At 42.7% G+C, this 144,179-nt stretch overlaps 2 protein-coding genes across 3 annotated transcripts; one reads left to right on the plus strand and one right to left on the minus strand.

Moving 5' to 3' along the window:
- Positions 1-5,067: 5,067 nt before the first annotated feature.
- On the plus strand, positions 5,068-112,268 carry SCML2 (Scm polycomb group protein like 2). The gene is made up of 14 exons (XM_065417485.1): positions 5,068-5,089; positions 10,600-10,668; positions 25,943-26,013; positions 46,617-46,851; positions 53,854-53,942; positions 55,411-55,654; positions 77,218-77,465; positions 82,187-82,322; positions 85,014-85,217; positions 90,880-91,062; positions 98,428-98,541; positions 105,594-105,875; positions 107,772-107,935; positions 112,143-112,268. The coding sequence occupies exons 1-14, from the start codon at positions 5,068-5,070 to the stop codon at positions 112,266-112,268; spliced, it is 2,187 nt and encodes a 728-aa protein (XP_065273557.1).
- Positions 112,269-137,741: 25,473 nt separating this feature from the next.
- Positions 137,742-139,412, minus strand: RAI2 (retinoic acid induced 2). 2 transcript variants are annotated; one of them, XM_065423761.1, is made up of 2 exons: positions 139,273-139,412; positions 137,742-139,113 (listed from the first exon to the last, which is right to left on the minus strand). In XM_065423761.1, the coding sequence occupies exons 1-2, from the start codon at positions 139,410-139,412 to the stop codon at positions 137,742-137,744; spliced, it is 1,512 nt and encodes a 503-aa protein (XP_065279833.1). The 2 variants fall into 2 exon arrangements, with proteins under 2 accessions (XP_065279833.1, XP_065279832.1); XM_065423760.1 differs by having other exon boundaries at positions 137,742-139,412.
- Positions 139,413-144,179: the final 4,767 nt, after the last annotated feature.

The following is a 144,179-nucleotide window of genomic DNA, read 5'->3' on the forward strand; positions in this document are numbered from 1 at the left end:
GCTTGGAATTATTAGGTTTGTGTGTGTGTGTGTGTGTTAAATGTCAGTTTCTCACATGCACAGCCCTCTATGAAAAAATATTTCCATTGATAATTGAAATTTACAGATAGACCAATTAAGAAAAATGATGCTTGAGAACTTATTAGAGCTGAAGGATATTTACTTTGTATACTTGACTAGATGTTGACCTCCCTCCCATAATTTCACACAACTGTGAAAATTTAAATTGATAAAAATCAGGGGTGGGGAATGCTTAAAAATAAGTATTGATGCTATCTGTCAAAATTATATATAAAATATAAATAACTTGCTGCAAGTCTCCCTATACCTTCTCTTATCTCTCTCCTTTTCGCACCTCCAAGACTCTTGTCAAAACAGCCTCAAACCTTCTTCTTAATTTTTTTTTTTAAAGAGAGAGATGGGTAGGTGCTTATTAAATTTAAGAAAATATTTTTTCATTTTTCAAAATACTTTGAAGGGACCCCATTAACTTAGAAGTCACACTTCTGTCTGGAAATACTGTACCTGTGTCTGCATTAAGGTAGCACTAAGTCTGAATCAGGATTGTGACCTCATTGTACTGTGCACAGCTCAGCACAGAGTAGGACAGTCCCTGCCGTTAAGAGTTCTGTCTAATTTAAATCAGGATGCAATAGTGGGTATGACAAACAGGAGGCGGGAGGAGGGAAACAAGAAGAATGTTAATATAGATCAGCTATGTACAGCGCTGGATAGTTTGAATTTATATATAATGTTATGAGACTAGTAATAAATGGATGATAGTATTGCAAAGATATATTCTCTAGTTCAAACAGGAATTAATCCAGGGGAGTCCTATGGCCTGTGGTATATGGGAGGTCGGACTAGATGATAACAATGGTTTCTTCTGATTATATAATCTATGAAGTAAAATTTATGATTAGTATAAATGAAAGAGATTAGAGGGGCACAAATATCAGTTTGTTTACTTTGTACATTTGACAGCTCTCTGTGTATAGCCAATTCCCCTGGTCATCTTGCACAGTAAGTATCCCATATTGTTTATGTGGGACTTTCACATAGAAGCCAAGGTTAGAGGAAACATTAAGAAAATATAAGGAAAAAGAAAAACTACAGAGGTAGCAATAGTACCTGAAATTAACTGTCTCTTTTCAATTTGACTGTGTCTTTTAAACAGTTGAATCTGAAATTTGAGAGAGGTTTTTAAATTAGTCTCATATATTTGACTCTCCTGTACATTTTATAGTTCTCCTTACACATTGTGTGAAAGAAATCAAGTGGACTGAAATGGGTTCCTAGTCTTTACCCTGCCAAAATTTCCCATTAATTTTGTTTAACTGAGGATTGCAGAGTTAGGACTCTGAGCTATACCATCAATGTTGATAGGACCAAAAACCTAATCTGCTTTAAGAATGTTTCCTCTCCACCCACTTCTTTCATTTAACTGTCCACCTGAGCCTGAAGCATCTGATTCTACAAAACAAAAGTCTCCAATCTCTATGCTGGGTGACCACTCAACCTAGGTTTAGGTTTCTTTGAAATATCATGTGTTACACTCGCATGTTAAGTGTTTCTCCATGTTCGGTGTTTTTATTGTATTTTTGTGAACAGGCCGGGTATTGGGACAAATTTCTGTTGGATAACTGTCTTGCTTGCTTGTAAGAATGGTGTAGATCGCGGAAAGGATAGTTGTGATATGCCAACTAAAAGAAAGTGTGTGGTTTTTGACACTCTCTTTTTAAAAGGCTGACCTCTCTAAAAAGCAGTAATTCTTGCCATTCAAGTTGACTTTCTAAATTAGCAGAACAATATTAGGGTAGAATGGAAAATATGTTCCCATCATATGTAGTAGTAACTTTGGAAATGCAAATTCTTTAGGCTTGACTATTCATATATATTTTTAACCAAGAGCTCACACAGTGGGAGGTGACTAGTAAGGGTGAATGGGGTTTGACAACAAAAAGCCTTATCAGGAAGTTAAAGGCAAACACAAGCTCACCATTTAATTCAGAATTAAATGAAGTAGGGGGAGTTAAACAGAAGGGATGAAGCTGAATTTACTGGATGCTTTAAGTAGTATTAGTAGCAAGCATGTGGACTTCCTCCATATTGACTTTTTTTATTGGGTTCCATTTACAAACATTTTAATGTTGAAACTAACATGACACTTTTTTCTCTCTTGCCCTTTGCCTTTGATTTTCAGTTTCCCTAGCTTAGGTGAAGTGACTTATTGTTGATCTCCCGTGCTGATCCTATACTTCCAAGGTCTGAATTGACTCTTCTTGGGGTGTTTCCTGTATTGTGACTGACATAAGTGCTGTTCCTAGCTTGATTGATTTTTCTCCATATTTTTCTTTTTTGCTTTTGGTTTTCTTTCCATTCCCCTCACCTCTCCCATTACTTTCTTATGCCTATTTATTCCTAGTTCTCTGTCCTTGCATCTGCCTTTCCCACTGTCTCATTCTCCTACCTGGTTCATTCCTTCCTTTGTTTCTGACTTCCATTCTCTAGATTTATGTCTTACCCTAATTTCCTATCTTTTTTTCAACATACTCTGCTTGCTTGTTCACTCACATATTCAAGGATATCTTAGGCTTCCCTTCTTCCCTGCCTGTCCTGCCCAAGGATCTCTGCAAGCTTCACACTCTATATTTGTCTAGCTTTTTCTGCAGTTTATATATGGCCAGTGATGTTGGAAATTGTATGCAAAAAGCTCCCACCCTGGCTGGGGTAGGGAGTTGGCAGCGGATAAGAGGACAAACTGTTAGGAAAGGTAATTAATTAGGTGGGGTGAACTAGAGCAGTGTTTCTCAACCTTTTTGATACCAGGGACCAGTTTGCTTCCTTCCTTAAACTGTGTCAGGGAGATCACAGGGACCAGCACCGCTCCATGGACCAGTCCTTGAGAAACGCAGAACTAGAGTGCTCCTCAACTCTACCCCAGAAAGGAGTTATGTTCTGCCTCAGTCTGACTCTACTGTCTCTGCAGAGATTTAGCTTTCCTGCTGTTCTTCAGAATGGAGGCTCAGAAATTCAGTTTTTAAGTACAACTTAATTTATATGACGAGAAATAATTTCTAAAAGCTCACTTAAGCACCCTGAATAGAATAAACTTGGTGCAACTGGCTTTTAAGTAACACCTCTAAATAGTAATACATTTTATCCTGTTGTTGGATTTGCGCTATTTCAAACAACGGTTTAGAATTTCCAATTGTCTTACATTTTTAACAGGCTGGTGAGCATGTTGTAAAATAGCCTATCTGGTGCTACACAAACTAATGAAATGCTGGAATCCTTTTTATGTTTCTGACAGACACTCCACTTGTGCTAAACTTGATGACTATCACTGCAGGGTTGGAATCTTTATTACAGCACCAAGTGCAATCTAGTGTTTGGAACAAAAAAGATAAAAACCATGCACTGTTTTAAGTAATCTACCCATAAAGGCAGCTACTTTGACTCTGCAACACCTTTCATAGTTTATTGCTTAAAGAGGAAAAGCTTTGAAATGCTTTGGGGGAATTCTACAATCATTTCAAACATACAAATTATTCATTTGATGATCATTTATAGCATTATTGTGTAGCAAAAATGCTTTGCTTGTTTTAGTATTCAGTTTTATTTATAGCTATTTTTTAATCTTTAATTTTTTGCATTGATAATTTTAGTGGTAATACCTGTTTGGTACATTACGAATATTTTTAAAACTAACAAATTTAATTAAATGACATTAAATGAAGTTTTCAATTGGTTTTATCCACATGAAGTATACTGTAGACGTAAAAGGTCGTGTGATGAAGTCCATCATGATAGTATATAATTTATAGACTTTAAAAATTTGGAGTTTCATTAAATAGCTGAATAGCTGTTACCAAAGCTTCACAATTTCAAGGTAATTTAATGTGTGTGTTTTAAATATTCTAGTATACCCCTGTGAAGCTCAAGAAATTCTGAGTTAATACTTCTGTAGCATCCTTAGCTTTGAGCTATTGTTCCTGTTATAATAGATATGTTGTTTAGATTGAAAGTCTGGCTTCTGTAAATCCATGGTAGTATCTTCTTTAGCCAGATTTTGTTGTAGAGAAAATGTGTATGTCTAAGTCACAAAACTCTTAAAACAGAAAGTTATACACTAAACATAATAGAAACTGACAGTCTTAAAGGGAAACTGTCGAAGTTGGTAGCTTGAAAATTGTGTTAGATTCTTACCTTTAAAATATATATATTTACACACACACACACACGTAGAGTGAATGGAAAAATATGTGACTTGCTAGCATTGTTGTTGCCGGACTAACCCATGACTGTTCTGATTTCAGTGAAATGCTGATGAATTTCATCAGTAAAGTTCAGCAGTGTGGGTGCTAGAGTGGAGAAATAGTAACAAAACAGATATTGCTCTTTTCTCTTTATTGAGGTGGCATGGCTTAACTAACTTGGACCTGCTGGTTTTTAAAGCCCGCAACAGCTTAGGCCTGTGCTATATTTGAGACTAGTGTTATCCTTATAAATATCTGTGATCTGACACTACCTGACACCAAACATGAGTTCATTACTCCTTACTTTTTAAATAGCATAACATTTCCCCCAATTGTATTTTCTAGTATGACCATTGTTGGATTGTGTGTATGTAAGATGGAAGGAAAAAAGATTTGAGCTGTTGAAATTGAAAATAATCTTTATAATCTTAAAAAGAAAACTTAAGTAAGTAAGAGCAAAAGCATATTTTAATGTCAAAGCATAACATGCTATGTGAAGCAATCTGATTTTTCTTTTCAAGGGTTTACATCATTTTAAAATAAAGAAGTAATAAGAAAATTTAATTTATTCTCCTCCTCCAGTATTGCTTTGATTTAGCTCTTGTTTAACAAGCTACTTGTAGAGGAACTTTGTGTAAACTTTTGTAGCTTTAAAACAGCAAGATAATGGGGGTTTTTTTGTATTGGATCTATAACTAACTAGTGGTATTACTACTCCACAGGAAACTGTTGTGCTGAAAGGAAGAATTAACTGGTCTTTCAACTTCAGCCTTTTTATTGTGAGAAGGAAGATCACAGAAGTGTTACCATGGGGAGAACACCAGCTAAAGGTAAGGTTGGTGGCTTTTATCCAAAAGGAAAGAAAGTAGAAAACATAAAAGCTATTTTTGATTAGATGGGGTATTATTATACCTAATAATAATAACTGCTGTATTGTTAAGTTGAAATAGGATGGTAATACGTACTGAACTTGTTATGAATCAAATTAAAGTAAAAAATCCCAAACTTACAGTAGGCATGCTAAATTTAGCCTTAATTGAAACCATTCTATGTAATTTCACCCAAAATAACTGTTGTCCTCTGACAATCTAGAAAACAGAGTCCCAGTAGAAAATTTAAGCACATATCTAGATGTGTTGTTAAAATATAATCCTTTATAGGTGATAACTGGATTCTGTGACATCTGCATAGTTTATCAGAATAATGTGTAATAGCAGGTATTAAGTTTTACAATAGCAAACTGCATCAGCAACTATCTTTCAAAAGCCCACGTAGACAGGTTAAACTGTTTGTTTTATGCAGTTTAATTTCTCATCTATGCAATGGCATTCTCTCTAGTCATGTCTTCTACTGTGCTGTATCGGGGGGGAAAATCATAAGTTATGGTGTTTTACACCAACTTGAGGGTGAGATTTGAGTAGAAGTGAATGTGTGAAATAGAATAGGCATGAAATGGAATACAGAATCTTGTGAAGAGAGCCCAACTACTCTGTAACTGGTCCTTTTCAGTTTTGGGACAGGTAGTTCTGCTCTATAGAAGATTGCTAAGATTTTTGCACCTAATTCATGCCTTCCACCTCTTCAGCCCAATTGCTTTCTCTGCAGTTGTCTACTACTTTGTAAACTGAGTGGTGGTCTGTGCTGCAGTGGATCATCTATGATGACTGCAGTTGTGCATGTAATAGTTGCACAAGTTGATGCAGAGCCTGTGGAGGAACCTTACTCCTTGTATGGCAGGCTTCTGCCCTGCCTGTTTGAAGGTGTTGCAAGACAGGCCCTATTCCTGGCAGACAAACAGGCTGGAAGCCCATCTGGGATGGGTCACCTAGAGAATAACAAACACAGGTTGAAGGAGATGGAGCTGTTCCAGATCCACCCTGCTTCAGGGTGTACACAGATTTGAGAGAAGTTCTGATGGAAGATGTTAGCCAGCATCTCCTCTTCCCATCCCCCTCTTGGAGGTGGATAAAAGGGCCTAGACAGAGTCTCAGGTGCATTAGGGATCAAACATTTCCCCCTTTTCTGGTTGCCATCACAGGTCTTCAGAAGGGCGGTGGTCAACTTGTTGGGGAATGCTCCCCCGCTCCGTCTCAGTCCTCCACTCCTGAGGTGCAGCTGAGGCCCTCTGTGGGGGGGGAGGGAATAGTATTTCGCCATCTGTCACTCTAAAGTGCTTGACAACTCTGAGGAACAGAGGTAGAGACAACTCTGAGGAGCAGAGGTAGAGACTCCTCAGAGGGAGGCTCCTCACACATTATCAGAGCTAGCCAGGGTGGAAGACTTTGACTCCCTTGTTGGAGTGGTGTCTGGAATCTCAAGAATAAGTCCCTAGGAAGTGGCTGTGCAAATCTTGATAGACTGACCCTCTATTGCTCCCTTCCCACAAGGACATCAAGGAAATAGTGTCTTGGGAAAAGACTGATACATACTTTCTAAGGCAATGCACTGCTTTCATTGTTTTCCAAAAAGATTCTACGAGACTTGGGGCACTCTCCTATTGGAGGTGTAATAGTCATATCATTGGTTAAGAAACTGGCTCTTCTAATAAGGGGGTGTTTTCTCTGAAGGCTCTCTTCTGTCAGGAAACTGGAATTCAACGTTAGGAGGAACTGTAAGTGGTCACTAGGATCATCTCAGTTGCTTCTACCAGACTCTATGCTCGAAGGAGTTAGCCTTCTTAGTCCCTGGTGGATTGCAGGTCAATGAAGAAAGCTTGGGTCAGTCTCCAGTTGTCTCTGATTTCTTGTATGATGGCTGTGATTACTCTGGCTTGTCTTCTGATGAGTGATCTTATCAGCAGAAGAATTTTATGTCTACAGATTGGAAAGAGGTGCTCCAGACCAACCGCCCATACATAGTATCTGTAAAGTGTAACCTGGGTGGATGGAATTGCTCAATCATGGTTCCATTCTTTTCAAAACTTGAGGTCTTACCAGAAGGCAATGGACAGTTTTTCGTCCCCCTCAAGATCTCAGTCATGTGGTATCCAGCATGATTCAATCTCCAAACACTTCCTATTCAGTGGGAAACTGCTTTGGAAGTTTTGTCCATTCCCAAATCTCACAAAAAATGCTAATGACAATTCCACTTATATTTTTCATGAAATCCGTATTTGCAGTCTCATTAGTCTCTAAATATCTAGCAGTGATGGTACCTTGGAAGAGAACCAACTGTTTTCAGATCAATCCCAGTTAGACCAAAATAATGTTGATTTGGAAGGGAATTGCATTTGGAGGAATGGGATGGGGTTATGACTGTTATCCCTATGTAAGGATATGTACACACACCATCTTGGGGTTTTATTGGACCTTTTACTTATCCTTTTCCCTGGTGTTGGCCTTATTGCCTTACTATTTTTGTCTGGATAGTCATTTTAAGGCATTGAGAAGGAAATGGAAAACAGGCCAAAGAAGAGGGAGAAAATTTCCCCTTTAGTCAATAGACCAGAAACCAGAACTCTTAATGTGTTTATTAATGATCTGGAGGATGGTGTGGACTGCACTCTCAGCAAGTTTGCAGTTGACACTAAACTGGGAGGCGTGGTAGGTACACTAGAGGGTAGGGATCGGATACAGAGGGACCTAGACAAATTAGAGGATTGGGCCAAAAAAAACCTGATGAGGTTCAACAAGGACAAGTGCAGAGTCCTGCACTTAGGACGGAAGAATCCCATGCACAGCTACAGACTAGGGACCGAATGGCTAGGTAGCAGTTCTGCAGAAAAGGACCTAGGGGTCACAGTGGACGAGAAGCTGGATATGAGTCAACAGTGTGCTCTTGTTGCATTTTGGGCTGTATAAGTAGGGGCATTGCCAGCAGATCGAGGAACGTGATCGTTCCCCTTTATTCGACATTGGTGAGGCCTCATCTGGAGTACTGTGTCCAGTTTTGGGCCCCACACTACAAGAAGGATGTGGAAAAATTAGAAAGAGTCCAGCGGAGGGCAACAAAACTGATTAGGGGACTGGAGCACATGACTTATGAGGAGAGGCTGAGGGAACTGGGAGTGTTTAGTCTCCAGAAGAGAAGAATGAGGGGGGATTTGATAGCTGCTTTCAACTACCTGAAAGGGGGTTCCAAAGAGGATGGAGCTCGGCTGTTCTCAGTGGTGGCAGATGACAGAACAAGGAGCAATGGTCTCAAGTTGCAGTGGGGGAGGTCTAGGTTGGATATTAGGAAACACTATTTCACTAGGAGGGTGGTGAAGCACTGGAATGCGTTACCTAGGGAGGTGGTGGAATCTCCTTCCTTAGAGGTTTTTAAGGCCCGGCTTGACAAAGCCCTGGCTGGGATGGTTTAGTTGGGAATTGGTCCTGCTTTGAGCAGGGGGTTGGACTAGATGACCTCCTGAGGTCCCTTCCAACCCTGATATTCTATGATTCTATGTGCAGGCCAGTAGATCATATCTTTGTTCTTAGTTTAAAACATGAAGAACACTTGTTGGGCTAACAACATCAGTGAAAACGTTAGCCCAAAAGGTTACATTTAAAATGGTGCCTGAAAACAGGAGCTCACATTCACTATAACTGTGGGTTGCACAATATTATAAGAGAATGATTGCATTTTAAGAAAAAGGAATAGTAGCTTACCGTTTATGCTTAAAACACCTACTGTGATCACAGCAGCGATTCCCCATCATAGCTGTGAAATATCAAGGCTGTCACTGATCTGAATGCAATAATGCTATGTTTAAATACACTTGTTTACCAAGAAAAATAGAGACTGAGATTTGAAATCCACTGCCTTAGTTCTAGCCATGTGAAACTATCTACATCTATTTCATGGCTTGAAAAATTTACCACCTTCTACACAGGGTGAAAAATAACCTATGCTGTCTTTCTCTGCCCAAAAGCAACAAAGAGCACTTGCTCACTTATTTGCTTCCATTCTCCTTCACTCACTGCCCACCTCCCCGCCAGCATATCAAGAAGAACAAGTCCGTTAGATTTGTTTTTTTCAGATATTTTCTACCACTTCTAAATTGTCTATGTTGGAGATAATGGCGTCTCAGTTCCACCACTTCCTTGCTTCTGTGACACACAAGATGTATGATCCGCTTTATGACATTGGATTGTACCTTCATTTCAGTTTCCAGGTAAGCATCAAACATCTGTCAAAAATATAGACATTTGGTATGGAACTGGCAATTGAAATTGAAGTATGATCCTAAACTGAAAAGGGAATTGAATGCTCTGCAGCACAATGGTTGTCTTAATATTTGCTAATGTGGCAAAGCTGTGAATAAAGTCAATTATGGGTAGCTCGTCTGTCTATGGGTATCTTCATGGCTAACTTCTCTTGAGTTAGGCTAGTTTGAGTGAGAGCAGCGACACTAAAATAGTGCTCAAGCTGCATAGAATGGCTGTGGTAGCAGCCGAGTATTGTGCTCACTTGAGCTGTAGCATATACCCCTTGACAGGCCAGCCAACTTGAATTAAAAGCAGCACTACACTCAAGGGATTTTGTGAGAGGCTGGAACTTGAGTTAGGGGCAACACTCACATTATGGCTTGAGTTATCTCTTCAGCCAGTCCTACTAGTTTTATTCCCCCTTATTTGTTCCCCACACAGAGGGCTTTTCCTTGTGGTACTGATACCTGAAGTAAGTAAAGTGAAATTGATTGTGTGCTACTCATGGGTTTCACTCCTTCTTTTTCTGCTGATTAATTGGTGTGGTATAGGTACAGGCCTGTATTCAATGAATTAGGGTTGCAGTGAGACCCTTAACTGAGAAATAAACTGTTAAGATTTTTTTTTCTGTTTCAGTTTGTCAGGACCTGCACCAAGATTGTCAAAAATGATTAGTGATCTTGGGTTCAGGAGTTTTTGTGTGGCCAACTTGAGACACCTTAGAGGGGCTTGAATTTCAGAGGGTCGTGTGCAGCACATTGAGCATCAAGACCTTTTCTTGTGTCTCAAATCACTAATGTATTTTGGAAACCTTGTCTCAAAGGTCCAAGATGTTCTTTGGTTTAATACTCTCCCTCAAACTATAAAACAAAAGCAATTTGAAAATAAAGGTAGATTGCTGTTTTTAAAATTTTGGAAGACATTGTTTGTTGACAGCCAAGAAGCATTCTTTTTAGAATTCTTTCTTTCCGTGCTTGTACCTTTATCTTGATGTTAGTGTCTCTTTTAAACTCTGAGATGAACTAGAATAAGAATAAAATTTACCTTTTTATGACATAGTGAAATATATACACAAAAATCTGTGGTTAATAGAATGTATTTGTCTTGAGAGTTATGTTTAAAAGTGCTCTATATTAGACTAATTGTTACCCTGGACTTTAGTATGATGTGAATGCTAAATCTATTATGTAATGACATTTTATGTGTTGTAGATTCAAAGAATGTTAAAAAGGAGAAACATGGGAAGAGTCAGCAGTCAAACAATGTATCTTTAAAAAATGGTAGGTATTAAAATTGTCAGGTTATTAGTCAAGGTAATTTTTAAATGTAAATATTTGGATTGTGTTGTATGAGTATCTTTTACACCTCTCAGGCTGTTACTGATGACTGGAATACATAAAAGAATAGAATCATCTGAACCACTGCTGTTAACTTCATTAGTGGACAGTGTTTTGATATTATATATAAATGTCTTTGGAAGAGTGAAAGGATTGACTTTAGCATAGTAATTCAGCTGACCAAAAGGCAAATACTAGTTACCTATGTAATCCCCTGAACAAAAATAATATGTGCATCCCAAATTTTTAAAGATGAAGTTTTGGATCATTACTGTTTTCTACCTCCTTCTTTAGTCCTATCTATACCTTTTCTCTGTCTTCTCTCTCAAAAGTCTCCATTGTTTTTTCTCCTTAAATACCATGTTTGCTGATACTGAAGAGAGGAGTTGCAATAATTGGGCTGAATCTTCATTAGTGCTAAATAGGTAGGGAAGGTAAAATAATCTTATGCATTTGTTCTTCTGTGGGAAAAACTAAAAAGCAAAGTCGATTGTTTGAGACTAAATGAAAGTTCAGAGCATTTCCATCTGTAGTTGTTTCCCATAATTTGAAATAAAAATGGATACCGTCACTCTTAGCAGAAAATGATGTTTTTTTACATCAGGGACAATGGGTCTGTCATTTGGAGTGGGTGAGGAAATCACCTGTTGTTTTTTTTCTTTTTTTTAAAGCTGACCCATTAACCTAGCTACATGTCGTCTTATAGACAACAACAAGAGTTTTCAGTAAGTTGTTGCCACCATCTCTTTCCTACTAATTAACAGAAGGGTGGGGCACTCCCACTGTCAGAGCCCACTGAGCCACACGCTTACTCCTGGGGGAATTCTGCGCTAAAAAATTAAAAATTCTGTGCACAATATTTAAAAAAAATGTATTTGTCAAAATAACACAATATAATCACACCAGTTTCCGTTATTTTGGTAATTTATTTAAAAATACATATCAGCAAGTATGTCAACAACACAGAGAATTAAAAAGATTCTCCCAGGAGAGTTTAAAGAAACACCTATGACAACCCATTTCCAGTTAGGGGGTGCTGGAGAGGGCTGCATGATTCCTCTCCCCAGCCCAGACACATGCTCCTCCTCTCTTCCCCAGAGCCCAGTCATGCTGCCCCACCCCCGAGCCCGTCCCCCATAGCTTTGTCCCGCTGAGGGACGCGGTGCAGCCCTGCCCTTCCTCACCCTTTGCCAGAGCCGGGTCTCCTGGGCCTGCTCCTGTTAGGCGGATGAGGATCAAGCCCTGTTGCCAGAATGTGCAGAGCTTCCATTCCCGCCGGTCCAGGCACTTGGCTCACTGCAGAGCCTGGCTCTTCTCCAGCACACAGAGTCCAGCGGCCCCTAGAGGTGGCCAGTAGCTCTGCAGCCCCAAGTCTGGGGGGGGAAAACATGAAATTCTGTGCAGGACATTAATTCTGCACAAATTCTGCATTGTGCAGTGGTGCAGAATTCCTCCAGGAGTAACACATGTGATCACTGCTGGTAAAGGGAAAAGCTTCCAGGTAGAGGAGCTAGTTAGAGACTTCATGAGGCGTGGAGGTGGTGAAACAGGTGGGTCATGAATTTGGGAGAGTTGAGAATAGTATGGAACTGACAAGAGTTTTGTGGGGAGTATTTTACCCAGGGAATGTCACATGTATTATTGACTGAGGTAGAAAACTTTTGAAGGGGTCTTTTGTTAAAACTTTGATAGCACATCAGAATTATAAAATTTCATAAAACTAAAACACTAAGGGCTTCCATGGGCATCTAATTAAACAGAAGTTTTTAGTCTGTTACAGAGACTTTTTAGCTGCTATCCCTGAAGATCTTTCCCATCAGAGGAAGAGTAGTGTCATTGGTCCTCACACTGGCTGGGAGCTACTTTTTCCATAGACTGGCATTGCAGTGAGCCACAAATAATCCATGGAATGACATCCTGATGTCATATTAGATATCTGTATTGTAACTGTGTAGTTGTTATGACATCACACCTGTAGATGTCATCTCCGCAGTGTTGTGTCTGCAAACATGTTAAAGCTCTCTAGAACTTCATTTGTCATTTTGACTCATTTTCTTCTCTTCCCTAAGGCTGTTGGGAGAGAGGTGGGTTTTTCCCTCCTCCATTCCTAGCTACTGGGAGGGATCCTTGCAGTTTTCTGTTGCTGCCAGTAAATACTGGGCAGTAGAGCAAATGGTTCTGTGATTAGTGTACCACTTGCTTTCCTTTGCCAGTGTGAGTGAGAGGAGCTGCAGTCACACTTAGGGACTCAAATGCCATGTCAATACTTGGAAGTATTGCTCTGTTTGACATCTAGCTTAATACGCAGTGTGAATGTCAGCGTGCGGAATGGAGCCGGTCCCATCAACCATTCTCTGGTACCGTTCAGGAAGATCAGAGACCCCGTGCCATCAACTCTGGTTCCGGCTCAGGGCGTCCATTGAGTCCCATATTGAAGAGGGTGATGCTGGCACTGGCTGTTTCTGCACTGGCGGTATATCAGGTGGCAATGGAGCTCCTCTGCCTTTCTGTCCTGACCTCTCCCTTGGCCCAGGACTTTGCCAAGGCTGCTTAGTTTATAGCCCTGTTGGCTGGGTGGGCTGCTGAGCCTGAGGGCCTGTTGGCACCACACCCTGATGTTTCCCTTTGACAGTCAGTGGAAGTGGGGCTGGTGCTGGGCTCAGCACAAGGGACCTCCCCAGCACTGGGAACTTCTTGGCACCCCTGCTGTTGGCACCACTGATGTAACCATGGCAGCACGCACTTCCCTCCACTTCAGCACTGTCAGTCACCTCGGCTTCAGGGTTGACACCACTTCAAGCACTAGAAACAACGGAGGTGTATTTGATGCCAGCAGTACCGTTTCCATCATCTGCACCAGTTCCCTCTTCATTCTGGGCTATGGATGAGTCAGGCCAGTTGCTTGCACTCTCAGGGCTGGCTCCACCTTTATCCCCTGAAGTTCGGGACTCCTCAGCATTCAGGTTGGGATCTTCCTCCACCCACTCTCCATTGCCTGACCTGCATCAGGGCCCAGTCAAGGAGAGCTATGGGTACCATGATAGGTGCTTGTCTCATGGTGGAAATGGGGGCCCTGGCCTGATGTCTACTGGCCACCAATGCCCTATCCATACTAGTGGGCTGCATGAAATCTGTGGGATGCGCCTCAGTTGCGTAGGTCCCACTCCTCATCTCGCTCTAAGGCAAGATCATTGAGCAATCCTGTGGTAGTGACGGTCGATCTGCCACAGGCCCAGGCACCAGTGAACCTTCCCCGTGTGGAGCCTCCAGAATTGTCCTGTCCAGGTCTGTCAGTCCTGGAGTAGGATCCGGCTCTGGCACATTTAACCGCTTTGTCTTCATCCCCCGATGATTCTGTGGTGCCTGGATCTTTCTTTCCTTTGGTACCAGAGGATTTCAAGATATACCAGGACCTTTTGCGGCACGTGGCTGCCTTCCCTGGGTATTCATGCAGAGTTCCTGCAGGAGAATATTCATAAGTTGTTGGACATCCTGCAGCCATCTGCCCCTGGGAGAGTAGCCTTCCCTTTTAATGATGCACTCCTAGAGCCTGCTAAGGTTCTCTGGAGCATGTTGGCTTCAGTACCCCCTATTGCAAAGCACATGGAGAATTGCTACTTCATTGTGGTGCAGGGATTTGGGTTTTTTTTACTCCCATCCAGGCCCAAATTCCCTGGTCATAACTATGGTGAACAATAGAGGCCTGCAGGACAGATTTAAGTCCACTCCCAAAGATAAGGACTCCAAGCATATGGCCCCAATGGGTAGGAAGATTGACACCTCCTCTTATTTGTAGATGCACATTGCTAACCAGCAGGCATTGCTGTCTAAATATGACTTTGTGAATTGGATGGCTATGTCTGAGTTTGCGGACCAGTTGCCTGAAGTCTTGAGGGAGGAATTTGGGGCATTTATCACTAAAGGCTGCTTGGTGACTAAGACTTTGTTATGGTCCATGCTGGACATTGCAGATACTTCAGCCAGAGTAATGGCTTTGGTGGTGACCATGAGAAGGGAGTCCTGGCTGCAGAATATGGGCATTGTCCTGGTGTGCAACAAGCCATAGGGGATTTGCCCTTCAGCTGATGCTTTTTTCGGACAAGACGGACGAGATTCTGCACTCCTTCAAGGACTCTAGGGCTGCCCTATGATCTTTGGGTGTGTGTATGCCAACAGTGCAGAGGGGCCACTACAGTGATCAACAGCAGTAGCAGCAGCAGTATTGTTTGCAGCACACATTTGGGAAGCCTTTCCCTCCCCTGAGACAGCAGAACTACCCCAGAAAGGGGCATAGGTCCTAGAGGAGGAAGCATTCAGTTCCGGGGTTTGGCCACTTGACACACCTTCCCCGGAGCCGAGCCCCTCCCCCCCCCGTTCCTGATTTTGACTTCTTGGTCCAGAGGCAGTGTTACAATTTTTGCTCTCTTCTCCCCATTCCCTCTGTTTGGGGACAGACTGGCTTGCTTTCACAATGCTTGGGGCTTGATCACCGCCGACAGTTGGGTCCTAAGCACCGTCAGATTGGGGTATGCCATCCAGTTCCTTTCCATCTTCCCCGCCCCCAGTCTCCATCCCTCTTCAGGGACCCCCTCTTATGAAATATTGCTCCTCAAACAGGTTTGCTCTTTACTGGCTTTGGGAGCGGTAGAGGAGGTTCCACTGGAACACTGGGGTCATGGCTTCTATTTCCGTACTGTCTGGTGCCTAAATTCAAGGGAAGGGTAAGACCCATTCTCAACTTTCCTGGCCTCAACAAATATATCAGATTCATGAGGTTCCAAATGGTCACTCTAGCAACTGTCCTCCCCCCATTGTCACAGAACAACTGGTTGGCTGTTCTTGACCTTCAGGACACCTGGTTTCATGTAACAATTTTACAGAGAAACAGAAAATTCCTTTGATTTGTCGTAGCGGAGCACCATTTTCAGTATACAGTGCTTCCCTTCTGCCTCTCTTCTGCCCTTTGGGTTTTTACCAAATGCATAGTTGTGGTGAAGGTGTACCTCAGCAAGAAAGGAATCCACATCTTCCCATATATGGACAACTGGTTACTGAGGGGCAGGTCCAGAAAGGAAGTCCTTTCCCATGTCAACACTATAGTGCGCTTGTTTGACCGTCTGGGTCTCATCCTAAACATTGAAATGTCAGCTTTGGTTCCCACTCAGAAAATCAAGTTCATTGGGGCCTTAATAGACTGTACACGTCTTTTCTGCTGACTGACCTTTTTCAGGTGTTTTTTGCAGTCTCAGCCTTCCACAATGGTTTGGATGTGCCTAAGGCTCTTGGGCCACATGTCTGCTTGCACACATGTGGTCCAGTTTGCAAGGTTGCGTCTTTGCCCCCTTTAAATGTAGCTCAGGACAGTTCACTGTCTGACTCTTCACTCCCTGAGCATATTGGTCTGCCTCCTTCCACTGGTCCTGGACTCCTTGCAGTGGTGGACGCTAATGGAAAATGTTTGTCAGGGTGTTCCCTTCATCCAGTGCTTACCAACCAGGTCTGTTGTCACCAATGCCTCCCTGATGGGTAAGGGAGCATATCTGGGGTCACTGAAAGTTCAAGGTCTGTAGTTGGAGCAGGAATCGTCACTGCATATCAATGTGCTGGAGAGGGTGGGCTAAAGAGTGAAAAAAACAGGATATTGAACGCATGAGGCTCCCAGTGGTCTGCACAGGAAGGAGAGAAGACTTGAAGAAAAAGCAAGCAGTGGCCATCCTGGAAGGAAGAGTGAGTGAAGTTTCAGCCTTCATTAAGGCTGCTTGCATATCTGTAGCAGCACTCTACTTAAAAATGAGGTTGAAGCCAAAGAAATTTATAGGTTTGGATACATATTTCAATTTAAGCCACTCTGATGTGTCCTTTACCAGCAGCCATTGGTTTGCAAGATGGTGAGGAGCTCTGTGTATCACCAAAGTAGGGAAATAAGTCTACATAAAATCCGTACTTATAAAATTTGAGGACACCTTACTTCTAACCTCAGTGTGTCTGAAGGGGAATACAACTCTTAGAGCTGGAGGGGTGGGATGTTAAGAGGGGTCTTTGGAATGGGAGCGGAGAGACAGACTCCCCCCTACAGCATCAGAGGGAGGAGTTGTAGATCCTAATGAGCCAAAAAAGATGGAGGTTTATAGCTTCCTGCTCTGAAAAGACCTATGCCAGCCTTGAAGAAAGCACCAGCTACTTGTAGTAGTCAACTGAGCTGCAGAAATCCAGAGAGAACCTTTAAGGAGCCATGCCAGCCCAGAGGAAAGAGCTCAGATGTCAGTTTGGGGACACAGCCATGTGCCAGAAATCCAGAATGAGCCTGTGGAAAACTAGAAACTGGCTGAGAGCCTGAGCCTAGGTGGGGGGGGGTCCAATTTGCTAAACACCAGCCAGGCAGGGGGAAGCTTTCTGAGAGAACAACTAAGTTCTGATGCAAAAACTAATATTGTGGGTGTTTGGTTTTATACAGTGGTGGGCAGGCTTAATAATAAATATAATAAAATCTGTCAATTTAATAAAAAGCAACAGAGGGTCCTGTGGCACCTTTAAGACTAACGGAAGTATTGGGAGCATAAGCTTTCGTGGGTAAGAACCTCACTTCTTCAGATGGTTCTTACCCACGAAAGCTTATGCTCCCAATACTTCTGTTAGTCTTAAAGATGCCACAGGACCCTCTGTTGCTTTTTACAGATTCAGACTAACACGGCTACCCCTCTGATACTTGTCAATTTAATGTATTGTACATTAAGCTAGATCTTTGAATCTGTATTCAGAATTCTTAGACTAATTTCTGGTGTTCTGATAAGGATTAAATGATGTACAGTTGCATCTGAGGGTTCAAGGAAAACATGAAAAACAAGTTGCTGTGTAAATGTCTGTAAAATGTAATAGAAAGTAAATAATTGCGCAAGAGAACATTTTTGGTAACTTTGTGTTTATAATAAACCAGTGGTTTTCAGACTTTTGTACTGGTGACCCCTTTCACACAGCAAGCCTCTGAGTGCGACACTTTTTTTCTATTTAGCACTATTATAAATGCTGGAGGCAAAGTGGGGTTTGTATGTAATAATCTTGTGACCCCCTGAGGGGTCATGACCCCCAGTTTGAGAACACCTGTAATAAACATTGTCATTGGAGATATACAGTTTGTGTAGTTTTTTCAGACGAGCAGGACAATCATGAGGGGATGATATTGCCTAATCCATTGATTGCAGTATTGATAACGGGCTACCAATGATGCTATTGCTGACTAACCGCAGTGCACGAACGTTCACAATTCAGTCTATGGCCAAGAGTTCAATAACTGAAATAAAACAGAAGACAAAACTTCAACATGGCTGCCAGTTCTAAAAACCAGTCTGTATAAACCAGGGGTGGGGAACCTCTGGCCTGCGGGCTGGATCCGGCCCACTGCTTAATTTAATCCGGTCAGCGACAAGTCTCCATGCCGCAGGCCGGAAGCCCCGAGCCTCGGCGCCCCCGCCCGCAGCGTCCAGACAGAGGGGCGATCAGGAAGTTCCATGTGCTGACCCCAGCGCTGGCTCTGCAGCTCCCATTGGCTGGGAACCGCGGCCAATGTAAGCTGTGGGGGCAGCGCCTGGGGGCATGGGCAGCACACACTGCGCAGAGCCCCCTGGCTGTGACTCCGCCTAGGGGCCGGACATGCTGGCTGCTTCCAAGTGCAGCGTGGAGCCGCTGCACCGCCAACTGAAAGCTGGCCAGAGCCTGAATCCCCTGCCGCACCCTAACTCCCTCCCAGACCCCACACCCCAGCCCCACCCCACACCCAAACTCCCTCCCAGACCCCGCACCCCCACCCGCGTCTCAACCCCCTGCCCTAGCCCTGAGCCCCCTCCCGCACTCCAGATCCCTTGGCCACAGCCCAGGGCCCCCTCCTGTACCCGAAACTCCTCATCCCCAGCCAGCCCAGAGCCTGCACCCCCAGCTGGAATCCTCACCCACTTCCGCATCCCATCGCCCTGCTCCAGGCTGGAGCCCCCTCCCACACCCTGAACCCCTCATTTCTGGCCCCATCCCAGAGCCGAGGGGAAGCCCTGAGCCTCCCCCTTCCCCTCTCCCCCCGCAGGGCTAGAGCCAGGAGCACTGGCTCGCTCCGCTTAGGGGAAGCCCCGAGCCTCCACACCTCCCTGCGGGGCTATTTGTGGCCTGCAACTGATTTTTTTGTGTGTGTCAATGGCCCCTGACAGAAAAAAGGTTCCCCACCCCTGGTCTAAACCTTTGAAAGGATAGTATTAGCAGTACTGGCCAAATCGGTAGTACACTACATTTGTTTTCTTACTGTCTCTGGTAATTCAGCATAAAATAACCTGTATCTTGAATTGGGGTAATATAGAAGGAAAAAATTTTATATTAAATTGTTTGTTGTGAGCTAATTTTCCTGTAGGTTGAGGTTTTATTCTACCTCCATTCCTAAAATTCTCTCTAATACTAGAGCCTCAGATTGGTGTATATTTTCAGAAATAGCATTAGTTTTTTATCTACAAATGAGCTTTCACTGGATATAGAGAAGCTTTTTTTTGTTAAGAGCATTATTTTCTCATGTGACTGTTGCCGTAGACACACACGTCCCCTTTCTGCCGCTTCATATTCTCTTCATGAAATAAATTGCACAATATTAAGTATTAGTTGTGAACGAGTTTAGCTTTAATTTACCTCAGTTTTGATCTATGCTCACAAATGAAGGAAACCTGAGCTTGTGTTTGTTTGGTTGGTTGTTTGAGGGACCGTGTGCTCTGGCTGGCAGTTGGAGGCAGGTTTGAAAGCTCGAAGCCTCTGGTAATTGGCTGAGCCTTAATCAGTGGGCGGGGCATTCACTCAGGCCAGGGCTTTATAAAGCCGCGCACAAGCGACCAGGGAGCTTTGCGACCAGGGGCTGCTAATAGGGAGTTTCGTAAGGGAGTTTAGAAGGGGAGTGGGAAGGGAGTGGGAGTCCCTCGCCAGCCATAACCCCATCCCTGTGGCCCCCCCCTAAAACCTATAAACCAAACCACATTCCAAAACTCCCTTCTGTAAACCACCCTTTCACTAACTAGGATACAATGCAGGCAGAAGCCCAGCAGCAGAGTGGGGGCTATCCAGTTTATTGCACCGACTGTTGCATGTATGATTACCTGCCCTGTGGGCGGGTGGCGTATGTGTGCAGTCGGTGCAAGGAGCTCCTGGCCCTCAGAGACCATGTACGGACTTTGGAGGCCAGGGTGGCGGAACTGGAGGAGCTGAGAGAGGCAGAGAGGTATGTTGATGAGGCTTTCCGGGACAATGTAGAATTGTCCCACCTCCGCTTTGGACCAGCTCCTGCGCTCCACTCAGGATTAAATCTAGAGTCGCCTCTCCCCTTGTGGGTTCCCGTACCAGCTGCTCCATGAAGCAGTCATTTAAAGTATCGAGAAATTTTATCTCTGCATTTCGTCCTGAAGTGAAATGTTCCCAGTCAATATGGGGATAATTGAAATCCCCCACTAATATTGGGTTCTTAATTTTGATAGCCTGTGCTGTTAAGGAGGAAGAAGGGCCCAGGGAAGTAGAGCAGTCAATGGGAGCAGAGGGAAACTTTCCCGTAGTTGGGACCCTCCTTCCAGATGGTTCTGGGGTTGCCTCTCGCACTGAGGTTGCCTCTCCGGGGGAGGGAACTCCAGTTTCTAGGAAAAGGCAGGTGTTAGTAATGGGAGATTCGATTATTAGAAATGTAGATAGCTGGGTCTGTGATGACCGGGAGAACCGTATGGTGACTTGCCTGCCTGGTGCGAAGGTTGCGGATCTCTCGAGGCATCTAGATAGACTTATGTGTAGTGCTGGGGAGGAGCCGGTGGTCGTGGTACATGTAGGTACCAATGACATAGGGAAGGGTAGGAGAGATGTCCTGGAAGCCAAATTTAGGCTGCTAGGGAAGAGACTGAAATCCAGGACCTCTATGGTGGCATTTTCAGAAATGCTCCCAGTTCCACGCGCAGGGCCAGGTAGGCAGGCAGAGCTTCAGAGTCTCAATGCGTGGATGAGACGATGGTGTAGAGAGGAGGGGTTCACGTTCATTAGGAACTGGGGAAACTTCTGGGATGGGAGGAGCCTATACAGGAGAGATGGGCTCCACCTAAACCAAAGTGGAACCAGACTGCTGGCACTAAACATTAAAAAGGTTGTAGAGCAGTTTTTAAGCTAGGAGATGGGGGAAAGCCGACTGCTGCAGAGGAGCGTGTGGATCGGACACAGACTTCTCTTAGGGGAGAGTCTGATGATAGAGAATCTCCAGGTTATAGTCAGGAGCAGAGGACTGAAAAGTATAATGTAAGGGCCGGATCAGATGATAAACAGCCACATAAAAAAGAATCTGGCACATCAGAAAAAGGCAGGCTAATAAACAGGGACAAGTTTTTAAAGTGCTTGTACACAAATGCCAGAAGTCTAAATAATAAGATGGGTGAACTAGAGTGCCTTGTGATAAAGGAGGATATAGATATAATAGGCATCACAGAAACCTGGTGGACTGAGAGCAATCAATGGGACACAATCATTCCGGGGTACAAAATATATCGGAAGGACAGAACAGGCCGTGCAGGGGGAGGAGTGGCACTATATGTTAAAGAAAGTGTAGATTCAAATGAAGTAAAAATCTTAAGCGAATCCACAGGTTCCATAGAGTCTCTATGGATAGAAATTTCATGCTCTAGTAAAAATATAACATTAGGGATCTATTATCTACCACCTGACCAGGACAGTAATAGTGATGATGAAATGCTAAGGGAAATTAGAGAGGCTATCAAAATTAAGAACCCAATAATAGTGGGGGATTTCAATTATCCCCATATTGACTGGGAACATTTCACTTCAGGACGAAATGCAGAGATAAAATTTCTCGATACTTTAAATGACTGCTTCATGGAGCAGCTGGTACGGGAACCCACAAGGGGAGAGGCGACTCTAGATTTAATCCTGAGTGGAGCGCAGGAGCTGGTCCAAGAGGTAACTATAGTGGGACCGCTTGGAAATAGTGACCATAATACAATAGCATTCAACATCCCTGTGGTGGGAAGAACACCTCAACTGCCCAACACTGTGGCCTTTAATTTCAAAAGGGGGAACTATACAAAAATGAGGGGGTTAGTTAGACAAAAGTTAAAAGGTTCAGTGACTAAAGTGAAATCCCTGCAAGTTGCGTGGGCCCTTTTTAAAGACACCATAATAGAGGCTCAACTTCAATGTATACCCCAAATTAAGAAAAACAGTAAAAGAACTAAAAAAGAGCCACCGTGGCTTAACAACCATGTAAAAGAAGCAGTGAGAGATAAAAAGACTTCCTTTAAAAAGTGGAAGTCAAATCCTAGTGAGGCAAATAGAAAGGAGCACAAACACTGCCAACTTAAGTGCAAGAGTGTAATAAGAAAAGCCAAAGAGGAGTTTGAAGAACGGCTAGCCAAAAACTCCAAAGGTAATAACAAAATGTTTTTTAAGTACATCAGAAGCAGGAAGCCTGCTAAACAACCAGTGGGGCCCCTTGACGATGAAAATACAAAAGGAGCGCTTAAAGATGATAAAGTCATTGCGGAGAAACTAAATGGATTCTTTGCTTCAGTCTTCACGGCTGAGGATGTTAGGGAGATTCCCAAACCTGAGCTGGCTTTTGTAGGTGACAAATCTGAGGAACTGTCACAGATTGAAGTATCACTAGAGGAGGTTTTGGAATTAATTGATAAACTCAACATTAACAAGTCACCGGGACCAGATGGCATTCACCCAAGAGTTCTGAAAGAACTCAAATGTGAAGTTGCGGAACTATTAACTAAGGTTTGTAACCTGTCCTTTAAATCGGCTTCGGTACCCAATGACTGGAAGTTAGCTAATGTAACGCCAATATTTAAAAAGGGCTCTAGGGGTGATCCCGGCAATTACAGACCGGTAAGTCTAACGTCGGTACCGGGCAAATTAGTTGAAACAATAGTAAAGAACAAAATTGTCAGACACATAGAAAAACATAAACTCTTGAGCAATAGTCAACATGGTTTCTGTAAAGGGAAATCGTGTCTTACTAATCTATTAGAGTTCTTTGAAGGGGTCAACAAACATGTGGACAAGGGGGATCCGGTGGACATAGTGTACTTAGATTTCCAGAAAGCCTTTGACAAGGTCCCTCACCAAAGGCTCTTACGTAAATTAAGCTGTCATGGGATAAAAGGGAAGGTCCTTTCATGGATTGAGAACTGGTTAAAGGACAGGGAACAAAGGGTAGGAATTAATGGTAAATTCTCAGAATGGAGAGGGGTAACTAGTGGTGTTCCCCAAGGGTCAGCCCTAGGACCTATCCTACTCAATTTATTCATAAATGATCTGGAGAAAGGGGTAAACAGTGAGGTGGCAAAGTTTGCAGATGATACTAAACTACTCAAGATAGTTAAGACCAAAGCAGATTGTGAAGAACTTCAAAAAGATCTCACAAAACTAAGTGATTGGGCAACAAAATGGCAAATGAAATTTAATGTGGATAAATGTAAAGTAATGCACATTGGAAAAAATAACCCCAACTATACATACAACATGATGGGGGCTAATTTAGCTACAACGAGTCAGGAAAAAGATCTTGGCGTCATCGTGGATAGTTCTCTAAAGATGTCCACGCAGTGTGCAGAGGCGGTCAAAAAAGCAAACAGGATGTTAGGAATCATTAAAAAGGGGATAGAGAATAAGACGGAGAATATATTATTGCCCTTATATAAATCCATGGTTCGCCCACATCTCGAATACTGTGTACAGATGTGGTCTCCTCACCTCAAAAAAGATATTCTAGCACTAGAAAAGGTTCAGAAAAGAGCAACTAAAATGATTAAGGGTTTAGAGAGGGTCCCATATGAGGAAAGATTAAAGAGGCTAGGACTCTTCAGTTTGGAAAAGAGAAGACTAAGGGGGGACATGATAGAGGTATATAAAATCATGAGTGATGTTGAGAAAGTGGATAAGGAAAAGTTATTTACTTATTCCCATAATACAAGAACTAGGGGTCACCAAAAGAAATTAATAGGCAGCAGGTTTAAAACAAATAAAAGGAAGTTCTTCTTCACGCAGCGCACAGTCAACTTGTGGAACTCCTTACCTGAGGAGGTTGTGAAGGCTAGGACTAGAACAATGTTTAAAAGGGGACTGGATAAATTCATGGTGGCTAAGTCCATAAATGGCTATTAGCCAGGATGGGTAAGAATGGTGTCCCTAGCCTCTGTTCGTCAGAGGATGGAGATGGATGGCAGGAGAGAGATCACTTGATCATTGCCTGTTAGGTTCACTCCCTCTGGGGCACCTGGCATTGGCCACTGTCGGTAGACAGATACTGGGCTAGATGGACCTTTGGTCTGACCCAGTACGGCCTTTCTTATGTTCTTATGTTCTTAATGCCAACTTCAGACTGTGAGGAAAGGAGTTTATAGATAAATCCAGCTATTCAGGTAAATGATCTGCAGGTGAATGAAACTGCAGACTTCCTCAATGGCCAGTGAAAGCGCTCTTCCTTATAGCTACCTGTGTAGTTTTCTGTTTATGTTGCCTTATTTTGTTTACTTACTGTAAACATGATCCCCCTGAGGAAAAGACCTTTCTTGGCTCCCTCATTTTGCTTCTGAGTCATCCCATCAATTTACAGCTACTATAGCTGTGATTATTTGGGAAATGCTGACTATGCAGAGATAATATCTTGAGGATATTAGCCAAGGCCTTTCCTATCAAAGGCTAGTGCTTCTGGAATATTCTCCCATGGGACAGTCATTGATGAACATCACTGGTATCTTTCAGGGCAACACTGAACAATTTTATGTCATTTGTGTGTTTTGTTGCTTAGGAAAAGGATTGGTTTGGGGATATTTTTCTGTTTTCCTTCTTTAAATGGAGCTGTGTGTTTAATGTTTAGTTATAAATGTAGCCAAATAACTTCATTGATGCCAGTTCCCAGAAGACCATTTGATTTGATTTTACTATCTGTCTAAAACTAAGATTTTTTTTTGATGCAAACACTTTGATAGCTATTGTTTATTGAGCCACTAGGTGGCACCATTACACCATTTATGTTCTCATTTAAACTTTGTGACGAGGTGATGGACAAGATGACTGTTGCTTCTCTTTCCTGTTTTTAGATACATCAACTTGAAGATTGTAGACAATTTCACTGTAGAAGCAAAATGTGCGCTGTACTATTTTAGTTCTCGTGTTTTCTTGTGACTTGTATCCACTTAAGCCATGCTTATTTGGATCATTGGCCATATAGTATTTCATATTGATTGATTAACTCATATAAATACATTTTTCTAGCCCTTTGAACAGCAGTCTAAAAATCAGTGAAGAATTTGCAAAGCCTGGTGATGTATGAAGTGTCATTTGATTCTGTTGCTAAGTGTTCAGGCAAAATATTTGCATATTTGGTTGGAAAGGCAGCCTCGTCTAGATCAAATGTAGGACAGGGAACCAGAAATTCATGGATTCTAGTTGTGGAGCTAGGGTCATGTTCACAGATTGCACTAAACACCAAACCCATTCTGGTTTGTACTGGGGTCAAGGTACTAGTTGATTCTTCTGCACAAGTCGTCTTCTTGATGTGCACACTCTTTATTAAAAGTGCTTACATGGTCCTGGATATAGAGTATATGACTATAGAATATGACTGTCTCACAATCTTTAACATATTTATCCTCACTCCTCCAGCATAGGACATGCTACTATTCTCGTTTTACAGATGTGGAACTGAGGCACAAAGGCTTGCACAAGGTCACACAAGAAGTCTCTGGTGGAGCAGCGCATCGAATCCTGCTCTAGTGATTCCCAGCCTAGCATCCTAACCACTGGACCATCCTTCCTCACTACTGATGAAATATGTTGAAGCTGGTTTCAGAGTAGCAGCTGTGTTAGTCTGTATCTGCAAAAAGAACAGGAGTACTTTCGTGGGCTACAACTTATGCTCAGCTAAATTTGTTAGTCTCTAAGGTGCCACAAGTACTCCTGTTCTTTATGTTGAAGCTGTGTACTGAATCCGTTTGTGGTGTGTCTTTCCTATGGATTAACAGAGTTTTTAAAGTCTCTCAAAGGCTGTCAGTCTGGTTTCTTTCACACAAGAGGAATTCACTTTTTAGAACTTATTTTAAAAAGGCTAGAATTAGAGTTCACCTAAACAGCTGTTTCCCCCTAAAAGTTTGCTCAATACATTCCCTTAAGAGTTGTCTAACTTTTTTCTTTTTATCTCTTCTAGAACACTTTAAGTGGGATAATTACTTGAAAGAGACTGGATCGCTAGCTGCTCCTCCACATTGTTTCAGACAGGTACACGGAATTCTTTTATGTAAATGTGTGTGTGTGTGTGTGTGTGTGTGTGTTTTTTTAAGGGGACCAATAGCAAGCCTTATATTATGGGTGCCTATGGCTTCCCTTTGTAACCTCCTGTTCTCATTTGCTTATAACTTTGGCAAACCTTAACCATTTAAGCTGAAGTTTTCTGTGCTTGGTCTCTGCCTCAAGTCAAATTTTCTTTGAAAGGTTGATCAAAAATATTGGAGCTGTCCTTCAAGAACAAGGCTAGTGGAAAAATAGGAAATCTTGTCAATGTTTAAAATTTTTACAGCTCTTTTTGAACAGCTTTAGCCTGTCTCTCCACGGTTCAGAGCAAGAATTTAAAATGTGGCTGAGGGTCAGAGTAGTGCCTTTTGCCACCCTTTGCCCAAATTCCTCATTTGCCCATCTATAGTAGAACTTATTTAGCACTTGTCCCTTAATTTTCTGAACCTCCCAACTGCACTGTGCTGGCTCCCAGCACTCTGAGTCTCCAGCATCATTCTGAAGTAGCCATACAGAATTGAACCTCTGAACAGGACACAAACAGTATGGTGGCTGCTGCAGCTTTCCCCCCAACAGAATTAACAAGAGTTAGTATAAGAACATATCAACCAATATAAATTATTAAAATAACTGTGAAATCATTTGGTATGTTTTTGTACCCTTAAGAACTTTCTCTTGAGAAATTAAATTAAAATTGCATTACAGGAAGTTTGAGAATTTTGTTACGCATATTTCAATTAAACATTGCCACAACACACAGGTATACCTGTTCTGATTACTGGAAAGTGTCATGCCAATCTTGTATTTTGGAAATTAAAGTGTCATATTGAAGTGTCATAAAAGGTAATCAATAAAACATATCACGGAGTTGTCTCTTGCATTTTTTGTTGGGGAGAAGATAATTTTATCCATCCTTCCAATGTTGAAGTTTCAGAAATGTTTCCAGGCAATAAGCAAATATTTCCAGTGAGAGAACTCGGGCTTTGGTGTATTCTGTTTTTTGCTGTGTTTATTTTTTTGGAGTTCAATGGCGTCTTAATGCTCTTGCTCATCTGTCAGCTTAAGCCCAGCCTGTGAGGCCACTGAAGTCCAAGGCATGCCATTCTCATTTCCCTCTTTCTTCTTCCAGACAGCTTGTTCACAGCCCAGAGTATTTAAAGTAAGTAAATCGATATTAAGCCTTGATACAGTATCCTTTGGCCTCTCAGGACCAAACACTTACCTCTGGTTAAGGATTTCACAACCGTCCTTCCTGTGGCTGTGCCATGGCTCAAACCAGCTTCTCCAGCTCACCAGTAGTCAGGTTCTTTTCCTGCTTCATAGTCTCTCTTGGCTCTCTCAAGGCTTCTGTTTTTATCTCCATATCAGAAGGCCTGATTTTAGCTGTATGACCTGCCTGTCATGTGACTTTGTTTATTTTCTTCACTTGGGGAGGTGAGCTTGGTGTCACAGGTGGGGTTGGACCCATCAGCCCTTAAAGGGCCAGTCACTCTGTGACAGCTTCCACTCCGGCAAACCAGAACACATGTTTTAGAAGGAATTTTCCTGCTGCTCACTTCTTCTGATGTTGAGTGATATACGGTCTTTTCACTAAGGCTAGGTCCACACTACCCGCCTGATTTGGCGGGTAGAGATCGATCTTCTGGGATCGATTTATCGCGTCTCATCTGGACGCGATAAATCGATCCCAGAAGCGCTCCCCCGTCGACTGCGGAACTCCTGCTCGCCGAGAGGAGGAAGCGCTGTCAACGGGGGAGCTTGCCTGCGCCGCGTGGAACCGCAGTAAGTAAACTTAGTTTGATCTAGGAAACGTCGACTTCAGCTACGCTATTCTCGTAGCTGAAGTTGCGTTTCCTAGATCGATCCCCCGCCCCATGTGGACCAAGCCTAACTCAGATTGCTTTTGGTGTACCATATTTCTGTGTTCACGGGCGCCATTTCAGATTTTGGTGGGGGATAGGGCAACTTTAACTGTGACTCCAGGGGTTACTTAGGAACCTGAGAACTCTAGCTTTTTTGCAGATAATTTAGAAATTAGCTGACAAGAGCACTGTATCTAATTCCCATATAAAGAAAGAAAATTAAATAAATGTTAGACCCACACAGCTTAAATACTAACATATTCTGACATCCTGTGTCAAGTCACTTAAGGGACATTGGTTAGGTTTAAAATTTTAATGTATATTCTTACTTTACTAATTCTTGAATACAACAATTGAAACAACTGTAGAAAAATCTAGATTACTTTCTATCATTTAGGTTACTTACTTTTTGAAGTTCACCAAGTTTGGACTTTTGAACATTTAACTTTTGGAAACATCCTACTAGGGCAAGACCCCGTGAGTTTATACTGCACCTGCCTAGGGCTCTAGTGGTGTTACCCTACTACAAATAATAATAGGGTAGAAACTGACACTTTCAAGTCACTTTCCAAAAGGGTCTTAAACACAACACTACAGTGATTTGAATTGCAGTTCTCACAGGAGAATATTTAAAATCAAATGCCAAGAAAATTCCACATTTTAAAGTTGAGAAAAAAATTAAGTCTTGTTTATTATTTAGAATTTGTATATATGTTTTTGAAAGTACTATTCTGTGTTTGGACACTGTGCCTCAGTTCCCATTGCTGTAAAATGGGAATAATAATACTTTCCTGCCTTCCATAGGAATTATAAGGATTAGATAGAGATCTGTGGGGCAGAAACTGGGCCTTCTTAATGGTTTGTGCTTAGCACAATGGGGGACTCTACTGATTAAGGTCTTTGGGTGCTACTGTAACATTAGTCAGCTGTTGAGATACCCACTGGTAGTAGCTAAAGGGGACTTACCTAGGGGGTGGGATGTTGATGGAGTACAGGTCGATCTCGGTGTTGGCCAGCAGCACAGCCATCATCCCCCTGTGCTCAACACCTGCTGGCAGGGTTTGCAGCACAACACAGACACACAGCTGTCCTTGAAGTTGAAACCACTAATGGACGTAACAGCTCAGGACCAGAAGGGTCTGTCCCTGGTCTCTTCCCAGAGAGAGCTGAGGGTGCTCCATGCTTCTCTGAGGGCAAACGGGACCCAAGACCCACTTAGCTGCTCCTAGCCCCTCCCCCACCTTTCTTCAGCTCCCCCTCCCTCAGCTGCTCCTGTCACACTCACTGACCCCTCCCTCAGGGCACAGCCCTATGTCCTCACTTCTCCCTTCCCCTGGAGATTGACTCCCCTTTCCCATCCCACTGCCTCCCCTCTGCCAGTGGGGGCCCTGTCCTTCCCACCACCACCACGGGGGACCCTGTGCTTCCCCACCCTCACTACAGGGTATCCTATGCTCCCCCACCACCCCTGTGGACCCCGTGCTCCCCTCCACCTTGACTGACCCCTTCCTTGCCTGCCCTACCCCCAGAAGCCATGCTCACTGCCCCGCTACTGCTGGTTCGGAGGATTGTCACTCCGTATAATCTCAGCTGCTGATTGGTGGAGGCAGATGAGGCGGTGGGGTGGGTGAGCTAGCATAGTGGAAGAAACTGACCAGGAGAATACTGGCTCCTGGAGGAGGGGACCTGGCTTCATGGGGCTACAGCTAAGAGCTCCACCTGGGACTGGGATGTGTGCTTTGAGCAGATCTCTTGTACGAAACTTGGGGGAGGGGTGCCCTCCACTCTCCCTAAATGGTGCCCCTGCCTATGTTGCTTGTGTGTGCATCTGCACAGCCCTGTAATGGTAGAGTGTACTATTTTGGTACACCTAAATAACTCTGTTCCTGATTTGGAAGTTCAACAGAAACTCTTTCAGAGAGAGCTGTTAGATTGTGCAGTAATCACATTTGTTCATTTGGTATCAACCAATATCCAATCCACCAGCCCCACAGAAATCTAATGCCGTCAGCTCCTACAAATGGTTAGCTGAGTTTTGGTTGTGTCTGTAAGTAAGATGGTTGACCCTTGAACAAAGCAAAGGTTTGGAAATTTGGCTGGCTCACTTCACAGAAATGGTGTTTACATTTGGACCAAATAATTTTCTTTAGAAAGTATGTATAACTTGACTATAGGTTATCTAATATACACTGAGTGCCAAAGATTTTTTTTGTATCAATGGTAATATAAAGGCTGAAGGCTCAGGTTTCTACTGGGTTAGCTAGGAATTGGAGGAGTCCCTCTGGAAGGGTATGGCAATGCAAAGAACCTATGCCTTATTATTAAAATGAAATGTATTATATATTTTGGGAGGTCTCTTTTGGCCAAAATCAAAGTAGGGTAACGTTTGTGCAGTGTTTTGAAAATCTAAAGGCTGTTACATTGGTCTGATGTCTAAGTAATGGTTTCAGAATTTGCTAAATGCTACTTCAGTCATTTAGACTTAAGTGCCCAAAAACTTAGCTGGTGCAGAGTTAAGGTTCCCCTGTAGTGCTGTGTGCCTTTACAGAATGTGGAGAAGGGACTATATTTAAACTTCTGAAAACCAGGAAATAAAAAGTTAATTGTTGGATTTGGGGGTTGGGGGGGATTGGAACAGAAGCCTCTCACTATATAGCTCTGACCCCTTTCTCTCCAACCCTCTCTGCTGTGCACTGTTCCAATAGCACCCTCAGTGCACCCATCTCCCATGCCATAGTCCACCAACTACTCAGATTCCACTACCACTGCTCCAACTCCAACTTTCACTCCATCGTGCCAATTGCTCCACACTCCCTAGACACACACTCCAGTGCTTGAAACCTGCCCCCTCACATTCCTGCTGCTTTGAGGTCCCCCCCCCCCCATCCACACACCAGTTCCATCCTCCTCTTTGCCACTCCATGCTCCTGGAAAGCTTGGAGGGACAATAGTAGGGAAAGTGGTGGGACTCTGAGAAATGCATGTACTAGCTGGAGGCAGGAAAGCGCAGAGTTCAGAGACCCTATCCAAAATCTGGGCCTACTGTAGGAAGAATGGGCTCTGCACATCCATCTACCTCACGGAAGTGTGAAATGGCCATTCATCTTAATGAGATGTTCTGAATAAGAACACCCTCTGGAGATGAATAGGACCTGAAACAATAGCTCTGACATATGTGAACAGCTCAATGTCAGTAGGTGTGCTCAAATCCCCCAGTCTCTCCCCCCCGTCCCCCCTAGTGCTTGTGAGTGTATGCCATGTATGAAGCACGCCTGTTCTCAGCTCCTCACCCCTGTCTCAGCACTGTGTGCTTGGTGCATGCTCCGAGCATAGCTGTTCTCAGCTCCCCTCCAGAGAGCAGGGTCCCCAGATCCCAGCTCACATAGAGAAGGGCTCAGATCCCCCCAGAGAGACCCAGCTCCCCCAGTGCTAGGGGCAGAGGGAGAAGAGATAGCATTTAGGTTAAAAGGAACGATATGCCAGCAACCATTCTCACCTCTGCGTAGAGCATGTTTGAATTCTTCTTTGAGTAGTGTCCTTATGTGTGCTCTACTGTAGGTGTGCTTGCATTCCTGTGCTGCTGACAGGAGAACTTTGATAGTAGTGTCTCTTAGGCCTGCGCATGAGCTCTCTCTCCTCATGCTGCGCCATGAGGCTAGTCAGTGCGCATAGGGTAACCCTCGTCAGTTCCTTCTCAACTGCCCTGGCTAAAGACGGAGCTACTCGCAGTCCATTAGGATCATACGCTATTCGCATTTATATAGTTTGTTTGTTAGTATATTATAGTTATAGTTGTTCTTTACCCTCTTTTATTTTATCCACACAAAAATAAAAACTAAAAACAAACAAAACCCACAAACTTTATTTTCCCACTTTTCTCCCCACCGGGGACCCTTCCCCCACAGCAGGCATGCCCAGTTCAGCGGCTTTAAGAAGTGCTTCGCTCGTAAGGAGGCAATTCTGATTTCAGACAAGCACTCCCACGGCATTCGCTGCCTCGAGGAGGGCCATATCCATCAAAAGTGTGGTCTCTGTCAGCAACTCCGGCCACGTTCCTGTAAGGACAGAGAGCTCAGGCAGAAGATCATCTTAATGGAGGCAGCTCTCAGACCCTCGCAGGACCTGCACCGCAAGTCTCCGGGCAGACGTGAGTCTTCCCCACAGCCCTCTACATCTAATGGCTGTGGATCAAAGAAACAGACTGCTGACCCCCTCATAAGTTATCTAAGTGGAGAGTGGGAAGTCCCCAAAGGGAGCCTCCAGATAGCCGTAAGTGATCTCCATCTCGCTGAGTATCTTGGGCACTGTTGGCACCGAGACCCTCACAGTCTGGTACCCTTAGCTCATGGAAACTGTCAGCAGTTAGTACCATTGACATGCTCCTGGAACCAAAGGGCACGGCCACTGAGTCATCAGCACCGACAGACCGGAATAAGCATTCTGCTAAAAAGGCACTCCCAGTCCATGAATCATCATCGGTACCATCATTGACACCTCCTCTGGCAACAGAGCAGCCAGTACAGACAAAATCTCTGCCCTACCTCACCCTGGGGCGATCGGTAATGGTAGAATTCTGCCATTCTAGTGATCTCCATATATCGGAAGTACTGGGGTCTCCATTTCTCGGTATCGGGACCTCTGCACCGAGTCTCCGCTTGGCATGGGAATTGTCACCACTGCTGTGCCATACTCCCCCAGGGCTCGGCACCACCATGTTGTGCAATGGACACTTGACCAAATTACCATACTTAGTGACAGACATGGGGGGGGGGCGGTTTATGTTATTCAGTCATTCAATTTTTTGAAAAATTACCATGGACCTCAAAATTTTTACCATGGACACGTTTCTGATCCCTGCACTCCCCTACTCTCTAGCAAGAGTTCATACAGCGAGCCGGGGAAGAGACATCACAGTACTCCTCTCAGGCTCCATATGGTGCTCAATACTAACAAGGCCTGTAGAAGCAGATGGCCCCACCACCGTGGTACGGCCACCCATGGTTACCGCTGCCGGCCTCTTGCCGCCACCACCACCCTGATGCCTCCCTTCACACTCTGAAGGATTCCAGGGCTACTTTCCGGTCGTTGGGTAGCTACATGCAGGGACAAAAGAGACAATTTAGTCCCCAATCCCAGCATAGACCATACATGTCCCAATATGAACCTCAACGCCACTATGAGCCACAAAGAAAAAAAAGGGAAATTCCCCAAGCACAAATCATTTGGCCCGCAATCTTTGCCATCCCAGCCATCTATGTCCAAACACCAGTTTTGATGGGAAGGTCAAGGCGCCACTAGACTATTCTTTCCGACTGATACAGCTGACCAACGCTTCACACCCATTTGGCCACTGATTGGGAGTGTTCCACAGTGCCTGCGAATGCATAACATTGAACCGTGAACTGGGCACTCCATCCATTTTACCTCCCTACCTCCTCTACAACACTTTTCCTCATTCACGAGAGTATACTACAACAAGAAGTAGATTGTCTCCTCCAGTTAGGAGCCATAGAACCAGAACAAGGAAGAGGGTTCTACTCTTATTTCCTAATACCAAAGAGGAAGGGAGGCTGGAGACCCATATTAGACCTCAGATCTCTCGGCAAATTTGTCAAGGCGCAAAATTCAAGATGGCCACTTTATTGACGATCATTCCAGTGTTGGAACAGGGAGACTGGTTTTTGGCCCTTGACCTTCAGGACACATATTTTCCTACTGATTTCTCAGATTCACCCTGCGACAAGACCACTACCAATACAAAGTGCTCCCCTTCAGGCTATCGTTGGTCTCAAAGAGTATTTTCCAAGGCTCTCTTGGTGGTGGCTACTCACTTATGTTCTCAAGGGATAATGATTTACCCTTATCTCGACGATTGCCTACTCAGAGCTAGATCTCTCCGGGACGCTCACCGAGTAACCAAAGTGACTACGTGCTTGTTTACAGATCTGGTCCTACAGATCAACACCCAGAAGTCAACCCTCACTCTAGTGCAACACCTGGATTTCATAGGGGCTGACCTTGACTTGTTACAGGCCAGAGCCCTCTTGCCTCAACACAGATTCCAGTCCTTAGCCACGCTTAGACACTGTTTAAAGCAGCCCACAAATATCAGCCAGACTCTGCCTCCAACTCCCGGGGCACATGGCAGTGAGCATGGTGTTAATACCACATGCCAGGCTTCATATGCAATGTCTCCAAATGTGGTTCTACAGACCAGGGACAGGCTGGACAAATCCCTGTCGCCTCCCACCAGGGTCAAAAACTCCCTAGACTGGTGGAAGAGCCCAAGCAACGTTTGCAAAGGGATCCCCTTCTCCCAAAGCTCTCCATTGTTGCTCATCATGATTGATGCATCACTTACGGGAGTGGATGCATCTAAATGGCCTCACAACACAAGGCAAGTGGTCACCCATGGAGATGTCCCTTCACATCAATCTCCTTGAGCTAAGAGTGGTTAGGAACACCTGCGCCCATTTCCTCCCGCTGATCACAGGATCACACACAAAGATCCTAACAACAATATAGCCCAGGGATCGGCAACCTTTGGCATGTGGCCCGCCAGGGTAAGCCCCCTGGTGGGCCGGGCCGGTTTGTTTATCTGCCGCGTCCGCAGGTTCGGCCGATCGCAGCTCCCACTAGCCATGGTTCGCCGCTCCAGGCCAATGGGGGCGGCAGGAAGCAACAGCCAGCACATCCCTCGGCCCGTGCCGCTTCCCGCTGCCCCCATTGGCCTGGAGTGGCGAATTGCGGCCAGTGGGAGCCACGATTGGCCAAACCTGTGGACGCGGCAGGTAAACAAACCGGCCCGCCCAGGGGCTTATCCTGGCGGGCTGCATGCCAAAGGTTGCCGATCCCTGATGTAGCCTTTATGTACTACATCAAGCGTCAGGGAGGAGCTGGGTCACCTTCCCTAGGCACCAAGGCAATCAGGCTATGGAATTGGTGCATCTCCCACAACGTTGCACTGTCTGCGGCTTACCTCCCGGGCACACAAAACTCGATAGCGGACAATGTCCGTCTTAAATTCCCACATGACCACAAGTGGGAGATAGACCTGACAGTACTTCACGACATATTCAGGTGATGGGGGGATACTGTCCACAGACCTGTTTTCCACTCACCTGAACAAGAAATGTCCATGCTACTGCTCCAGAGTGGGGATGGGTCAATGTTCCCTGGGCAATGCCCTCCACATTCCATGGAACAGGGACATTCTCTATGCCTTTCCTCTGTTTCCCCTACTGGCGAAGGTCCTGATAAAAATTAAAAAATGGAGCCCATGTCATCCTGATTGCTCCGGCTTGGCCAAGGCAGTCCTGGTTTCCTTACCTGTCACAGCTCGCGACATGCCTGCCAATCCCTCTCCTGGACGTACAGCACCTCCTCTCGCAGGACAGGATTCTCCGCCACAAGGCATGGCTCCTGCTCTGTTCCAAAGCCTAGAAAGCTCCTGTTCGAGAGAGGCACAAGAGGTTCTGTTACACAGTAGAAAGTCCTCTACTCAATGCACTAACCTGCAGAAATGGTCCAGGTTTCAGGATTGGTGTTCTATCCAGCAAATCTCCCCAACATTGACAACTCTTAGCCTAGACTCTCATATCCTAGACTATGCATTGACCCTAAAGAAATCATGCCTATCTCTATGCTCTCTAAGGTCCACCTAGCAGTCATAACAGCTTTCCACCAACTTATTGAGAGATGCTCAGTGTTGTCGCACCCAACCACTAAGAGGTTCCTCAAGGGTATAGTAAACCATTTCCCACAACCTCGACTTCCTGCTCCCACGTGGGACATAAACCTGGTGCTGAAAGGACTGACTAGGCTGCCCTTTGAACCCATGGCCACCTGTTGGTTGATGTATCTATCTATGAAAATGGTTTTCCTGATAACAATTACCTCGTCCGGGAAACTAGGAGAAGATAGCAGCTCTGATGGCGCATCCCCCCTACACAGTATTTTTTCCAGACAAAGTTACGCTCAGGCGCATCCAAATAATTTTAGATTTTGTAAAATACTGTTTAGGGAGGCACCCCCATGAGGCATAGCAAATTTTAAGACAACCAGGGTAAACATGAAAATGTTAGAGCACTTTGAAGAGTTGACCTTTAAATAGAAAGTGATGCTCAACCTTGACTATTGGACCTGGCACTCCACTATAATTAACAGCATTAATTTAGTGTCTGATCTTTGTGTATGTCTGATTTGATTTTATTGGATTATAGTGGCGCGGTAAGGCTGCATCATGATTTCTGTTTAAAGGTCGACTTTTCTAAGTCTTCTAAAATTGAGATGCCTAGTCAGATTTGTCAAATACAGTTATTGTAATGTACGCATATCTGCATATAGATAGATAGATAAAAAGTTTTGAATATGTTTAGTCTTTTGTGGTTTATTTAACATAAGTATCAGAGTTTGAAAGAAAATAATACTTAGTACACATGAACTCTTTATCTTTTATGATTCAAGTCTTTCCAATAACAAATACAAACCCACCTACACATGTATTAAGCAAAAGAATCATGAATAATTACTGTGAAACACCTGTTAAAACAGTGGTATCACTACTGAAAATGTAATTTTATACAGCAATACAAATTTAAAATGAAATAGACGTGAATAATGTATGACTATAGTACTTGCCATCAGTGGGAAAAGTGACAGGTCCTCTGCTGGACAAGGGCCTTGAAGATTGGAGTGAGTTCAGTCAAGGCAAGACGGAGGCAATTCCACAGATGATTATCAGTCAGAATGGAGCAATTATGTGATTTAATGTTCTTCATTGTTGAGAATGCTGACTCATACACATATGTCGAGCCAAACATAGTCAAACTGTGAAATGCCACCTTCCTTACGTGGGTAAGCATAAGGGTTGTCCAGAAAGTTTCAGATGTAGTTTGTGTGCCGCATCTTAAGCACTTCATCCACTTCTAATTCAATAAGCTGTAGCTGTAGTTTTGCTTTTTCAGCATCTGGAAAGGATGCTTTCGTTTGATCACACTAAGTACCATTTGCTTGTACCACGAATGGGTTCCTTACAAACAGGAAGTTATCTTTAACACTTTCAAATTCTTGGAACCTCTGCTGGAAGTTTTGAAGAAGCCTGTCCAGAGATGATGCCATCTGCAGTGTCCCGGCAGCTTAGCAACGTTGGGAAATGCAGCATCTCCCCAGTTTCCAAATCACTTTTGAAGAGACTTTGTTTTCAAATTAAGTGACACTGCTGTGGAGATCCACTACATTGCGATTTCGCCCCTGTAACTTTAAGTTGAAATCATTTAAATGGCCTGTTAAATCAACAAGACGGCCAGGATGCTCACGCTTCTGCCATCCCTCAAAAATGCATGTAGCTCTTCTGCTTCCCCCCCCCCTCCCCCCACCCCCCGGAATGTTATGTAGATATTCTTCCACATGAACTCGAATTTCCCACAGCCTTCTTGGTACTTGCCCTCTGCTCAGACAGTGGATGTCATTATGAATCAACAGGTCATCGTAATCGGCAGATACTTCTGAAAGAAAGCTTCTGAACTGTCTGTGTTGCAGTGATGACTTTGATCGAAGGAAGTTGACAAGTTTAATCACCATTATCATTACATTAGCATACTCATAGCTAAGCCCTGCACAAAGCGCAGTTTGGTGGATTATGCAGTGACAGGAAATCAGATTGGGGTTCAGATCTTGCACACATTTCACAAGCCCTCAGTGAGTACCGATCATAGCAGGAGCACCGTCTGTTGTAATTGACACAATCTGTGTCATGTCAAAACCTGCATTAGACAAAACAGTTCCTCACCTGTTCTGCGATTGTTATGCAGTATAAGGGGCAACAACTCCTCCCCAAATTTCTCTCCATCAGAAAAAGGACATACAGTGCTAGCTTTGCGGTGACTCTGGTATTACAGGATCCGTCCACTGCCATGGAAAATTTTTGAATGTTCAGTTTCTCACACAACTGCTTGAAAATGTCCTGTGCCATCATCTCAGCGCACCTAATAGCTGTTGTGTCTGAGATTGGCAGTTGTCTTAAGGGGTCAGCAATGTCTGTCTTCTCTGCAAAAAGGGTTTCAGCTGTAGTAACCATCCACTGCTTAATAACGTCCGCCTCTGTAAAAGGTTTCCTGTGTTTTTCCATTACCACACACCTCAATGAAGCTTCAGATGCCTTTTCCTGAGCACAAGTAGCCTTTGAAATAATATTTGTGTCTGAAAATATGCGTCCTTTAATGAAGCAGTCTTGTCTGTTCTTAAATGGGAACCAATTGGATATTTGTGGTCAAAATCCATGTGCTTCGTTTCATAGTGCCATTTGATGTTCCCACTTTCAACAATAGCCACAGTCTCTGTTCAAATTAAACATCCTGGTCGACCCTTTCGATGCTGTGGCAAGACAAAATAGTAAGCGTCGGTCCACTTTTCTTTAAATGAACGGTTTTCAGTGTCAACTTTCTTTTCTTTTTCTCCCCCCCCCCCCCGCTATTTTTAAACACAGTGCCGTTAAACGTCGAAAGCACCAGAGGTGGGAGTACCTTGGCTCACCTTTGCTTCTCCTGCAGTTCTTGGGGCTCTTCACTGCTCTGAAGCCTTGAGTCCCAGCACAATTCCAGGCAGGGCTGAAGGGGTTCAAGGGGAAGAGGAGAAGAGGGAGAGGCACAAGAACCCTCTCCTTGTCCCAATAGTAGAGGGAAGGGAAGAGCAGAGCTGCCACAAGCCACTGAACTCCTTCCTCTCTCCTGTAAAAATGGCGCCTGCTGAGGGGCAGGGGCAGAGAGCACCACCTGCTTCCTGCAGCAGCCCTGATTGGCTGTTTTTTCCCTTGCTGCCAATCAGAAGAGGTTTTTCCAAGACAGGAAACATGCAGCCTCAGCAGCTTGGGTGGTATTGTGGACATTGTAATTGCAGGGTCTGTGTCCCAGGGGTGCCATTTTAGATTTTGATTGGGGTGGTAGGTAGCATTCCAGGAGATACTTGGCTGTCAGCCCCAGGCAGCCGGGCTGCCACTGTCATGGCTTAAATTCAGGTGCACCAGATTGGAGCTGGATAAATGTTTGGGAATCCCCCTGTGTCTCCTGCTGGGCTGAAGTGCTAGTCCCCGAGAGCCTTGAGTGGGGCTGAAGCCCTGAGTCACAGTGCACCTCAGGCCCAGAGTCCCAGCAGACTGTAGGCAGGTGTCAAGATTCCTTCCCCACTCTGAACTCTAGGGTACAGAGGTGGGGACCTGCATGAGAACCTCTAAGCTTAACTACCAGCTTCGATCTGGTTTTGCTGCCACCACCCAAATTATTTATGAGTCATTTGGGAAACTCTGTCTACCTCCCCCCCAGAATATTTCCCTCCCAAGTACTATAACGCTTCCCTGGGTAGCCTTGAGAGACTTCTTCACCAATTTCCTGGTGAACACCGATCCAAACCCTTGGATCTTAAAACAAGGAGAAATTAACCATTCCCCCTCCTTTCCCCCCCCACCAATTCCTGGTGAGTCCAGATCCAACCCCCTTGGATCTTAAAACAAGGAAAAATCAATCAGGTTCTTAAAAAGGCTTTTAATTAAAGAAAGAAAGGTAAAAATCATCTCTGTAAAATCAGGATGGAAAATAACTTTACAGGGTAATCAAATTCAAAGAGCCCAGAGGAACCCCCTCTAGCTTTAGGTTCAAAGTTACAGCAAACAGAGGTAAAACCTCTAGCAAAAGGAACATTTACAAATTGAGGAAACAAAGATAAAACTAACACGCCTTGCCTGGCTGTTACTTACAAGTTTGAAATATGAGAGACTTGTTCAGAAAGATTTGGAGAGCATGGATTGATGTTTGGTCCCTCTTAGTCCCAAGAGCGAACAACCCCCAAAACAAAGAGCACAAACAAAAGCCTTCCCCCCCACCAAGATTTGAAAGTATCTTGTCCTCTTATTGGTCCTTTGGGTCAGGTGTCAGCCAGGTTACCTGAGCTTCTTAACCCTTTACAGGTAAAAGGATTTTGGTGTCTCTGGCCAGGAGGAATTTTATAGTATTGTACACAGGAGAGCTGTTACCCTTCCCTTTATAGTTAGGACACGCCCCCCCCAAATCACAGGTAGTGTTGGACAGCTGGTTCCACACTGGCTGTGATTTTTTCCTGGAGCTCTAGGAGAAAACAGAGTTAATAAGACACATGCACCTTTAGACATACTACTGATTATATATTGAGTGTATATATGTGGAGAGTGTACCAGGAAATGTGGTACTGTTATGGTATAGAAGCTCTGACACCTCACTGTTGCTTGGAGATGGGATGCATCTGTTGGACAAGGGTCAGTAGATCTTTCTCTCAAACAGAAAGCTGTCTGTATTTTGGCACAAAAACTCTGTATGTGATTTCTCTCACCAGCTCTGCCACAAACTCCTCCCTCCAACCATTCTGAAACATGACCAGGAACACCTTTCCATTGTAACGTAGTTGTCTTTCTCTCCAGGCACTGCATGTGAGTTAGGTTAGAGGAGGGAGGAAAGAAATGGCAATAGCTTGCTTGTACCAAGGAGTGAAGACTTCAGGGATATGTGTTCCCTGCTCACAGTGGGGGAGCCTGGGTACGGATGTCATGAGGGGACCGTGTTGCCGTGAGAATGCAGTGAATGCGTTGGAGCCATGGCTAGGGAGGTGTGCTGAAGCAGAGCTGGTGGAGCCCAGTGAAAGCAAGAGGAAGACCAAAGACAGGGTAGGCCCACTGCTCAGTGAGGAGGGAGAAACCGTAACAGGAAACTTGGAAATGGCAGAGATGCTTAATGACTTCTTTGTTTCGGTCTTCACCGAGAAGTCTGAAGGAATGCCTAACATAGTGAATGCTAATGGGAAGGGGGTAGGTTTAGAAGAGAAAATAAAAAAAAGAACAAGTTAAAAATCTCTTAGAAAAGTTAGATGCCTGCAAGTCACCAGAGCCTGATGAAATGCATCCTAGAATATTCAAGGAGCTAACAGAGGAGGTATCTGAGCCTCTAGCTATTATCTTTGGAAAATCATGGGAGACAGGAGAGATTCCAGAAGACTGGAAAAGGGCAAACATAGTGCCCATCTACAAAAAGGGAAATAAAAACAACCCAGGAAACTACAGACCAGTTAGTTTAACTTCCATGCCAGGGAAGATAATGGAGCAAATAATTAAGGAAATCATCTGCAAACACTTGGAAGGTGGTAAGGTGATAGGGAATAGCCAGCATGGATTTGTAAAGAACAAATCATGTCAAACTAATCTGATAGCTTTCTTTGATAGGATAACGAGTCTTGTGGATGAGGGAGAAGCGGTGGATGTGGTATACCTAGACTTTAGTAAGGCATTTGATACGGTCTCGAATGATATTCTTATAGATAAACTAGGCAAATACAACTTAGATGGGGCTACTATAAGGTGGGTGCATAACTGGCTGGATAACCGTACTCAGAGAGTAGTTATTAATGGTTCCCAATCCTGCTGGAAAGGTATAACGAGTGGGGTTCCGCAGGGGTCTGTTTTGGGACTAGCTCTGTTCAATATCTTCATCAATGACTTAGATATTGGCATAGAAAGTACGCTTATTAAGTTTGCAGATGATACCAAACTGGGAGGGATTGCAACTGCTTTGGAGGATAGGGTCAAAATTCAAAATGATCTGGACAAATTGGAGAAATGGTCTGAGGTAAACAGGTTGAAGTTTAACAAAGACAAATGCAAAGTGCTCCACTTAGGAAGGAACAATCAGTTTCATACATACAAAATGGGAAGAGACTGTCTAGGAAGGAGTATGGCAGAAAGGGATCTAGGGGTTATAGTGGACCACAAGCTAAATATCAGTCAACAGTGTGATGCTGTTGCAAAAAAAGCAAACGTGATTCTGGGATGCATTAACAGGTGTGTTGTGAGCAAGACACGAGAAGTCATTCTTCCGCTCTACTCTGCGCTGGTTAGGCCTCAGCTGGAGTATTGTGTCCAGTTCTGGGCACCGCATTTCAAGAAAGATGTGGAGAAATTGGAGAGGGTCCAGAGACGAGCAACAAGAATGATTAAAGGTCTAGAGAACATGACCTATGAAGGAAGGCTGAAAGAATTGGGTTTATTTAGTTTGGAAAAGAGAAGACTGAGAGGGGACATGATAGCAGTTTTCAGGTATCTAAAAGGGTGTCATAAGGAGGTGGAAGAAAACTTGTTCATCTTAGCCTCTAAGGATAGAACAAGAAGCAATGGGATTAAACTGCAGCAAGGGAGGTTTAGGTTGGACATTAGGAAAAAGTTCCTAACTGTCAGGGTGGTTAAACATTGGAATAAATTGCCTAGCGAGGTTGTGGAATCTCCATCTCTGGAGATATTTAAGAATAGGTTAGATAAATGTCTATCAGGGATGGTCTAGACAGTATTTGGTCCTGCCATGAGGGCAGGGGACTGGACTCGATGACCTCTCGAGGTCCCTTCCAGTCCTAGAGTCTATGAATCTATGAAAGGGGAGGGTGGGGAGGCGGGTGTTGACTAGCTCAGTATGCAAATTGCAGGAAATGATAAGTACAACTGCCTTAATTACTACTTACTCCTACCAACAACATATCTTTTCCTAGTTTTTATGAACAAGTATTTCAGTGGCAAAAAACACTGTTAACACAGATTTAAAGTTGTCATCCCCTTGAAGAGTATGTTATGCTATTAAAGGACAAAAAGCAGGGGGGAAGGTAGCCCATGACCCCTTTCCTCTACCATCTTTGAGGAATGCCCCAGTACACACATACTCACGCTGGCCCTTGGCACTATAAGATTCAGGAGGTGCCAGATCCTAGCATACACTCACACTTTGAGCCAATTCCCCAGAAAGAGTACCACACATGTACAATGGGAGAACTACTTCACAGCCTTTAACAGCTCCTTTACCCTTTCCCACAGGATACCATCTCAATCTACACTTTCACGTACCCATCATTAAAGCATTAGAATCCTGTTATATTCCACATTACCACTGACAATAGCCTTTGTAATAAAAGCCCTGTGCCCTGCTAACTATATAACATACAATATTCTGCATAGAAATGATGTGTACTGGATTCTGAAGGTACACATGCACCAATTCCCTTTCCTCACACACATGAGAGAGTGAAAAACACAGATCTCCTCATATCGTAATCACAGCTCTGTCACGCACCTCAAAGTAGTCCACACATGTCCTCATATCAGAGAGACACCTTTATGAAGCAGGCCCAACTACTGCCTCCACCGTTCAAGGTAGGTACACCAAACACACTGACTGCCTCTGAAGTGTATCCAAATTATTCCTATTGTTTACTGCCAGCTCCTGGGGAACAGAGGGAAGGTGATGTGGGCAACTGTCTTCACCTGTGCCCGCTTCCCCCCCACACACACCTTTTTGTCCTTTAATAGTGTTAGACGGAATCCTCTGGATGAGAGGGAATGGGTTGCAAAAGGAGGTGACGAATTTGTATATTTCAGCAACTGTGGGGTTCACAGAGTAAAGGTATGTATGTTAATGGGGCATATTGGGGCAGTGCTGAAAGAGGGCAAAGATATGAGTGCATGGGCAATCTTAATTCTGTTTCCTGGGTTTCAGAAGTTTGAGTTTTGCTCAACTCAGTGTTCTGCAAGGGGATGACATACCACCAAACAACCTCAGCTCTGCATTAACTACGTTTTTTTTGCAATTAAATATACAAAAGAATAGAAAGCCTGTGAACGTGTCATCACTTTGCGTAATGCAAGGGAAGGGGCTGATAGTAAACCCTGGTGGCCAGTCAAATAATTTTCTAATGCACAGGCCAACAAGATACTTAATTAACTTCAAAATGCACAAATAAGTGAGAAACCAATAAAGTAGGTTTTAAATCAAGATAAAGGTATTTGTAAGCCAATGCTCCTTAGACTCAATGGTTAAAATTATTTTAGAATCATTATTTTCTATAATTATTTAAATTCTTTTACTATCGGAAATCTGCATTCCTTTCTCTCACTCTTTGTCCTGCCTGTTTAGATTGAAACCTGTTTGGGGCAGGGACTATCTCTTACCATCTGTTTGTGCAGCACATAGAGCAATGGAGGCCTGATCTCAGTTGGCTTCATATGCTACCATAACGCCAAAAATAAATATTATGTATGATATCTTTTAATATCCCCCCCCCCCAGTATTGCAATTTAAACCAATTTCTCTTTAAAAAACAACCACTAACTTTTCAATTTAAATTGACTTTCACAGTTGTGGAGAATAACAGCTTGACCAGCAATATCCTGACATTGAATTGCCCTTTAAATGTAATATGCCTGGGCTCTCCTCTCAGACAGCCTGCTGTCTGACTGCTACATTGACAGATGCTAGGCTCCACACACTGAATATCTCTTGTCTTTTTATTGTGCAGAGTCTGATGGCTCCTTCAGGGCTCCTGCTGTTGATCTGGTGTCTGTCTCAAACAGTGCTTCTGCACTCACAGCAAGAAGAACCCAAGATTTCAATATTTTTAAAATTTCAGAAAGGCAAAGGGGGCAGGAAATGCAACCCCCATTTGTTATCCTAGTAAGTCTTGCATCACACTTTTCCTGTCAGGCTGGACAGACACAGTTCCTACCATTGACTGACACCTGTCCATTTTAAATAGATAGATATTTTAAATGGATACATATTTTGTGTGGGGTGAATACAATTTCTCTGGTCTTCCCTCTCCCTCACAGCTTTGGACCTGATTGATCCTGATCTTCAATGGACCGCTACTAGGTTAATAAATCCTGTTTAGTGCTGTGCCGTTGTCATGCATCAATCATCCCTGCCTTCCTGGTACAGAAATTTCTTAAAGGATCTTCCTCTCCCCTCTTCTTCCTAATTTACGGTATGCTAAACACTGAGCCAGTATCAAAGACCAATTACCAGAACGGGCGAAGTGATGATACAGATGTCTTAAGTCCAAAAACTGATGCGTGCTTACATCTTTGCGTCCAGTGGCTGACACTTCCTCTTGTGTGTGTGTTCAACTGTATGAGAGGAAGTCACTGAACTGGGACCTAGTACATCTAGGTTCAGTTCTCAACATTACCACAGACTTCCTATGTGACCTTGGGTAAATCACTTTTTCTCTCTCTCTCTTTTCATTTCCCATCTGTAAAATGGGGATATTTCCTTTCTTCTGCCCTTTATCTTATTTATCTAGATGTAAGCTCTTTAAGGGCGGGATTGTCTCTTACTTTGTGTTTATACAGTGCCTAGCACAGTGGTGTCCTGATTTTGCTTGAGTTCTCTAGGCCAGTGGTACTCAACCAGAGGTACGTGCACCCCCAGGGGCACGCAGAGGTCTTCTAGGGGGTACATCAACTCATCTAGCTATTTGCCTAGTTGTACAGAAGTCTACATAAAAAGCACTAGTGAAGTCAGTACAAATTAAAATTTCATACCGATGACTTGTTTATACTGCTCTATATACTATATACGGAAATGTAAGTGCAATATTTACATTCCAGTTGATTTATAAATATAGGGTAAAAATGAGACAATACGCAATTTTTCAGTAACCGCGTGCTGTGACACTTCTGTATTTTTATGTCTGATTTTGTAATCAAGTAATTTTTAAGTGAGGTGTAACTTGGGGATACACAAGACAAATCAGACTCCTGAAAGGGGTACAGTAATCTGAAAAGGTTGAGAACCACTGCTCTAGGTACTACTGTAATACAAATAACACATAATTATCTGTTACTTTTTGTTATGAATGTAGTGTACCTCATGCCATAAATCTTAATATGTCTTCAGCTACTATATCACATCAGGTAGGTAGTCTGGATCTAATGGCAATTTTCATTGTTCTTTCCCTCTTGTATTCTCACTTTCACCAAATGACCCTTGGTCTCCTCATCTATGTTTGTTCTTCTGACTACTGAGAATTCATCATGTTGATATAGAAGTAATACCAAGCCTCCACAGCGGTTGCCACCCTAGTTCTTAAAAGTGGCTTTATTGAAATTTTGTTTAATTCACAATGCCTTTTTGAAACATCATGGGTACAATTACTTGTAATTCTTTTGCCAGAAGGTAATCATTGTAATATGTTTCACCATTATCAATATAATCATTGCCCTCTTGTGGAGTCCGGCAGTGCCATGGCACAGTGATCCTCAGCTGTGCCGTTCTTAGGCAAGGTCTGTCGGTGCTCCAACTGCTAGTGCTCTAGCACTACATGGTCTCCAAAGAGTACTCCAGCAACAACCACACTCTGACTAACCCAGGCACCCTGTCTTGGTGAGCCACTCTTTACCAATTGCTCTCTGAACTACCAGGGAGCCTTCCACCTGCTCCTCACTTCTGACTCTGCACTACAGGAAAGAAAAACAGCAGATCAACTGCTGGCAGAGTCATCATGCTCGTCTAGAATTCCAAAGCCATTAAGCCAACAGAAACTAACTGGCTGATTAAACACTTCCTTAAAAACCTGAGGATTTTGCTGTTTGGGGGAGAGAGGCTTTGGACTCCGAGCTCTCCAGCAACGTGGCAGCCAAGCATCTTGCTCAGGTGTTGCTAGAAAGCAATGCAAGCCAGTCAATTATTTGTAGTCATACTTTTTCACTGACTAAAGTTCATAAACTGATAAGTATAACAGCATTTTATATGTCTTGATGAATGGAAGCTGTGTGTTTATAACTGTCCAATATATTTAGCAACCCTTTTCATGGTATCTGTCTGAATCTGTTTCAATCTGGGAGACAAAAGTAAGAAAAATATCTTTTTCCCCCCCCCACCCTCCCCCCTCCTGTAGTCTAGGATCCCACCTAGCAATGATTTCAAAGTTGGTATGAAACTGGAAGCCCACGACCCACGCAATGTTACCTCAGTGTGTATAGCTACAGTAATTGGAATCACTGGTGCCAGATTAAGGTTGCGGCTTGATGGAAGTGACAACAAAAATGACTTTTGGAGGCTTGTGGATTCCTCTGACATACAGCCAATTGGGACCTGTGAAAAGAAAGGGGGGATGCTCCAGCCGCCACTCGGTAAGAAACAATGTTTCTGAACTAATGACATGGTATGTGTAATCCACAAGATGCTGCTCTCCTATGGTTAGTGTTATCTTGTTTTTTTGGCAAGTGCTACTTGAAATAATGGTTCAAGGGAAATGTTAACAGCAGAAGGATAAATGCTAAGTAAAAGAGCTAATAAAGAGAGTAAATGAGCTGGACCCCACTTTGTGTATTACTGTGTCTAGGAATGGATAGAGAAATTTAGAATTTGAGTATGAGTTCTACTATCCAAAACATTTTCCCTCTTCCCAGAATCCCCCCACTAATCACGAGGAGGGACAGATCCCTCATGGCCTTTTCAGTGACTGCTTGATGGGTTACACATAAATATTACGTTAATCTACTTAATTTATCCTCCTTCACCCCATAATTTATAGAGAACTGTGGCATTACCTTGTGGGCTCTACATTACTTTCAGTTGTGGAGAAGAGTCCCAAAGTGCTTTCTAAGGCACATTTCTTACAACTTGCATGGAGCTCCTGAATTTGGGTCTCTGGTGTATCAGGTGCGCTGCAGAAAAGGGAGATGTCTTTTTAAAATTTTAATAATTCTAAAAACTGACAAACTCAAAATGATTTCCACAGGAATTTAATTTATATTTTTTAAGCAAAATGAAATACATTTAAAGTATGTTCTTGCCACTACAAGGTCCTAAATGCCTCTTCCCATAAAACTCCAAGGAGTAACAGCTTGTGTTTTGTTGCTTTCTTTTCTTTTTCTTTTCTCTTTTACTTTTCTATCTAATTTAAGAGTAGGCTGACTGAAGTGAGGGTGCATTTTCTGTCTTTCACGCACTCTGCATGTTCATTCACTCTTTTCTCATTCTTAGTCTAGGCAAGCTCTTGGATGAGAGAGGAGACAGAGGGACCTACATTGCTTCAAACCTTTTTCTTTTACACTTCTGTACCACTGTATGTGGTGATAGTAATTTTCCAAATATATGTATCAGAGAATGGGAGCAAATGTAGTATGTGTTTCCTGGTTTTAGACTGATAACTTCGCACTTCACTCTTTATTGCTGCTCTACAGAAGCCAGCAGTCCCTTGCTACTGTCCTTCCAGAGGTCTTCTTCCCCACATAATCTTCCTGCACACTTAGATATCCATAGTTTCCTTTCCAAAAAATCCCTCCCATATTTGGACAGGTCTAAACTCAAGAGCGTTTTGCTGGTATAGGTATAGGGGTGTGATCTCTGACTGGCATAGCAGTGCTAGCAAAAACCCCTATTGTAGATGCAATACTGGAAAATCTGTGCTTTACTAGTTTAGCTTACAGCACTCCTAGTGTGGACACAGCTTATATTGGCCAGCAAAACTGTACTACAGTAGAACCTCAGCGTTACGAACACCAGAATTACGAACTGACCAGTCAACCACACACCTCATTTGGAACTGGAAGTACACCATCAGGCAGCAGCAGAGACACTCCCCTTTCTCCTCCCCTCCCCCCCAAAGGGCAAGCAAATACAGTAAAGTGTTGTCAAAAAAAAAAATGGGGCGGTGAGCCGCATTTTTCTTCTGCACAGTAAAGTTTCAAAGCTGTATTAAGTCATTGTTCAGTTGTAAACTTTTGAAAGAATAACCATAATGTTTTGTTCAGAGTTACAAACATTTCAGAGTTATGAACAACCTCCATTCCCGAGGTGTTCATAACTCTGAGGTTCTACTGTAGTGCAGTTTTGCTGGCCAATATAAGCTGTGTCCACACTCAGAGCGCTCTACTGGTATAGTATATCAGTATATCTTTTCCAGCAAAATGCTTCTAGTGTAGTCATGGCCTATTGTGTAATATAAGAGAAAGCAAAGCAGTGGTTCCTGTTCACTTCCTGTGGATGGTGATTAGTAGCAGGAGCAGTTTCTCTCAGCAGCAGAGGAGAGCGCTCATTGTCTATTCTGTTTGTGCATAAGCCCATCCTTAGGCTTGTATTTTTGTGGAAGTATTTGTGACACAAAATCACTTCAGGCAAAATAAAAAAACTAAAAAAGAGAGACTTCTTAGGCTTTACTTAAAAATACTAAACTTGAGTTGACAATGTCATTTTCAAATCACACTTGCTAGTTTTATGAGGAAAAATATTTTCCCTTAAGGCTCACTCAGCCTTGCTGCTGACAGCGAAGCTGTGTTCTTTGTGAATCGTACGTTGCTACCAGGATCTGCATTCAGAGCTCACTTAACGATAATGATGGTGGTGATGCGTGAATCTAGGTCACTCTTTTTGTATTAGAGGTCTTCCCAGGCCCAGACCCAAACCAGACCCAAATCCACCCAATCTGAGCCCAAGAGTGTTGTCATTTTCCAACCTGACCCTGACCGTTCCCTCCAAACCTGAGTTAGCGGCGCCACTGCCACCTTCTGCTGCACTGTGTGGTGGTGGCAGCTGCTTGTCCCAATCCCGTTGGCTGCCACCCCCTGCTGCACTCTGTGTGTTCTGTGGAGTGAGAGGTGCAGCACACTCACTTGGCAGTGCATACTATTCAACGAGGCAGAGGTGGCTGGCAGGAGCTGGGCACGCAGCCACCGCTATGCCAACCTTCTGGGCAAGAGAGAGACTTCAGAGGTGACCTGATCTGAGCCTCAGAGGTTCAGATTGTTTTCTGACCCAACCCAAACCTGATACTTGTTGTCGGGTCCCATCAAGTTCTGGTAGAATTGCAGGAATCTACTCTACTTCTATCAAATACTGGTTTAGCACTCAACAGACTCTGGTTCCAGGTGCTTAGCCAGTATTTTCTACCAGTTCAGTGGTGTGACTTTCTTTAAAACTTGGCAGCAGGCATGTACTGCTTAATGTTATTTTTTATATTTAAATTAAATAACTTTAATAGATTATAATTTTAGGCTTTAATATAGGTTATCAATTTCAAATATAATTCTAAATAGCTTTATTTTTTTTAAAAGTGTTTAATATAAATACAAAATGATTTTTTAAAAATGTTACCCACCCTGTTTTAAACCATAACTACACTTTCAAAAGTAAACATTTTCTGTACTGTGGCATTTCCTATACTTATAATGTATCATGTATGCTGTGGTGAAGTATACTTAGTGTGGTGTAGTAAGTATTTTACTCTATAAGGTTGCCTGTTGAATATAGTTGGATGAGATTGTATTCTGACTTTCCAAGACCCTAAGCACATTTAAAGAGCTGCCATTTTATAAACCAGTCAGAGAACATTTTCTTTCCTTTTCCCCAACAACACAAATGCATAATTTTGCCTAAAAATTATACCTCCTAAAACAGCTATTCTAGTTAAATATGGCACATATGAGAATATGGTATAAAGTTTTTATCAGAACTTGTTAGGAGTAACCTTCATAATTCAATACTGACTTCACTCATGGGGGGAGGGATAGCTCAGTGGTTTGAGCATTGGCCTGTTAAACCCAGGGTTGTGAGTTCAATCCTTGAGGGGGCCACTTAGGGATCTGGGGCAAAATCAGAACTTGGTTCTGCTAGTGAAGGCAGGGGGCTGGACTCAATGACCTTTCAAGGTCTGTTCTAGGAGATAGGATATCTCCATTAATTAATTTATTTATTTAATACAACTATCTTAAATTTATGCTGATAAAACTTTTGATACCACATTAACATGTATTCCCTAAGTATAATAAAGGGAATATAAATATTAATACTTCTTTGGTCAAAATAGAAAGAAACAGGAAGATATTCTCACTTGCACTTAGGTTTATTGTCAAGTATGATTACTAAGCAACCACTTTATAGTGGTCTGTGTTTATCAACAGTTAACCACACAGTATTTTCCCGTGTAGCACAGTAGGTCTTTTCTATCTGTGATCAGCGTAACTTAGAGAAAAAAGAAGAAAAATGTCCAGTAAACCCCCCCCCCCCCCAAAAAAAAAAATCCTGGTAAACTTGACCCTGGCCTACAGGACTTCGTGTATTCCAGTATTTTCACATTAATATTTGGGAAATGCTTCATCTATGGGCTTCTGACTACTGGGTGGATATTTTGAGTGAGATTTTTGTTCTGTTACTATATCATTGGCAGATGGATAAACAAGTGCTTGGGATCCTTGAAGTAACTGTTCAGCTAAAGTTAAGAAATAAAGAATGAGACTCCCTACCTTTTTCTACCTGTGATATTCCACTAGACCACCAGGAGGAGCCCACTCTTAATCCAACAGTGAAATACTCAGTACAGTGAGTCCAGAGTTAATCACTAGAGAGCCATCTGGATGTTTGTGCATTGTGCTGAGGAAAATGGTTGTATTCCTGGAGAAGCGAAAGATAGGGTAGGTGGTCATGGCGGTATTGTAGTTCACTTACACTCCCAGATGCAGGAAAAATGCAGGTACCTAATGGCATCAGAGAACTTTTGGACAGACTGAACTCATATCAAGTACAAATTGGGTCTCCACTACTGCTGGTCCTCAGCTACTAAGTAATATTATGTTGCAAGGCTCAGTTAATAATTGTTTTGAGATCCGCTGGTGGAAAGGTGAAGTATTATTAAAATGTCACTCCATTGTACTCCAAAACTGAACCGTCCAAATTTTGTGAGAGGGAGATAACCAAAATGGAGCAGCAATTTGCTCTGTGTGGGTCTGTAATCTATTTAAAGTGTTTCAAAATACAGTGCTTGTGCCACTGTAACTATATTGCTTTAGGACCAGATATAGTGAAAGCAGTATAACCCCCTAATGTGGATGCAATTATTACTAGTATAAAGGTGACTTGGTTGGTATCAAAATAGGCTATACTGATATTAGCACTTTTATATTGGTATAACTACATTTACTCTAGCTAGTTGCACATCTTTAACTTTATCTATTCCTAAACTAACACAGTGGTACAAAAAATGTGTATACACCAGTCTGTGGCCAGTGATGTCCTTGTGTTCTGATTGCCATTTCTGTTGATTGAAATTAGTTGAAATGTTATACCTAATAAGCAAATGTTTTTGTACTATCCAGGAATGCAAGTTTGGCTCCCCTCATAATGATCGTCAGCCATTCTATTGCATAGTTTATTCAGAAAAGAAATAGTCACACATTGTCCCTCTAGTCCTTGATTCTTTAGCGATAGCTAGGTTCCAAAATTCAAACATCCTGGCATATATAGATACATTTTTGAAAAAGCCTTCTTGGCACTTTTGCAGCATCCTGTTCCTGGGTAAAGCTGGGAGCTAATTGGGTGTATAATTGCCTCCTGCTAGACACTTACACAACTGATTTTCCCAAGTGGAATGGAGCCTTCTGGTCCCAACATTTGATTTCTCTCACAGTAACAAATGAGTTAAAATAGTCCCTCCCACCTGAGCTCTAAACATATCATAGTTTCACATATTACATTGGGCTCAGTAGTGTTCAGTGTCTAGTTAAGGTTTCAAATTCCAACTTCCATTTGAAACTACTTTTTTTTTTTTAAGTACTTTATAATGTTTTCAGACAAATTCCTTTGGGGATAACATTTTCCATGCTCTAATTAGAAGTGATTTTTTTAAAGAAAGCTTACGTGAAATCAGTTGAGCTACTTAACTGAGTAGTGTCACCACCCTTCCTGTTATTGGCATGTGCAATCACGCACTCTGTGCTTTCCAGTGAGAAAGCTAATTCTCAGCTAATTCAAAAGGTAATCTAGAAACTTCCAGAATGGCATGTTTTATAAATCATGTTAAGACTTAGAAATCAATCCAAGTTTAAAAATCAGCTCAGTAGTTTCTCAGTTGTGAACATTTAAACATGACAATTTCTCACATATATAAGATCTCTTGTATCCAGTTTTAAAATGCAATTTAAGGAGTTGTGGACTTTAAACAACTTTTAAATCTGTCTGCTCAGTTAAGTACAACTTAAGGCCACTGTGTCAGGGAGCCAATACCCAGGACATGAATTAAGGTTTAAATAGTAAGTAATCAAAAGTCATGTAAACTTTTCCATATCTACTATTAGTTTTTTTTAAATCATATCTAGATTGTAAGGCAATTCTTCAAATCCAGACAAGGATTCTAGTAGTAGTTGCTTTAGAGAGAAGTTTCCTATTAGGTTCCTGTTTTGTTGTGTTAGGTTTTTTTGGAGAGAACTACAACAGACTTTCACCTGCTAAAGATTTGGCCCAAAATATCTGTTGTCTATTTGAATCGGTCTAGTAGCTTCAAATACAGCCCTGAAGGTGCTTTGAAAGCAGAGAGAGATATAAGCATGTCTCTTCCTTTATTGGGAGGTACTTGGTTCTGAGGGAGAATGCCATGGAATGAAGAATATTTCCACCAAACAATTGTTTTGATAAGATAAAGTTGTTTTTAATAAAAGCAGGTTTGGGTTATAGTAACTCTTTGTGCATTGTATTCACTTATTTTTTTAATGAAGAATACTGGCATGGAAACATTCTCCACTTTATGCAATTGCAATGTGATGCACACACTTACCAAGATGTTTCATTTCTACCATTCCCTGTTTTGTGCTCTTGTCTTTGTAATTAAAGGATGTATTGTTTCATTGAAATTTGTTTGCACTTCCTTGTTTCTTTTTGTGAAGGAATCTTGTGAAAGAGCCTCAATGGAGAAGAAAATGTGTCTAATAAAAAATAAGAGTTAGAGGACAGAGAAGCTAGACCAGAGGATGTCATTTGAGAATGAAAGAAAACTGGCCCAGTAAATATAACTTGGTACTATGCAAGGAAGATGGTTTGGGACCAGGGAATATAGAGAATGATTTAATCTGCAGTACTACAGCTTGCATGTCTCTAGTCACACTTAATATAGTAACCATGATAAATGATTTTGCAGGCAAATCACTCCTGAAAGGAAATATACTATCCAACATGTTTACTGCTGTAAACAGCTGCTCTATGCATTCATGTGTCTTGGCCACATTTATTTCTAGCCAAGTCCAAACCAGAGGGTTTTAGACAGTGGTGGGGTAAATTCTGCATCCTTCTTCTTCCTGTATATTAATATTTTATAAATGTGAGTCTAGGATCTTTTACACAACTAATCTATTTATGTTAATTAGGTTTCCAGATGAATGCATCATCTTGGCCAATGTTTCTGTTAAGAACACTAAATGGAGCTGAAATGGCACCTGCAGCATTCTTTAAGAAGGTAAGAAGAAAGGGGCTCCTAGTAAACAAGCTTCCATCAACTGGTCCATGATTACATTTTTATTGAGGATGCCAGGATATTGTACTGTTCTCTTCAGCATGGAAAGGCAACAATGTTATTTAAAATTACTTTGAAGTGGATTGGCAAGCCACAAAACTGGACAGGAAATGATCATCTTCTAGTCCAAATGGATGGGCACCTCTTTTCCTGTGTTTGGACCTTTAAGGTATGCTGTATTATTTAGAAAAAATTGTGTTAGCTTGGTTTTTTCATGGATTTAAGATGTCATGCATCTCTCGTTTGTTGACAGTAACATATTCATGATGTGCCTGTGTATGTGTTGGGCTAAAACTGGTAAAGGAGAATGAGAGCCACAGGAACGCATGGGGAGTCTATGCTGAATATTTTTATTTGGCGCATACTTCACAGTTGAGCTGTTAAGAATGTAGTGGGGACTTAGCTGAAAGTAATAAAAAAATGCTATCAGTTTTAGAAGTACGGCCTTTATGCTGAAGAAAAGAGGAACTTAAAAAAATGTGTGAAATGTTTTTATTCAAAAAATATGTAGGGATGCAAGTATGACTCAGCTGGTCTGTTGATTTGATTTGTCCTCTTACCATTCTTATGAGCTTGCTAAAATCAAAGTGTGAAGTTCAGCGATTTCTTTCTTAGTACTGATAATGGCTTTGCATGAGTTTGTTTTAGTAAAACGTACATTGGGCTTGATCCTGTAAGCTCTTTGCTCGTGAATCCCCATTCATTTTGAGAACATATTGATTTGAATGCATTCATAAAATAGCTATGGTATGAGCAGTGGCACTGCAAGCTTCTCGATACTGTCCCAGCAATATGCCTCAGCCCTCTTCTGGAGGATCTACCTCTTGAGGGTGAGATATAATTTGGTTTCCCTTCAGTCCTTTGGCCTTTCTGCTGAGACTGACAAGAGTTACATTGTGGACCGTTGTGTTGCTGATTTTTGTTTTGTTTGTCCGAGACCAACTTATTTCACACAGGCCACTAAACAGCCTTCAGATGTTAATGATTTATTTGCATGTGCATTTGGATAAGTAATAAAGAGCTGAAAGGTTCCCCAGTCCATTATCAATCCCCAGAAACATCCAGTCCCTCGCAGAAGTACATTTTTCTGATCCTGTCCTCTCCCTACATAAAACTATGCCATTTATTTTTAGTGTACGTTCACTATCCCACCGTTCCTGTAGAACACATCAGATTTTCTCAGTCAACTGCTTAAGTAGACTCGGCATAACCTTGCTCCCAGTCACATAAGTAGGAGCAGAATTGAGCCTAGGTAATCTAGAAAATTTAAAATAAACTTGTAACATGTATTAAATGTGTATTGTATAACCTTTTTGGGGTAGTCAGTATGAGAAGTTAGAATGTTAGAGAAAAGTAGCTGTTTTTCAAGAATTCATGGAAACCTAGATGTTCTACAATTTTATTTTGACAGGAACCAGCAAAACCTGCTCCAGACTATTTTAAAGTTGGAATGAAACTTGAAGCAGTAGACAAAAAGAACCCTTATTTAATTTGCCCAGCGACCATCGGAGATGTTAGAGGAGATGAAGTTTTCATTACATTTGATGGCTGGCGGGGAGCATTTGACTATTGGTGCAAATATGATTCTCGAGATATCTTCCCAGTCGGATGGTGTGGCTTAACAGGAGATGCACTACAGCCACCAGGCAACAATGGTAAAACCACCAGTAATAACGCTTAATCTATCTTCCCAAATTTTGCTGCTGTTAAGCAGCTGGGACTTAAGAACCAACTGATCTTATGCAGATTTTAGGATTTTGATATGTAAACAGCTGATGCAGATGAAATAGTGACACGTTTTCACTGTATCATACCGAAGGATATGATTTAGTCACAGATTCCATGACTTTATTGGACCTCCATGACTTCTTTGGCTTCAGCTGTCAGCGGCCAGGGCCGAGTCAGGGCTGTGTGCCTGCCCCCCCACCCCGTATGGCACTGTGCACCCCCTGGCTACAACCGCGGCTGCGGTTGGAGTGTGCGCCCTCCCTCCCCTTGAGCCTAGAGCAGGGGCTGTGTCCCATCCCTCTCCTGTAGTGGTGGGGCTCGGGCTGTCAATCTCTTCCCCCTGCCCCTCCCCCCTTCCCCCATGGGGCTCCAGTTGTTATTGCTCCTCCGACCCCTGGTTATTTTTAGTAAAAGTCACGGACAGGTCATGGCTCCCGTGAATTTTTGTTTATTGCCCGTGACCTGTCTGTAACTTTTACTAAAAATAACCTTGACAAAATCTTAACCTCAATCATATATTTTTGTGTTGTCTCTTTGAGAAATTATTATTGCTCATTTACAGTAGTTCACAACTATTTGTGCACACAGTAGCTCTGGAAACTCTTCTTGACTGACATTTATATGCCGTAATTTGTTTCTTTATCATTCCTGCTCTAATTCTGATAATGGTTGAAGACCAAATCTAAACAAATTCCATTAAAACCAATTGCATTTAAATTCTCAGGCAGTGAGAGATCTGGATATGTTCAGTTCTCTATGTACTTTTGAAGAATATTGGACTTCATCTAGACCTTTTACTTACATTATTGGTAGTCTCAATAATGTTGGTAGCTGTATTAATTGAATTTCATAGGAATTTATATTCAACTTTGCATCAACACCTTACCTCACAGTTATAGAATGGAGCTCTGAAGAACAAAAAAAACTGTTTTAAAGTAGGAAATGCAATAAAAGTTTCTTTATTGTTTCCAAGGGATTCAAACTCTAGGCTTACCTGTAGCATTTGCTTTTGGCTGTAAACTTTCTGTTTTTGACGTTGTATATTATTAGGCTCTTCCAAATACTTTGTTTGCTGCTTACCTACCTAGTTATGTGAACCTATAGATAGAGAGCCCCCTTAGCTAATAGCCAACTTTTCTCTGTCATTATATACCCATTTCCTTCTTTGCCAAGGTATGTGAAATGAAAGAGGAATATTATTGTTTAATATCTGTGATATGCTATGGGGTCTCTTATAAGATATCTGAAATCTGAAATTTTGCTGTAAAACAATTTGGGTTGTATTATCTTACTCCTTTCAGATTCAAGATGTGTGAAAGGAGTTTTTATAAGAAGGAATCACATTTTAAAATTCATTCTACTGTTACTGAATAATTTGTTCTAATCATGAACGGTTTCACTGTGTGTGTTAAGTGGATGAGAAACAAGAAGAGCACATTTCTGTAGAAAAGTTGGTAGAACAAAGAAGACAAGTAACCATTTATGGTTCTTTTCCCAACATTTTTCATTTTTAGGACAACAATGTAAGAATCAGAGGTAAGGCTAGCCACTAAAGATTGGCATGAGAATTGGGAAGAGTTGTCACAGAAAATCTTAGTGTAATAGAACCTGTTAGACTGAAACAGGGTTAGGGAGGAAAGGTGATCCAGTGGTTATGGGCCTAGCCTGGGACTCCCTGCTCTGTCACAGACTTCCTTGGACAAGTCACTTAGTCTTTCTGTGCCTCAGTTCCCCATCTGTAAAATGGGGATAACACCACTGCTCTAGCTCACAGGGATTTTGTGAGGATAAAGGCTAACGAATACAGGCTATGAATAAGATGTGTTAAAACTTGTATGGAAACTTCATGTATGTTCATTATGATAAAATGAAAAGATGTTCAAAAAGCATTGAAGCACTCAGATACTACAATAATGGGGGTCATTTAAGTACCTTAGGTAGGTAGAAAAAATAATACTGTCTTTTTAAAAAGGCTTTGAAGATTGGAGGGTTTTCTCCATACAGTTGCATTTCTATCCTTTATAGTTAGGAACATAATTTTAAAGCAATACTTCTGTGAGATTGGAGATGATGAGAAGAAAGGTGTATTTCCAGTCAATTCCCAGGGTGATTCTCATATGAAATAAGAGATTTAGATATAAGAAATATGTTTCTTAGTTGATTTTAGTGACAACTTCAGCCTTTTCCTCAACAGCTTTAGCTTGGGATCTTAAAAGGTGACTAAGAGTTAAGCACCTAACTTCCATTGAAAGTTAGGGGAGTTAGGTGCTTAACTCCCCTAGGCTCCTTTGAAAATCCCAGTTGTAATTTGCAGCATACAGAGAAATGTCATCCACTGCCTTTCTGTTGATAAATTGTTCATCCACCAGTTTAGGTCACATGGTCTGTTTTTTTTCTAGGAATGTTTATGAAATTTAAGGAAAATATCAAGGACTTGGATTTAAATCTAATCCCAAGTCTTAAAGTTGCATGGGATTTTGGAGAATGGAAATGGCTTTGATCTCTTGTATCAACATGTTATCTTGATGTATGGCACCTCTGTCATCTGAAGATGCAACTGCAAGCAAACTGATCCCACGTTCATAGGACTTAGGTCTGAATATAGAAAAGAGATCTTTGATTCTAATATATAGCGACCTGATATTCTATATTCAGACCTAAATCCTTCCTGCAGTAGTGGACCAAAGAGGAGATTATGATCAAGGGAAACCTTTGAATGTGTGGCTGGAAAGAAATTCAGAACTAAACTAATTTGAGCTATGATAATCTGTGGGGTGCTGGCTACTACTAAGTATATTTGGTAGGAAAGAGGCTGTATTTCCCTAAGAGAAATCGAAAGGAATGTGATGTGCTATTTCCCAAAGGAAAAATTATGGCGCAGACGACAGCTTGATGATTTGACGTATGCTGTTAACTAGCAAATATCTGCTGGAGAAATACCCGTCTTTCACTTTCTCACCCCCCTTTGGACCCCTGGAATTTGGGCACATTTGAAAGATGACTCCTTTAAAACACTGTGTTTCAATATCCCAATCTTTGAATCAGGAAAGAATTTTCATGGTTTTACAGAAGTGTTGTGAAGCTTCATTTTTTTAATGCTTGTAAAAGGTCCTTTCTTCCCTTTTCTTTATCACCTAATTGTTTTCATCTTGTCACCTTCCGTCTTTTTTTGTTGCATGCTGTAGGGCTGAAGCGTAGAGCTTTTTTTACATTGAGGCCTGATCTACACTAGAAAATTAGATCAATTAAATTCACACTCCTGAGTGGCATAATTAAGCCAACCTAAGGCCCTGTCTACACTACACAGTTTTGTTAACAAAAGTCAGCTTTCATCAACAACACAGTGAAGGTGTACAATGCTCCTTTTGCCCACAACATTCATCTGCTTTGTTGACAAAATAAAGCATAGAACTTTTTTTTGGCAAAGTTATATCAACAAAAGTCAGTGTAGACACTGCGCTTGGTTATGTTGCTATAGTTGGCCTCCAGGAGGTGTCCCACAATGCCCATCCTGATTGCTCCGGTCAGCAGTTCAAACTCTGCTGCCCTGCACCCAGGTACACAGGCATCTGTCCTTCCCCCTTTTAAGACCCGGGAATTTTTGAAATGCCACTTCCTGTTTGCTCGGTGTGGACAGCTCACATCGCATCTTCCCAATTGACCATGGCGGCTCCATGCAGCAAACGCTTTCCCGCTTGGAGCACACCTGGGTTGTTGGATATGCTGGCACGGTGGGGAGAAGAGGCTGTGCAGTCCCAGCTCTGCTCCAGCCATAGAAATTTTGATACTTATGGTCAGATTTCTTGTGGCTTGTGTGATAAGGGCTATGCGGGACATGCATCAGTGCCGTGCAAAGATAAAGGAGCTGAGGCATGCATACCAGAAGGCAAGGGAGGCAAACTGTCGCTCTGTGCTGCGCCAAAGACCTGCCACTTCTAGAAGAAGCTGGATGCCATCCTTGACGGTGATCACACCTACACCGCCAAGAGCCCCATGGATACTTGGGCGGGGCTGGAGGTGGTGGCAGACAGCAGACTCAACCCCAAGGATGAAGTCATGGGCGAGGAGGTCGAGTTGGAGGACAATGTGGAGCCCACAACAGGGTCATCCGATGGTATGGCGAGTCGGGACCTCTTTTCCACTCCAGAGGGGTCTAGTCAGTCCCAGCAGTCCCTCTCTAGCGCGCATGATGCGGGAGAGGAGATCTCTGGTAAGTGATCTTTTTGAGTTGATGATGCTCGGTTATATGAGGTAGAGCTGTCCTTTGCTCTGTATATTCTAGAAGTGAGTGAAAGGATAGAAATGTACAAGATTAGCTGTGTTTGCATGTGCTTCACATTACCCTGTGCAGCTAAGCAGTGCAGTGGAACATTTTGTTAATGCACACCGAGATTTCACAGGAATCCTCTAGGGAGATCTCTAGGAAACTTTCCTGGAGGTACTTGCCAATTCTCTGTCGAAGATTCCTTGGCAGAGCTGCTTTGCTCCTTCCCCCATTGTAGGAAACTTTCCTGTGCCAATTGGCAATCATTTGTGCAGGGACTAAAGCAGCACACAGGCAAGCAGCATCGGGACTGTGTCTGAAGCTGAATGCTTCACCTTTGCATCCTTGCTTACCTTCAGGAGTAAGATATCGCCTTCACTGACCCCCACCTATGGAAAATTATGGCAGAATTTACAATATTGTCCCTAATCACCTGCAGTGATCCCCTTAAAATACCACCTAGACCCTTGCTCCATCTTGAATGCCCAACCCACCCCATCCCTCTCTGGGCCGAACTCACCATGTTTAGGGTGTTCACTGAGATGTGTGCTTGTCAAGGGACAGAGAAAAAGTGATTCATATGTTAAAGGAGGTGTATTTTACTATGATGATTCAATGCTGTGTGTGAACTAACAGTCATGCTTCTGTGTATTATTTCTTGTGCTTACGCAGATATGGCCTATAGGGGAACCTTCTACACATTGGTGGAGCACCTCTGCCAAATAAGGAAGCAACCAAGGCAGAACAAGAAAGACATGTTCTGAGAAGTGCGCCAATACTCAGAGGCCAAAAAAAAGAGAATGCAGGGACTGGTGAGAGACCCTGAAAGAAAAATTTAAAATAGCAAGGCAAGACAGAAAGGAGAGTGAGGAGTGCATTGTAAAGGGTCAGGAGTGGATGATAGAAGTGGTGGAGGAGCAAACAGATGTTGAAGTCCATAATCACACTGCAGGCAGAAGACATGCATGCTCACCACCCCCCGCAGCTGATACACAACTGCTTTCCGTGCCCTCCCCAAACTGCCCCACAGATTCCTTGCAACTTCCCAAACGTCTCAGTATCCCGTTCACTCCATCCCTTCGGACAGCTTCCAGAATGATAGTTGGACTTACACACAGCTATGAGAGCCTACACTGCCCTGCACTCCTATCTCCCTTCCCACCAAGTCTTTTGTGTGTGTGTGTGTGTGTGTGTGTGTGTGTGTGTGTGTGTTTTAATTGGTATTTAATAAAAACAAATTATCTGAAAGATAAGCAATCTCTATTTGTCTCCTACACGTGGTGGTTAAAATGTAGCCCCCCGTTGGGCCACTAATAGACCTGGTATCTGGCTGCTCAAATTCAGCAGCCAGGTGATCTGTCTCCGCGCTCCACCCCAGGGAAAACTTTTCACCCTTATCCTCACAAATATCATGGAGTGTGCAGTAGGCTGCTATGACTATGGGAATATTTTCTCATTAAGGTCTGACTCTGCCAGCTTGCTTTTAATCTGCCAAAGGCACATTCTACAGTCATTCTGCACCGGCTCAACCTGTTGAAGTGCTCTTTGCTGCTGTCCAGGTTTCCCGTGTAAGCTTTCATGAGCCATGGGCTGTAAGGGGTGTGATGGGTTGGATCATAGAATCCCTTTTGGGACTGCCACCAGATGTGCCTAGACTACCTCTGAGCCTGTTTTCCCTGCCAGCTTGGGACTTCAGTGCCTTGCCTTGTTTGAGCCAGACACGCTTGCCTGCTGCAAACACAGATCCAAGTCTGAACCACATCCCCCACAAGCTGCAGGCTTAACTGAAAACAGCTTAAGAAGTGCTCCTGTCTCCAGCACTCAGATACCCAACTCCCAATGGGGTCCAAACCCCAAATAAATCTGTTTTACCCTGTTAAAGCTTATACAGGGTAAACTCATAAATTGTTCGCTCTCTATAACACTGATAGAGATATGCTCAGCTGTTTGCCCCTCCCCCCTGGTATTAATACATACTCTGGGTTAATTAATAAGTAAAAAGTGATTTTATTAAATACAAAAAGTAGGATTTAAGTGGTTCCAAGTAGTAGCAGACAGAACAAAGTGAATTACCAAGCAAAATAAAATAAAACACACAAGTCTAAGCCTAATACAGTAAGAAAACTGATTACAGATAAAATCTCACCCTCAGAGATGTTTCAATAAGCTTCTATCACAGACTGGATGCCTTCCTAGTCTGGGCCCAATCCTTTCCCCTGGTACAGCCCTTGTTCTAGCTCAGGTGGTATCTAGGGGATTTCTCATGACTGCAGCCCTCTTTGTTCTGTTTCACCCATTTATATATTTTCTGCACGAGACAGAAATCCTTTGTCCCTCTCTGGGTTCCCACCCCTCCTTCTAAATGGAAAAGCACCAGGTTTAAGATGGATTCCGGTTCAGGTGATATGATCACATGTCACTGTAAGACTTCATTACCCACTTGCCAGCACACAGGTATACAGGAAGACTTGCAAGTAAACAGAGCCATCTACAGTCAGTTGTCCTGGTTAATGGGTGCCATCAAGATTCCAAGCCACCACTAATGGCCCACACTTTGCATAATTACAATAGGACCTCAGAATTATATTTCATATTTCTAGTTTCAGATACAAGAGTGATACATTTATACAAATAGGATGACCACACTCAGGAGATTATAAGCTTTGTAATGATACCTTACAAGAGACCTTTTGCATGAAGCATATTCCAGTTACATTATATTCACACTCACTAGCATATTTTCATAAAATCGTATAGAGTGCAACATCACAAGGGGTACGCCAGGTCTCCCAGGATCACTATAGGCATGTCAACATCCCCCACTGGAATCTTCTGGTCTGGAAAGAAAGTCTGTGCTTGTAACTTTCTGTACAGGTGTTCCTGAAGATACATGCATCATGCACCTTCCACTCCACGTTGATGTCAGTGAAATGCCTACAGTGATCCACAAGTGCCTGCAATGCCATAGAAAAGTATCCCTTTTTATTGATATACTTTGTTGCAAGATGGTCCGGGGCCAAAATTGAAATATGCGTGCCATCTATTGCCCCGCTGCAGTTAGGGAATTCCATTGCCACAAAGCCATCCAATATTTCACACACATTGCCAAGAGTCACAGTCCTTCATAGCAGAATGCAATTAATGGCTCTGCACAATTGCATTACCACAATCCTAATGGTTGACTTCCCGACTCCAAACTGTTTAGCAAATGACGGTAGCAGTCTGGAATCACCAGCTTCCACACAGCGATCGCTACGCGCTTCTCCACCGAGAGGGCAGCTCTCATTTTGGAGTCCTTGCGCCGCAGGGCTGGAGCGAGCTCTGCACACAGTTCCAGGAAGGTGGCTTTCCGCATCTGAAAGTTCTGCAGCCACTGCTCATCATCCCACACCTGCATAATGATGTGATTCACTACTCAGTTCAACGGTCCACCATGTTGACAAAACTCTGTAGTGTAGACAAGGCATAAGTCCCTACCTAGGCAGAGCTATGTTGGTGGAAGAATTCTTCTGTCAACCTAGCTACCACCTTTTGAGGAGGTATGTAGTGTCTACATGGTTGCGCTACAGAAGCGCAGCTGTGCTTCTGTAGTATTTTAAGTGTAGACAAGCCCATAATTGTTAGCAATTGCAATTAATTAGCATGGTTCCATGTGTGAAGTGCTTTCACACATCACTGAAGTGTGAATGCAGCTGATGCTCCTGGTTAAATAGTATGCTGACTGGACACAGTCACAGACAAAGAACCGTAAGACCATGTCTACACTTAAAAATTATATTGACCTAACTTATGTTGGCATATAGCCACCACAGTTATTAAATCGCTTCTGTGTGCACACACTTGGCTCCTTGTGTCGGCAGTGTGCCTCCTCACCAGGAGCATTTGTATCAACTGTATTGTCAGCATGGGCATTGTGGGACAGCTCCTGAAAGCCAGTAATGGTTGATATAAGCATTTCAGTGTCTACACTGACACTTGCGTCGACTTAATTACATCGACTGTGACTTTAAGCCCCTTGGGGAGAAGGTGGTACTAAATCGGCATAGAGAGCTATTTTTGTCACCGGGAGCCAAATTTAAGTGAGGAAACTGCCACAGCTAGGTCAACACAAGGCAGCTTATGTTGATCTAACCATGTAGTGTAGATCAGGCCTCAGTCAGGATGGTGAATGGCAAAGAATGCCTGGCAGACCTATCATACATAAGTGCCTTGGATAAATAGCAAAAATGACTGTCTGGCCTAAATCAGTGTTTGCTTTAAGACTCTTCAAATAGACCGTACTTGTGTACCAGAAGGTTTTAACCCTTAGGGCTAAATTCATCTCAGGTGTAACTGTCATTGCCATAAATGGGCTTAGTGCAGGGTTGAATTTAGCCCTTTAAATCATCCCAAGGCTGTATTAAACTCAAGTAAGCTACAGCTGCAAACTACGATATATGCAGCTCAATATGATAAGATATTAAAATGTTATCACTGTTAAAGTTTTATTTTTCAGGAATTGATCTTCTACAAGCTACCATTTTACTGTAATTTCATTAATGCTACATCAGTATTGTAAATAGTTGTGTATGATCCAGTGAGCTTGGTGGCTTTTATTGTGCACTGGTATCTTTTAGCTGTTCTCTAACTTTTTTTGGACTGCAGTTAATTTGATTAAATTATTTCATTAAAAAACAGAATTGCGTAGTTAGTACTATCAGTGAAGTACATGGGGACGTCAATGGTGGTCGTATTACTATTTGCATTTTCATGGCACATAGGTGTTCCTGTCATGGACCTGTTGTGCTAGGTGATGTACACAGAACAAAAGGACAGTCCCCGCCCAAAAAGTTTACAACCTAAGTAGCCAGATTGGGTTGTCCAATAGGGATCCACCTAACCCAGGATGTAGGATAATAATCTTAAAATGCTCTGATTTTTACTTCAAAAAACTGCTTTCAAATCAAATTAAAGGACTACATTTCAATGCAGCAACAGGAGAGCACATATAAAACCATCATGGTGAATTACAAATGTAATAGCTTGTACAATATTATTTCACATAAGGTTTTATTTTTTACATCTTCACAATCTGTAGTCCTGGTTCATGAGAAAAGCAGGGTGTCAAGAGCTGGAATTTTAGCTTGCCCAGAGTCATAAGAAACAAATTGCTAGACTTAGGCTGTGTCTACATTGCCACTTTCAGCGCTAAAACTTTTGTCGTTCAGGGGTGTTAAAAAAACACACCCCTGAGTGACAAAAGTTTTAGCGCTGAAAAGCACCAGTATAGACAGCGCTTTCGCTCCCGGCAATAAAGCTACCACCGCTCGTTGGGGGTGGGTTTTTTTAATTGTCAGGAGAGTTCTCCCACGGCGATAAAGCGGGTCTACACTGCCCAAGTCATAGCACTGCCATGGCCGTGCTGTAACATGGGTAGTGTAGACATACCCTCAGAATCTCAAGTCTTTTTCCTTGGAGGTGGTAATTTTCTTCCTCACTGAGGTTCTTCAGTCAATTCAGTTTGTAGCAAGGACCTTCATGGAAACACTTCAGGCCTTCTTAAAAACAGAAGGCCTGAAGTTTGTACCCAGTTAATTTCTGCAGAAGACTTTCTTCAGAAGATATTTAGGTGGCAGCTGAACAATGTGCTCAAATCAGTATAATTTCCTTGAGAAGCAGCATTAGCGATAACTTAGACTGCTCAAGAGCTCCAGCATTGACAACTCTAGTTAGTTACAGTTGAGGCTGTGAGGCAATACATTTGTAAAGCATCTTTCTGAGGTTTTGTTGTTAGAGCCTAAGCCTCAGACTCACATAATACATTATTCAGCAAATAAAAGTAAAATTCATCATATCATTTGAACTCTAGAAGTACAGCAGATAATAGTCTGATTTGTTATATATCAGGCTTGGAACATTCATAAAATCTTTTGCTTTTGGTCTTACCAAAGATGGTGATTTTGGTATTCTTAAGAACATTTCTAAAATAGGTCAAGTGTGGCATTTTTTGATAGTTACAGTCACAAATGGACAGGGGTTGCTTGGGAAAATTTGGCAAGTGACTTATTTTATTTTAAAAGTGAGCCAAAAGATCATTGCAGCTATATTAAATGAATTAACTTTTCTTGCTGCCCAGAATGGGAAACAACATCAGCAAACAAAAAGTTGTTGGAAAAATTGGTCTGTGATTTAAATTTTTGGCTTCAGGGATGACAGATGTAAACATATACAGTATAATTTCAATATATTAGACATACTCAGTATATCCATGTCATAATTTCAGGGTAACTGCACTCATTTTTCCCTCCCTCCTGTGATCCACTGCAGGTTTGCCCAGTCAAGTCTCCAGCCTTGCCCTTGGATAGGGACCCTTGTTTCACTCCCTTCTTACCAGTGGCTTTAGGGCTGCACAGCCTCCCGCCATCCACTCTGATGTCCCTAAGAAGCCAGTCTGCCTTAAAGACCAGCGTGTATGTTATGTTATCTCAGAGGACAAGGACAGTTTTTTACCAGTGACCACACAGCTATTCCCAGCAAGCACATTTATTCATAGGTTAAAAGCATTACAAAGAAAACATAAGTAGTGGCTTGGAGTAGTTCCTGTCAAAATCAGGGAGGCTGCTCCATTTTGCCATACCACCAAGCAACTAAGAGCTGACCAATAGGGGATTAGCACCAATAACAGTCTGTAGCCAGCTCTCTGGCTGGGGCAGGCACTGTCAGGCTCAGCTCTCTGGGTGGGGCCGAGCAGAAGCAGTCTATGACCCAACTCTCTGTCTGGGAAAGACAGTGAACAAATGCAGGCCATCTGGCCTACTGTGGGTTGGCTGCCATCCCAGGGATGGGGTTGGTAGCAGGCACTAGGGGGAGCTGGGCCCACCCTACTCCTCTGAGTCCCAGCCCAGGACCCTAACAGTGGCTGGGAATCTGGGCCACTGGGTCAGCGAGGATGCTGCCGAAACACACTGACCATAGCTTCAGCAAACATAACCGGACTAATGTCTGGTTTCCTTGGGCTACTTCCTACTCTCACCTGTTTGTAGGGCTTCATCGCTCACTGGCTCAGAGCATTTACGGGGCAGCAGCTCCTCTGGATATTCCTCCAGAGGCAGGGGTTGAAACAGTTCAGGGGCTGGCAGCAGTGTCCAACTCCTTCCCTGGGTCTCCCTCAACTGAGCAGGAGGCCCCGCCTCTTATACTTCCTGTTCCACTCCTCCGCTTCTGACACAAGGGGCAGGCCTGGCCTGGCTCCGCCCACCCGGGTTAGTGGTTTCTGCCTGTCAGCATCAGAGGGAGGCCACTCCGCCTCACTACAATATTAAAAAACAAACAAACAAAAACAGATTTTAAATCCATACTAAACATACCAGAAATCACCCATCTTCCATATGAGGAGTCTGGTATGTAGGCCAACGTCCCATTTAACAAGGGTTGGGCCCTCCCCTTGGACAGAGAGTCATGTCCATTTGTTGAATCAAAATGAAGAGGGTACTACCTCTCTAGAATTGTTTAGTTTCAGTGACTCACCGTAATCCATGGAGTACAACACAATCTTAATGAGCCATTTATAAATTTAGTACAGTCGTCCCCAAAGATACTGCATGGGGTTGCAATGTCCATCACAGTGAACATCTAGATAGCTTAGGTAGATAAACAAAAATTTCATATTGCTTACTTTCAAGGTAGATTATTCATTACCATCGTATCACTTTCAAGCCTACTTAAAAAAGAGAAAGTAGTAGTTCTAGTTATGCTGCACGTTTTAGAGGTGAAAGTAATTGTACTAGGCAATTTGTAGTCAATGTGTTTTAATTCTGAAATATTAGGAACGACTTCAGGTTTCCTAATTAGTATAGCAGTCTTTTTAGTCTTGGATGCCATGATCATATACTTTGTAATCTGTCAGGGCAAAAATGTCTGTCAGATTTAAAGTGAAGGATACAAGAGCAAGCAGAGACTTTTGGAATTAGCATGAAATATTATGGCATTATCTTGGTCTAAATACATTTTCCTACAGGTTGGTTAAGTAGTTTAACATTTCTGATGTAAATAATTTATCATAGGAGGAAGTAGAAATAGCACGTGATGTATATAGCATGGAGATAAATTCAGGTATAAAATGAGGGATATCCATCATAAATTTATAGTAGCACTCACAGTGTGATAGATGTTTCCATACACATGAATCTGTGTTCCAAAGAATTTACATTTTAAGGGCCTTATCCAGCATCATGAAAGTCAAAGATTACCATAGATTTTGATAGGCATTGGATACTGCCCTAAGAAAGAGGTAATAAAAAGGGTAAAATTGAGAGGGAAGGGCTAACTATTGATTGTCTAAAACAAAATATTGTTTAACCAGATAAACTATAGTTTATAACACCCTTGGGTGTTAGTCTTATTGCTGGTATTTCCCATGTTTGACTCTTTCAGAGTAGTGGATGTAGGGAGGTATATGAGAAAAAGAGAGAGAAATTTTGCAACAGTGTCTGGTTGACTAATTAGTTAACATTAACTAATCCTGAGTTCCATCATCATAGGTTTGGCAGACTTTATAAAATTGTAACACTATCATTCAATGTGTTTTTTGTATTTCGCTTTGCAATTTTGTACATGTTTAGCTCACACTGATGACTTTTTCAGTGTGTAACCCTCAGAACCCTTGTTTGATTGTAACTGATGTAAGACATCCCTACCACACTTAGGCCTGGTCTACACTAACCCCCAAATTCGAACTAAGGTACGCAACTTCAGCTACATGAATAACGTAGCTGAAGTCGACATACCTTAGTTCGAACTTACCGCGGTTCAGACGCGGTCCACACGCGGCAGGCAGGCTCCCCGTCGGCTCCGCGGTACTCCTCTCGCCGAGCTGGAGTACCGCAGTCGACGGCGAGCGCTTCCGGGATCGATTTATCGCGTCCAGACCAGACGCGATAAATCGAACCCGGAAGTTCGATTGCCAGCTGTCGAACTACCGCGGTAGTGTAGACCTGGCCTTAGTGTAGTGTTCTGCATTGTAACTAGCAGTCTGGGGTTTTTAAGGTTGAATTAGGTGGAAACTAACCTGGGATCATCAGAACAGTCTTCAAGCTGCTGTAGAACTTCATAGTAAGAGGGAAGTTTCTGTTGGACATTTGTGTGCTCAAGTTCATCACACGTCCGTTACAATTGTCTAGACAATATAATACATCTTGTATCTGTTTTATGAGGCAGTCACCTTTCCCTGCACAAAAGAACACACAATATGGCAGCAATTGAAATGCTTCCTTAAACAAAATGAAGTTTAGTGAGAGGATTTTTAAAATTCAGTTGGAAACAAGCCTGTCTGGAAATTGATAACTATATAATTAAGTAGCTTCATCTGCAAAGATTGAGTAGCATCTTTCATGCAGACAATGACAGGAAAAAAATTCAGTTTCTTTCTCATCCAGACCTTCCTAGACTATCAGAATAGGAATTTAAATGAGCCAAGGTGTGAAAAAATGAGATGCAGGGAATAGGGGGAGTCACAGAGGGAAATCTCTAGCTGAAGTGCTGCAGAGACAGATTTTAGTGACCATAAGGAAGACTGTGACCAGTAATCTAAATATAAACGTGATATGTGATGAACTACTGCTGCTTTTATCCTCCGCTGCCTCTTTTTCCCCCCCATAAATGTGTCACCTCATCACTTATCTCCCAATGCAGTCCTTTTATTGTTGGTTAGAGCAGTCTTCTTTCATTACACTAATCAACCTGTGATATTAAAGGTCCCCTTCAGGAGCTGCTTGCAGGCTTAGGAATAGTGCAGGCAAAAACAGGTAATGTGAAGTACCTTGTTGTCTGTATCTTTTACTTTTCAACAATATTTTCAGTGTCCAATTTCTTTATTCAGATCAGATTTTTCCAAGATGATAGTTATCAGAAATTCACTTTTTCACAGTGATATTCAAATTATTTTTTATTTAAAACTAACTGTCCTGTACCTTGATTTTTTATTTATCCAAGTTTAGAATGTAATTAATGTTTTTGCAAACAAACAATGAACAGCTGAAAAAATAGTTTAATGAACAATTTCACTAAAAATTAATACAATTACTCTGGATTCTGAAATTTTTACAGTCCAAAACCTTAAATTAAGCATTATATACAGCACAATAATATATTTGTTTTTGGAGCATTAACAAATGTTGACGTAACATTTTTATTTTGGCGTAGATTACATTTTTCTCTAACTCAGCTCTGTTCCATGACCAGGTCACAATAGTTAAACTAGACACGCACAAAATGGCAGATTTATACTGTCCTCCTAGTTTTATATGAAAAATCCACAATGCTTGGGGCTAAAAATATGATTTGCCACCATCCTCTCACTGTTAGGCCTTTTTCCCCCCTCTTAATATTTCTTGGTATCTCACAAGTCCCATGTGGTATCTCTGAGTAAGGCATCTGTTGTAAAAGGAGGAAAGGGTTTTTCCCCTTCTTCCCAAAGAAGAGACTGTGTTGAATGTCTTTGCATGAATAAGCCCGGGAGATGCTTTAGGACAGGGGTAGGCAACCTATGGCACGTGTGCCGAAGGCGGCACACGAGCTGATTTTCAGTGGCACTCACACTGCCCAGGTCCTGGCCACCGGTCCGGGGCCTCTGCATTTTAATTTAATTTTAAATGAAGCTTCTTAAACATTTTAAAAACCTTATTTAATTTACATACAACAATAGTTTAGTTATATATTATAGACTTATAGAAAGAGACCTTCTAAAAACGTTAAAATGTATTACTGGCACGTGAAACCTTAAATTAGAGTGAATAAATGAATACTCAGCACACCACGTCTGAAAGGTTGCCGACCCCTGCTTTAGGATAAGGCCGTTGGAGTTCTCTCTTTTTAAAATTATGTTATAGCAGTGTTCCAAGTGATATTTGTCTTCCCATTACTTAATGGATTCTGTTTTCTCATTTCTTCTGCTTTTAGTTCATCTCATGTACCTTTGTGTCATTAATGTTTGTTACTGCCATACAGTGGCTGGGACTTGGTGAATTTCTAGCAGTTGCATCTCAGTATGTGTAACCCACCCCAGGAATAACAGTGCCATAATTCAAATATGGTACTTTTCAGACAAAACAATTGACCAGTTTCCAGGGTGACTTTATGTTCTTCTTAGGCTTGTTGCATTTTATTTTCCCATTTGGGGCCCAATCTTGCTCCCAATGAAATCAATAGCAAAATTCCCATTGATTAAAATGGAAGCAGGATCAAGGCCCTTTAGTTTCTTGGATGTCTTCTCACCCTCCCCAAATTCTGATTATTTCAAACATTGAGACCTAAGAGTTTTTTTCCCTTTCCAATACATTTAAGGCTGACTCCTGCCACCTGGTACACAGCTGTAGAAATGGTGTGAAGCAGAGAGGCTGCTAAGGGGGGACTTAACAGATTGCTTCATGGTGCAGAGCTTCACTTCACAGTGGTTCTCCTTGTGGGCAGGCTTGGAATAAGTGTGTGGTTTGTACAGCCTCCAGCACAATGGGCCTTGCTGGGCGGGGGGTCTGTAGGTGCTACTGTAATACAAATAATAAATATTGGGCATTGTGCTGTGATCATTGGGCCACGGCTCTACTTGGCGACGGCTCAATGTGACATAAGCACTGCGGCAGCCCATGAGCCAGGCTCTGCCATGTGCTTAGCTCGCAGTCTCTTAGGGTTCACTGTGGCATCCATCACCATAGTAGCTGAAGGCTTGCTAGGTAACTTAAAGCTGGACAGTAAGATCCCTTAGGAATTACAGGGAGTTTTCTTCGGCTCTTCTTTCCCAGTGAAAGAGGCTGTGCTTGGAGATTGTAAATAAGATATCATTTAATTTTCAATCATTGTTTAGTTGTAATGGAAATGCTTTGTTAAAGAGGAGGATCTTGCAGCAAGCCCTACACATTTTTCTTGTTGATGCTTGGTTGTCATTTTGTTGTTAGTTTGACGTAGAAATGGGAGGCTGGAGACAGGACAATAGTTGGGAGTCTTATACATAATGTTGGCTTTTTCAGGATTGGGGGAACTTCCTCCTCCCAGGGAAGATTGGCCGGTTCCCTTCTCTGAAGGTGGTGTTGATCTATTTTAGCTAATAGTGGATCTAAATTATTTAATCTTTTTGCTGCCATTCCTCATCGGTAAAATAGAAAGAGCACTTTCTTTTCCCCAGCCTTTCTCTTTTCTCTATAGAGGCAAGAGGACTGTTTTTTAATATATACATATAGTGGTGCTCAGCATGAGGGGGGGCAGTCTTCTCCAGGGGCCCGAAGTCACTACTATACTACTAGTAATTAGTAATATAATAAAGAACACAAGCAAGACAACAATGTGATTTAATGTTAAACTCGTATAACTTTTTTGCATAATAAAATCATTCTGTTCCCCAAATTGACATCTTGGGCCTATTCTAGCAAGTGCTCTGTGCCCAGAAGTTCAAGGGAGTTCTGCACACAGATCTGTCACAGGATTAAGGCTGGGGTCTGTTTTCATGTAATTTCACTTCAGAGTTTCTAATAATTATTTTTATAATCACCTATTGGCAACTGTCTGAAGCAACAGAATGTCCTAGTACAGTATTCCAAATATGTTACAAATTCTGTAGTTTTATGACTTTGCTCAAGATGAACAACATAAAATGAAAGAATTGATATGGAATTTTTAAGGAGAATTCTATTAATTGGAATTGCACTAATCTTCAGTCTTCTGAACTGTAGTTTTTCCTTTTCCCCTATGTTTGAGTTCTTCTGTAGCATTACATTTACCGATAGCCTTATAAATCTGAATAAATCTAACAGGAAATACCCAGTAAAACATTCTGGGTTCAAATTCTGCAGTCCTTTGCAAAGATTCAGTCCACTCAGTCACTCGTCCTGCTTGTATGAATAAGGTAAGCAGAATTTGGCCCTGAACAAAAACCTGATCCTTGAAAGCTTTACTCTAGCAAGTAGTACCAGTTGACTTCACTGGCTTTGCATGTGCAAGGACTGGACCCTCGGTAAGTGTTGCAGGATTTGGGGTCCTGGGATATTTGAATTTTTTTGCTCCTCTAAATATTTGGGACAGAGTTACAGATTTTGTGTTCTCTGGATAATGACAACTTTGGAGCTTTTGAAAATGTTGTCATGTTACTAATAATTGAAAGCATGAAAGATCTTTAATTTGTTTATGTATTAACTTATATTCCTAGAATATAGTAGTGTAATTAGAGAGCTCTGTAAACTATGAAAACTCTGAATATTTATTAACATTTAACATTTTATTTGCTTACTCTATGGTGTATAATATTTTTAGTTTAGTTTATCTTTTCTTACAGTTTTTACTTAGGATAAGAGACATGGGAAAGAACACTGCTCACTAAATTACATGCATAAAACCAATGAAACTTGAACAGTTGATATTTTATTTTTTCAGTAGAGCAGCATGAAACAAATGCTTTGTTTTGTTTGTGCAAATGAGAAGACCATTATAATGCAAAGCAGTGTCCTGAAAAAAAGCAAATGTGCTTTTTCTGTTGTAAATATCCCTGCTAAATGCTGCAGTAATTGCAAGCAGAGCTTGGTGTTTTTTCTCTCTTCTTTTCATTGATATATTTTAACAAGTTCTCTTGAGACTATTAAAACGTCTTAGTTTTTGGAACATGTGGTCCAGCGGGGATAACTTTGTCTACAGATGCAGTGGGTTGGCAGCTAGATTTTGCATGTCTTTTCATTTCTTTCCAGATTCTTTGACCCAGTGTAACCTTTGGTCTCCCTCTGAAGGCAGGGGTGAAGGAAGTATGAGCAGGTGACTGATGATCACTGTCAATACAGCCTGCAGACAATATGCGAATTACTTTAGCAGTCTCTCACTTCCCTCCACTCCCCCATCTCTTAAACCAACAAATGCAAATAGCTCCATTCCCATTTGCTAGTATTTCAGTGCTGCTGCTCAGGCAGCATGGGCTTTGTTGTAGACTTGCTTATTCAAAAAGGCAGTTTGAATCCTAGTAAGAAGAAAAATTATCTAATGGGACTTAAACCCCCTTAATGGTCAATGCGGCTAGTATTTGGCCCTCTGGAATATAAAGGTAGGAAGATGCTGAAAATAAACATATTTTATATTGTATTTCAACAGTACAGCAAGAAATGATTAGTACTGTTTGCATTGTTAGCCTTTGTTTAGTAAATAATATAAATCCTTTCTACAGAGCAGTTGAAATTTGCCCACTGTGTAGAAACATGTACCTGTACTCCTAGAACCTGTTGGCATTAAAATTTGTTATTGGGATTATCTATGTATTTAAACATTTCATTTACTATGCAAAAGAGACTATGAAAGCGTTTGCTAGATTTCAGTAGAGTCAGACAATGAATCTATGAAGCACATATTTCTTTGCAATTTCTTGACTTTATTTATTAAGCACAGAATTGTGTAGTCTGAATAAAATAGCCATATTTTATAATAATCTTGTTTTGCTTTCCAGATATGTTGTCTATTAAGAGTTGTCACTTGGAAGATTCAAAAGCATAACATAAAAGAGTGATGTTATTTGTATTGGCTAAAATTCAGTTAAACTTATTTTAAGTTGCTACTGTATATGAAATCTTGTAAATGCTATCATGGATAAATAAAAGGAAAGTGATTACTTTCTTAATCAGAAGCTCCTTTTTTCCAGTTACCTAGAGGTAATTTGTGGCAAAAAATATATTTAATGTAATGTATTTAGGGTTATAAATATTAGTAAAAAAGGACTTTTTTTAAAAAATTGCTCATCAAGGACGTTTGATTCATAAATGAATTAAACAAAACATACAAAATGTATTTAACATGTCCTAAAACTTTATTAACTTGTTTGAATAGAACTTTTGTTTTATAAGCATCTAAAGCGTCATTTTGGGATGTTCAGTTCACTTTACCTTGACACTTTCTCTTCAAATGATTTGTTTGTTACAGTTAACTCATAGGGAGAAGTACTTATAAAATGAAAAGCACCATTTATAAGGCTGAGCACTAGACTGCTGAGATGCACATCACATGTATGGCTAGGCATTGTTGTATAGACTAATAGTAATGGTCTGTCTAGATTCCCTTGAAAATGTAACTTCTAGTTTTATTTGTGGTGTGGGGTTGTGTTTTTTTTTAAATAAATCTTCAATCACTAATAGCTCAGCAGTAACAATTTTCTGATGTCCCACAAAACTCTGGAAATTAGAATAAAGTCTTAAAATCCACCGTGAACTCCCCTTTCAGCTTGCAGTAGTGTTCCAGATCAGGCATTTTGGCTTTGGTTATGTCAGTTCAGCTTTAACATTAACTTGGAATTTCTCAAGTTTTGTCATGTTAAGTACAGGTTCATAGATTTTAAGGCCAGAAGGGACCATTATGATCATCTAGCATGTGTTATGCAGGAGATCAGACTATAGAATATCATTTTGTGATTCCTGCATCAAGGAACCTCATATGCTTTAGTTAAGCCAAAAGTTCTTTTTAGAAAGACATCCAGTCTTGATTTAAAATAAATACTTCACATGACAGAGAATCCATCAAATTCAACCTTTTTGTCTCATATTTCTTTTCCTTTGTGTGTGTACATGTGCATGCATACATGTGGGTGGGGGAAAAGGGGACAAGAGAAGGCTTATTTTCCTCTATTTTATTTGTTAGTTTTAATTGAACTTTTCCCTCTGGAGGTGCAAGGGTTGTCCGATACTCTCTGTTTTTGCCTTTTATTTCCTCACCACTTCCTCAAAAGCATCTATATCTCTGTTGTTCAGCCTTCTCTTCAAATGACAGTAGATAAGTTTCCCTTGGAACCAGTCATTGCTGTTCAGTTGGCCATAGGAGATACTGGAGACTGACATAACACATTTTCCCATCAGTGGTATATCTGTGTATGTAGAAACTCCTTCTGTTGTGTTTTAATATCAGTTTGTTGCCAAGGAAGGCAGGTGGGGGGATGGATAGCTCAGTGGTTTGAGCATTGGCCTGCTAAACCCAGGGTTGTGAGTTCAATCCTTGAGGGGGCCATTTAGGGATCTGGGGCAAATATCTGTCTGGGGATTGGTCCTGCTTTGAGCAGGGAGTTGGACTAGATGACCCCCCCAAGGTCCTCCCAACCCTGATATTCTATGAAAGTTACCATAAATTCTTCATAATGACTTCAGAGCACAATCAAATAGGTGAAAATACATTATTAACTAGGAGGCTCTTATTGAAGAGAAATCTGGTCATGGCTTGCAGCCTGTCATCATCAGGCTGTGATCTAGTCAGCTGTGAGCTGCATAGGGTTAGCGAGGTTTGTATTTGGTGGACATCCCACAAAGGAAAACTTTGATATTACAGGGAATTAGTAGGTCATTCTTTTCCCTTTGAGTCATGTTGAATCCAAGTCTCAGTGGGCACTGTGCTCCTAGAGGACATTCTTTCAAATGAAATTTAAAACTGAACTGGTGATCACTCAACATAATCTTTGCATGCAGTGTTGTTGTGGCCATGTTGGTCCCAGGATATCAGAGACAAGGTGGTTGAGGGACAATATCTTTTATTGGACCAACTTCTGTTGGTGAGAGAGACAAGCTTTGGAGCTTACACAGAGCTCTTCTTCAGGTCATACCCACCTTGTCTTTATAATTAATACTTGGCATTTTTCACAAGAACTCTGGGTGTTAAACTTGATGTCCCAGACACATCCCAGTTATTAAAATTTTGACTATCAAAACGTTCTTCCTCTTTACTTGGATGGTATTCTTCACTTTCTGCTGTGCACAGTTGAATAGTTGACGTTGTTTCACCTCTGTGGCAGCTGCATTTAGAGTGGACAGATTTCTTATATTCTGTAGAATTTGTTAAGCACTTTGGGATCCTTCTTGATGACAGGCACTATATGAATGTAATAGTTGTGGTCATAATGGAAACTATGAGAAACATCTTTAAGGTGAGTGTATTCAAATTATAGCTTTGTTTTTTATCTGAAAATTGTCCCTTGTAGAAAAGTCCCTCTTAAATATATATTTTTGGGGGAACTGGATTTGGTTCTTTCTGGATTTAGTTAAATGAAGTAGTTTGATACCAGACACTTGTTATGTTTAGATATCTTCATTTTACACTGATTTTAAAATTTAAATTAATATATAGCAAGTTTTTAAAAGCATTAGAAAAGTTGTTTTTGTAGCACAAATTAATCTCTGGACAATGACACAAAATGCCTTCAGAATCTGATATTAATTTTGAGGTGAGGTTTTTGTTTTTTATTTTTCCCCTCAGTTTCCATTACAAAAAGAGGTGCAAAAGCCCAGTCTTCCCCTTCCAAAGTGACCCGGCGTTCAATGCAGTCTCCACAGAAGTCTGCTCCAGTACCAGCACAATGTGGCAGGAAAACAGGTCGGGGCAACCCCCCTGGACAATCTACAGTTCCTAGGAAGGGAAGATCTCCTAAAACCATTCCTCTGACAAAAATCACCTCTACGGAAAATCTCAAAACAAGGAAAAAAGGTTTAAAACCTGGAAGAAAGGTTAGTTATAGTTGCTGCTTTAATTTGTATTGTGGAACTTTGTAGTGATTCGTTATTTTGAACATGTTGTTTATAATTCCATGTACAGTCTGATGCTGTTTTCCCTTTAAGCACTTACGGCTTGTCTCCACTTGAAATTTACCAAAATAAGTATTCTGGAATTCTTATTTTGAGATAAGCCACCATGTGAACACTCTTATTCTAGAATAAGAGACCCTTTTTCTGATTTAGATTAATCCACTGGATGGATGGATTGATTGATTGATTGTTTACTATTCCAGAATAGTTTTTTCAGTAAATTTCCAAGTTTTGACAATCCCTTAGGTTATTAGATTTAATTATTTTCTTACTGAAATAAATGTTAAGTTAGCACAATGTTTACCTTACTTTAGGGCGTTAGAAATCAAGGCTTTGTGTATAATATTAGATTGGAAAACGTAAAAATGAATTTCTTCTGAAATTCCATAAAAAGTTATTACTGCGGCATTGTGTAATATGTTGCTTAAGTTACTGTAAATGTGATTTAAAATTCACCCTCTCCATCAAACAGTATAAATATAAAGCTCTGCTGACTTTTGTAAAATGACTCATTGGTTAAAATTAATAAATATTCTGTCTCAGCATTGTTTGAACAGAGTTACTGCTTATATAGGATGCTGTTTATTTGTTTTTATGAATGTCTTCCATTTTACCACACACTTTACACAGAAGAATATTTTAATTAACTCAAGAAATATTATACACACACACTTTTTGACACATGGCAGGTATTACCAAAGGAATGATGAAACAAATAAAATGTCCCATTGACCACATTTGGGAGTGCCACACTCAGAGAGCTTGTGAGATTCATACTGAATATTATGAAGCCTGCACATCTTAGAACAAACATTAAATACAGCAAAATGCCTTATGCTTAAAGGCCGCTAGAGTAAATGTTTAAGGCCAGTTCAGACTGAATAAGCCTTTCACAAGTTCTTTTTATGCTAGTTTGAAAATATATAGTTAAGGAGGTCAGTCTTTGATCAGTACATTGTGAATTTGTTTGAATTTCCAAATAATTCTCAGATGGAGAAGCAGTCCATTCTGTTGCAATATCTGTTTGTTGTCAACATGTTTCACTGTTTGTTATCAATATGTAATATTCAGCATTTCTATCTGTGCAATAGAAAATAAGCTTATTTTGCATGTAGTGTCTTTCATCCAAATACTTCCCAATATCAGTGCAATAAAGTTCAATGCAAAATCCCCCTTACCTGTATTTTGACTCCTTACCATCTTTCTCCCAATTTCAATACGTAGTGTTTTTTATTAATTTCAGTTCTAATGTGAAAGGAAAACATTTGTTCCCTTTATAACTGTTTTTATATATTACTTTTAAAAAGTATTCTTTAATTTAGCAACACGAGTAACCAGACTACAGTCAAAACAGACAGACCACATATTTCAGTATTTCAAATATACGGGCTTTACCTTGGTCCTTAATGAGGATGTGGGGAGTAGCCAGTCAGTATATGCACTGTTGTGTTAGTTGTTGAAGATGTTTGTCCCTCCGTGTCTCCCACTTGAATGTTCATATTCTTTCTTTTTCATGTCTCCATCTCTTCACATGTTGAATTTTCCTCTCTGTTATCTATGGCTTTCTGTGCTATGGAGTAGCAATGGCCCAAAGGTAGAGTGAAGTCACCTCTTGTAGTGTTGTATAGAGAGACTTTCCGGATTGCCTAGGAAGTTGGAGCTTTTGCTCTAGCTAACTACATGTTTATTCTCTGTATCCAGGATGATTTGAGCCCTTTCTGTTATTGGATATTTAGGTTTATTGCATCACTCTGGGAAGCTGCCACTGACTGCCATGTTCAGTAGAATATTATCCCATCTGTTCTAAACCATCTGTGTCCATCATCAGTACAATATAACTCCTGCCACTATATTTATTTTCCTTATAGCAACTTCAGTCACCACCCAATGCCAGACTCTCCAATCAGCCCTTTCTGGCCTGTTGACCTTTACCAAATATCTCAGTCCTTGCCATGTACCATGGATTTCAAAGCAAGCTAAAGCAGTTCTTTATAGATGTTGCAGCAGTGCTCAGAGTGAACTCAAAGACCTGTATTTTGGTTGTTTTAAGATACTTAAGTGAAAAGTCAGTGTGTCAATGTAAAATTGTTTCCAAAATCAAATAATGACAGTAGCTATCATAAAAGTCTTATGTGAGAACATTTTTTAATGAGTAGCTTTTTAATACAATTTTTGGCCAAAACCAATCTGTTGGTTCACGGCTTAAGGGAAAGATTGTCATGTACACCTTTTCTCATCCTTTCCCATTCACAGTTGCACAGATCATCTCCCTTCCCATTTGTGATCTCAACCTCCTTATGGCAACTGTTTACATGCAAAAGTGATACAGAAAATCATTTAGTCTGGGTTTTCCAAACACACCTGAGGGCATTATTTTCCCAAATTCTATTGAAGGCCAATGGGAGCTGGTTTCCTAGCTGCTGTAGTCTCCTTTTGAAAACTCCAGCCTCAGTGAATTTTAGCTTTTAATGCAGTTCAGCAGCTAGCAATGAAGAGAACCCCCACCACATCACCAGCCAGCTCTCTGCTGTCTGCAAATGGCAGGCAAACATCTGTTTGAGGTACATCTGACTTAGGTCATAATGTTAGTTTAAGTACTAGCAATAATAAGTTTATGTGGGATGTATGAGCACATGGGAATAGCCATTTTTTAAAATGTCATCTGTTCTGATGATGAAAAATGGGGAATGTGGGTAGAACAGCTTTAAATCCCCTGTATTTTCATGTATGCTCACAAAGTTTATTAGAACATTAGAATAAGAAATGCTCCGCTGGTGTAATAAAGGGCCAAATTGTGGCTGCTCTGTGCCTGTGTGTACTGAGAACCCCTCTCATGTTACATTTTCCAATGCAGGAGGCACCTATAATATGTAGCATGAAGGGGTGGAGACTGGCCAACCTGTGCTGTGTAGAGCATATGCAGTGGTAGCAGCCCTCATGATTTTATCATAAGCTTTGTGATTTGGTGTTTTTACTTAAAGTAGACAAGTGATCATGGAGAATCTCAGCAAATTTCTAGTGTTCCTGGTCGCAAATGAGAGAGACTCAAATGAGAAAGCAAATAAAGTTCCCCAAATCTATTATTTTTAAGACAATTTCACAATTTCGGGGGGGCATGACACCTGAGTCTATTAACATTTTGCACTAGCAATATTGCATGAGCTCACCTCTCTGTGCACCAACTTGCAGCTGCAGGGCAGTGCTTAGGGAAGCACAATCTGCATCTGCGGAACAAGTATAGTAGCAGCTGACAGTGAGTTTGTTCTCTTTCACCCTCTACCCAGCACCTCTGGAGGCCTTCACAGGCCTTCAGCTATCCTCATGTGAGCAGTAAATCTCCCCTCACCATGACAGCCCCTCGTCCCCTAACTTCTTACGTGGCCTGTTTCTTAGAGCTGTACATATGAATGTTTATCAAAACCAACTGTAGGTTTGAAAGGTTTAAGTGGAGCTGAAAGCAGAAGGCAAGATACATTTAGCATGGTGGGTTTTTTTTTCATTTAGCATGAAAGTGAAACAGGATCATTAGTAACATTTCCACACCAAATTCACTGTTATGCTACTTCAGATGACCTGCTCCAGTGTAAAAGGGCACTACCACAGCTGGAAGGATGAGGTGGTTATGGCATTGAAACAAATCTTAACTGAGGCTATACTTTTTTAAAAAAATGTAAATAATTTGTTTGGAGTGAAAAGAAGATTAATGTTACAAATGCAGTGCCATCAACTGGCAAGCTACTGATTTGACATAAATGATTCCTTTTCATGAGTGACTTCTCATTATGCATGTGTTAGTTCTTGTAGTTTTGGTGGCTCGTCTGGCATTTCCTTTCACAATATTAGGGCCCTATCCAGCATTCTATTGTGTTTTGCTGCAGAGCCATGAGGAGGCTGCCTATGGGAGCTGCCTGACAGCCCAATCAGCCTATTCAGAGACTTGATCAGCTCAGAGCATGAAGTGAGGGATAGTAAACCAACATGCCAAGTTTGTGGTTGATAAGAGTTAGACAGCAATATGAGCTCCCTATTTCTTGGCACCTATATTGCCTATTCTCAGTTTGTCCCTCTCTTCTCTCCCTACTTAGACAGAGGGTACACTGGAGCTGGAGGTGTAATTTGCAGCTCAGGTAGACGTACCTGATCTAACTCTGATTGAGTTAGGGCATGAAAAAATAGAAGTGTAGTCATAGCAATAGGAGGGGCTACCCACCCCAAGTACTTCCTTAAGGTTTTACACGAGATCATACTTGGGGCAGCTAGCCCATCCTGCTACTTATGCCACCACAGTTATGCTTTTATTTTTAGTATGCTAGTTCAATGAAAGCTAGCATGGGTACATCTATCGAAGCTGCAAATTATACCAGTGTAGACATACCCAGAGATGACTTCTTTCAGCCATGTCACAAAGCCATAGTGCAACGGTCTGGCTGACTTGTTTTAGTTAAATACCCTGAGTGGGTTACTGTTTCTAGAACGTCTTCCTGTTGGGGAGTTGAGTTTCACTGTAGTAAGTGGAACTCTGAAGGTGTGTGTTCCTTACCTCAGTAGTGAATGGTGATTGATAGTGCATAGTTCGTTTATAAATGAGAATTGTTTTAACAAAAGGTCACTTGCTGATTTTGTGTTTTGGTTTTTTTTAACAGAAAAAAATCTTGCCAGTGAAATCTCCTCCTGAACCTTCTCCTCCACTTACTTCTCCTGAGGGGGACAATGGCAGTACACAGATACATAAAGATGGAGTTGGCATTGCTGGTGCAACAGCAGCAGTTATATCCACAGGTATAAAAGGGCAGTCTATGGGCTTGTCTATACTTACACACTGGTTCGGCGGCAGGCAATCGAACTTCTGGGTTCGATTTATCGCGTCTTGTCTGGACGCAATAAATCGAACCCAGAAGTGCTCGCCGTCGACTCCGGTAATCCTGCTCGGCGCGAGGAGTACGCGGAGTCGACGGGGGAGCCTGCCTGCCGCGTCTGGACCGCGGTAAGTTCGAACTAAGGTACGTCGACTTCGTTGCGTACCTTAGTTTGAATTGGGGGGTTAGTGTAGACCAGCCTGAATGTATGAAATTACTTCCCCCTTTAAATAAAAATAATTATATTGTTTTATGCTACTATTATTCTAAAACACGTGCTGAAAATAAATTGTTTTGCTAACATCTTCATATGAAAATATAATTTTATATTGCAGTTCTCCAAATGTGCTTAGGTAAGACTGGTATTTGGTGCATGTGCAATGGCAAGAAACACCAGAACTTCAGGAATTTGGTGTCTGGTTAGCATGCTTTTTGGTGTGTAAATAGGAAAGTCCATTGCACTTTCAGTAGTCTTCCATAGCCTGGAGTACAATGCTTGATAAAGAAGAAAGGACATGCTTTGTCTTACCTTACTTCCATCCCAACCAGTAGGAAAATGTACTGGAAATGACTGTTGCCAAAAGTCCATTAGACACTACTGTTACACTCCAGAGAGTATGGAAATAGAGATACAGATGACAAACTATATCACTGAAAAAACAAAATCCAGGAGAAATGGGCCAGGTTAAAACAAGAGCTCATTTAAAATGGAAAGGCAGTGAACTATATTATAAAATGGGTGGTGGAAAAGGAGTAAGTTAGTTAGAGCTAGTTAGAACTACCTCTGAGTAGTCTCTTTATTACACAGTTATGGGACAATTTGTAAATTGTCAGCTTTTGGGTCGTCGCCAAATCCTGGGACCTGCTAAAGTGCACCTCCCCCCACCCCTCAAAAAAAAACGGTGGGAAAAGTTTGCTATGTTTTTAATTTTTTGCCATTTTTAAGCTGCTTTTACAAAGAAACTATCCCTCTGCTTTCCCTCCTCCACGTCATTACAGCTACCCCTCTTTCAGTGCTAGACAACATTGGGGCAGAATAGGCAATCATTTCATACTAAAGGAAACCTGTCAGGTTTACAAACATTACTGAGCCCAAATAAGAGTTTAATAACATATTTTACAGAGTTTTCCTGTTCTCTCCACATCCACATCTGTGCCTCCCACAGCTTCTGCTGTCAAACAGAAAATAGACATGAATGCAGAGTTCGGGAGCATTACAGTCTTTTTACAAAAAGAACGAGGAGTACTTGTGGCACCTTAGAGACTAACAAATTTATTTGGGCATAAGCTTTCGTGGGCTGAAACCCACTTCATCAGATGCATGGGTTTTAGCCCATGAAAGCTTATGCCCAAATAAATTTGTTAGTCTCTAAGGTGCCACAAGTACTCCTGTTCTTTTTGCTGATACAGACTAATACGGCTACCATTCTGAAACCAGTCTTTTTACAAGTATCAGTTGTTTGAAAAATCCAAGTTTGATTTGAGCACAAATAGTACTGTAATTCATTAAAAAAAACAGGTTTCTTTTATCTTATTTAATGCTTCAGTCTATTGCCTCACCACCAAGGCATATCCTTATTAGACCACAATAAATCCTGATCCCACTGAAGTTAATGGAAACATTTCTATTGACTTCAGTGGGGTCAGGCTTTCACCCCTTATTTTGTCTTGTTGCTTAACCACAGATCATGATCCCTGTGATAGGTCTGAGTTATTTAGGTGCCTGTCTTTTCTTGAACAGACAGTTGCTTTTTTTTTGTTTTTGTTTCTATAGAAAGTGTCTTCCTAAAATGAACTTGACTGTTGTTTTGGCAGATTTTAACTCTAGAAATAACACAGGGCATTTTACAGTAATGCATTTTGTTAAGGTCTTCACTTTGACCCCTGTATTCTTATAGTTCAGAGCATCTACCGGGTTAGATGTAGTGTAATGGAACCCATATGCAGATGGAGTTCAGTAACAAGCACAGATGGTTGTAGGCTGGGATAAACTCATCATGGTAGTGTGATGTAGGAGGGTTTTGGAGGCTGATTCATCAGGATGAGAAAGAAGGAAACGAATACTGCTGTGAATGGCTGCTGGGTTGGAGATATTTGTCATGGAGTTTGGCACCACCATGTTGTTGTGCAGTAGGTACAATTTTAAAAGTTAAAAATACTGGAGAACCGAACTGCATTTTGTGTCAATGAGGAGACAATGCAATGATGATGCCATTTTGAGTATCCAGTGCAGAGAGATTGCCCTAGAGTTTCTTTAAAATATACTGGGATGCAGAGGGGAGGCACTTGAGTGCAATGTGGTTTTCTAAAGGGGACAGGGGAAGCCTAGGTAGCTAACAATTTTGGTACCTGGTCAAAATCCGGTTTTTACTTTAATCTGCCAGGATTTCATGACTTATCCATTGCTGCACTGCATGCTAAGTAGTTAACTATTGGTAAACTGTGTTATTAAAGAAAGAAGTGTATGCACAGAAGGTGTATGGTGTTTTTTTGTTTAGTGTGCATCAATCAAATTCAATATAACTTTCAGTGAGAGCCACTGAAATACGTTTTGATTGAGTGTGATTGTGCCTGAAGTGGGCAGATTCCATAAATATGGCTTGTAATTTTTCAGTTTGCGTCTATGTTAACAAGCATGGGAACTCTGGACCTCACCTGGATAAGAAGAAAGTTCAGCAGCTTCCAGACCACTTTGGACCAGGTCCTGTAAATGTGGTACTTCAGCAGGCTGTGCAGGCCTGTGTAGACTGTGCCTATTTATCCAAAACAGTCTTTGGATTCCTCAAGTCAGGGCATCATGGAGGGGAGATGATAACAGGTATGCAAAGTCCTTGATTTTTTCCAATTTGTTCACTGGGTTCTGTTTGAGAAATTTGAGTTGGTGTAGATCAGGGAAGTTGAAGTAGTTGCAAAGCAATGATTAACATTTTTATGTTACTTTTGTAAATCTTTAAGCATAGCTAAGAATACCCAACTGTGGCTACGTTTACTGGTGGTGTATCTAGGCCAGCACTGAATTTACATCTTAATATAGGGTATATAATGATACAGCCAGTTTTCTTAATTTGAATTCAGCAGTGACTATATAAAATTACATATACCATATAGCATTGTTCAATTTTTTACAAAGTAAAACTTGCATACCGCAGTAAATAGCCATAGCCAAACATTTGTCAAGTAAATTCAATGCAAGTCAAAGTTCAGCTTTATTAATTCACGTCTTATCCATACACAGTGTTTGTCTTCTTGATGCTGTAACCAAGTGGGTAAAAAGTTTAAAACTAATCTGCTTAGGTTCCAGATAACTGATTCCATATGTTAAACAGAACTGCTGTTGCTTCTCTTTTTCCCCCCTGTACTAATATTCTAGAGGCGTTTTAGGGTCAGTGTTAGTGTTTGAGCACCTATGTCCTCTGCTACAGTGGTTCTCAACCTTTTTCTTTCTGAGCCTGAGGGCCCCCCTCCCCCCCCCCACACACACGTTATAAAAACTCCATGCCCCAGCTGTGCCACAACTGTTTTTCTGCATATAAAAGCCAGGGCCAGCATTAAGGGGTAGCGAGCAGGGCAGTTTCCCGGGGCCCCACGCCACAGGCAGCACCATGAAGCTAAATTGCCTAGGCTTCAGCTTCAGCCCCAAGCTGCAGTCCTGCACGGCAGAGCTTCGGATTTCTGCCCTGAGCCCTAGCAAGTCTAATGCCGGCTATGCTTGGCGGACCCCCTGAAACCTGCTCAGGGGGCCCCAGGCCTCTGGATGAGAAGCACTGCTCTACTACAGAGTGGGTTTATTTCTTATATATGCCAAGGGCAGCTCTGTAGATAAATTATCCTCGTAGCTCAAACTCAGTATCTGCATCTTGTCATTTTTTCCCCTTCTGGGTTGGCAATCTTCTGTATAGTAGTAAGCCGCATTAATTCATAATTTCATCACTGGCAGTAAAAAGGGTTTGTCTTACTTTAATCTCCTTATATTAATACCAGATGTGAAAGATGATTAGTGGAAGGCAGGTTTATTTAAGCTCTCATAAAAGAACTCGCTGCCTAACAGTGTTAAAATATAGCATCCTGACCCACATGCAGCAGAACTTCTCTAATCCTCACGCACAATTTGCACACCAGTTCGTTCCCAAAATGGAGCTCTCTCCTTATTTTTCAAAAAAGGTTTAGCACCTCTGTATAAATGAGGTTTTGTTACTAAGACATTTTTATATGTACAGGATATACTACAGCATGTTTACTAGCACATTAAGTATTGTCATAAATAATTAACACCAAAAACTGTCAAATTGCAAGAACAAAATACATTCATGATGCACATTATCCTTGATTGCTTACAAAGGACTAAATCCTGGCCCAAGGGATGTATAAGTAAGGGGTGTGAATTGAACTAGGCAGACAACTGTAATTCTGTTTCCTGGAGGATTTCGTGATTTTGAAATTTGGTTTAGTTCCAATTTGGAACAAAAGCCCAAAATTCTCCACAGAATGGAATTATCATTCTTCATCCAGCTCTCCTGGGAATCCAGGCTGATGAGGAGTCACAAGTGAGGGCCTGGGAGTCCTGCTCCCAGCTCCCCATTAGTCTGCTAGTCAGGCTGCCAAGGAGCTGGGCAGGCCAGCTGGAAAGAAAACATTGGGATCCTAGCTCGTTTCTGGCAGAATTTCACTGAAATTGAATGTTATCCTCAAATGTTTCAGCTTCAACAAAACGATAGATTCTGTTGAAAAAATGTTTTATGAAAAGTTTTCCAACCAGCTCTAGGTGCGAACACTGAGCAGGGGGAGGAATTGCTTAGCAGAATAAAATGAGGACTAACAGAATAAAATTAAGAAAGGGAATATGAAGTCTGAATATCAGGAAAAACTGATCCTATGGCTTGTGGAATGATGTCCCAAGGAAAGTTCCAGTGTTTGACAGTTTTTCTAAATAGACCGGACAAAACATTAGTAAATATAAAGTAGGTTGGGCAGCTTTGCAAAATTCAAACTGGACAGTCAGGTAGAGTGAGTATCTTTGGACTTGTTGGTTAAAAAACATCATTTCTTTCATTAACTTTATCATTGTAAAGGATAAACAAGTAAATTGTGTCTGGACTGGTGAATTGTCTTGACACATTGTCTTGTCTGCAGTGACAGGCAGATGGACAAGATGACCTTAAGTCTCTCCCACCTCTAGATTCTGTGACAACAGCTATGGAGCTGGGAAAACCACCAGAAAGCTATCACACAGGGAACAAGGACCAGGAGGAGTTCCCATACATGTTTTTTTTAAATAGTATTTTCTTTGGGGCTAGGAGTTTTGCAGGCAATATGACACTCTTCTCCCATGATTGCCATGGTGCTTTGTGGGGCCTAGGGAGAGCTTCTTTTGCCCAGATTATTTATTAGGTCTGTTCTATAGTGATCCTCATCATAACAACTGAGTACTTCACAATTGTTACTGGATTTACTCTCACAACATCCCTATGAGATGAAGAAGTATATTTCCATTTTATAAATGGGAAACTGAGGCACGGGGAGTAAGTGGCTTCCCCAAGGTCACATGGGAAGACCACAAGACCATCCTGATGGATCTTGGATTTTCGTTGTGATGGACAGTGCTGTTTTGCAGTATGTCTGTCAGGAGGTGTATGGGAGGCCATGTAGCCCATTGAGTCTCCTAACTGATTCAGAGCTAGGTGGAATCTGCTCCCTGGGTACCCACAAAATAACAATCGGAGTCTTCTGTGGGTGACCCTGCAGTGGTACAGTGAGTCTTTAGGAGTTCATTTGGACTTCAGAGTCTTGTTAATCTAGTGACTTCAGTGATTTCTTTGCCATGAAGGAAGGAAGGGCCAGGATTTGTCCCTAATTCAGTGATTCTCATAATTCAGTAATCCTCAATGCATCATCCAGTTATGAGAGAAAATGAGTAAGGTTCTGTTGTAGCATTTTTATACTAAATTATATTTACTGCATTTATAAAAATACCTGTACAACATCGCTTCACATTAGAGGTGTTATTTGTATCACTTTTCTGATACTAGTTTAAACTACTCTAGATATGTTTTTAAAACTGAATACACTGCCCCTTATTGATGGTGGAATGATTCTCAGCATGGTATGGCTCCTAATTCAGATTTCTGCGATTTAATCTCATACTTGCAAAGGTATTGTTTTTGAACGCACACCTCTGTTTCCTTATCAATGGAATATGATGCTCTCAGGAACTTCTTATTTTTTGGAGGGAAACTCTCATACTAAACTCTTGCACACACCGAAATCATACTTGATGAGCAGAAAAAGCAGGAAGGCAAAATAGTAAAAATTTTAAAATTCATAACAACTTCTTTGTAGCCATAAATTACATGTTTGTTACCTGTTAGATTTGTGATGTGTTACATTATACATTATTTCTAGTTAGAAAGTACACAGCTAATGCAATGAGAATTGCTCATCTAGAGGCCTGGAATTAGTGTTCTTAACTTTTTTCATCTCACTGTTTGCCAGAAGACGATGCTTGGCTTTTCCCTAAAACATTTTAATTCCTATTGATGCTTTTAATACAACAAGCTGTCATGGGATAAAAGGGAAGGTCCTCTCATGGATTGGTAACAGGTTAAAAGAATCTTGGTCCATAACCAGGTGTTACCCCAATACAAACAATAAAATGGAAGGATCCAGGCCTGTCAAAACTGGTTAAAAGACGGGAAACAAAGGGTAGGAATAAATGGTCAGTTTTCAGAACAGAGAGAAGTAATAATGGTGTCCCCCAAGGGTCTGTACTGGGATCAGTCCTATTCAGCATATTCATAAATGATCTGGAAAAAGAGGTCAACAGTGAGGTGACAAATTTGTAGATTATACAAAACTACTCAAGATAGTTAAGTCCCAAGCAGACTGCGAAGAGCTACAAAGGGATCTCACAAAACTGGGCAACTGGACAACAAAATGGCAGATGAAATTCAGTGTTGATAAATGCAAAGTAATGCACATTGGAAAACATATTCCCAACTATACATATAAAATGATGGGGTCTAAATTAGCTGTTACCACTCAAGAAAGAGATCTTGGCGTCATTGTGGATAGTTCTCTGAAAACATCCACTCAATGTGCAGCGGCAGTCAAAAAAGCTAACAGAATGTTGGGAATCATTAAGAAAGGGATAGATAGTAAGACAGAAAATATATTGCCTGTATATAAATCCATGGTGCGCCTACATCTTGAATACTGCGTTCAGATGTGGTCGCACCATCTCAAAAAAGATATATTGGAATTTGAAAAGGTTCAGAAAAGGGCAACAAAAATGATTAGGGGTATGGAACAGCTTCCATATCAGGAGAGGTTAATAAGACTGGGACTTCTAAGCTTGGAAAAGAAACGACTAAGGGGGATATGATTGAGGTCTATAAAATCATGACTGGTGTGGAGAAAGTAAATAAGAAAGTGTTATTTACTCCTTCTCATAACACAAGAACTAGGGGTCACCAAATGAAATTAATAGGCAGCAGGTTTAAAGCATATAAAAGGATGTATTTTTTCACACAACACACAGTCAATCTGTGGAACTCCTTGCCAGAGGATGTTGTGAAGGCCAAGACTATAACAGGGTTCAAAAGAGAACAAGATAAATTCATGGAGGATAACCCCATCAATGGCTATTAGACAGAATGGGCAGGGATGGTGTCCCTAGCCTCTGTTCGCCAGAAGCTGGGAATGGGCGTCAGGGGATGGATCACGTGATGATTACTCATTCTGTTAATTCCTTCTGGGGCACCTGGCATTGGCCACTGTCAGAAGACAGGATACTGGGCTAGATGGACCTTTGGTCTGACCCAGTATGGCTGTTCTTATGTAACAAATATAAAATAAAGTATAAGCATATCACCCTTCATGTTGTCTAAGATGCATGCAATAAACTGACTTTTAAAGCAACATAACTACTATTGGTGTTTGTTCTTGGTTTCCTTACATTGTCAGAGTTCCTACTTAAATAAATGGGAGCTTGACCTGCACAACCACTGCTGGAATGGGTTCTATAATGTTGAATAACACAGCTTCTTAAAATGGCACACCAGTTACTTCTGGCTGTCACTGTAATTGTAACAGGTGACAGTCTGCAACAGATGAGTATGAGCAGTTCATGTTAACAAATGAGGTCCCTCAAAAATCCCCAAGTACTATGACAGTTTTCTTCTGTTTTATTTCCTGTAAACATTTGACATTTCTTGCTGTTCAATAAGCAAATAACACAGACAATGTTTAATTTCTATCAGGGGAGCTAATCTGAATTTACACAGATGTAACTGAGATCAGAATCTGGCCCTTTGAAGGTAAATTTGCTAAATAGTCTCATAAGATACCAGAACAATTGTTTACCTCTCTTTTTACCTCTACACTGTTTTAATCAAAGCAAGATGTATTCTATTTTAGTTGTTGGTTGTGTTATACTCTACTTCCTGGTGTTTGGATGGTGTCTGACATCATCTTCTTACTCACAGCCGCCTTTGATGGGGAGAAACATGCCATCAATCTTCCTTCTGTAAACAGTGCATCGTTTGTCCTGCGTTTCTTGGAGAAGCTCTGCCACAGTCTGCAGTGTGATAATCTTTTTAGTAGCCAGCCCTTCAGCCCTTATATGGGAAGTGCACATAGTCCTACAGAGTATGATAGGAACAAACCAGGTAATACTAAATTATACTATTTCTTTTTCAAGTACAACATGTTTTGGGGTGTATGGTTATATTGTGCAATTCATTTTTTGATATGTCCTCCTACAACTTGAATTGATTGAAATGAGTACTGTGTGGTTCTTAGTAAAATTAGTCCTAGTGTGATGGGGTGATTTAAACCACATGTGGAAAAACTGTATTGTTAAGCAAATGCTTTTCTTTAGGCAAACAAGGCAATGTATACATCATCCCACTGTGATGCTGCAGAAGATCTAGTTTAAACTTTACATTTAATCTGCTTGATTTATGCATATATAGTAAAATATATTTAACTCACAGCAGCAAAATATAATTATTACCTGCCTAAAAGAAGTTTGCCCTATAAGACTCAATGCAGCCCCCATCTACCCAACTGAAAGGTGCTTCATCCTGATTCTTCCTTTCTACCTTCTGTGACCATTTCAAAGGTGTTGAGACTACATAGAGTCTATCATAGGTAGGGAGAGAAACCAGGATTTATAGATGGTGGCTGTGGTGGTTTAGGAAATGAACCCATTTCTGCAAGTGAAGAACACAGCACCCCACCCAAAACAGCACCCCTTACCTTGATTGCAAGGACAAGCATGGTACCCCTGAAGTCTCCTGCACCCAGCTGCTGACTACAGTGTCAGCAGTATCCAGGACTTAGCCCATAATGAGACTAAGCTAATTATATAGAAAACTGAAGAAGTGAGAGTTGAAATGAAATAATCCTAAAAGTAAAGGAGTAAGACCAGAAAATGATGTAGAAAAAATCTCTCTCACTCTCTCATAATGAAGGTCACCATCTGAAACTAAAAGCATTAATGTTAGAGATGTTTAATAGGGCTGTCAAGCGATTAAAACAATTAATTGCGATTAATTGCGCTGTTAAACAATAATAGAATACTATTTATATAAATATTTTTGGATGTTTCCTACATTTTCAAATATTTTGATTTCAATTACAACACAGAATACAAAGTGTACAGTGCTCACTTAATATTTATTTTAATTAAAAATATTTGCACTGTAAAAAAACAAAATAAATAGTATTTTTCAATTCACCTAATACAAGTACTGTAGTGTAATCTCTAGCATGAAAGTTGAACTTACAAGTGTAGAATTATGTACAAAGAATAACTGCATTCAAAAATAAAACAATGTAAAACTTCAGAGCCTACAAGTCCACTCAGTCCTACTTCAGCCAGTCGCTCAGACAAACAAGTTTGGTTATAATTTGCAGGAGATAATGCTGCCCGCTTCTTGTTCACATTGTCACCTGAAAATGAGAACAGGTGTTTGCGTGGTACTATTGTAGCTGGCATCACAACATATTTACATGCCAGATGAACTAAAGATCCATATGTCCCTTCATGCTTCAACCACCATTCCAGAGGACATGCGTCCATGCTGATGATGGGTTCTGCTCGATAAAGATCCAAAGCAGAGTGGACCGACGCATGTTCATTTTCATCATCTGAGGCAGATGCTACCAGCAGAAGGTTAACATAAGAACATAAGAACATAAGAAAGGCCGTACTGGGTCAGACCAAAGGTCCATCTAGCCCAGTATCTGTCTACCGACAGTGGCCAATGCCAGGTGCCCCAGAGGGAGTGAACCTAACAGGCAATGATCAAGTGATCTCTCTCCTGCCATCCATCTCCATCCTCTGACGAACAGAGGCTAGGGACACCATTCTTACCCATCCTGGCTAATAGCCATTTATGGACTTAGCCACCATGAATTTATCCAGTCCCCTTTTAAACATTGTTATAGTCCTAGCCTTCACAACCTCCTCAGGTAAGGAGTTCCACAAGTTGACTGTGCGCTACGTGAAGAAGAACTTCCTTTTATTTGTTTTAAACCTGCTGCCTATTAAAAGGTTGATTTTCTTTTTTTGGTGGTTCGGGATCTATAGTTTCCACATTGGAGTGTTGCTCTTTTAAGACTTCTGAAAGCATGGGCTACACCTCGTCCCTCTCAGGTTTTGGACGGCACTTCAGATTCTTAAAACCTTGGGTTGAGTGCTGTAGCTATTTTTAGAAATCTCACATGGTACCTTCTTTGTATTTTGCCAAATCTGCTGTGAAAGTGTTCTTAAAACAAACGTGTTGGGTCATGATCCGAGACTGCTATAACATGAAATATATGGCAGAAAGCAGGTAAAACAGAACAGGAGATATACAATTCTCCTCCAACGAGTTCAGTCACAAATTTAATTAACATATTATTTTTTAATGAGCATCATCAGCATTGAAGCATGTCCTCTGGAATGGTGGCCGAAGCATGAAGGGGCATATGAATGTTTAGCATATCTAGCACGTAAATACCTTGCAACGCCGGCTACAAAAGTGCCATTTGAACACCTGTTCTCACTTTCAGGTGACATTGTAAATAAGAAGTAGGCAGCGTTATCTCCCATAAATGTAAACAAACTTCTTTTTGTTCAGCTAATTGCGAAGACAAAGTAGGACTGAGTGAACTTGTAGGCTCTAAAGTTTTACATTGTTTTGTTTTTGAGTGCAGTTATGTAACAAACAAACAAAACCATTTGTAAGCTGCATTTTCATGATAGAGATTGCACTATAGTACTTGTATGAGGTGAATTGAAAAATATTATTTCTTTTGTTTATCATTTTTACAGTGCAAATATTTGTAATAAAAAATAATAATATAAAGTGAGCACTGTACACTTTGTATTCTGTGTTGTAATTGAAATCAATATATTTGAAAATGTAGAAAAACATCCAAAATATTTAATAAATTTCAATTGGTATTCTATTGTTTAACAGTGCAATTAATCGCGATTAATTTTTTTAATCGCAATTAATTTTTTGTAGTTAATCGCATGAGTTAATTGCGATTAATCGACTGCCCTAATGATTGTACACAGGCAACCAAAAAGGAAGAGAAAAATAGACTAAGAGGCCAAGCTAATGTTGTTGTTCTTGTGCTTGCTCATGTCCATTCCACGTAAGGTGTGCACACACCGCATGCACAGTTGCCATAAATTTTTTCCTCAATTGTATCCATCGGGCCAGGTCTAGCACCCTCTGGTGCCGTGTGCTCATGTGCTGATACAAGGGGCCTGGTCGGCCCCGCATCCTCTCAGTTCCTTCTTAACGCCAGTCACTGGAACAAATGATTTTGCCGCAACAGGGCATTCAATCAGCGGTTCTGTTATTCCCTCCTTTTTTTTTTTTTTTTCCCACATGTTTAGTTACCTTCATTTATTTATTTTACTATTAGTGTATATGGTTAGATCTCCCCCCCCCGCCCCATATTTAGCGTAGAGGGGCATCCTCTGCCCATAGGGCCGGGCATGCCCCAGTCTCCAGGCTTCAAATCATCTGCCTCCTACAGCAAGCCCAGGCCGGTGAGCAACCCACACTCCAGCTGTCTGAAGTGTCTGGGGAAGGCTCACATGCGAGAGCATTCCCAGATCTGCCGCCAGTTCAAGCCTCATATGAAAAAGGACAAGGAGGCTAGGCTAAGGTCCATCCTGATGGAACCTACACTCAGACCGGCATTGGAGCCAAGCCGGTCAGACTCTGCACCCAGTATCTCAGCATTGGTTCGGCATACTCCTCCGGCGGCATGGGTCTCTCAGCATCGTTTCCCTTCACTGGTGCCAAGGAAGAAACACAAGAAACAGGGTCCAAGAGGGGATGCTCCCCAGAACTGAGGAAGGATAAGCCCGGGGAGTGCAGCAGAGTGAGACCTCTGTTGGACCATTCCTCTACCCCCGCTCTGCAAACGGCACTGTCGACTCCGCCCTCCTGTTGAGTCCGGTGCAGGACCATCCATCAAGACCGGGAGGTCATTGTGGTGCCAGAGGGATAGCAGTGCCATCCACCCCAGAGGTGTTTGCAACAGCCAGGAGACCAGATGGCTCTCCTGGTACCACCCACCCTTGCGGGGTAAGTTCCAGCACTGCCAAGGTCGTCAAGCAGTAGGGAGCATGTTGCCCCAAGGTCCTATCCAGCACCGGGTCCGCTGGTACTGACCAGAGGAAAACCGACCCTGCTGATGTCGATGAAGTCTTCTCTGCCCTGGCACCATTCCCCAGACCCTGGGCATTGGCTGACAGAGGTGAGGGGTACCGTCCCTGCAAGCTGACTCATTCTTAGAGTCGGAGGTGGAGTCGTGCGCCCAACCAAGGGGCCAATACCAGTACCCGAATTATGTTCTATCTGATCCTGATGTGAGGCCCCCTCCAGGCGCCTGGCCTGATGGACAGTGGCCTATGCAGGTCCAGTGGCATTTTTGGAATTTGTGGGGTTCCCCCTCAGTACAGGGACTGCTTTCCAGCTGTTCGTACTTGGTGGCATCCAAGAGAAGGGCCCCTCTGCCGCAGCACCTGACATGGACTCTGGTACCAAGCCCGGTACCAATACTTAGGACTTGGGGCTGCATGACGTGGTCGGTGCAGAAGAAGAGGAGGAAGGCTCCTGCCAGTACAAGGCCAAGGTGAGAGCCAGCATCCGTCTAGTCCAAGCTACCTTCCGATCCCTGGGCCTATTGATAAACGAGCAAAAGTCAACTCTTGTCCCCATCCAGAGGATAGAGTTTATCGATGCGGTACTTGATTCCACCCAGCCCAGAGCCTTCCTCCCAGGTGCCTGCTTCCAGACAATGTCAGCTCTGATATCAAAGATCAAGGCCCACCCGTAAAGACTGCCCGTTTCTGCCTTAAACTTTTCGGCCACATGGCAATGTCCACTTACGTGGTACAGCACATAAGACTGCATCTCAGACCCCTTCAAGCTCACTGAGCTATCGCCACTTGGACTGAGTGCTTACAGTTCCGATCCCCAGTCCTCGCCTTCCTCGACTGCTGGAGGGATCTCCAGTTGGTGAGGGCAGGCATTCCCTTTGTCACTCCCCAGCCATCAGTATCCCTAATCTCGGTCGCATCTCATCTAGGTGGGGGGCTCACTTCGAGCACCTCAGGACTCAAGGACTGTGGTCCCAGGAGGAGCTCTCCTTGCATATAAAGCTCAGAGAGCTCAGAATGGTCCGCCTAGCATGCCAGGTGTTTCTACCACAGATTGCAGGCATGTGCTCATGGACAACACAACAGCCATGTTTTACATTAACAGGCAGGGAGGAGCATGCTCGTCCACGCTGTGCCAAGAGGCTTTTCGCCTGTGGGACTTCTGTGGGAAGCACTCCATCCACCTCAAAGCTTCTTGCCTTCCGGGAGCCCAGAACGCTCTGGCAGATCTGTCTTTCTCTTCTCACCATAAGTGTTCCCTTCTCCTCAACATAGCAAGATCCATCTTTCAGAGGTGGGGGTTTCCCCCTATAGACCTGTTCACTATGTGGTTGCAGCCTGGGCTCGTTCACAGATGCCTTCCTTCTCCCACGGACAAAGCACCTATTCTACGCGTTTCCCCCATTCCTCTTGTACACAAGGTCCTACTGAAAGTAAGGCAAGCCAAAGCAAGGGTTTTTCTTACAGCCCCTGCATGGCCATGTCAAAACTGGTTCGGCATGCTAGTGGATATGTCAGTAGCAGCCCCGTTACCGCTCCCACCATTCAGAGACCTGATCTCACAAGGTCACGGCCGTCTGCTCTACCCGAACCTCAAGACCCTCCACCTGACAGCGTGGAAGCTCCATGGTTGAATCTGGCGGAGCTAGCTTGTTCAGAACAAGTCTGCTAGGTCTTGCTAGGCAGTAGGAAACCATCTACTAGAGCGACTTACCTCACCAAGTGGAAGCGTTTTTTGGAGTGGTCATCCCAATGAGGCCTCTCACCAACTCGATCACCCCTCCATTTTGTGCTGGAGTACCTGCTCCATCTGAAACAATAGGGCCTAGCCATTTCATCGATCAAGGTGCATCTAGCAGCAATCTCAGCCTTCCACCCTCTGATGGACAGAAAGTCAGTCTTCTCCCTCAAGGGATTAGAGAGACTTTACCCTCAAACTCGTGAACCCATTCCCTTGTGGGACCTAAACGTGGTCCTCTCAAGACTCACGAGCCCTCCCATTGAGTCGCTGGCATCGTGCCCTCTGTTATATCTCTCCTGGAAGGTCACCTTCCTGGTAGTGATTATCTTGGCCAGGAGGGTCTCAGAAATCGGGGTCCTTGTGTCAGAATGCCTGTGTACGGTGTTCTTTAAGGACCAGCTTCAACTGTGCCCCCTCACAGCATTGCTCCCAAAGGTGGTCTTGCAGTTTCATAGTAATCAGGTTTTTTTCCTGCCAGTTTTCCAAAAATTGCACAAGAATTTGGAGGAGCAGCATCTCCACACACTGGATGTTAGGTGCGCCGTGGTCTTCTACATTCAGAGGACCAAGCCCCTTATACCGGCACATGAACACGCCGCCCCAGAGGGTGCTAGAACCGGCCTGACAGATACCGCTGAGGGAAATATCTCCGGCAACAGTGCATGCGGTGCATGCACACCTAACTTGGAATGGATATGAGCAACACATCTCAAAGAACAAGAGTTACAGAAAGGTTAGTAACTGTTTTTACCCTATTCCTGTAGCTCTTGATTTTTGGTTAAATATTTCTAGCAGAAATATAGCTGCCATCTATATGATATATAATAATAATAACAACAGTGGGTCTCAAAGCGCTTTACCCACTCAAAGGAGGTCGGTAACATTATCCCCATTTTACAGATGGGAAAAGTGACTTACCCCAGGTCCCCCAGCAGGTCAGTGACAGAGTTGGGAATAGAACCCAAGTCTCCTGAGTCTCACAGTCCAATGCTCTAGCCACTAGCTCATAACTGCCAACTTTTGATCTGGCTGCAGTCTCAGAAGATTCTTATTAGGGGAGAAACTTGGATGGCTGTATAGAAGCTGCTGTGTACCTGTGTACTCCTTTGGAAGTCAGTAGTGTTTTTTCATTCAATGGAGCTGCTAGTTAAAACAAGCTGTAATCTGACTGTAATTTTGTAAGTTTGGTTAATAACGTGGAAAAATAGATGCAATATGCCATTAAGCTTCCCTTATCTTGTCTGTCAAACCAAAAGCTCTGTATTTTGAACTCTCTTCAGGGTGAAGCCAGCTCAAGGCAACTTCGGTGATAACTGTCTAACCCAACTATATTTTAGCCCTGAAAGTTTGTGTGGTGATAACTGAGCCTGCCTGATAAGGTTAAGCTAATAGTGAAAGATATTGTCACTGAAGACTTGTGGGTAATGTTTCAAAATGGTATAAGGTAGTACTGTCTGAGTTGTGCTACAGTCATTACAAGACACACAATATAGGGAGCAGAATTAGAATCTAGTGAGTGAATACAGCACACATTCACCTCGCTTTTGTATCTTTCCTCTTTCCCCCAACAATTTTATTAGTTCTGAAATGAAAGACTGTAACTTCTTCTATTGACAGCAAAAGAGGAAATATCAGAAAACAGAAGTACTAAACGATATTCTCAGGATTCTCCACCCTACACTGCCCCTCTCTCCCCTAAACTCCCCAGACCTGACGCTCACCCATCTGAAGGTAACTTAAGTGTATTTGTTGCATTTTGTGGGAGGGTTATTTGTGTTCATAGTATTTCAAATAAAAGAGAAACAAGTACAACTAATTTTGCCTAGCCTTAGCCATCAGCAGTTGACAGAATGCATAGTCACAGTGTGTGTGTGTGTGTGTGTGTGTGTGTGTGTGTGTGTGTGTGTGTGTGTGTGTGTGTGTGTGTGTGTGTAAAATTATTGGTGAATGGGCACAAATATTGCACTTTGGGAGAACTAATGTAGTTTTGGGAGCTTTGGCCTCTAACGCAAATAGCTCTTTTTTGGGAAAGGGTTTAAAGATTCACTGCAGACCGTTGATGAATGAAGCTGTCTGCTTAATGTGCAACAGCTTACTAAAAAGCCAGTAGGATGCTACATCCCATTAAAATGGGATAGAAAATAAACTACTATAACAACTATGTAAAATACACATACTCTCTGCACCGCTAGAGTATTGCACTGTTTGTTGGTAGCCTAACTTGAGTTCAGAAAAGGACAGTGAGGATGGCAGGAGATTTGCAAGGGTTGATTATGAGAGTCAATTAGAGATTTGTGACCTGACGTTTGAGAGGTTCTGAGCGCCATTTTACTATATTTAGAGAGCAAGAGGAGATGAGGATAAATGCTAGGCTTATTTAAGACAGATCAGTCATTCCTTTTCTAGTCTAATAACAACAGAAGCAGGGGACATAGAAATTGGTAGCAAATTTAGAATTGATATAAAAAGGAGATACTATTTTATACATACAATAAATCTGTGGAATTGAGTCAGACATTTCTAATGGACTTAGAGGAGGCTGGGTATGTCCATGACTAAATATAGCACACGTAGCTGTACTAAAATAGGGTTGCTCAAACTGGAGCAAACCAAAATGTATGATTCAAATGTAGGCCAGTTAGCTGCAGTATCCAGTAAGGAATCCTGTGCTCTCAAAATAAGCTTGATCACTTTCCTATCCCTATTCAATATACAGGTCTAATAACTATATAGTACAAGGAAGTTTTAAGAACCAGTAGTTCATTTATTATAAAGTATGGTTGCCTGGATTTCCAAAAAAAATCTGTAGGGAAAATAAATGTGTTGCCATATTTAAGGATCAGAATTTGTGTTGTCTTCAAACATTTTGATAAGTTTTCAATAAGGTTTTTATGAGGCAAAATATTCTCCAGCGTTGTATATCTCCCACTCAGCCTTTTAAGGCAGTGTCCTCTACTGAAAATTGGGAGGTAATTTCAGATCTCTCACTCACAGGCTGGTTAGCAAGAAAGACCAAGAATATCTGTTGGAAAGGATCTTCTTTTAGCAACGCTTTTTCTTTGTAATCTGCTCAGGGATATTTCTGCAGGTTTTTGCTATCTGTTCTGTTAGATGACAGTTTCCTCTTTGCAGTCATGGAGGATAATGGAAAAAAGCTGCAACTTAAGTGGCTAACTACTGTAGCCAACTACATTACTCTAAATCCTGTATTAAGAAGAACCTTTGACTTCTGCTCCAAATTCCCAGAGGATCTAAAAGATTTTTCAAATTCTTGTGAAGATCTTCAGGCTAAGACATAGGTCTCTGATATGCTGAACCATAAGGCCACTTTCCTTGTTTGTCAATAGCCTGCTCCAAACACCAAGGATTCGGAAATAGAACTTCCAACAAGATTTAAGAAAACCTCATGTCTGTGCCTTCTCTCCATAGTTTATTTCAGATTTCAAAATATCAGAATGGCCAAGAAGACTGTAACTATCAAATACCAAAACTCACTCAGATCTCAGACCAAATGACTGCTGGTTAGACATGGTCTCCTTCAAGTGGGGCCATTACAGCATCCCAGATTCACTGAAAAGTGACAGCCCTGCTGGTTGAACAGGGGGATCTTGATTTAAAGAGGATTATTCTGAGCTGGTTATATCAACCTGGGATTGAGCGATCAGGAGTTGATTCAGTTTAAATTAAATGGAGGGATAATCAAAGCCAGGTCATCAACTATGGTTTATTTCAAAAAGGCAGATTTTGGGAAATAAGGAAATTTAGTTAATGATATCAACTGGACTGATGAGTTCAAGGATCTAAAAGTAGTGGAGGCTTGGAATTTCTTTAAACAAATATACAAAAACTGTCCGCAATTTGCATCCCAATCAAGGGGGAAAATCTTGTACGGAAAGCCTCCAGACCAACTGGATGAGAAACCACCCCAAAAAGGTTATTAGGAATAAGCAGAGAGCCTAAAGGGAATGGAAAAGGGGATTGATTAGCATAGACAGCTATATCTTGGAGAATAAAAATGTAGGAATAAAGTGAGAATTGCTAGGTCTAGCTTAATTAGCCCTTGCTCAGAAAATTAAAATAAATAACCAGAGGTTTTTTAGTTATATCAATTAAAAGTGGATAAGGATGGATGAGGTTGGGCTGCTATGGAGCGTTCATGGGGAGAAGATTAAAGATAATCTAGATATGGCCCAAAAACAAAATGAAACTTTGCCTTGGTTTTCAGTCAGGATGATAATAAGGGTCATGAAGGCAGTATGGCTGATGGAAATAAGTGCATGGAAACGACCACGTCTGAGGTGGAAGAAAAACTTGAACAGCTTAATGTACTCAAATCAGGGGGGACTGGATAACGTCCATCCCAGAATACTGAAAGAACTGGCACATGATATTGCAAGCCCAGTAGCAAGGATTTTTAATAACTCTATCTATTTAGGGGTAGTACCATATGACTGGAAAATAGCTAATGTTTAAAAGGGGGTGGGGGGAAGTGAAGGGATCTGGGCAATTTTAGACCTGTTAGTCTGATCTCAGTTGTATGCAACGCTTTAGAAAAAATTGTGAAGGAAAGAATAATTAAATTCATAGAGGTAAAGGGGAAGTAATGCGACACGGTTTACCAAAGGTAGGTCATGCCAGACTAATCTGATTTTCTCCTTTGAGAAGATAACTGATTCTTTTAGATAAGGGAAATTCAGTGTACTCGTAGTCCTCCAAATTCCCTTTATCTGAAAATTCTAATGATCTGAATCCATCGTGTGTCTCCCAGGCAGCCCTACAGAGCACAAGGAGTACATCCACAATAACAGAATATGGCAGTGATAGCCTTCTGCTTAAAGAAATTCCCTTCTGCGAACAGCATCCACCTACTAGGGAAGTGCAAGGGTGGAGAAAGCTAATTTAGAGCAATGTTTCTGATTCACGTGGTTGCATGGCTGCAACACTGTGTCCAGTTCAAAGTGCAGTCCATGTAACCCACCCTATCCACAAGGGTATCACTAGTCTGCACTCCTCCCATCACACAGCCCCACAGTGTTGGACACAGCCCTTCCCAGTGACCAGCAGGGTGGGGATCTTGCCAACATCACAATCACCACTCGGGCCATGTCCAGCCACTGCCCAGAGAAGGCAGCCTGGGCCCTGGGACAGCCATAGGGCAGGTGGTGTGCAGGAGAAGATCTAACACGGTGTCACCTTTCCTTGGCTCATAACCTGGAAGGGTAACAACAGTAGCCAGTCGGGCAAAACAGTGCCCCTGCGTGACTCTTCAGCCCCCCGCTTCCCAGCTGTACCCAGACCTTTACTGCCTTCCAGCCTGCAGCAGGAATCCAGCTCAAAATAACACTTCTGTTTATTTGAATGCCTGTTTATACAAATGTTTCAGGTGTCCCCACAGGCTATTACCAGTTTGTCTTATATCCCTATAATCTCATGCTTCAGTGTTTCAGATGGTCACCTGCAGGGGTCAGGAAGAGATTATTTTGCCCCAGTGTACTCTGGATTGTTTTGTCTCCTTCCTCGGAAGCATCAGAGATGGCCATAGCTGGAGATGGGGTGGGCTGGTGCGCTAGGATAGTACGGAGCATTCTTTCTCTTTCTCTCTCAGGTGCTGGGCTCGCTAATTCTTGCCTGCATACTCAGAGTCTAACTGATTGCCATATGTGGGGTCAGGAATGAATTTTCCCCAGGTCAGATTGGCATTGATCTTGTGGGGGGCGGGGGAGGGAGGAGGCGGGGGGCTTGCTTCCTGTGCAGCGTGCCAGGATCATCTGGGTATAGCTCTCTAAATACATTCCCTGCCATTGCGGGGGCGTTGGTGCACCTCCTACCTCTCCCTCTGGCACATAATAGTTTAGTCTCCTGTAGGCTGCAATACTTTGGACTAATTTTGGTTGCTGGGTTTAGTGTGTGGGTGCTCGGTGGTGTTGGTGGCCTGTGATACACAGGACGTCAGACTAGATGGTCTGGTAGCACTTCAGGCCTTAAATTCTGACTTCTGTGAATTTCCTACCTTGCATATGTGAATCCAAGGCCTATTTCAGGAGAGGTTCAAATCCCTAATATCTTGAAAAGAAAAAAATCTCATCTGTCACAGAATTGCATGAAGATGTCTTAAAGAAGTCTTCATCTCAGACACCACCATTATCTCCAAGGTCTCTGACTTCAGAGATAAGGCTGCATAATCTGGATAAGTAAAATATGAGTCTCATGTAACATTATCCACTGTGACAGTCTTTCTGCTTTCTTAGTGTCTCGAGTAAAAAAATACATTTTATTTTTTTCCTAACAGGGTCCTCTGCTTCCTTGCAATAAAATGGACCCTTTCTAAGGCATTAGAAGTTGTATGCTGGTTAAGCCAAAGGGTTCCAAACATTAATCCCTATTGCAGTATATCCCCTCCAGTTAATTTATTTTACAAACCAAATATCCTGAGATTTATATCTACAGTTGATTCTCAAACTCTTCTATTCAGCATTTATATATTCATTTATGATTCCCCCCCCCCCTTTTTTTTTACTTCCCAGACTGAAACTTCCAGCAATGATGTCTCATTTTCTAGCTTCTCCTGTTTTTTTCAAGTCCTCTGATTTTTTTTTTATTGCTAATCATTGACTACACATCTTGAAAACTCTCTGAACTTTTGTGTAGAGTGTGGTTACTATTGGTTTTCAGTTCAGTGATGTTTTAAATTGGAAAACTTAAAGGGGTAGGGATATATTATATGTGGCCCTGAGTAGCCAAGAGGAGGATGTTTTCACCTTTTGATATAGATGCATGACTAGCAGACTTTTTAATCTCTTGCACAGTGATAGTTTTCCTTTTAGTCCAGTTCTGGAAAGTCTAAGCTTTTAAGGCCTGAACCAGTCTTACTCAATATTTGTGACAGAAATTTGGAGTTCTAAGCAGAGGTAACCAAATACACAGCCCTTGAAACCCTTCTTTCTTCATTTAGCAATTGGGTTATGTCAGCAAGAAGGATTTATTAATTAATTGCTTAAACCATAGAGAGAATTTCTTATTTCTTATTTTCCTTCAGGATTATAAATAATCACTGCTAAAATAAACCCAGTGCTTTCAGATCTCAAGAATACTTCTAAACCAAGTTTCGACAAAGTGCATCTGCATATGGTAGATCTCTAAAGCCACATGTGAAAACATCACAAGTTTTCAGGAAAACGGTTCTTTTACCATCATTTTAATTCCAGATCTTGGTGTGATGCAGGAAATAAATGAAAGCTACAATTGCTAGAAGAGTAAAGAGCATGCGTTTTAGAAGCGTATTTCACAGCAGTTCAGTCTTTATCCAAAAGAGTAAAGACTGCATCATGGGTATATATGATGTACACATGTACTGAAAAGATTTGCAGGGTGGCAGGATGGGTTTAGCATTTGCACTTTCATGAGCAAGTGTAATATATATTTTCTTGCTCCTAGAGATGCTGCTTTTGGCAGGTGGATACTCTATGCTGGGATCTCAACGTAGTTTTCTTTGAAGTGGAAAGTTTTTCTTAATTTTATTCATCATTACTCCCCTTCTTTTTTCTTTCTCAGTGCTAGATGTTTGTCTAACGTGAGCAGAGAGAGATTATTGCTAAAAAATGGAACCATTTCTTGCCAACTAATTTATTTTCTTTCAAATAGCATATTGACCGATCCGGGCCATACTTTAATCAGAATATATTATTAGTCTTCAACAGTCATGATTTAAAAAAACCTGAAACAGACCAAACGCTCAGGCCCTATGGGCAGGTGGAAGGACTTTGTTATATTGCTGTATAGCAACAACCTTTAGCTAACTCAAAAGCAGTATGGCTACGCTCTGCACTCAGTCCTGTGAAGCATCCAAGTGGAGTTTGAGAATATGTTTTAAAGACTAGAGATTAGCTGATAAACACTTCCCTTTTCAAATTTTATCAAAGAGTTGTTACCTCTTTCTTAAGCCAGAATGTATTTAATTGATTTGTTTCATTTATATTTTCATATGCAGAGAAGAGTTGCCTGCGTGTAAGTGGAGTACAGTGGTCAGTATTTCTTAATAATCAGCACAGCAGTATCTGAAATACCAGGATTTTCCTCAATACAGGAAATAATTGTGGCAACTGTTTGCAATCTGTTGACTTCATAAAGAGGGCCACTGTATCTGAAGATAGTATGATCTATAGATACACAATTGCACACTTGTTTCTAATTAGAAGTTGATGGTTCTCTATATTGTTTAGACTAGGCAAATTAAATATTACACAGTAGGTTTATCTTTTATTCATATTAAAAATCTCTTACAGGATAAACATAACACAGGCTTAATGGCTGCGCTTTAGAAAAAATGTTTAAACCGTGGATATGCTTCCTTGGTGATGATGTCTATAACTGCAAATATATTGATATTACCTTCAGATAATTCTTAGAGAATCAGCTCTCCCCCTTTGTTGATAATATAGTTTTGTTTTGTATAGAATGAAATTATAGTGAAATGAAGTATTGAAAATTCATATGTTTTATATGATCCAAAGTAACCTTCAAGCTCTCATCAAACTCTACAATAATCAGGTTTTTTTACAGATGTAACTTTAAATGTATTTTAGGAACTTCCTACTGACTACTTTTACTTAATAAGAGAAGGAGAACGGTGCTACTTGTATTTGGTGCTTGCTTTATGGGGAGCTTGTTGACAGGCTTAAAAATTGTAGTTAGTGTTAAAAATAAGTAGCATGGAATTAAATAACAAGGTTACAAAAATCTAACATGTTGAACAGATCAGTATTTGTGTTACTCATATTATGTAGCAGAAACATTGCCAACTGAAGAAAATTGCACTCCCAAAGAACACCGATTTTCTGAGGACTCTATGGATTCTGCACTCAATTCAGTAAATCCTTCAAGCCCAACCCGCCGAAATTCCACTGAATATCGTATCTCAGGGAGTGCAGCATATTACAGGAATTCCCTTCAGCCAGTGACTGCTGCTTCAAACTCAGCCCCAGTCCTACACAGGCTGTCATCAAGCTCTGCTGGGAACAGCAGTTACTATGAAGTCACCAGGAATCGAATGCAGAGGAGGATTGAAGGTATGGCATACACTTAACCTTTTAAAATATGTGCTTTGCTAACCTACTTTTTAGCAGTCTGCAAAGTCAGTGGGTTATGAATTATGAAGCAAAGTGTTTTGACATCCAAGACTTCACATAAGGAGTCAGACTTTGCCAAACATGTCAGACCATCTAACGTGATTTCAGAATACAGAATTTAAGCCTGTTAACTCTAATACTGTACAAGGCAGAGAAATCCTGCATATGATTTTTTACTCTGCTAGCTTATCAAAGACCCTGCAGCCTGCCTGGCTGGGCAGTGCTGGTTACAGCTCCTTCTTCAGCTTCTCAAGTACTGCGGCCAAGTTGGCCAAAGGGTCACTGAAATTTGCAGTGAGGGGTTCCCTTCCCTCAGGGAGCACTGCATTCCTGCATAGCATTCCCAGCTGCTGGTGTCTTGGGAGCTAGGAACCAAATGTCTCAAATTGATCCATATGCTAACACTTATGCCATTGTGTGTATCTGCAGTTGTAGAAGTCATCTGAATGCAAATTCATGCTGTGGCCCAAATAGAACATCTCGATGACTTTTTAGAAGGAAAATCAAATATTTTTCATTTTAATAAATTGTAAAAGAATTTGATTGATCTTAGCCAGGTTGATACACTGGTAGAAGAGAGAGGACTGCTGCTATCTCGCATGATATTCTTATCGATAAACTAGGCAAATACAATTTAGATGGGGCTACTATAAGGTGGGTGCATAACTGGCTGGATAACCGTACTCAGAGAGTTGTTATTAATGGTTCCCAATCCTGCTGGAAAGGCATAACGAGTGGGGTTCCGCAGGGGTCTGTTTTGGGACCGGCTCTGTTCAATATCAATATCTTCATTAACGACTTAGATATTGGCATAGAAAGTACGCTTATTAAGTTTGCGGATGATACCAAACTGGGAGGGATTGCAACTGCTTTGGAGGACAGGGTCATAATTCAAAATGATCTGGACAAATTGGAGAAATGGTCTGAGTTAAACAGGATGAAGTTTAACAAAGACAAATGCAAAGTGCTCCACTTAGGAAGAAAAAATCAGTTTCACACATACAGAATGGGAAGAGACTGTCTACGAAGGAGTACGGCAGAAAGGGATCTAGGGGTTATAGTGGACCACAAGCTAAATATGAGTCAACAGTGTGATGCTGTTGCAAAAAAAGCAAACATGATTCTGGGATGTATTAACAGGTGTGTTGTGAGCAAGACACGAGAAGTCATTCTTCCGCTCTACTCTGCTCTGGTTAGGCCTCAGCTGGAGTATTGTGTCCAGTTCTGGGCACCGCATTTCAAGAAAGATGTGGAAAAATTGGAAAGGGTCCAGAGAAGAGCAACAAGAATGATCAAAGGTCTTGAGAACATGACCTATGAAGGAAGGCTGAAAGAATTGGGTTTGTTTAGTTTGGAAAAGAGAAGACTGAGAGGGGACATGATAGCAGTTTTCAGGTATCTAAAAGGGTGTCATAAGGAGGAGGGAGAAAACTTGTTCACCTTAGCCTCTAAGGATAGAACAAGAAGCAATGGGCTTAAACTGCAGCAAGGGAGGTTTAGGTTGGACATTAGGAAAAAGTTCCTAACTGTCAGGGTGGTTAAACACTGGAATAAATTGCCTAGGGAGGTTGTGGAATCTCCATCTCTGGAGATATTTAAGAGTAGGTTAGATAAATGTCTATCAGGGATGGTCTAGACAGTATTTGGTCCTGCCATGCGGGCAGGGGACTGGACTCGATGACCTCTCGAGGTCCCTTCCAGTCCTAGAATCTATGAATCTATAATACAGGACACTAACAATGTTGTATTTTTCCATTCACTTGAGTCTGCAAGGATGTGTTTTTACTACATGGACACTTACAACATTTCTCCCTTTGCCAATGTTTTACATTTAAGCTGCAAGTTCTACAACAGGTCCTGATCTCAGTGCACTAAAAAGGGAACCCTCACGAGTACCAAATAAGGATCCTTCTACCTGGTCAATAGAGGAAGTGATGCGATTTGTGAAAGAAGCTGATCCTCAGGCATTAGCACCCCATGCAGAACTCTTCAGGAGACACGTATGATATTTTCTATTTCTATTCTGCTAGACTTGAGCACATTACTGATCTGTGCAGGAAGTTTTTGTGAGTTTCCCTGCTATTATTGCATTTGAAAGGAAAGGTGAGGCAGATGCCACCCACACATAAATTCATGAGAGATGATTTTCTTTCTCTAGAAAGTGTCTGCTTAGCAAAGACACTCTTACCCCCCATTTACTTGCTCTATGCAGTGAATTTGTTAGACTGCTCTAAACAGCTGTTGCTTAGGCCATGTTTACACTACTTCTGCTACTGTGGTATAGCTACGTTGCCATAGCTATGCTGCTGTAGTGCAGTAGTGTAGATGCTTCCTGCAGTGAGAGAATGGGTTTGTCCATTGCTGTAGGAATTCCAGCTTCCTGAGTGATGGTAGCAAGTTCGACGGAAACATTCTTCTGTCAGTCTATCTGCGTCTACACCAGGGGTTAGGTCCGCACAGCTATGGCGCTCAAAAGGCAAAAGCAGGACATATGCAGGAGCCCCACTCCCCTCCGTGGGCCTGCCCTGCCCCCTGCTCCTCCTCTTCCTCCCCAAGGCCCAGCACCCTTCTCCTACTTTCCCCCCGAGCTTCCACACTCTGCTCCTCTCCCCACCGAGGCCCTGCCCCTGGCCAGGCCAAAAGCCAGAGCTGGTCAGTAGTAAGCCACCCAGGGAGCCCGGGCTGCTGTGGGGAGCCCCAGACCCTCCACCTGCCCTGAGCAGCATGCCCCAGGGGGCAGGGACACAGGCTAGGGCAGAGGTGGGCAAACTACGGCCCGTGGGCCACATCGGACCGGCGGGACCCTCCTGCCTGGCCCCTGTGCTACTGGCCCGGGAGGCAAGCCCCCGGCCACCCCCCTGCCGTTCCTCCTCCCCTGCTGCCTCAGCTCGCCCCGCCGGCAGCGCAATGCTCTGGGCGCCGGGGCTGCAAGCTCCTGGGGCAGCACAGCTGCAGAGCCCGGCCTGACCCGGTGCTCTGTGCTGCGCGGTGGCGTGGCTGGCTCCAGCTGGGTGGCGTGGCTGTAGCGCCGCCAGCCACCGGTGCCTAGGCAGCGCGGTAAGGGGGCAGGGAGCAGAGGGGGTTAGATAGAAGGCAGGGGAGTTCGGGGTGGGGGGCGGGGGTGTGGATAGGAGTCAGGGCGGTCAGAGGGCGGGGAACAGGGGTTGAATGGGGGCAGAGGTCCCAGGGGGGCAGTCAGGAAGGATCGGCGGGTTGGATGAGGGTTGGGGGGCTGTCAGGGGACAGGAAGCAGGGGGGGGGGGTGGATGGGGCAAGAGTCCGGTGGGGGGGGGGGGGGGGTTGGATAGGGGGCAGGGCCGGGCCACACCTGGTTGTTTGGGGAGGCACAACCTCCCCTAACTGGCCCTCCATACGATTTCCGAAACCCGATGTGGCCCTCAGGCCAAAAAGTTTGCCCGCCCTTGGGCTAGGGGCTGCTGTCAGGCGCCCAGGGCAGGTGATAGGTGTGGGCTCCCTGGGCCGCTCTTACTCCTGCCTGTCTCCAGCTTCTGGCCTGGCCAGGGGCAGGACCTTGGGGGAGAAAAGAAGCAGGGGGCGTGGCCTCGTGGCGAGGAGGGTCAAGGTCCACATGGGCCTTCCCACCGGAAAGAGGCTGGCGCTGTTCCTGAGCCTTAGGCAGGTGTGGAGCAGCACCGCAGGGAATCTGGGACAAATGCTGTCCTGGAGTCATTGCCCCCAAGACCAGGACTTGAACTCTGCATTCCTGATCTGTCCTGCCCAGTTTGGCATGGGAAGTCACCCTAGCTCAAGGGTATGAATTGTTCACACTCCTTGAGGGCCATAGCTTTGTCAGCCTAATTTTTATGTCTAGACCAGGCCTTACTAACTATACAATGAGTACGGTGTTCCCTGGTGCCCCATCATCTGAGGGCCACAAGGACTTCCATCCACGGTATTTCTAGAGATAGTAACTGTAGCGTCTTCTTTGAGTGATGGTCCCTATTCTGTTCCACTGTGGGTTACTCATGTGCCCAGAGCTGGAGAATTTGAAAGTAGTGTCTGCTGGTCCGCACATGCGCCCTGGCTCACCTCATGTCTCCAACCGAGGGGATAAAGGGCAGGGTGGACCAAACGCCTCTCCAGTTCCTTCTCACTGCCACACGGTTTGGGTCAGAACCTTTAGAGTCTGCAGCTTTGTCTTCGGCCTACAAAATAAGAATCATCTAGTTTGCAAATAGTTTGACAGTTTTAATAGTTTTTACTGTTTAGCATTAGATTAGTCTCCTGGGGAGACCCTCTCCCCGGTACCCCGTTCAAGTACCGGACTATGTCCAGGACTCCAGGCTTCAAACTTTGTGCTTCCTGCCCATGATCCTTCTTGATCAGCATTGACCACCAGCACTGCCTGCACTGCCTGCACTGCCTTGGGGAAGCTAACATGGCGGCAAGGTGCAGTATTTGCTGATCATTTCCCAGCCATACCCCAAAAGGGTGGGAACTTCATCTCCACAAATACCTCATGGAGAAGGCCATGAGACCCCAATCAGATCCAGGCCGGGGAATGCCCCCGCACATTGGCCTGACTCAGCAAGGAGTGTGCCTCCTACTGCAAAGTCTGACTCTGATGTGGGACAGCCCATGGTGGGGTCTTGTCAGGAAGCACTCTCATAAGCATGAAACCTAGGCTTCCCAAAGTCCACTTCAGAGAAGTCTGACTCTGCCGTAAGCAAGCTTACCAGCTCGGCTCATGAGGAGTTAGGGCATACTAAGTGCCAGAAGCACAACAAGAAAGCCCATAAACTTTGGGCTCCATCAGTACCAGACTGTGTTCTGTTGGTACCATCATTCCTGGCTACTACCAAACCCCGGGATCTGTGGGCACTGACAAAGTCCGATCACTTGCAACTGGAGTTTCTTTGAGATTTACGGTCCCTATCTGTATTCCACTTCTCACCCAGGACAGCTGATCCTTAATATTAACAGTCAAATGCAATGCTTGGTTGCATTTAGAAAACACAGTTTTATTAGGAGAGAGAAGAAAGGTTAAAAACAATAATGAAAAGCATTTACCTGGTCTGATCTAGCCAAGACGGTGCAAATCTTCACTAGAACTAGCTAGATGATATATTTAGGAAGGTCAAAAGTTAGTAGCTCTAACTGTGCACGTCAGTCCCTGTATACTCCTTTCATTCTGCCCCATTTTCCTTTCACTGTGTGGGTTACATGATGGGCTGCCTAATAGAGAACTTCTGTCATCTCAAAATGGCAGTGTCCCCATCAAGAAGTGTCTGGCTTTTTTTTTTATTGTGGACCCAACGAGCCAGAGTCTCTACTGCCTTGTGTATTCCTTTACACCTGGGCAAAATGGGTGTAAAATGGTAACATTTCGCATTCACTCTGCACCAGTTCATAACAAACATTCATTTAAGTTTGGAGGAAGCTAGGTCCAAAGGAAACTTCAAGATACTGAAATATAGATAGATGTAAAAAACCAAAACCACCTCCCCTTCTTGGTTTTTCTGGACATTTTTGGAATAGGGATCACATTTCATCGCATTTTTCAGCCTATTCTTTTTTTTTTTTTTTTAAGTGGTTTCAGTATGCAATTTTAGGGAAATATTTGCTGAATTGCCAATACTATGTAGAGCTTTTAATAACTTAGGCCTGTCCAACTTCAACAGCTTCTTTCAAGGCAGTAGAAATCTGTTCAGTTGTCCTTGCTCTTGATCCTAACATTCCATCTGGTTTAGGCTGGACAATCTGTCTTGTGTCACAGACCTAGATGATGTATAACTCCCTTCCTCTGTGGGTGTGGGTGTTTGCATGCATGCCAGAGTCTCTCTACAGCTGTTTTCAAGGTTCAGTGCAAGGCCTCAGTGTTTGGGTCATTTCATCTTTGACTAGAGAGGCCTCCCTTCTTTAGCAGCTCTTCCTTTCCGGATTTTCCTCTTGGGCCAGTTACCTTTGTTTTGGTTACAGTATCTGGTTTTGTCCAATTCCTTTTATTATTGACTTGTGCATTCTCTCAAGTACCTACCAAAAGGTGCCGTAGAAAACACTAAAATAAATATTTAAATAAAAATCAGTTTGGTTTTAATAGCCATCAGAGTTATTAAATTATAGTAAATTACTGTTTTATATACTCTACATAAAGTTTTACTATGGTATAAACTAATACAATGTACTTTTTGATTTTACCATGTAACCTGTTAAAGCAGTTGTATATTGTATTTATTCCTTCCGTAGGAAATTGACGGAAAGGCACTACTGTTACTAAGGAGCGATATGATAATGAAATATATGGGACTGAAGTTGGGGCCAGCATTAAAGCTATGCTACCATATTGAGAGACTTAAACAAGGAAAGTACTAGCCAATGGAGACACAGTAATGTACGTATTCATATCAGACTTAACTCTCAGGTTCACAGACATGTTCTTTATTTAAGAATATTTTGTCATCATAAACCGTCTTCAGTATGCAAAGTTTCCTCTCAAGTGAAAAGGACTGTTACATTCTAGTATTCTAAAATGTTTTAGAAACGTCACACAAAAAGCCAATTGCTGTTGTGTGTTTTTTAAAAAACACAATGCTTTCATGAGTACTAACTTCACACACAATGCTGAGAAATCCATTCTCTGCTACAGACTTCAACTGACACATTCACATTCAGAACCAAAACAGCTTAATCCCAAAGGAAAAAAACAGCATCAGGTGTTTGATAACTTTTACAGGGGTGGCTGTAAAACTTTACATTATAAGAAAATTTTAAAGAAGCAACAGTAGACTTCATCTCTTTAGTGAATACTCTCTGTCTGGTGCTCCAGAAAAGTAATATTCATCTAAATTATGCTATACAGATTTCCATAAAGGGAATAGCCATATGAATTGTTTGATTTGTGTGTTTTTAATACAAATATAAGCTTTTATAAAGTGTGGTTATCAGTTCTCTGGTGAATTATGAGGACAAATGTACAGTATGTTGTCAATTTATGCAGGGGGGCATTTTCTTGGCCATTTTAAACAGCCAACTGTTCTGGGGTGAACAGACTTCCAAATTTCTATGGAACAGAAGACCCACATTTTAAACATTCCGTCTTTTTGCTGAACTTGGCATGGATATTTGTATTCATGCTTATGTGTATATATATGTGTGTGCGAGTGTGATACATACATATATACTGTACATATGTATTCAGTTTTTTTAAAATGTGTTTAAAATATACTTTGCACTGTGACAGAGATAATGAGAAACTGTACAGTTCAATTTTTTTTACCAGTAATTTTTTTGTGTACTTCTATATTCATTAGCACCTGTCCACTTTGCTTTCCATTCCTGGGGGGTAAGGAACAATCAATGGATGGGTGGATTCATACAGGAGAGTGCCCTGTACTATGCAAAACTCCCAGTTACTCATTACTTAGCTCTGAGCCATTTATTCTGGTATGTTTCTGGAAATACGCATTTTGGTTCTGATGTTTCTTGTTTTTTTACTTCTTTAATTTAAATATTTCACTTGTCATGAAGAAGTGGTACTCATACTAATACTCTTGTTTTGCATAAAACTTGGTGCTGTTTATATAAGCTACAGAAGTGAGTGTTGATAATAAAACAGCTTGCTATCACTGCCAATAAAATATACATCAGGGACAAGAAATGTACATTTTCTGTGTAGGAAATCGAATGTACTGTATGTAGTGCAAGTGAGAATAAATAACTATTTACTAGGGAAGATGTAGTCCTAAATGGATAGGTTTTATTATATTTCTTATTGTCTTTTTATATATGAAAGCTTATAGTAAAAAATGTGTATTTTTTACAAATTTCTTGTTTGAAAATGCCTTGCTTATTGCTAGTTTAATATTCCTCAGGTTTTAGCAGAAATCCTGCAAAATCATATTTTGTAGTTCTCAGATTTCCAAGTAGTCATTTAAATAACTGCAACACAATTTTCATTTAGAAGTTCATTTGTCTTTGAGGATTGTTTTGTTCTGCTATCACGAAACATTTAACACTAAGGGTTATGTGGTTTGGTTTACTTTACATATCTTTTGTCCACATGTGTGTTTAGATGGACAGCACACACATGCCTGCTTTATATCTAGAAAAGGGCAAAACAATGATGGAGAAATATGTAGTATATTTGTTATATATTGCTTATGCCACACTTCATCAATATGTTAAGCATTATGCTGACTTTTTAATGTGAGAAATAACACTCATAAAATTGCATTGGAAGTAATTTGGTCTGAAACTATATTATTGCATTGTCCAAATAGTTGGTATAAATAAAATTAAGATGTTTATGTTTTCTGTTTTCTACATCCATATAGAACAATGAAGTTGTAGCCTCTTTTTCATACACTCCATGGCTGTGGTATAAATATTTGTACAAAGGTTGTGTGCACATACGTGCACATGAAATGCTAGAATGTCATAGTACTAGAGTTTCACATTGTATTATAGCATGAGATCCAAGGGGTGTAACAGAATATATTTTTAATTGTTTATTTTCAACTGGATGTTCTTATCTAAAATAATTAAAAAAAATATTCAGTGTTGTAATTGTCCATTTTGTTTGACATTGTATATATACTTCTGCTTCAACTAAAATTTGTGCAGACATCATAGTTTGCATTATTTCTAGCATTTTGCAGAACTTGGCAGTTCATGTAAACTTCTGATGTGAAGTTTTTTTTATTACAGGAATATAATCTTGCAACATCTGCTTATCAAAAGCAATTAATATATAGGAACTTAGATGGATCTGTGTTTTTGAAATATTTGTGATGTATACAGTGTCTTGCTGCTCATATGATTCACAAAATTTCCACACAAATATTCATTAATTTGAAAGGGACAGGAGACCCCTATGAACCTCTTGTATGATCAGGCACTACTTATATTTTTTTTCTTTTCAAAATCTTGAATGGTGAGATGTGTAGAGTAGAATATTTTCCTTTCAGTTTAATGGGTGCTTTGATAAAATCTGGTTCATAACTGGTACACTAAGTGCATTTTATAAGAATCCTTTGGATTTATACTTGTGTTTCATCTTATGTATAAATATATACTGGAATCTGGGTCATGCTTAAAAATGCAGTTAAAAAACATACAGACAGACTGCATACATAAATTAAACCAGATTCTAGCCTTTGAGTTTCAAGTGACTGGACATGGATTTGGTTTTGGCTGTGGTTTCCACAGGGATCTATTAAATTCAGAAGGCTTGCATTTGGTATGTATTCTGGTGGGGCTCAATTTGATCACCAGTGCTCCCAAGGGCTTCTGTTGAAATTGTGGGTGTTCATCACTTCTGAATCTGGCTCATTGTTCTTCCAGTACACGCTGCCCATACTTGTGTCCTGTGTCTAAGCAAAGACTGAAGTATTTAAGTCAAATGTTTTAATATCAACTAACATAGACCTCAATTACAAATTAATGTACTTCAGATTTTATTATCGTTACACAGTAATGCTGTTACACAGAAGTCTATTGTTCTGATGCCAGCGCTGAACAATCAGCTTGCAATTTAGAAGTAACTTAATCAAGTTATTGGTAACTTCAAAGCAAATCATGGACAGGAAAATTACAGAAGTTGGGATCCAGCTAAAATAATCAAGAGGTGGTTCGAATTCAGTCTCTCAAAATATATTGATTACATGCAAAAAGGAAGAGTATACATGGAATGTGTTCTCTGCTGCTAGCACGGTTTTGCGGCTGATCGTTTCTATAATTCTTTCTTTTCTAGTTCCTCTTGCTGTTATAAGGCAGCAATATAAGTTTTATATAGGACTCTGTAAATATTTATTTAACCTAAAATTAAAAATTAACCCCTTGACATTAAGTTTAGGGATTGATTTTTTTATTTTTTTTTACAATAGCATCTCTAACTAGTCTTGTAACTCTCATAGCAGAATAATGATGTGGTGTAACAGAAACGAAGGAGTTATCTAAGACGAGGCTCATCAATCGTTGTGATTGACATGGTTACAACTGCAACACATTCATTACAAGTAACTGTAAACTATTACAGTACTTTGCTGAAATAGACCAAAACTCCGCAGTACATTATATAAACTGTGATTTGAATGAATATGGGGGGGAGGAGGGTTGTTTTTAATAAGGGCACTTCATTATTTACTCTTGGGAGAAGGAGATATTTGCTCAGGAATATCACCTTGAATGCTCATGGCATTAAAAAACACTGCTCCCCCCCAATTATTTATAAACAAAAGCTCCCTGGAAGCCATGCTAATCTTGCTGGAGCTGAGATTGGTGCATGGGACATTCAAAATTCATGCCTGAAGGCTCCTTAATGTGATTCCTAATCTTACATAGGATTACTGGAATTATTTTATCTGGGTTATTCCTGCAAAGGTATGATGGAGGCTTGAGTAAGAACCTACGGATGTTGGCCCATTTAGCAGGGGATTATTTGTGTGTTCTTTCTTTTGGGTGTGGGATGCCTTGGTTGAATGTATTAAGCAGGGGTTCTTAAATGCTTTCATAGGGTGGACTGCATCTGAATAGTTTTTCTCATTCACGTTCTCCCAGCCCACCCAACCCACTTTGCATAATCAAATAACATCCTTGTGCTAACTGTAGACATTTTGTACATGGAGAAGTAATTTAAGGAAAGCATTCAATGTAGTTTTAACTAGGGCTGTCAAGTGATTAAAAAAATTAATCGCGATTAATCACACTGTTAAACAATAATAGAATACCATTTATTTAAATATTTTTGGATGTTCTCTACATTTTCAAATATATTGATTTCAATTACAACACAGAATACAAAGTGTACAGTGCTCACTTTATATTTATTTTTATTACAAATATTTGCACTGTAAATAACAAAAGAAATAGTATTTTTCAATTCACCTAATACAAGTGTTGTGCAATCTCTTTATCATGAAAGTTGAACTTAAAAATGTAGAATTATGTAAAAAAAAACCAAACCCTGCATTCTAAAATTAAACAATGTAAAATTTTAGAGGCTGCAAGTCCACTCAGTCCTACTTCTTGTTCAGCCAATCGCTCAGACAAACAAGTTTGTTTACATTTGCAGGAGATAATGTTACCCGTTTCTGGTTTACAGTGTTACCCACAAGTGAGAACAGGCATTCTCATGGCAATATCAGGGTCACAAGATTTTTATGTGCCAGATGCGCTAAAGATTGATATGTCCCTTCATGCTTCAACCACCATTCCAGGGGACATGCATTCATGCTCATGACGGGTTCTGCTCGATAACAATTTGAAGCAGTGCGGACCAACGTATGTTCATTTTCATTATCTGAGTCCAATGCTACCAGCAGAAGGTTGATTTTCTTTTTTGGTGGTTTGTGTTCTGTAGTTTCTGTATTGGAGTGTTGCTCTTTTAAGACTTCTGGAAGCATGCTCCACACCTTGTCCTTCTCAGATTTTGGAAGGCACTTCAGATTCTTAAACCTTGGGTCGAGTGCTGTAGCTATCCTTAGAAATCTCACATTGGTACCTTCTTTGTGTTTTGTGAAATCTGCAGCGACAGTGTTCTTAAAATGAACATGTGCTGGGTCATCATCCAAGACTGCTATAACATGAAATATATGGCAGAATGCAGGTAAAACAGAGCAGGGGACATACAATTCTCCCCCAAGGAGTTCAATCACAAATTTAATTAACGCAATATTTTTTTAACAAGCGTCATCAGCATGGAAGCATGACCTCTGGAATGGTGGCCAAAGCATGAAGGGGCATACGAATGTTTAGCATATCTGGCATGTAAATACCTTCCAATACTGGCTACAGAAGTGCCATGCAAATACCTGTTCTCACTTTCAGGTGACATTGTAAATAAGAAGAGGGCAGCATTATCTCCTGTAAATGTAAACAAACTTGTTTGTTGTAGTGATTGGCTGAACAAGAAGTAGGATTGAGTGGACTTGTAGGCTCTGAAGTTTTACATTGCTTTGGTTTTGAGTGCAGTTATGTAACAAAAAAAATCTACATTTGTAAGTTGCACGTTCACAATAAAGAGATTACACTACAGTACTTGTATGAGGTGAATTGAAAAATACTATTCCTTTAGTTTATCATTTTTACAGTGCAAATATTTGTAATAAAAAATAATATACACTTTGATTTCAATTACTACACGTAATACAATATATATGAAAATGTAGAAAAATATCCAAAATATTTAATAAATTTCAATTGGTATTCTATTGTTTAACAGTGTGATTAAAACTGCAAAAATCATGATTAATTTTTTTAGTTAATCGCGTGAGTTAATTGCGATTAAACGACAGCCCTAATTTTAACTTATTATTTATATTACTGTAGCACCTCGGGGCCCTCGTTATAGACCAGGACCTCATGCTATGCACTGTACGAACACAGAACAAAAAGATGGTCCCTTCCCCAAGGGGATTACACTTGAAGTGTAAGTCAGGAGACCAATAGATGGATGTAAACAGGTGAATATAAGTAAATAGTGATACAGTGCTGTGCCCTGACTACTGCCTACCATGCTGACCAACAGCCTAAACTTTGTCAAGGTTTTTGTAGGCTTCATGGCAGAGGAGAGTTTTGCCAGTAGCTCTGTGGGTGTTTTGCGGGGGTACTACAACTTAACAGCCAGCAACAAGGAGCAGAGACAGCACCATGTGTCGTCTTCCCCGCGCCCCCAGCTCTCTTGGGACTTTCAGCAACTGCTCCATGGCCCATAGTCCGGGAGCCGCTATTATTCTTTGCTTCTGAATTTGCACTGGCTGGTTTTGCTTGCCTTATACTATTGAAAACTCACCTCAAATCTGCTTGATTGTCATGTCCATATCCAATCTAAAATATTTTTAGGAAACTTATGAAAGGACAACTATACTAAGAAATGGGAATGGTAGAATAGGTATCTTACTTTTCTAAGGCCACTGGAGAAAGTAATTGTTAAACATGATGCTGGCAACCAGCTGGAGAGGTAATGGTATTGGGAAAAAGTAAAACACTCTTCAGAATAAACCACTGGAATTTTGCATTCCATGAAAGGCTTAAGTATGCAAAGAATTGCTTGGCTTGTAACCATGCATATGATAAACTGCCGTACCTGGAAGGACTCTCTCTACATCTGCACATGTCTAAATAAATGTTCGGCTCTGTCCATTTTCATTAATCTGTCAAGGGATTAAAGTTCATTATATTAAAAAGACAAAGGTTGATGTTGTGGAAGAGGTATTTTATTTTTCATTTTCTCTGTAAGTCTGATTGCCCTACCGCCTGTGTAGTTTTAGCATAAGATACTGCAGCATAGCCATAACTGAAGCATATGTGGACCTGTCCTAATAAACTAAAGCAGGTATCTACATTTCAACTATGTTTAAAGCACTAAACAATAAGGAAGACATAAGTTAAAAAAGTTAAAAGGCTCCTTAAGATAAATTTCCAAGGTCATCCCTTCCAGCTTTCATAGTTCTTAGTGAAGGGAACATAATTTAGCTGGTGAATGAAAAAATAACAATTTGAACTGCTTAAGGGCTATGCAGCGTTAAGGACACTAGGATTTTAAATGAATACCTGCAGTGGAATGGTCTCTTCTTCTTCAACAGACTTGATTGTAGTCTTCCAACCCTGTAAAGCAGGCTTTCACACAGTCTAGCACATCTGGTTCCTTCACTGTAGGTGTTTCTGTTGTAATAAGGATCATGCATGGATATTTAGTCTGATACTTTAGTCTAATCTTTATAGCATTTAGTAGTCCTTGGTCAAATTATTTAATTGTCCACCTACCTCAGATAACCCATCTGTAAAATGGGCACAAAATATGTATCATATTTTGGGAGACTTAGAGATTCTCCAATTTTAAAAAGTTAAAAAAAAATCATTTTACGATAATCAAATAATGAGTCTTTCCCAGGAAGTGTAGATGGCCATTATGGTGCTTATAGGTGGAGAAAGTCCTAAAAATACTTTAGGTATTCCATCACACACACTAATTATTTTTCCAGCAATCCTACCACCCAGAGATTCCAATTCCCTGTATTATCTGGATCATCCATACTGGTGACAGTTGATTTATTATGCTGACCTGTAATTGTCGCATCTCTTTCTGAAGTACATTTGTAAACCCCGGGACCCTACTGCTCTGCAACTCCACAACTGCACTAGATAAGAAATCCTGCACTGAGTCAAAGTTTAAGCAAAAGTTTGTCCTTTGAGGCACATGGTAGGTTTTACTTCAAATAGAGTAGCTCCTGCTACTGCAGTTTTCAGTGCTTGTATGGAAGGCTGTATACTGCCACCATCTGGTCAAAAGCTGGCATGAAGCTTTTCATCCCTGCATGTAAATGAATCTCTCTGCCTCCTAACTCAACATTATCAAAGACGGGTATGGGGGAGGGGAAATTCAGCACAAAGAGGGAAGGAATAGCACATCCTTTGAGCTGAAAAGAAAAAAATGGGATAGCTGAAAGCTTGCACATACCCACTTCTACCATTTTTTTCTTTTCTAGCTACAATGGCAGAAAAAATGCACATAATCACTGTGACAACTGGTCCCAAGAAGCACCTATGTTTGCTGTCTCAGAAGTGAGGGCAAGGACTGAATAAACAGTGCACTGCCCTTTCAGTTCTAGATAGGGTGAGCAGATAGCAAGAGTGAAAAATCGGGATGGGGTGGGGGATAATAGAAGCCTATATAAAAAAGCCCCAATTATCGGGACTGTCCCTATAAAATCAGGACATCTGGTCACCCTAGCTCTAGAGGCTCAGGCATGTGGGCAAGGCACTGGAGGAAGCTTGCACTAATGCTGCCCCTGCTGGACCAGTCTTGTGGCTAAACAGGAGTTATTTTCAGATGAGCATTCAAAAATGCAAGGCCAAAATTTTCTAACTTTTGGGTGCCTAAAGTTAGGCTTCTATATCTGCCCGAGGGCTCCTGCATAGCAGCAGCATAATTTTTCAGAACAGCTGATCACCTGCAACCCTCCCTAACATCAACAGGAGCAGCACATACTCAGTACCTCTGGGAAATTGTTTCTGTGTTTCAGGTGCCCATGGATGGGATTTTCAAAAGCCTTCAGCTATAGCAGGGGTCTCAAACACACAACCTGCGGGGTTATTTTCTGCAGCCCGCAAGCTCCTCGTGGGTCGTCCCCCCCGTCCTCCCCCAGCGTTTACCTAGAGCGGCTCCGGCCCAACGCGAACCGGGGGCAGGGCCCTGCCGCCGCTCCGCTCCAGGAAGCGGCCATAACCTGGGGCAGGGGGGGCACATGGGTCTGTGTGTTGCTGTTTCTTCAGGCACTGCCCCCAGCAGCTCCCATTAGCCGTGGTTCCCCGTTCCCGGCCAATGGGAGCTGCTGGGGGCGGTGCCTGAAGCAACAGCAACACACAGACCCTTGTGCCCCTCCTCCCCCAGGTTCTGGCCACTTCCCAGTGTGGCGCGGGGGCAGGGCAGACAGGCAGGCAGGGAATCTGCTCAGCCCCCGGTGCGCGCTGGGCCAAAGCCCGCCCCCTGAACTCCTCCTGCAGCCGAACCCCCTGCCCTGAGCCCCCTGCCACACCCCGCACCCCAACCCCCCTGCTGCACCCCTCTTGCACCCCAACCCCCTGCCACACCCTGCATCCCGACCCCCCTGCCGTACCCTCCACACCCCGCACTCCTCTTGCACCCCAACCCCCTGCCCTGAGCCCCCTGCTGCACCCCACACCCCCTCCTGTACCCCCTGGGGGCAGGGAGGGGGCAGAGTTGGGGTGGGGATTTCGGGGATGGGGTTGGAATGGGGGCAGGGAAGGGGTGGGAAGAGGCGGGGCAAGGGCAGGGCCTCATGGAAGGGGTGGTGTGGGGGCAGGGCCGAGGGCGGCGGGGTGGGGTGTCAGTAGTGCGGCCCTCGGGCCAATGTACTAGTCCTCATGTGGCCCTCGTGGTCATTTGAGTTTGAGACCCCCTGAGCTATAGCCTACTACTGTCATTAACTTCAGTGCAAGCAGAGTTATGGTAATGGGCAGCACTGTGGAAAGTCCCAGTACAGATTTAGGAGCTTAATTTAAAGTGTCCAGGTTGGAAAAATTTGGCCTGGGTGTTTATCCAAACTTTGGGCCAAGTTGTGACTTCCCATAACTTCAAAGATGTAGGTTCCTTCTTAGAACTGACCAACACTGCCCTGCAGCCCTCCACTCTCCCACCACCATCCATCCAATTGAGCGCTTACCTTTAGGGCTCTGCTTACAGAGTGACAGGATTGCTTCAGGCATTGCTTCCTTCCTGTTGCACATGACAGACTGGTGCACCTTTGACTCAGGCACTATCTCTTGAGGCGGGGTGTGGGGGGGAGGCTTTCTCTGAGCCCTGCTGTACACTACAAACTTATGTCAATATAACTACGTCACTCAGGAGTGTGGAAAAGAGCCCTGCGTGTTTGGTGGTTCTTTACTACAGGAAGTGACCAGGTTAGGGAAAGTTTAATGTTTTAAAAGAAAACAACTGGAAACTTGCATAGTGGTACGGTTTGACTACACTCAGCCTGGGGGAAAAAGGTACTGAGTAAAACACGAAGTAACGGAAAAATCAGGATTGAGAAAACCAGGTGCAGCTATTTAAAAACCGATTCGAGTTTAGAGTAATTGGCTTAAAGCCGGGAGGGTAACGCAGTATTTCTGTGTCAAAATGGTAATGGTCAAGCACACTGTGACTGGCAAATTACATAGTTTAATATTATTGTCCAATTTAGGGATGTAAAACTGTTTTGCTGGCTTTATTGTCTGGTGACCAACTCACCATTTCTGGATCCTTAAAACTTTTTTGAGAAGTAGATTTGCCCACCTAGCTGGTCACGAGCTTTTTGGTGCCAAAAGCCTTTGACCAAGGCACGTCCACATGCTCCCATCTCAGAAAAATGGCTTGCACCCGTGTCTTCACCTTCCCGAACCCCTCCCTCTGATTTCCTACCTCGATGCCAGGGGTCGGCAACCTTTCAGAAGCGGTGTGCCGAGTCTTCATTTATTCACTCTAAGGTTTCGCGTGCCAGTAATACATTTTAACGTTTTTAGAAGGTCTCTTTCCATAGGTCTATAATATATAACTAAACTATTGTTGTATGAAAAGTAAGTAAGGTTTTTAAAATGTTTAAGGAGCTTCATTTAAAATTAAATTAAAATGCAGAGCCCCCCCCGGACCAGTGGCCAGGACCCGGGCAGTGTGAGTGCCACTGAAAATCAGCTCGCGTGCTGCCTTCGGCACGCGTGCCATAGGTTGCCTACATCTGGCCTTAAAAATCTATGAATCATGCATCTGTCTTTACCGTCTTGGCCTGCTCCTAACTCTTCTGTTACCTGCCTGAGGCATCCTCCCAAGCACAGCGGACGGGACGTGCCCAGGAAAGGTTTCCTTATTTTATCCAAGTAGGTAGGCACGTGGCCCCATTGTGGGATTTGAGAGACAGTATGAGATGGTGTGGGATAAAGGTTAGCAGGATGAGTCTGGGATGACTGCATCATGCCCTGAACGAGTTGTGCCCGTCTTCCCAAGTGAGGGCCCATAAAAATCTTTATACCACATCACCCCTTCAACTATTCATTACAGGCCATCTATTTTTAAAAAAAAATATTTTAAAAAACTGGGACTATTTTTTTTTGTATCAGGCCTGCAACAGGAGAGGCAATAACTAAGACATTTTAGCAACCTTTAGAAACAGCCTAATAACTTTCTCATACATAGTGTTGAGATTTTAAGGTGCGATGTCTTGCAGTCTATCTGGGCTCTGAAGCAGGTGCTGTTTATCACTTTGGGAAGAGCTTATTCCTTGCTTCCTGCAGGTAGAAAGCACCTGATACTAGCCCTAATGGCTTGTAAGAAGTCAGACTAAGATGAAACACTGCCCATCCTCAGGTATTAGGAGCAGGCAGGGGGGGATTTCACATTTGTTGCTGTGAGGTTTAAAATCCCGGTGAAGGGAGGTTAGTGGACAGAATGCACCTCAGGCAATGCAATTTATCACATGGTTACTGCCACCTCCCGGGGGTGCAGTGAATGATACTGCATTGCATTCCTTAGTTTATAGTGAAAACTACTTTATCTTAGGATAAAATAATGCTCCATATCAGCAGATGTCTTATTACACTGTACCCCACAGCATGGTCCTGAAGGGATCCTCCTAAGTCATCAATTCCAGTATAGTGCAGCATCACCATCTGAACACTAGGGTTCTTCTTTGAGTGATTGCTCATGTGCATTCTAATAGGTGTGTGCACACGCCGCGGGCACGATAGTCGGAAGGTTTTTCCCCTAGTGGTATTTGTCAGGTCGGCCGTGGAGACCCCTGGAGTGGCACCTTTATGGCGGTGTGTATAGGTTCCTGCCGACCCGCCGCCTGCTCAATTCCTTCTTACCACCAGTGACGGTCATTGGAGCAACTCAGTCTCTTGCATTCGCAAGTGCCTACCTAGTGGTTCCCTTTTCTTCGTTCTACATAGTTGTTAGTTCGTTATTTAGTAGTTTGTAGTTAGTTGGACTTACTTTGGGGGGATTCCCCCCTGCCCTAGTTTCCCCAGGCACCGGGGCATGCCTTGATCGCAGGGGTTTAAGGCGTGCGAGAGGTGTGTGAAACCTATGCCCACAGGCAATCTGCACGCTGCCTGTCTCAAGTGCCTTGGGGAGGGCCATCAGGCAGATAAGTGCCCAATTTGCAGGAGCTGTAGGGCCAGGACTAAGAGAGAGCGGGACTATCGTTTGAAACTCCTCCTGATGGAGTCGGCCCTCCGCCCACAGCCGGCACTGGAAGCGGCACCGGCATCATCGGTGTGCAGCGCCCCGGCATCGGTGCGGGATGTCCCGGCACCGAGGAAGGACTCCAAGGAGCACTGGCGCCGCTCCTCAACTCGTAAGGCCAGTGCTACCAGGCAGCACCACTCACAGTCCCCGCGAGAGGATTCCAGCAGGGAGCGTCCTCCAGTGGGACACCCACAGTCTGGGCCTCAAGACCCGGCACCATTGACTCCGGCCCCAACAGGAGGCCCATCGAGTCCGGTGCCGGTGGACTCCCCGACTCAGGAGGATTTGGAGGAAGAGCTCGACCTTCCCTCCACACCGGATATCTACGAGGTGGAGCAGGACCTCATTGCCATGACGAAGCAAGCCCCGGGCCCCCAGGTGCGGGCCCCGGCCCCCCAGGCACTGTCAGCGGCACCAGTGGCGGCACCGGCTGCAGCGTCTATCCCGGTACCGCATGTGGCTCTGGCACCCTTTGCGGCACCACCTCTGGTCCATCATCGTGGCAAGCCTATGATATGGCGCCGCTCACCATCTCCCCGGTACCGCTCCCCAGCACCGTCTGGCTCCTCCCCCCTCCCCCCCCCCCGTGGTCAGGCACAGACTACTTGTCCGAGTCAGACGCCGCATCTTCTGTCTCTCGATGCAGCCACTACCAGTCCCGGCACCGCAGACCGGTGGAATAATCGGCACCGGCGGTCACCTGGCCACCCCAGTGGCATGGCCCTGTACAATGGCCCTTTTGCACCCCTTGGGCCTACCATCAAGCTCAGGGTCAGGGCTTCAGGCCGGCATTGGTGGCATCTGCACCCCATGCCCCCCCCCCCCAGCAACATCACTGGCTCGCCATACTCCCACTGCTCCTGAGGACCCCGCCAGAGACAGGGACTCTGGGCTGTCACGCTGAGGCGCAGCACCCGAACTAGCGCCATCAGTGACATTAGAGCCACCTCCGCTCACTGGAGCCTCTGAGGTACCTGACCCAGCCTCCAGAGAGCCAGAAGGGCAGGAAGACCCTGTCCCATGGGCCTCCTCCTTGCCAGACGAGGTGGTGACGGGCACCCCCCCCCCCCCACCAGCGATGGACACCAGGGGACACCAGGACTTTCTTAGGAGGGTGGCCCTAAACCTCAATCTCCAGAAAGAGGAGATTATGTAGAAGTCTGACCCGATGGTGGACATCCTGGCCCCGGAGGGTCCTTCTAGGGTGGCCTGGCCCCTAATAAGAACAATCCAAAACACCACTAAGGTGCTCTGGCAGACTCTGGCCTCTATACCACCCACCGCTAAAGGGGTGGAAAGACGATATTTTGTGCCGCAGAAAGGGTGCGAACACCTTTTCACCCACCCCCAATGGGGGACTCTGGTGGTCGATGCGGCAAATCACAAAGAGCGGCAAGGACAGCCAGGTCCCACACCTAAGTCACGGAATGCTAAGAAGCTGGACCTTTTCAGCTGAAAGGTCTGTTCGACTGGGGAGCTCCAGCTTCGAGTGGCCAACCAGCAAGCAGTACTCAGCTGCTATGCTTTCAACTCTTGGGGCTCGTTGGCAAAGTTCCAGGAGTTGCTCCCGGCTGACTCGTGCAAGGAGTTTAGCGCACTCCTTGAGGAGGGAAGGATGGTCTCCAGAACCTACCTCCAGACCGCGTTAGACACGGCGAACTCAGCAGCTCGGACTATGGTCACCGCCATTACAATGAGGCGCAGTGCATGGCTCCAGGTGTCGGGGATACCACCTGAGGTCCAGAACACAAGCCTTCCCGCCCTTCCCTCTCATACATAAAGTCCTCCTCAAGACTCGCCAGGACAGGGCTTCCTTGATCCTCATAGCGCCAGCGTGGCCTCGCCAGCACTGCTTCACCATGCTGTTGTACCTCTCAGTGGACAGACCAGTGGCGCTTCCTGTGTGCCCGACCCTAATCACACAGGACCACGGCCATCTGCAGCACCCCAATCTGGAGTCCCTCCACCTCATGGCGTGGAAACTCCATGGCTGAACTCTCTTGAGCTTCAGTGTTCAGACCCAGTGAGGGAGGTCCTGCTGGGAAGCAGGAAACCCTCCACTCGTGCCACATACCTGGTAAAGTGGAAGCGTTTTTCCATCTGGTCTCTGCAGAGGGGAACTGAACCGCAGCTAGCACCAATTCCCCTGTTTTGGACTACCTGTTATACCTCAAGCAGCAGGGGTTGGCAATATCATCGCTCAAGGTACACCTGGCTGCCATTTCGGCCTTTCACTCAGGGGCAGCGGGTAGGTCAGTCTTCGATAATCCCATGGTGGGCCGGTTTCTCAAGGGCTTGGACAGATTTTATGCCCAGGTACAATGGCCCATTCCCCAGCGGCACCTCAACCTGGTCCTGTCTGCACTCATGGGGGCCCCCTTTCGAGGTCATGGCAACCTGCCCTCTGTCCTACCTTTCCTAGAAGGTGGCCTTTCTGGGGACCATAACCTCTGCCAGAAGGGTATCCGAGCTCAGAGCCCCCCTACACAGTCTTTTATAAAAGAAAAGGTGCAGCTATGCCCTCACCCTGCGTTTCTGCCAAAGGTAGTCTCCCAGTTTCATGTGAACCAAGACATATTTTTACCTGTGTTCTTCCCTCAGCCCCATGCCAGTAACAGAGAACGCACGTTCCAGTCCCTGGATGTTAGGCGTGCCCTAGCATTCTATATTGAGTGCACAAAGCCATTTCGTAAGTCACCACAGCTCTTTATTGCAATCACAGAAAGGATGAGGGGGCTCCCGATCTCGTCCCAGCGCATTTCATCATGGATCACGTCCTGTATCCGGACTTGCTACAACCTGGCTAAAATTCCAGCCTCTCCTCTTACGGCGCACTCCACGAGAGTGCAAGCGTCGTCCACAGCATTCCTTGCGCAGGTCTCTATCCAGGACATATGCAAGGCAGCAATGTGGTCTTCCATCCACACCTTCACGTCACACTACGCCATTACCCAACAGGCGAGGGATGATGCAGCCTTTGGCAGGGCAGGCCTGCACTCAGCAACCAGGTGAACTCTGACCTCTCCCCCGGGAAACTGCTTGGAAGTCACCTATTGGAATGCACCTGAGCAATCACTCGAAGAAGAAAAAACGGTTACCTACCTCTCATAACTGTTGTTCTTTGAGATGTGTTGCTCATGTCCATTCCAAATCCTACCCTCCTCTCCTCTGTCGGAATGTTCTGGCAAGAAGGAACTGATCAGGCAGCGGGTCGGCAAGGACCTATATACACCGCCATAAAGGTGCCACTCCAGGGGTCTCCACAGCTGACCTGACGGGTACTGTTAGGGGAAAAACCTTCCAACTATCATGCCCGCAGCACGTGCACGCACCTATTGGAATGGACATGAGCAACACATCTCGAAAAACAACAGTTATGAGAGGTAGGTAACCATTTTTTCTATGGGCAAACAGGATAGTGCTTAATCTTTATTTTAAGTGGCTCATTTATTAATTCTGTTCCCCAAATGGGTTGAAATTTCTCATGTCAGACATATTTCTGTGTGCATAAAATCTGAAGAAAATCCATTCAGCTTTTCCGAGTTAATCTTGCATGACAAAATTGTGGATTTCAGAAACTGAAAAAATAGAGCAGCTTATTTTGTGTGTGCAGATGGACAACTCAAAAATAGTTTGAATTTAAAACTTCATGCTTCCCAAGTACGTACGGTAGTTCTCAAGGAGAAATGTAGAAAACACTGCTTAAGGTTTAAAGTTAATGAATTAAAATAGTGTGTTGCACTTATATATTATACTGTTTTCCTTATCAAGGTAAATGTGCCACGCTGGTGGATTTGAGATGGCAGTAACTGATTCTAGACACCTGAAACAAAGGCATTTGGTTAAAGATTTCTGCATATTTTATATAAACCTTGAGCACCAGGAAAAACTAAAATATCTGCCACCAGAGTGCTAAGCGATACCTGTTTTTTTCAGAAGACACTACCGTGCGATTGCTTTGTTGTGACTCGTTTTCTGAGATTACCAGGTAGACTGTTAGCAAGACTACTTTATGGCATTAGAGTCACTGCTTGTCCTTAAGCCGCCACAACCTACTGAGCTAGCGCTAACTTCTCTGGCACAAAAATGGAATTTCAGCATTGCCACAGAAAGGTCAGTCAGTTTACAGTGCCCGGTGCTTAGTGAGCTTGGATTTTGTGTTAACACTTAGAGAATCCCAGCAGGCCAAATTCTACCACGACATACAGTGGGGTGTAACTTTTGTCAGTGTAGAGGAAGAGGAGCAGAAAATGGGTGTAAGTGGTGAAGGAGTGTAACTTGCACAGACTTAATAGAAGGCATGTCCACAGGGCAAAAGGGGTCTTAGTGCACCAGGGGAAGTAGCTAACATGAAGATACATGATATGAGGCTACACCCCTTTAGACTTCTTGGCATGTATGTTGGTTTTTGGATACACTGGTTGCCAACTTCTTCGATTGTGTTTGTCCTCTGTTCCTGGCCAAGCAATCCTGCTCTGTTCATTCCTCTTTCTCTGCCCTGAATCTTGCTCCCTTCAATAGAATGCATTAGATTGACAAGATCTGGCAGGAGCTCATCACCCCCTGCTTTTCCCCATAGGTCCTTCACTCCCGACACCCTGATTTTTGTCCTCTTTTGACCTGCTGTCCCCTCTGGGTCTCCAAGCCTCTCTCTAGCTAAAGCATCTAGATTTGACAAATAGACCCCCTTCCTTTCCTAACCTTCTACGTCTTATCAATTCCTCTCTCTTCTCTGGAGTTACTGTCCTTGTTTAATGACATCCTCACTTAACCTACCACATTTGCCTCTTCACCAACGGCTGGATCTGCAAAAGGGTTTAGGTGCTTACGTCCAAAATTTAGATCCTCCTAACCCTGTAGCAACTACAGTTCCCAAGGTGCTTAAGGTTTCTTCCTCCTCCACTGCGTGGACCATGTCACGCCATCTAAGTCCCTTCACTGCTTCCCGCTCTCTATTAAAGTTCAAACTCCTCGTCGTCACTGTTCAGGCTCTGTCCCTGTCCACATCTCCCCTTTCCTGTTGCTCTCCACATCGCTCCCTATGCTCTGTCCACTCTTCCAGTACCGGATTTACCATGGGGCCGGGCCCAGAGTCAGAAGGGGCCCCGGCCAGCCCGCTTCCCCGGCTGGCTGAGCCGACCAGGAATGCTGCCCCCACCCCTGCTCTGCTCCAGTCCCGCTCCCCCTGTCCTCATTCCCCCCCAAGCCCTCTCCCCTGAGCTACACGTCCTGGGGGACTGCAGCAGAGGTCGGGCCCGCCCTGCAATCCCCAGGCGGCAGGAAGTGGAGTGACCCAGACCCAACCCGCTCCACTCCACAGCTCGTGCTGGGGGGGCGATTTCTCCCCTGCCCCCTGAGTCTGGGGAGGAGATGGAGCGGTAGGGAAGGGGCATGGAATAGGGAAGAGAAGTGGCGGGGGGGGGGGGAGGGAAGGGGCAGTGGGAAGGAGATGGGGTGATGGGGGAAGGAAGGGGATGGGATGAGGAGGAGATGGAGGGATGGGGATGGGGATGGGGGAAGCGGGGACAGGGAGGATGAAGTGGGGGGAAGGAAGTTGGTGGGGTGGGGAGGAGATGGGGCATGGGATGGGGAAGAGAAGGGGATGGGGGAAGTGGGGGCAGGAAGGGGGTGGGATGAGGAGGAGATGGAGCGGTGGGGAAGGGGCCTGGGGTGGGGAAGTGGGGACAGGGGGGAAGGAAGTGGGTGGGATGGGAAGAGAAGGAAATGGGGGAAGCGGGGGCAGGAGGGAAGCTGGAGTCCAGCATGTGGCATCCCCTTGGCACAAGCTGGGGCTCCCCTGTTAAGCAGGCCCATCGAACCCTCACCCTGACAAGCCCCACCTCCCCTGCATCTGTACCACCCTGATGAGCCCCCCCCCCCGACACCCTCCCCACTGAGCCCCAACCACCTGCACCTGGACCCCCACCCAAATGAACACCACCTCCCCTGCACCTAGACCCCCCTGCTGAGCCCCAAACAGCTTCACCTGGATCCCCTACAGAGTCCCATTGCCCCTGCACCTGGACTCTCCCAATGAGCTTCTGCATCCAGATCTCCCACTGAGCCACCCATACCCAGATTGCCCCACAGAGAACTCTCTTACCCCCACCTGGATCCCCCCACACTAAGTCCCTCTGTACGTGGATCCTGCTGCCGGGCTGAGCCTGCTCACCCACACCTGGTGTGCCTAGCACAGGGGGGCAGGGCCGCAGGGTGTTTCTGGGGCAGGCCTGGCCCTCACACGGTGGCAGGGTTGGGTGCAGCCTCACTGCCAAGTCCCTGTCCCGGGGTGGGGTGGGGAGAGGCTGCAGGGTCATCTCCCACCTCCATGCAACCAGTGGCCTGTGCTCCGCACTGCCATGTTGGAGCCTCTACATTTATTTATTGACAAAATTTGCAGAATTTTAAAATATTGTGCACAGAATTTTTAATTTTTTTGGTGCAGAATCCCCTCAGGAATATGGGGTGCTGTGCAGCTGTGATGGTGGGACTGTGGGGAAGATGGTGGGCAGTGGGGAGGTCTATGGGCGGGGGGTGCTGGGCGAGCGGTGTGGTGTGCAGGGTGCTGTGCAGTTGTGGTGGGGGTGGGGGCTGGGCATAGAGATCTGTGGTGGAGGTCTCTGGGCGAGGGGGCACTGGGCATAAGGGTGGGGCACAGAGGCAGTGCGGGCCTGCTCTCAAGGGGAAGGGGCATGCTGGCACCACAGGGCTGGGCAGGCCAGTGTGCATCTGGCAGTTGCAGGTTTGTAAACAGTGCCCTCCTGCTGGGCTGCGCAGAGCAGGGCTGCTCCCGCCGCGCTGTGCCTCATTGCCCCCAACCTGCCCTTCACTCTGGAGACTGACCATCCCGCCCCCCTGCACCTTGTCCCATGGGGGCCCACAACTATGTTTGGCACCAGGCCCACAGAAAGTTAATCTGGCCCAACTCGTCACACCTCAATGCTCCCATTGGCCTCTTCCTGATCCTGCTTTGTGCCTTTTTCACAGTGCTCACTACTCCTGGGAAGACAGCCCGTTCCTTGGGCTACTGCTCTACTCCCATCTCGCTCGCACTTAAGGGTAAATCACTCCAGTAGGACCAATGAAATACAAACAGAACATAACCCTCATTTCTTATCACACCTTCCCCCGCTGTCTTCATGTTCTATACTTGGCTCATGTAGATTGTAAACTCTGGATTTACAGCTCCTCAGAGAAATGGTACAAGCAGAGGACCAGAGCTTTTGAATGCCTAGTACTGGTTCAATACCAGATCAGAGTGACACCCCTCTGGCAAGCCTTACCCTACTAAGTACTAACGTGACCAGTGTGGTCATTTAAACTGTTCCACATACTCCACCTGCAGCTCTCCCCCAGACTCGGGTTGGGCTATGTTGGACCTATTCTGGTAAGAGCGTCTGATTTCACAGCTGGCCTAGTCCCATCTGATCTCTTCTGGTAAGGAGTTCCACAGCTGGCCTGGCCCTGCCCTAACTTATGTACCCGATAGTAGGTGGTAGTGGTACAGCTGCAAGTGGAATAAGAAGAGATGAGTGAACAGCTTTCCCCCCACCATACGAAGGGAGCGAGGCCACGGCTGGAATACTCCTCTTATCCTTCACTTCAAACAACAGCCAGCAGTTCTCCTGCAGGGAGCAGAGTGTAACATGTGCTGTGTGAGAAAACAAACTTGACCGTATGAGTCAGCTCCAAAATGTTATGCTAAACGTGTTGTGATAACGCCAACCACCTGGATCACTCTTCTGTGGGAGGACAGCTGTGATTCTGCTGAGCGAGAAGGGAGACATTTGAAGAACTTACTGGAATGTTGCATTCCACTCTGCTTGTAACAGCATGCACACACTGACTCAGGCCTAACCTTACACCCTACCTTTGGTCTCCTATGTTAACTTAACTAACTTCCCATTTGCAGTTGGCTGTCTCTAAGGTGCTCCCTGAAGGCTTCCTGTCCCTGTGCCTAGTTAGCTTTAGTCACAGAAGTGCATCACAACCCTTTTTAGATGCTGGGTTGAAGCTAATAGGGATCAGCTGGTCTGGCTGCAAGCGTAAGTCAGTCAAATAGCTCTGTACCATTCTGCACATAGATTCCAAGGCCACCATGACACTTTTACAGTATCCGCACGGTCCTGGTGGATTCCACACCACATACCTGGCAAGGAATGCTTTGTACTTTCTTTGCCCAGGAAAATACAGTTGTTTTTTCTGCAGTTAAGACCTTGCCATCATCATCCACCTGAGTGTTAACTCCTGATTAGGCCACCTCACTTACTCTACCATGGAATGAATATGAACATCATCTGGAAGCTGAAGCTTGTGCATAGCACATTTACTACCCAGCAAAAGGAGGCATGAACACATTGCACCATTGCCTGAATATAGGAGCCTAGCCTTGATCTACTGGCCACTTAACAGTTTGGGTAGAAGTTACCTCGAAGACTCCCTATCCAATTAATGAATCTCCAAGGCAGCTCTCTTTGGGGAATGTAGTCAAAAAGACTGCTTCAGGCTAAGACTCAGTGGGCCAAAGCAGGCTCAGTGCCAGACCCCAACTGTTGAAGCTAGCAACAGAGCCCAACCCCCAATTTTTTCAGGCCCTAATACATGCTTTACCACTAAGGGTTCGTCTGGGAAAAAGGCTGGCATAGCTAGCTACTCCATACTAAAGGGCTGCGTGGACACGGTTACTCTGCACTAAGTGTGCCTTTGGAGCCTACACTTCCAAAGTGTATTCAGCTAAAGCACACAAAGGCACTCAGTGCAGAGTAAGAATGGCCACATGGCGATTTAGGATGGAGTAGGTAATGTGCTTTCCATTCACACCCTAACTTAAGCCACACTAATTTCCCTGTGCAGGCAAGCCCTAACCTATGGCCTTCCCTGAGTGATGATATCTACTCGAAAATTTGAAGAGAGGAATTAAAAGGCAAGAAGATGAAAAATGAGGAAGGAAAAATGTCCAGAAATGCACACAGGCTCCAAAGGAGAATGAGGAACACATGCTGATACCTTCTAAGAGCTTAAATAGGACGCAGACAGGCATCTCAGAAAACCACCTTCTCCTGCCATGCTGATGGAATGACTTTCATTCCAACTTCACAAAGGCACTAATGTCTCCATTAACGGCTACCAGAAATGGAACCCCCCATAAATCAGCACTACAGCTCTGCTTCCTGGTTCCATGCAAAAGTTTTAGATGTATTTAAAATGCAGCTCTCTCAATAATTAATGGGCCAATATACCAACACTGTAATTGCTACTAAAGAGGCGTGGTGGGGGTGTGAATAATTAAGTGCCTTGTTTTGTGGCTGCCTCTCCCCCATGCTAACAATCTTATTCCTGGGGGAATTCTGCGACACTGCACAATGCAGAATTTTGCAGAATTCCCTGTTTGCCCCGCAGATTTTCTGGCCACCGCGAGGGGCCACTGGACTCTGCACAGCCCAGTTTGCAGTGAGCGGAGTGCCCAGACTGCCTGGGCAGGAGGCTGCACTCTCTTTGATCCTCATTCTCCCGGGGACAGGCGAGGGCCTGGGAGACCCAGACAACTCTGGCAAAGCATGAGGAAGGGCAGGGCCGCACCACACCACACCATGTCCCCTGGCGGGACAGTAAAGAAGCTGAGTGGAGTAAAGGCTCGGGGGGGGGGGGGGGGAGACAGGTGCCTGCCCCACGGTTGGGCTCTGGAATGGAGGGGTGGCTGGTGTCTGAGCCAGGGGCTGTGCTCGGGGGGGGGGGGGGGCTGGGGGCTGCCCCATGGCTCGTCTCTGGGCGACTTAGAGATATGGGTTTTCTGGGCTCTGGGGGGCCCCACACAGCCCCCTCACCTAGGTTATTGTAGGGTTTTCTTTAACTCTCTCTCCTTTTTGCTGCTGTTTGTATTGTTGACATACTTGTTGACAGGTATTTTGAAAGAAATTACCAAAATAATTGAAACTGGAATGATTATTTGTCAAAATAACACAATATAAAATATGCAGAATTTTAAAATATTGTGCACAGAATTTTTAATTTGGGGGGGCAGAATTCCCCCAGGAGTACAATGTGTATCGCTTTTACTCGTGCTTTGGAACACTTCTGGTAGGAGGAGGGAAAAGAAAGATCCTGGAATATAGTGTAGTTTGCTCAAAATAATGCAAGTATGAAAGGAGCATCTCTCCTTTTGTATTTAATATGGTATCCTTCGCAGATTAAAAGCAGACAGATTATGAGAGGATAAAGTGGCCTGCAATAACCCTTACTGTTGGGTCAGATGTTCTTCCAAACATCACCACCTGAGGCTGTAGCTTAAAAAATAACATTGAGGGCAAGGCAGTTTAACATGGGAACTCCTCCACTGTTGGCCCACTTGCAAGTGATCCAGTTGAGCTGCTCCTGCTGGTTTGTAAGCAAATGTAACAGCAGGTACATCAGTGACTAACTCAGGGCAATCTGGTAATTTAAAAAAAAAAAACCCCAATCATAGACTTGAAAACAGGCCATTTTCCTGAGGGCTGCAGATAAGCAAAAGGTATATTTTAAAAGGGATTTTGAAAAATGTCTTTCATTTAATATCAGATGTGGTTGTCACATTTCAGCTGTTTAGATTTTTAAATCATTCCTGGCAGACATCCTATGCTATTACAGCTTTTTCTACACACATAAATTGCACCAGTTTAACTAAAATTGGTTTTAAACTGATTTAGTCAAAATTCTGTATGGACACACACAATGATCTACAACTGGCTTAAACTGATTTAGCTTAATTTGGTGACCAAACTTCCTGTGTGTACAACCACTGAGAGTGAATAAGCTACATTGCTATAAGCCAGCTGGAAACCAATGTAAGTGAACCAATGTAGTTCATGTTACCATAGTCCTCTTTAAACAGGCTGCAAAGAGGATCAGCACTGCTAACACAATGGCTAAGAGGAAGTACTGGAGTGAAGAGGTGGAACTTGATGGCTAGGACTTGCTCACTTGAAATCAAGTACAGTATTTAACAAGGGTCACGTGGTCTATATGAAAGTACCACTGATCTGATACATGTTTCTTCCCACCGATTATTTTTCTTTGCATTATTTGAGAACTAAATGTTTCAGGAGCTGATTTTGTGACTTTCCTCTTTAAAAATCTCCCAGTTGGAATGAGCTAAATTTTCAGAAGATCTTGGCAGTTTGAAAATGTCCAACCTAAAACACGAAGAGGGGCAAGCAGCAACTGGAAAGAGCATTCATACCACACAACATAACTCCTATTTCTGCACACTGCAAAAATCACAAGATCCACCTCTCTTATTTAATGAAAACTGTATCCAAGGGGAAGAAAGCAAAGTATTTGCAGATAGACAATAAAAGAGAATCAATAAACATTAACTGAGTGGCTGATCCTTCAAACTATTTTGTACACTTCATTTAGCCAGCCTTAGAAAAAGTAAAAGGCTAGCTTAAAAAAAAGAAGATACTGATTACAAAACAAGCATACATATTGCACTAACATGTCCTGAATGTTGAAGCTCCTGGTCCCCACAGAAAGCAAGATAGCATTGAAGATAAAGCACCAACAGCAGCAATACTCTAGCCAAGGAAAAGGGAAAAGGTATTAGAGGCAAAAAGGATTTCTTACCTTACTAATGAAAATGCAACATCTATATTATTTTTAACCAGAACATGGTTGGTCCAAGATTTTCCTAAAGTCATCTTTAGGCACTGTCCTTTTGCGTGCTCAATATTTGGGGATGGGAGGTGGGGAGAAAGGCCAGTGCCTTAAAATGGTGCCTAACTTTTGAAAGTCTTTGCCTCAGTGCTCAGGAATTAATGCAAGAAATTGCAGAATGACTGAGCAGACTGGCAGTCGAGAGGCTGGCTGCAACCCTGCAGAGTAAGGACCAGTAAACCTGATACAGACCCCTGCTCGCTTGTTTACAATCTCATGTTTATTTCAACGGAGCCAGTGCTGTTGTGGCAGCACATGCTATGAACAGCCGAACAAGAACATTCTAAACTGCCAGGGGGCCTCGCACTCAAACTATGACATCCATCAGAAAACTTTCCTGCGCTCGGGTTCACTCTAACAGCTGGATATATTTTAACTGCAAGAGGTGTACATTTAGAAGCAGACATGCAATAATACATCTCCAGCCCATTTTCACATACAAGTGCAACTGTCACCTAGCAGGTTTTTATTTTAAGTTTACATTCACATTTCTCCATTCACGTGGCTGGCTTTTACACTGTAATGTCGTAAAGTTACATTGTTCTACTCTTTCATGTGCATTGATTTCAGCCATCAAGACATGGTCAAACTTACAACGAACAACTTTTCCATATATCTATATTCAGGCTGGGAAAAATTATGTGACTTTTCCTCACCCAGTGGCAACCAAATTCCCCTGACTTTTAGATTTCATTAAAATCATCATTAGTGTTTACTTTGTGTTTAAAAACGGATCTATATTTATTTCTAATCATAAAACTAGTATTTTCTGTGCATTGGGCTCATGCCAGAGTATAACAGTGATCTTGTTCTGTCATTTTTATTGAAGATAGTTGAAACACATCATTAGTGGCTGTTCAGAGGTGCTCTCTAATGGTGCTGTGGGGCAATATAATTTTTCTTAGCCTGGTCACCTTAACATTTCAGGGCTATAACAAAGATAAACTTGTAGTGCTTTACAGTTTACAGACTTTTGCCAAATCTTCCCCGATAATTCATAAATGACAAAATAACCACAACCAATTACCACATACAAACATTTATTTTGAAGTTTCCATTGTACCCATTACTAAGAATTACATCATCAAAGCACTTTATGGCAGTGAAAATAGTTCTTACCCCTCTGACTCATCCATTATTCCATTAAAGCTGCAAAAATGTGCAATCCGCTTGAAAAATAGGTTGCTTTTTATTTACTTTTTCATGAAAAGTCAAAAATCAATAACAAAAAACAAACAAACAAAAGAACTCCCCTCCCTCAGCTTTACAGGAAATTTACATCCAATCCTCTCCCGCTTTCCCCAAAATAACTTACAAAGATAGTTTAAAGTTTTAAATGCATTTTAAGCCAAGTGCATCTTTTTTATTTTTCATAATAATAATTATATCTTAAAAGTCTAAAAACCCATAATTTACTTTCTTGGAAAGAAGGCAGCGAGCCGTTGCTTTTTGATTGGAAGAATGTGTATCTCCTGGGAGTTCATTTTCTTTAACTTTACACTCCTGTTTTTGATTGGTTTCCTAAGAGCTTCTGCATTATCCCTAGGCTCTGGCTGGTTCTTCACATCGTAACACTGCAGAACAGAGTCCTGGGGCATGTCCCTTTTGAAGGAGAAGTTTTTGGTGGATACTCCCGAGAGGCCTTTAATCTTGCCACAGAAAATCGTGGGCACAGCATCTTTGACAGAGACTATTACTTTGGCAGTCTGCGAAGTGCTCACAATCTCAATATTATTCCCAGCCTTGGGCTCACAGGCTGCTCTGCTGGTCTGATCCACCAGCCACTTCTGCTGCTGTCTCAGGAACTCGGCCGAATTGCTACCAGTCATTCTGCTGTCGACCTTGGCTGAGGCTTCGTGAGGTTTCGGAGGGGCAAAGGGGACAGTTGCACTGGAGAGTTTATCCATCATGGAGTGAGCAGCACTGTCCATCATAGATCCAGAGCAAATTGCATTAGTTGCCTCAGCCTGGACCCCGGCACTGCCTGTCTTCCTGTAGGAAGCAATCGACAAATCTAAAGCACCATCTTCAGGGGAGAGCTGAGAACTGACCTCACCTGCCTTTAGCAAGGGCATCGTTTTCATGGAAAGATCCAGGGCCTCGTTCTCATTGTTCATCTTGATGACTGTGTGACGATTCAGCTGGGAAAATTCCCTGTGGTGGATGAAATCAAAGGGTTTGGATTCTTCTTTCTCCAGAGGAGTCTGGGTGCCTTTGCAGGAATACAAGGTGAACAACGGTGGCTTGGGGTAGTCTGGGTTGACCTTGGATTCAGCGCCGTGAGGCACAGGGATGGGGATGGGGATAGGGATGGGGACTGGGACTGGCAAGGGGACAATCACAGGATATGGCACTAGGAGGGTAGCTGGGGGTACTAGTGGAGATAGAGGGGAACTGAAGGCCTGGGGTGGAACAGAGGAGTAATCTGGGGGTGGCTGACAGGGTGATGAACCTAAGGTGCCCTGTGGAGGAAACAAATCCTGAAGAACTGCAGCAAATCCTGGTGTCTGAAACACTGGGGGTAAGATGGGCTCCTGGGTCTGGTTGGATGGTTTCTGATCCAGTAACTGGGGCTGTCCAACCGGGACAGAAGAACCCTGGAAAAGATTGCTGTGAATGGGATTTGTGGAGCAGGGAGCACCCTGAGGTAACACCAATGGAGAATTTAAATGTTGAAACACATGTTGCTCCAAGAGGACAGGTAGTGGAACTGGACCTTGAGTCGTCATAACATATGGAGTGTTGTTATTAGGCGCAATCTGCGGGGTGGTGCTCCCGGCTACTTGCAGGTGTATTGGAAGAACCACTGGGCTATCCCCTAAACAAATTGGCTGGAGCACTGTGGCTGCAACTTTCAGAGCTACCCCACTTTGCGATTCTGCTGGTGGGGTAAGGATTGAAGGGGCTGGGACAGTCACAAGTGGTGAAAGTGCTTTCTTCATCAAGTCTGTGGAGTTGATATTCCAGGCTTCAGCAGTTATCAGCTGAGCGACCCCATTTTCTAGCTTATTGTTAGCTATCGTGGAAGGAGAGTTGGTAACATCCATGGGCAGATTTTGTGTGTCCTTGTACAGTTCCTCCATTTTACAGGACTTCTGAGACTTTGCAGAAATTCACATTTACATTGCTGTCACCAGGATCCGCATTGGGTCAGGGCTGCCAAAAGCATCTGCACCAACATAGCTTGGCCTGCAGAACAGAAACATACTTTAGGCACTGCATAAATCTCATTCTTAAAATAATATTTGCAACTGCCTTTAAAAAGCCTATCACATAAAAGCTATAAAATGGTTCCACACTTCAGGGTAACTGCTCCATTATACTGTACACTCTATACATACATACTGTATATACATACAGTACATACATCCGTGAGTGTTATATGAAGAGTTCTGGGGAACTTATATTTAGCTATAAACAGAGATAATTTAAAGTCCTAAAGAACTAACTGCAGTCAAAGAAAAAAGTCCCAGTACATAGCATAAAAAAAGAACTGAGGCAGTACATTTTCCATTTTTAAACAAAGCTTCATGAAATGACAGGGTATGGCACGGCCAAGAGACACTGCACTGTTTAAACTCAATAAAAAGTGTAAAAACAAACTTTCCTAAAAATAAACGTAAGAAACGTTCCATTGTGAGGTTGTGAAGGCTCTCCGTAGATAAAGGCTCCCCACTCAGCCTAAATTAATCATCCTTTTCTTGTCTTTGAAGATCCTAAAATAAATCAGACGATCCATGGATACACTACATAGCACGTTCAAAAACTGCAGTAAACAGCACAACAAAGAGCAATCAGTAGCTCAGCAACACACACACAAGACTGTGTAGTTTGGCAGTTTCTTCCCACTAAAAAAAAAGAAACCTAAACCCAGCCCTCACCTCCTGCTCCAGAGCTAGATGACAGTAAAATGAACCAGAAAACTTATTAATAAGCTGCAAAGAACAAAAATCAAAGCAACCTTAAATTTATTTGAACAAGCTAATCCCTTATCTTAACTAAACAAATGTTAAGAAGAAGTGTGGCGATCTTTTCCCTTTATGAGCCTAGAGAAATGTTAGCATATTTCTTAAAAAGATTTTCTCTCCCATATAGGCAGTGAACTCACTGAATGCTCTCTCCCCCATGGAAGCTACCATCTGAAAACTTCTCTTTAGGATCTCTTGATACAGTAGTACAGAAGAAAACAAGAAGGTGATGCTCCTAAAGTGTTCCATCCTGTGATAATAACTTCCATGGAAACTTGTCTATATTTAACTCTGTTACCATGGGGAAGTAGAAGAGCACCCCAAATTTACATTTCCACTTACGCTGACCTGAATTTTACTGCCTAAAGTTATATCTGCATTAATGTTCATGCTTTTGTTAGGCTTAACAGTTCAGGAGATTTCCCCCCCCCTTATTTGTTTCAGTCCTGTTTCTTATTGAGATAAAATGACATTAAATGTAACTCCACAATTTGACATCTTAGTGTCTGATCCACAAATGCTTATGCAAATGAGTAACCTAAAGCATGTGAGTAGTTTCACTGACTCAATGAGCCTATTCATGAGTGTAAATTTACGCACAAGTGTAAGTGTTTGAAGGATTGGGGCCATAACGCACAAGCTAAAAGGGAATATAATCAATCAAAGCTTGGCAGAATTTGATTTTTATTTTTTATAATTTTGACAGATGATATCAATATTTATTTTAAGCATTTTTTCCAATTTGTATCAATTTAGATTGGAAATTATGGGAGGTGCCTAACAATTATTTAATGACAGTAGACATTGAGATTCAAAAAGTTAAAGCTTAAAACACAAATTGTCAACATCACAGGTCAAAATATACAAAGTAAATAGACTCAAATCAAACTCCAGTAAGTTCTCAAGCAGCATTTTTCTTACTGTGCCTATATGTAAATTTTGATTATTATTGATGGAAATATTTTGTCATTGGTTTGCATGTGTACGGTGAAATCAACATTTACCAATAAAAATCTAATCCTTCCAAGATCAAATAAAACACATCCAATGGCTAAAAAAAAAGACCAAGACAGAAAAAAATAAAAATAAAATTATGATCTCACTGTCCTTTCCTGTGACTTAAATCTTTGTATTGGGATGTAGGTATCACAGTGTGATACACTACAAATATGTGAGCGGCCAATAGTTTAAGGCTGGCTGAATAATATTCCAATAATTTATCAAACTTTTATTATTTTAGTAACAAATTATTCTGTTATTTTTCCCTCTTACTCACCTAGTTTCTAGAACCGGGAGAATAATTTACGAATATTCGTATTTCATTAAATTCTTTGAATCAAACATCCACATATACGGGGTGTTGGGTTTTTTGATTATTTGCCCAGCTCTAGATAAAGCAAATTAATAAAAACAATTATTGAGATTTTTGCTTTCCAAACAGAAAAACCCATAAGTGATTTGAACTGTAACAAATGCGCTTGAACTAACAAAAAAAATCAGGTCAGCCTGTTTTTGGAACGTAAAGAACAAACATTTCTAAAAATAAAGATAATGCAGGTAACAGCACTTGGCAAGTTCAAGTTTTCAAAAACCAACACCTTCCTGTTCATGTTAGTAAGTTAGAAAAATCCAGGAAAAGCATATCCTTTTTAACCTCTGTTCTGCTCTGTTTTTAATTGTCACTTTCAAATTCCTTACCTACTATATTTTCCACCCATCTGGTTGCTTCTCTAAATGTTGGCACGCAGTAATGCATTCTGTATCCTTGGCAAATTAGGTCAGATTTCTCTGATTTTTTATTTATTTTAAAACAGAAATTTCTGTGGTTTCATGGGAAATGATGATCTTGTAAGGGCAGAAGACGACCCTCTATTCCTCTGCCAAGTTCAATTGACATTGAAAAATAGGGAATGCAGGGTGAAAATTACACTACATTAGAGACGTGATGACTTAGCATGCCATACAGACTCCAGGAGGGAAACAGGGATAACTGCAGGAGATGAAAGTATAAAACATAATAAAACCGCACACTGCTGCTTTAAAATGTTAAAGGGCTGGAGGCAGAGGACATAGCTAGACAGGGAAAGAAGACCTCGTGTATCATAATCTGACACCTTGGAGAAAAGGCTAGAGATAGCTTTAAACACGCTCAAATACTGTTTTCTATTCGGAGTCCTGTGTGTCTCTAGGATATATATTTTGTTGAAAATATTTTTGGCACAGCTTGAGGGTTCTGGCTTGTCAGCAACAGCGATGCAGAATTGTAAGAGTGGAAACTACAAAGGGGAAAGAGGGGGAGGCGCTGTGTGTTTTTAAACTATGTTAAATGATAAAGTAGGGGTTGTATTTTTTTCATTCTTGTCTCTCTTGCTAGTGGACAAGGGTGAATGACAAAACCCCCAAGGGCAGCTACAAAACTGATAAGAATCATTTTCATTTCACAGCGTTGCCACCTCTCACAATTTTACGCCGACTCTCTCAGCGCTTGGAGTCAGGGGATTATGGGGAAAATTTCAGCTTTCTTTTTTAAAAAGAAAAAGGAGGTTTCTAGCCCTTCAGGTTGTGGAGAAAGGCTTGAAAATGTGACACCCCCCCCCCCAAAGGCTCCAAAACTACCAGAAGGCCAAGAAAAAGACTCCCAAATGTATTATTTTTACAATCTCATGATTTTGGAATGCATGGGGTGGGCGCGCCTGTTGTTCCTGCTTGGCAAAGCTCTAAGCAGGGGCATGCATTGTAGCTATTCATGCATGGGGTTGGAAAGGAAGGAAGAGGCGACCCCTCATCAAAAAAGAACCACAGGTTGGGGCAGAACAACAGACCAACTTTCACCACATCCAGCAGCAGCCAAGAGGACAGGGGAGGAGTAAAACAGTGGACACCACTCCAACTCTACTTCACTCTTACGACAGCAGCTAGCAGTCAATGGAGCTCCTAAATCAGTGTCTATGGAGAGCTCTCTGGCAGGAATCCTGGCAGCAGGGTTGGCCTTCTCTGCAGGGTTTTGTTTTTGGACCTTGCTGGCAGTCTTCCCCCTTCTTTTGCATCAGCCCCTGGCTAATAGGAGTCTAGTAAATTTTTTCAAGTCCTGCATTAGAGGTATGTTTAAAAGCCCACTGAAGGCAACAGAAAGACTCGGGAGCTTTGGATCAGGCCCTATTTGTGTATTTTTAATTCAAGACAGTAAATCAAAGACAGCAGAGAGAGAGAGAGAGCAAGCTTTCACATATAGGCCTATTTAAGGGTTAAAACACTGACCAGGTTTGCCAGAACTGGGGAATGGCAGCAGCCCCCAAAATCAGAACTGCATACATACAGATTTATAATGGTTAAAAGGCAGAATCTCGTAAATTCTGCTGTCCTTATAACATGACGTGCTCCGCCAACATTTTTCTCCTATATTAACTGTATAACTGCTAGAAAACTAAACCTGCGCGGTTCCTCTCCTTTACACACATGTGGAAAGATAGCTTGCTCATTTCTATGACAGTTTGTTCTTATGCACGTGATCACAGCAGAGGATAGATGTAAAATGTATTTTTATATTTCACATAATCATATAAAACAACATGGGTTTAAGATGTGATAGACTCAAAAGTAGAATTGCCCACTGCACTGTTTATAATATTTTTCCCTTCTAACCTACAAGCCAATCCAACTAGACGATTGCCAATACCAGAATATTCACTTATAGAAATAAAAGGATTTATTGGGGCACTGCAAGTAACAACTCCAGCAAACACATGCAGGACTAAATCTTCCGATAAACCTCCTGACCAGATACAATGACGTAATATCAAAACAAGACAGCAACTTAGTCCTAAAATAAAGAAACAGCACTACCTGTTGGTGGAGGTGCGGTCTACACTAATTATTACATTT

The sequence above is a fragment of the Emys orbicularis genome, chromosome 1 (genome assembly GCF_028017835.1).
Source record: "Emys orbicularis isolate rEmyOrb1 chromosome 1, rEmyOrb1.hap1, whole genome shotgun sequence".
Taxonomy (NCBI): domain Eukaryota; kingdom Metazoa; phylum Chordata; order Testudines; family Emydidae; genus Emys; species Emys orbicularis.

Bases quoted from the DNA above. Each gene is read 5' to 3' on its own strand.
- RAI2 (XM_065423760.1), bottom strand. From the start codon at position 139,412: ATGGAGGAACTGTACAAGGACACACAAAATCTGCCCATGGATGTTACC.
- SCML2 (XM_065417485.1), top strand. From the start codon at position 5,068: ATGGGGAGAACACCAGCTAAAG. The intron at 85,218-90,879 runs GTATGCAAAGTC...TCTTACTCACAG, and splicing joins TGGAGGGGAGATGATAACAG to CCGCCTTTGATGGGGAGAAA. The intron at 105,876-107,771 runs GTATGGCATACA...TTTACATTTAAG, and splicing joins AATGCAGAGGAGGATTGAAG to CTGCAAGTTCTACAACAGGT.